Here is a 144,179-nt window from a genome sequence, read left to right on the forward strand (position 1 = left end):
GAGTGCTGCTCCTGCTTCGGCTTGCACTACTCCCCGAAGTGCCCCCTGTTTCCTCCTCTGCTTCATGCCTAATCTGTCTCTGCCTATGGTGCTCCTGTTCACGATGTTTACTAACAGCAGGTTCTTCACAAATGTGAGACAATCGGACTTTAGGGCGAGTTTCCCTTTCACACGGGGATCCCAGAATGTGGCGAGCATGTATGTGTGGTCTTCTGTTAAAGTCCTTAATCTCTCTTTCACCTGCTTCTGCAAAAGGTCCAGATAATGCAGCACCTCTGCTGTCATTCCCTCTTCCTGTTTAAAGCCCTCCAAATTTTCCTCCAGAAAATTAACTATAGTGATGATGTCAGCCAAGTTGGCACTTGTGGAACTCAGCTCCTCCATGGCATCCTTGAAGGGCTTCAGGATTTTTACCAGCTGACTCATAACTAACCAATCATGATGCCCTAGGGGAATCTGCACTTCTATGTCCTTTTCCACAGAAAGGTCATGAAGGGGTGTCTGCTGCTCCACTAACCTCTGCAGCATCATATAGGTGGAATTCCACCAGGTGCCAATGTCTTGAATGAGACGCTTGTGAGGCATCCTCAAATCAGTCTGCTTTTCACGGAGAACCTACCTGTCTTCACACTTCTGTGGACATGCACTGCTATGTTCCTGCACTTGTGTATTAACCTATGCAGGTATTCATTCTCTTGGTGATTGGACTCCAACCCCAGAGCTGACTTCTCTACCAGATGCAGAGTGTGTGCAAAACTTCGGATGTTCTGAAAGCTCCAGTCAGATATTGCCTTTACCATGTTTGCACAATTGGCTGTGACAAAGAACCCTGCCTGAGGATTTCTGTCTCTCTGGTGTAGCTGCCAGCTTACCATCATCTGCCTGATGCATGCTAGAATATTGGCTGAAGTATGAGCATCATCCGTCAGGTGGGTGTGCAGTAAAGCCCACCTCTACCCTGATACTTGTTCATTAATAGAGCTGCTGCCTGCCCCTGCCTCAGCCAGGTCCCACCAGTGTGCTGTCAGAGTGTACAGCATTGATGGTGGTCCAGATATTGCAGGTAAAATGTACACTCCCCTCTGCCTTATCTAGCAGTGCTTAGATGCAACTGTGATACTGGTTGTACAGGCTGGGGATGACCTTTCTGCTACACATGGTTCTGGAGGGGACTTTGTAATTTGGAACTAAGACTTGCAGCAAATGCTTGAAACCTACATTCTCTATTACCTGCAAGGGCTGGTCATCAAGGACAATCATTTCCCCAATGCTCCTGGTTACAACTTTTGAGGCTGCCTGCTTCCTTCCCTGGGACATTACCGAACACCACCCCATTTCCTCCATGGTGGGTTGTTGCTTCTGACACATGGAAGTGGGCTGCTGGACTGCCACCTGACTGCTAGATGGGGCTGAGGGCATGGGATGACTGCTCCTTTTCAATGACTTTACGCTGCCTGGAAATAGGGGTCCCAAGACAGGTACTGCCACCATCCCCAGATGTCACTACTTTTGGGTGTTGCTTCGGCATACGATGCATCATGCCAAAATTAGTTAGATGTCCCATTGTTGTGTCCCTCGCTGCTCGATGCCCTCACTCCGCCCTCTTTACCTCTGTGGCGACTCCCTCCGGGTCTGATGGATGGCTGGCTGCCGCGGCGTCTCCATGCCGTCTCCCTCCGGCGTCCCCAGACCGGCTTGACGTTGCAGATCTGCCATGTTTGCCTGAAGACCTAGGACACGGGCGTGTGCTCGCTCTGACTGAAGTACCAGCCAGGGCACGAACCTCAGGGGCGTCCCTCTGAGATGACGTCATCCACTTCCAATATTTAAAGGTCTCTATTTCCACTATTCAATTGAGTTAGCAAGGAGTGGAGAAGATATGGATAGGGATGTGAATCGTGTGATCGATCGTCTTAACGATCGATTTTGGCTGAGGGAGGGGGGGAAATCTGATCGTCTTAGTTTTTTTGGTTAAAAAATTGTTTTATCGGTGGAGGGCGGGAAAACTGGCACACCAAAACAGCCCTAAAACCCACTCCAACCCTTTAAAATAAATCCCCCACCCTCCCGAACCTCCCCAAAATGTTTTAAATTACCTGGGGTCCAGTGGGGGGGGGTCCCGGCGCGATCTCCCGCTCTCTGGCCACGGCTGCGTTAATAGAAATGGTGCCGGTGGCCCTTTGCCCTTATCATATGACAGGGCAAAGGTAGCGCTGGCGCCATTTTGGTTCCTGGCTCCCAACATCACGAGTGCAGGAGATCGCTCCCGGACCCCTGCTGGACCCCCAGGGACTTTTGGCCAGCTTGGGGGGGCCTCCTGACCCCCACAAGACTTGCCAAAAGTCCAGCAGGGGTCCGGGAGCGTCCTCCTGCACGCGGGCCGTATTGCCAATATTCAAAATGGCGCCGGCACTACCTTTGCCCTCACTATGTCATACGGGCGACGGCAAAGGTAGTGCCGGCGCCATTTTGAATATTGGCAATACAGCCCACGTGCAGGAGGTCGCTCCCGGACCCCCGCTGGACCCCAGGTAATTTAAAACATTTTGGGGGGGGGGGTTTGGGAGGGTGGGGGATTTATTTTAAAGGGTCGGGTGGGTTTTAGGGCTGTTTTGGTGTGCCGGTTTTCCAGCCCTCCCCCGATTTACGATTTTTTGACGCTAATTCGGAGGAATTTCTATTGTATCGCGGCTCTAATGATTTTTGACAATTTAAAATATATCTGACGATTGTTTTAAATAGTCAAAAAACTATTCACATCCCTAGATATGGATACGGATCTGTCTATGATTCCTCCAAGCTACTCTGTCTCCTCGGACTTACCAGAGGTACCCGCTCCTTGGGGGCCTCGCTCTCTCTTTACCTTTCAGATTACAGATAGGAACCGGTACTCGCTCCTCGAGGACCCATATTCCTGGACACTCTGAAGATTCTCTACTGCCTGGAAGATATCGCTACTACAAACAATTGTGAGTTAACATCACTCTTTTAGAGATTTCCCTGGAACCAGGTACTCGCTCCTCAAGGGCCTAAACCTTTCCAGCTCCTGAGCTTCCTTGAGACCTTATGTGAGTTTTGTCATCTAGTTCTGTTCATGAAACTTGTCTACTCTGCCTACTCATGTTCTACAGTTTCTCAACAGCTCAGTCATCCTGGATCGCTGTTCCAGTACCTGAGGGACTACAGCCCTGCTGGGCATAACAGCTCACTACTGCCACCTCTGGTGGTTTCTAAAATCCTGTTTAATAAAATAACTGTGTGTGTCTGTCTCCATACTTAAGCCTAGATAGTGGTCCCTGCCGGGATACCCTCCTGAGGGCATGGTCATCTGCCACCGGCCCAGGGATTCACCCTCAACTATATCTAATGCTACAGATTGCTACTCCACAGTCTACTAGTACAGATTTCCATCTGCTTGCTCCTCCCATCAGCATAACATATTATAACAGATTGATAATTCCTCCTTCTTAGGAGCCTATTATTAACATATTCACAACAGATTGCTAACTCGTAGCAGAAAGTCTAACATATTTCTAACAGATTGATAACTCCTTGCAACAGGTCAGTAACACCCATTTGCTTACCTCTGCTAATAGCCCTGGCACAGTAATTACACTGAGCAAAACGTGGGTCCTCCGTCACTTTAAAGTGGCTCCAGATCACATATTTCTTTCATGATCCCTTCTCTATAGCCTTTGGGGTTGATGCTGGCACTGGAGTGGGTGCACCCTGAGAAGCAATGCCAGGGGCATCAGTCACACTCTGTGCCTGCGCTGACTGCTCTTCCTCCTCATCATCATCAGTTTCATCTCTCTCCTCCAGCACTGAAGTGGAGGCTAAGACAGAACTAACTAATCCTCCTAAACCTTCTTCAGCTATTAGTTCTTCCATTTCTGATGATGAGAATCCCACACAAGATGATTCTTCATCAGAATCAGAAGCAAACAATGCCTGCGCTACATTCTCAGCACTAACTAGTCTGCTGTTGCACTGCTGCTTTTGAGTCTCGTCCTTTTGTATTGCATGACTCAGCCTCCCCTTCCCTCACCTCCAAACCAACAGGGTCAGAAACAGGTGGTGGCAGTGCATCATCTTTAAATTTCAGTTTTTTCCAGAAAGAACTGCCTTCCCCTCCAGAGATGTTAGATTAGAACAGCTCCCTTTTTAACTTTAATGGGGGACTGGCACTCCCTTTTGAAGTGTCTCCTCTGCCAGTCCCAATCACTCGACCATATCTACCTTTCCTTGACATAATGGATTTAATATCACTGCCTACTAGGGATTTCAGTTAAAATAATTATTTCTTTATTGGTGACTAAACAACTCTGTACCAATATATGCGAGTGTGGAAAACTACACACACACACACAGAGTGAAAAGACTGGAGACTGAGCAAGCCCAATTCCTACAGTGATGCTGCTTGTTCTTTGAAAATACCAACTCCTAGACAGCCACTGCAACTCTCACACTATCTGCTCTCTCTGTGTGCACAAAAAATGAACCTCCAGAGAAAAGGCTGGAAGCCTGAGCAAGTCCAATTCCTACAGTGAGGCTGCTTGTTCTTTGAAAATACCAACTCCCAGACAGCCACTGATACTCTCACACTATCTCCCACCCACACCACCCAAACCCTGCCTGCAACCTACTCCAGGAGTTAAGATCAGCAGCAAAATGCCACTGCTGGCAGCTTGTCTCAGTGAGAGAGACAGAGAGACAGTCTGAGTTCAATTTAAAAAAAATGCAGTAAAAAAAAGCATGGCTGGCAGAGCAGCAAAAATGAACAAACATATTTTTCAATGGAAAATTCTATCAAAGTGGCAATCAATAGTAATTGAATACAGATTTGAGACACTCATATACTAGCTCTGACTACAGTAACCTCCTCAGACAAAAGCCAAGAAGATAGTGCATGGTGTGCCATGTGAAATGCTTGCTTAAGGTAGAAATACAGCAGGAACAGCATCACAGAGCACTGAGAGCAGCGATTGGCTGAATTAGAAAAATGCTTTGCCTAAGATGTTGGCATTCTGGTCTCCTTGCCAACCTGTCTGACCCACTCTATGACAGGGCTGTGAGGTCACTTATAACTCACAGGAAAGGGCTGGTTGTTGCTATGGATACTCCCACATGGCCTTCTCCTATTTCAAACAGCTGCTAAGAAAGCACTGCGAACCAAAATAATGAAACTAATATGATATGTTTCATTCATGGTGGATCGCCATGCATTTCACGGACCCATGAATCAAACGAACATGGATCTATTCATAGCAGATTGCACATTCTTTGAAAACGAATGCACATCCCTAGGTGATATATCTTTCCTTTGGGCAGTGATTTGCACTAAATAATCATTAAGCATCAACAGATGCTTCCTTCATATTCAACTGTTTGTGGCTTCCAAAAGGTTAAAATCAATGGTACCAATTCAGTATTTGGGCTACTTTTGGCCGTAGTCATCTTCCATTTTCTTTGAGCATTCCTACTCTATGTGAGCACTCACAAATCAAGGCAGAAGTCCATGACTCAAGGCCAAGTTGTGTAAGAAACCAATGTTCATAAATATAAACCAACTCACTATCCTTTTCCATTTCTGGAAAGCCTCTCATTCACAAGTTGTTGCACCATCCCCTGTTTTCTTGTTCCTCAATAAATTTGAGTATCTGCTCATTGTTCTTTTTCAGCTCAACTAAACTTCCTTCCAGTCCTACATTCAATCTCTGTTATTCTTTGTATGTAAGAATCAAAGTTTTCCTGAATCACATCAATACCTGATTGCAGCTTGCACAATCTATCCTCCAAAGCTGCCAATACTCCCTTGGAAATATTAGCAATCTCCTTTTCTTAGAGCTCGGCAACAACTTTCCTTTCCGAGGTCTCCTTTACTGACTCAGAAGCCATTTTAGCTTCATCTCTTATATTTATTTTTATATTAATTAATAATATTTATGAATTGCTTTATTGACAAAAAAAATCATCCAGCATGATGTACAATGTTAAACATGCAATTCAATCAGTGACACATACATTAAAACAGAGCAAAATAAAAACAATTATAAATAAAATAAAACATTTACAAACTAAAACTCAAAGCCAAAACTTATTTTTACTCATGCCAAACCAATTTACTGCAGCATTCAGATATTAAATGATTACCAGGCTTTTAACTTTTTCCTAAATTGTTTCAGGTCTACTTCCTCTCTCAATTTAAGAGGAAGCTCATTCCAAAAAATTGGGATACTGCTTCCAAAAGATCTTCTCAGCAATGTTGATTGTCAAAAGCATTTTACAGATGGTATTTGCAAGATGGATTTCCCTTTAGACCTGCAACTCCTATGTGCCTCATACCATTTGAGTTTTTTCTGCAATCTTGAAGAACCTATTCCTTACAGAGCTCTAAAGACCATAGTCAGACATTAGAATCTACAACATGATGTTACTGGTAGCCAACAGAGTTGCAGTAAAAGTGGACTAACCGTAGATTTTCCAAATATCCTGTTACAATGCATGCAGCAGTGCTCTGGATTAACTGAAGCTTTCAAACTATCTTCCCAGATAAGTCCAAATATAACACATGGTTGTAATCTATGCATGATAATATCAATGCTTATGTTATTGCTTTCACAGCCTGAAAGTCTAAATATGGAGAAAGTTGATGGATCATTTTTAATTTCCCATAAGCATTTCATGTTATCTTAGCTTATTACGACTCATCCAACTGGATTTAATGCTTACATCCTCAACCTTAGGAACTATAAATCTGCACACAAGACAGTTCCAGTAGCAGCTAATAATTACCTATCTGTTAGTTGCTTGTGGAATTAGAAGATTCCTCCCAAAGCAGTTCTACCCTACGTCCAGTCAGATGTGATGCATAACTAGAAGTCACTTTTTGATTTTAAAAAATGTGCACAAATTCTTTTGGCAAAAATATGAGCACTAAATAGCAAATATGATTGTGTGTGCATAGTTTTGCTGGGATAATTTTCAAATGGACTTATGTGTGTAATTGAAAACTGGTATAACTTATGCATATATTTTCAGGTTAAATTCTACACAATGTTACAAAACTACCTCCTTATTTATTTTATTTACTATTTATTTATATTTGTTAATTTCTTCTTCTACAGTTACCCAAAGCAATTTACAAACTCATTTAAAAATGTGATACTAAACATTGTGTTAAATATAGTAATAAACAAACATAATGATAGGGAAACCCAGAAAGATGGCTTTTCAAAAATGGCCTTCCCCATGTACTCGTAATCTCAAAAACCTTCATGAAATGAATTTTCAGTAGCTTAGGCAGAAATGTCTCCATAAATTTCACTGCATTATTACCATCTATTCTCTCCAGAATCCCCAAAATTCTCAGATTGAAGCAATAAGTATCAGAGAATCAATCTAATGTGTTTTTTTTTTTCAGTTCAGCAATGATTTTGATTTTGCCCTGTAACAGTATCACATTAATTTCCTAAAAGAAAGTTATTTTCTCCAGTTCATCCACCCTGCTTTGAAATATAGAGAATTGCACTGTATAGGAAACCACCTCCATTTTGATTTTTCTTTCTTTCTATTTAAAATTGATTAATAGACTGCATATCTCCCATACTTCATAGTGGTTTACAATATAAAGATCATAATTGAAAACAAAGCTAATCAGTCAAATAATACACAAATCAGTGACACTGCGATTCTCAGGGAATGCAGCTCTTTCTTGATCATAAAAAAGGGAAATTTCAGTTTCAGATTCCTAGCCAACCGCCATTTTATGAGGTTTAGAAGGATCCTGATAGGACCTGGCTTCATCAAATGACAGGAAAATCACTTTTGTTATGCTCAATTTACCACTGGCCATGGCAGAAATTGTTCTTGCAGGGTTTACTACTTTTTGGCTTGCTTCTTAAAGAATATTTCTGCCCTATATCCATCCTGCAACAAGCTGTCTAGTGGCCCTTCCACAAGGAAACAATGTTGAAAATAGTAGGGGATTACTGATACCCTGCCAGAAATAGAATGGGTTAAATTTTAAAAATATAGCGGCCTAAGCAAAATAAAAACAAAATTGTGTTAAAAATGTTTTAGGATATGACAAGGTAACATTTTTATATCAACATTAAATGAGATTTAACATGCTATGCAATACATTCTATCAAGGGCACACTAAACCTTATGCTCAATAGCATGTCCATGATACTAGTGTAGACATGAGAATACAAAAGTGTAGCAGCCAAGTCTGGTTGCTGTGAACTCACCTATAATAAAAAGTCTGAAATGCCCCCTTACTGAAGACTCAGGAACCTCACTCAAAGGCACAATCCTCACTTGCAAGAAGCTTGCTCAGGGGCTGCCCCTTGCTGACTGCTGATTCCCCCCACCCCCAAGCCCAGAAGACTGCAGAAGTCAAATCCAGGAACTACTCAAGACCTCCCAACCCTCACTCACTCTTCTGGTCAGAATGGGCAATAAACTCAACATGATGCTGCCCAGTAGCTCTTCAATATGAAAGGCCTTCTGCATTCTTGTGGAGTAGCCATGCAGGGGACTTTGTATGATATGCTTTGGGAAGATCTGGAAATTATAGTACATACTATGATTTTAAATTGCTTTGACTATTGTAATGTTGCTTACTAGAGTTGTACAGTTACTTCATTGGAATGTATTCTATTACTTCAGAATACAGCAGCCAAACTCTTGTTAGGGGCAACAAAATTTGACCACACAACTTCACTATTTACCAAACGTTATTGGTTTCTGGTCATTTTAGATTTAAAGTTACAATTCTTGCTTTTAAAAGTCTACATAGGAGTTGTCCTCAATACCTCTTAGACCTCTTGCTTCCTTACAAACCCTCACATACCCTCCATTCCTCACAATTAGATATGATGAATATTTCATTGCCCATCACAATTAGGGTAGAAACAAGTCTTCATTCTTTTTCTTATGTAGCACCTTTAACTCTGTAATTCTCTTCCATTTGACTTGAGACATGAACTACATTATATAAAATACCACAAAGGGATGAAAACTACCTTTTACAAGGCATTGGCCGCTTTGAAGTTATTTTCAGATTTTATACAACCCTTGGGAGTTATTTAGATTATTATTAACATCTTGTATTTGACAATTTATGATTATATTGTGCTATCCTATATGTTTTATTTTGGGTTGTTGTAACTACATTATTTTTAATGGTGGCAATATATTTTTATTATTTATTATTCTTAAGGATTGTTATTTTACTGCTTGATTGGTTTTAAATGCTATTTGGTTTTAATGTTTATTTATTGTTATAGCTATTTAGTTATACACTGCTTTGAAGTATTTATATGAATTGAGGTAAATCAAATAAATAAAACTAAAGTGCACTCATGTTTGCAGGGGAATGGGCTTCAGCAAAATTATTATGAGAGATTTGGAGAATGAAATTCTCTCTGTTGATCACCCCTTTTACTTTGGGCCAGTTAGCAATAGGAATTTCATACCAGCATGACCACTAAAAAGTTAACATCTGGTCCGGGGCAGCTGTTAACATTTTGGCTTCATTGGATACATGGTAAATAGTGGGTTGAGGACCGCATACTTTGATATTTACTTAGAGGTAGATTTTAAAAGCCTTGCATGCAAAAACGGCCACATACACGCATAAGTGGGCCACGTGGGAGTTGTGTGAATTTTAAATAGCCGGAAAGGAAGAGCATATATGAATGTACATGTGTCCAGAAAAAGTAGGCAGGGCATGGGCATTCCAGAGGTGGAGTCAGCACTAACTATACATAACCCACAATTTTCCTCTGCCCATGCGCGTATGTTATACATTTAACTTCGCTAAACTCTTCAGTAGGCGTCCAAAGAACATAGAGAGAGCGAGAGAATGAGACTCTTTATAGGGCTCAGCCTAACAATATATGCATCACTGTAAGGGGGCACTTTGATTCAGGATGAGTTTTCGGAAGGTGGGTTAGGGTTTGGAAGCTGGGGTTACACAAAGTGCCCCTTACAATGGTGCATATATTGAGTGTCAGGCTGAGCTTTATACAGGTTCTCTCTCTCTCTCAGATATGCATGTAAAGACTACAGACATACACATGAAGAATATTTTAAAACGTACATGCATACTTTATAAAATAACACATATCTTTGTGTGTGGTGAGATACTCGCGTTATGGGCTCATGCTCGGCCCTTTTAAAATCTACCCATATGAACCCAGTAAAGTATCCTTTTCATATGATGGTTCCACATATACAATCAGATATCTGTTAATTTTAGCGTGCACTTACTATCATATTTAAGGGGAGGGGCACTTTAATGTGCATGACCACCTTATTACATAGCATGATATTTTAGCATATGTAGAATGGCCATATTGTGAACATAAGAAGTTGCCATATTGTTAGACCAAAGGTCCATCAAGCCCAGCAACCTATCTCTAACAGTAACCAATCCAGTATACAAGTACCTGGCAAAAACTGTAAATAAATCCTATGCTCTAATGCCAGTAATAAGCAGAGTTTATTCCCTATTCAATTTGACTAATATCAGCTAATGGACTTCGACTCCAGGAACTTATCCAATCCTTTTTTAAACCCACCCACGCTAATTGCCTTAACATCGTCTGGCAATGAATTCCAGATGTTAACTGTGCTTTGTGTGAAAAAATAATTTTCTCCAAATTGCTTTAAATGTGCTACTTGCTAATTTCATAGAGTGCCCCTAGTCCTACATAAGAAATTAGACATGCCATACTGGGTCAGAGAAAGGATCCATCAAGCCCAGCACCCTGTGTCCAACAGCGGCCAAACAAGTCACAAGTACCTGGCAAGAACCCAAACATTGAAGGCCCAATTTTAAAAACCCCACTTGCGACCACGTGCATATCTCCCGGTACACACAGAAGAACGAGTTTGGGAAAAAGGGGCAGGCCAGAGGCAGGGTCTGGGCAGGTATTGGGAGGGCTGTGACAGCCCGTGACAGCAGCTGACTGAACCGCACAACTTACCTACTCTAGAGAGCAGGTAAGTTATACAGCAAAAAAAAAAAAGTTAGTTAGCAGGGTTATAGGAGGTCGGGGTTAGTAGGAGAAAAGGGAGGCAGGTTAGGTAGGGGGTCTAGGAAGTTCCCTTTCAGTCCCGTCCTTTATTGGAATTATCTGGGAAGGAACTGGGATAGGGCCTATCGTGTCGCCACGCGCTTATAGTAAAATTTCCCCCCTTACGCACGCGAGTTGGCATTCATGTGCGCATGCATGTGCCAAAATAAAATTGGGTGCACATGGGTGCACGGGTAGCAGATTTTATAGCATGCATGCATCAGCATCGGAAACTATGTGCAAATGAAGGCCCGTGCATGGACTTCTGCAATAGGAACGTATCCAATCCTTTTTTAAACCCACCTACACTGCCTTAACCACATCCTCTGGCAATGAATTCCAGAGCTTAATTTTGCATTGAGTGAAAAAGAATTTTCCATGATTTGTTTTAAATGAGCTACTTGCTAACTTCATGGAATGCCCCCTTGTCCTTCTATTATCTGAGAGAGTAAATAACTGATTTACATTAACCTGTTCAAGTCCTTTCATGATTTTGTAGACCTCTAACATATCCCCCCTCAGCTGTCTCTTCTCCAAGCTGAACAACCCTAACCTCTTTAGTCTTTCCTCACAGGGGAGCCATTCCATCCCCTTTGTCATTTCGTACCTGTCACCCCCTGTTCTTCTGTGCATCTAGCTGCATCAAGACTCAGCCAGGTGGGGGACATTATGAGATGTGCTTTGTTCTGGCCATGTTGAGTCCATTTCACATGGCCAGGCAGCCAATTCTTTTTTTCACCACAGCAGGCTGCCCAGCTTCCTTTCCCCTTTGAGCCCACAGGCAGCCCTTGTGTCTTGAGGATTGGTTGGCAGCAGGCACCACTGTGCAACGTAGAAAGGGGCGAGTAGCAATAGATTTTAAAGGAGCAGTAATCTCCCATTCTCCCCTTTTGCCTGCTGCTCTCTTTCATCCCATCTCTTGTTTCCCTCCCTGCCCATTTTTAATCTCACTGGATTTGTTCAATTTTGAATTTCATGCTTTGTTTAACTAATTGTCAGCCTACTGATTTTTTTGTGATGTAACTTGATTTTATTTTGTACACAATCTATATGCCTTTCATGTTTGGCAACTATTGGGCAGTGTATTTCACTCTTATTTTATTACTGTTGTGGTGGGGTGTTCAAACTAAGGTTTTGGAGAATTGGGACGTATCTGAGTGGATTATATTGTTTGGCTATGGTTGGTGTCCAGACCTATGTTAAAAGTGTTTTCTATGGCTTGATAGGGACTGTCCCATCAGTCTAGGTCTGGTCCCCTACCAATGGTGGCCGGAGTCCCACTCATGGGACCTGATTTCTTGCAGTTGGCAATAGGCCAATTTGATCCCTTGATATCCATTGCAGCAGAGTCTTACTATTTGCAGCAGGCCTCATTATGGTGCTGCAAGGTTAACAGAGCATCAGTCCAGGATAGTGCCTCCCCCTAGGGAGATTTCAGGTGGGGGAGGAACAGATTGGTAGTTAAAAAAAACCTTCAGCCTCCAATTATATTTTCCTATCAGCTTGACCAATAAAGTTGTGGCAAATTTATCCAACTCAAAATATGATGTAATGCATTTTCACCTTGTCATGCTTTGAGGGAGGGGTATGGGTACACTTTTGCCTTACCACGTGTTACAAGGAGCCTGAAATACTGGTTTAGCTATGTCATAGTTCCCCATAGGCAAACTGATATTTCAACAAGCAACTGCAGACTTGAATATACCTTAGCAATGTCTGGAAGATTATATAAGTGTAAATTATCTGACACCAACACCAAATAAATAAAATTAGTTCAGCATAAATGACCTCGGAGTGGTTTATGAAGGTTCCCCCATCCCCACACACAGTCATTTCTGTACCTATATGAAAAACATTTGATACATTAGGATTCCTAGCTTAAGAATTGTAAAACCTTTGGTCATGTTTGATAATTTAACAAATCTCTATTTTTTGTATGGTTAACTCTTGTTGTAAAAAATTTGTAACCAGTAGAAGCAGTTTTGGCATGACTTTTCTTATCAACATATCTTTTGAGGGAGAGTAAACATCATTAATTTCCTCAAAAGGGCTAGAGTGCTTTCCATTAATGAAACATCTGTTCTGTCAGGACTAAATGAGCTCCCTGAAGAACAATTAATAACAATATCATTACTAAATGCAGCAGGCAAAATGTTTATCTAAAGAATCTTATTCAACAATTGATGTGGACAGAGAGAAACCTTCCATTTATTTGCACTGAACCTACTTTAGAAAAAAAACAAAAACATACTGTGAAAACAACTAGTTTTATGACAGTAGCTCACTGTTTACAAAAGATAAACTATTTCACATTTTTAATCATCATAATTCTGTTATTGTATTTTCAATTTCCTATTGTACTCCCAGCCGCGCCATAACCATAAATGCACCCACCCAGCCACACACTAAAAAGGACAATTTTCAAAACCATTTATGTGGGTAAATATTAGAGATGTGCTTTGGCTGAACCTTTCAGTTTGACCTTCGTTATCGGCCTGCCATGGAAAATTTTGGTTTCCCACGGTTCTAGCCTTTTTTTTCTCAGCTGCCCCAAATTTCGGGTTAGTGCGAAAAAATAATTTTCACGAAATTTCAGGGAAATTTGCTTCGATTTTCGGGGTTGCCGAAACAGGACGAATTAGACAATTTTGTTGAAATTGTCTAACTCATCCCAGATGAATGCTCATCTCTAGTAAATATCAATTTGCATGTGTTACTTGGCCTGTTTGAAAATTGCTCTCCAACCTTCAATACTGCTGAAATACACAGTTTTAGGAAAACTAGGGGAAGTATTCTTAAGGTCGTGTTTTGGGTGGAAATGGAAAATAATGCACATAGATTGTATTTTCAAGTCTAAGCATATTGTGTGCCAAATAAATCTATCCCCATAAAAAGCTGGTGCCAATGTATGCAGGAACATTTTATCGAAAGCAAGATTCAAAATAAAAGTGCATGGGTTCTTTCCCACTGAAAATGATGCAAAGTCTGCAGGTAAAAAAGTGTCCTCATATTTTGTCCCAGTTAGAAAATTGCCCTTTCAGTTACAAATCCAAATTCTCCTATGAAAATGTGTTTATTTCTATAAAATCTTTACACTCAAGTTTTGATGGTCAGGTTACTGTGGAAGAAACACATTTCTTATTTTCACATACAATAATATGGACATAGTATTATTCAACATCCCTAATACTCTCTTAGGGCTCTTGTTGGGTATTCTATTCTTCAAAGTTGAAAACCCATATGCTCTGTCTCAAAAACTTCCTGTATTGTATAAATAATAATATTTACTCTCCATTGAATTACAAAAATGGTAAAAATTAAACACAAGTTACCTGATAGTCATTTTGTTTAAGATATTGAATAAATGAAGCTTTTGTTGTCATGCTGTTCTGTTTTATAAATAGTGGAATAAGTTGAATCCATGATAAAAAATTTGAATCCCCACACCACATAAAATTGACACCATTCCCACCATGGACATAAAAAAAAAAACTAGCTGACACAATCTCCCATACTATAGCAAAAATAATTAACCTATCACTTAGTGAAGGTCCAATGCCAGACTCTCTTAAAGGTGCAATAATTAAACGAATACTGAAGAAAAAAAAACAGTGACCCAAACATCTTGAGTAACTATAGACCTGTCTCAAACCTACCCATGCTTGCTAAATTAATAGAAAAAAATGATACAAGAGCAACTAGCAGAACATCTAGACAACAACAGCATACTTTACCCCTCACAACACGGCTTCAGAAAACACTATAGTACTGAAACATTACTTATCTCTCTAACAGATAATGTCCTATGGGGGGTTTGACAGTGGAAAACACTACATTATGATATTACTAGACCTGTCAGCAGCATTTGGCACAGTAAATCATAACATACTACTAAAAAGGCTAGAAGTAAAATGGCTACAAAACAAAACAATTGAATGGTTCAGATCCTACCTAAACAATAGATTTTTTCAGGTACAGATAAAAACACAATATCAGACAAAATCAAGCTAAAAACTGGGGTCCCCCAGGGTTCAGCACTTTTGGCGACTCTATTTAATATTTACATGCTGCCCCTCTGCCACCACTTGGCAGGTCTAGGTATCATACATCACATATATGCTGATGACATTCAGCTAATTTTACCAATGGAGGAAACAATTGAAAAAACGTTGAACTTAGCAATGTTGTACCTAGATATAATTAAACAACTTCTAAGCCAAATGGAACTGGTAATTAATATTGAAAAAACAGAATTAATACACCTTGAACGAAAAACCACTGAATTAATCCAGAAGCCCATCAAACTTAAAAATGATCAGATAGTGGAACTAACTGAAAAAGCTTGAAACCTAGGAGTAGTAATTGACAATGAAATCAACCTCAAACAACACATATCATTGAAAGTTAGAGAGGGTTACACCAAACTAATGGTCCTCATTAGACTAAAACCCCTATTAACCCAAGTACACTTTCGAACTATTCTGCAAGCACTAGCACAGACTATTGTAACACACTCTTCCTTGGATTACCACATTCAACAATAAGGCCACTACAAATCTTACAGAACTCTGCAGCCAGAATACTAACTGGAAAAAGTAGAAGGGACCACATCACTCAAACACTCGCCAAATTACACTGGCTGCCAATCTAACAAAGAGTACAATTTAAAACACTATGCACAATCTATAAGCTAATCAATGAAGAAAATACTGATTGGTTAAACACAGCATTACGACTACATGCCCCCCAGAGAAATCTCAGATCAGCAAATAAAGCTCTACTAACCATACCCTCTGTAAAGACAGCCAAACTGACCCAAGTGAGGGAGAGAGCACTATCATTAGCCGGTCCAATATTATGGAACTCAATGCCACCCGAAATAAGATTATTGAGAGATTTAAAACTCTTCAAAAAAATTTTGAAAACATGGCTTTTCAAAAAGGCTTTCAAAGTGAGAGTGGGGAATAGGTAGTACTACTAAACAAGAAAAGGACCCCTACACATAGACAAACAGAAAAAGTCACCAGATAACATATATGCGTTCTTTTAATTTTTATCATACTTAAGTATTAATTTAAAGAAGTACAGTATAGCGCAAGTATGGATATTCCATAAATAGAATTACAATCCACATCACATATAGTATATATTATTTGAATCATGTAACTGAACAATTTTGGCACCTACTAGTTAAATTATAATCCATTATGAAATTATTTACGTGCCTATTTGTAAACCTTTGTGATGGTATATCACTAAACGACAGTCTAGAAAAGTTTTTAAATAAATAAATACAATCTTCAGAATCCTTATTCTGAAAGCATGTGGACAAATCTCTGATCTAATCAGATACATATTTCAGTCTCCTCAGTAAGAATCAGGGGCGGATTGACCTAGCGGGGGATCGGGCTTCCCCTGGTGGGCCGGTCACACCTGTCACATGATTTTTTTTTTTTTGTATTATAAAGTTTCCAGCCAAAGTATTAGAGGGCGCCGCGAGCAGTGGCATCCCGAGGGGAGCCAAAGCCCCCGGGCGCAAGGAGGCTCATGCGGCCGCTGAGCAGCGACAGACAGATGGGCAGGGCCGTGGTGAGGCTCCCGTCACCACGGCCCAAAGAAAAAGATCTCGTTTAAATGCACCGATGTTCCTCCTCCTTCCTGCCTGTGTGGCCCCGGAAGTAAACATTGCGGGAGCTGCGTGGGCAGGAAGGAGGAGGAGCATCAGTGCGTTCAGAAGAGGAGCAGTGGCCTGAGAAGAGAAAGAGGCCCGGTAGCAGGGCCACCGCTCCCGAGAAGAGGAAGAGGCCTGGTAGTAGGGCCGCTGCAGAGCACATTCTGCGGCGACCCGCAAAGAGGAGGCACAGAGGTGAGAGAGAGGCTGTGGGTCTGTAGAGTGTGTGTGTGCATGTATGAGATGAGTTGAGAAATTGTGTGTGGGAGTGAGGATCTGAATGTTTGCAGAGACAGTATGTGAGAGCCTCTGTGTGTGTGAGAGAGACAGCATGTGAGAGCGAGAGCCTGTGTGTATGAATGATTGTATGAGAGAGAGCATGTGACAGTGAGAGCCTGTGCTTGATAAAGACAGCAAGTAGGAGTGAGAGAGCGCCTGTGTGTGTGAGAGTCAGACAGCATGTGCCAGTGAGAGACTGTGTGTATGAATGATTGTTTTAGAGAGAGCATGTGACAGTGAGAGCCTGTGTGTATGAATGATTGTATGAGACACAGCATGTGACAGTGAGAGGCTGTGTGTGTGTGTGTGTATGTGTGTTATTTGTGTGTGTGAGAGAGAGAAAGCATGTGAGAATAAGAACCTGAGTGTGTGTTTGAGGGAAGAAGATGGAGAGAAAAGACATAGAAAAAAAGACAATATAAAAGAAATTGGCAAAAAAATAAGAAAGGGAAGGTGGAAAAAAAAAAGCCTGTGACCAACCGATTAGAAAGCTAAGAACAGCCAGCAAAGGTAAAAAAATAAATACATTACTTTTTAGTGATTGGCACATGTAATCTTTGGGAATGTGCAAGAATAGCACTTTCTCTATGCGGATCTCACAATGTACGAGATTAGTATGGAGAAAGTGGAAGCCCACGGGGCTTGCACAGAAGAGGCAGCAGAATGGGCTTCAGTGTCAGTAGCAGCAATCGGCACCTCCCCAATAGCCATGCGGCAGCAGTGACAGTGGCAGCAGAGGAATGAGAGGTTCCGAGGTTTTGGCAAAAGAAAGAGAGGGGGAGTCTGCCTTTAGTGTGTGCATGTGTATGAATGGGACTCTGCCTGGGGGTGTATGTGTGTGAATGCATAGGTGCCTGCTTAGGGTTCTGTGTGTGAGAATGAATGTCTGCATGCCTGGGGGATGGGGAGGGAGTGGTGTGAAAATGAATGGGAGCCTGCCTGGGGGTCAGTATGTGTGTGTGTGTGTGTATGTGAGTGAGAGAGCATGAGTGTGCATGAGAAAATCCAAGGGAGTAAGAGTTTGTGTGTGGAGGGGGAGTGTCTTACAGCCTGAGAGTGTGTCAGTGTCAGTGAGAGCGAGAAGTTATGGTGGGTATAAGAGCATAAATGTGTATGTATGTGACAGTGTATGTGTGAGAGAGAATGGACATGTGAGTATTTGTGACAGAGAGAAGATAACCTCCTAATCCTCGACAATATCAGGGTGACTGGAAATAAAGAGCTCCCACAGAAGGGGACAGCAGGGGCTTTTTAAAATCCTTATTAGTTTTAATTATTGAATGTTATTTGATATATGTGCTGTTTTGAAATATTTTATTAGTGTTTGGGACATTGTAAAAAATGTATATGATTTTATAATTTATATTTTATTAAGATTTTCAACAAAATCATTACATTTGCAAAAAATCAAGAAATAATCTTTAGCATAGGAAAAATAAACCAAAAATACCATTCCATAACAAATCTATGCATCAGAACTTAAGTCCCCAGTATTGGGAGGAATTTAACAAAAAGATAAGTATTTTTACTTAAACATACATTAGTATTATACATACTGAAAGAGACATTTATTTATCTATTAACAGTCATTTTACCTCAAACATTTTCCTTATCAGCCAGGAAAGTCTCAAGATGGGTGGGGTCTTGAAAGATAAATTTATTTTTCTGTAAAATAATTAGACACTTACACGGGAATCGCAAATAGAAAATTGCCCCAAGGGCCAAAACCCTTGGCTTCAATTCAAGAAATTGTTTCCGGCGTAGCTGCGTACTGCGAGCTACGTCCGGAAATATTTGAACCTTATAACCACAGTAAAGTAAATCTTTATTCTTGAAGAATTTTTGTAAAATCAAATTTTTATCTTGCTCTCTGCAAAAGGAAACTAATAAGGTCGCCCTGGTAGGAATTTCATCCACAGATGCCTCTAAAAAAGAGGTCAAATTTGGTGATTCACGTTGTACAATGTCCAATTCTTCCACCCCTTCTTGAGTTTGAATCCTAGACTTAGGTATATAATAAATTTTTTAAATACTTTTTTCATCTATTGTAGATATAGATAGTATTTCTATCAAGTATTTCTTCAATAATTCAAGGGAAGATAACAATCTAGTTAGTGGGAAATTAAGAAATCTTAAGTTTCTTATCCGATTTTCATTATCTAGCATTTCCAAATGCCGATGTGTTATTAAACTATCCTTTACAAAAGAGTTGTTTACAGATTGTAATGCTGTTACTTGATTATTTATTACTTTACCATTTTCATCCAATTGATTTAATCGATTCTCATGTTTTTCTATCTTACCATTAATCTGTAACACATCTTGCTTAAATTGTAAACATGAATTAGATACAGTTTTCCTAACATCTAATAAGACCTTTCAAATATCACTCAAGGTGACACTCTGAGGGTCCATTATTTCTAGATTCACATTCCCTACTGGTCACAACTCTTGTGCATAAGTTACCCCTGTACTTTCTTGTATCCTCCCCCCCTCCACAGTAGCTACGTTACTAGGTTGTTCAGTATTTACTAAACTCCCAGTTTCGTGTACCGTAGAGTGCTGAATAACCTCTAGTGGTGTGAGAGGTGACTGCATTTGGGCTGGACTCTCGGGGGAACCCGAAGAAAAGGAAATTTCAGAAATAGGATGCCTTTCAAATTGGCCAATTCGTCTTACCACATGAGAGTCCATGGGTCCTCTACTTGTCTGAGCTGCCGGCGAAGATGTTACAAATTTTGTTTTCCTTTTCCTACCCATATGATTGCAAGAAATGGAAAAGGTAAACCAACAAACAACAGGAATTTTTTTTTTTTTTTGAAGGGGTGCGCCCCGCAGCTCTTCCGGTTTTATCGGGAAGCAGAGTCCCTGTTTGATGACGTCAACAGGGTCAAGGCAGCAAAGGTAGTTGTTATTCCAGCTCCCTGGGTACTCCGAATTGCCTCGGTCATCCCGTCGCTGTCCTCCTGCCCTCCTCTCTCTCGAGAAGCTCGTCTCACCAGATTCCTCTGATTGAGTCACCGCAGCTCTTCCGGTTTTATCGGGAGGCAGAGTCCCTGTTTGATCACGTCAACAGGGTCAAGGCAGCAAAGGTAGTTGTTATTCCAGCTCCCTGGGTACTCCGAATTGCCTCGGTCACCCCGTCGCTGTCCTCCTGCCCTCCTCTCTCTCGAGAGGCTCGTCTCACCAGATTCCTCCATGTATATGATTTTAATTAATAGATATTCTATTTATCAATAGTTTTAAAATATTCTTTTATTATGGTTTTACTATTATAACTGATGCTTTTAGGGATGTGAATCGGGCTTCGGATGATTGAAAATATTGTCGATATTTTCAAAATAGAAATCGGGAGCTCTCCCAAAACGATAGGAAAATCCCACGATATTGATCGTGGGGCTTCCCTTATTGTTTTGGGGGAGGACAGGAAAAAAAAACGGCACACAAAAATAACCCCTAAACCCAACCCGACCCTTTAAAAGTAACCCCTTAGCTTCCTCCTATCTCCCGACCCCTCCAAAACGTTTTTACAGGTACCTGGTGGTCCAGTGGGGGTCCCGGGAGCGATCTCCCGCTCCGGGCCGTCCTCCGGCTACCGGGCCGTCCTTTGCTCTTACCTTGTGACAGGGTATCCGTGCCATTGGCCGGATCCTGTCACATGGTAGGAGCACTGGATGGCCGGCGCCATCTTGTGCTCCTACCATGTGACAGGGGCTGACCAATGGCACCGGTAGCCCCTATGACATAGTAAGGGCAAGGCTATCGGCGCCATTTTGGTTCCTGGCACCCGACGGCACGAGTGCAGGAGATCGCTCCCAGGCCACCGCTGGACCCCCAGGGACTTTTGGCAAGCTTGGGGGGGGGCCTCCTGACCCCCACAAGACTTGCCAAAAGTCCAGCGGGGGTCCAGGAGCGACCTCCTGCACTCGGGCCGTATTGCCAGTATTCAAAATGGCACCGGCACTACCTTTGCCCTCACTATGTGACATTCAGGGTAAAGGCTAGCGCCGGCGCCATTTTGAATACTGGCAATACGGCCCGAGTGCAAGAGGTCGCTCCCGGACCCCCGCTGGACTTTTGGCAAGTCTTGTGGGGGTCAGGAGGCCCCCCAAGCTGGCCAAAAGTCCCTGGGGGTCCAGCAGAGTTCCTGGAGCGATCTCCTGCACTCGTGCCGTCGGGTGCCAGGAACCAAAATGGCGCCGATAGCGTTGCCCTTACTATGTCGCAGGGTCTACCGGTGCCATTGGTCAGCCCCTGTCACATGGTAGGAGCACAAGATGGCGCCGGCCATCCAGTGCTCCTACCATGTGATAGGATCCGGCCAATGGCACGGATACCCTGTCACAAGGTAAGGGCAAAGGACGGCCCGGTAGCAGGAGGATGGCCCGGAGCAGGAGATCGCTCCCGGGACCCCCACTGGACCACCAGGTACCTGAAAAAGGTTTTGGGGTGGGGGGGGGGTCGGGAGGGTGAGGGAAGCTAAGGGGTTACTTTTAAAGAGTCGGGATGGGTTTTTTGTTTATCGGCTGGGCAGCCGATAAACAAAACGCGAACGGGCCTGATGGGAGAAAACCCACATGTGAATTTGAACCGGAATCCGAACCGATTCCAGTTCCGATTCACATCTCTAGATGCTTTATGTTTCTTGATTTTATTTGTTTTATGAGGAATGGTGGTTCTAGTTTTTTATTGTTAATACATGGAGTCTGGCTTCTTGGAGTTTCCATTTCAGTTTTTGTCATTTGTACTACTTCATTTTGTATTCTGTATTTATTTATTTATTTATTTATTGTTTTTGTTATACCGAGTTTCATGATAGGCATCACATCAACCCGGTTTACAAATAACAAGGAGTGTAAAGCATAACGTAACGTAAAAAACAATATTTTCAATAAGAACCTTGAACTTTAAATACAGTGAATCAGAAAAAGGGAGAGGGAAAGTTACAAAAAACAAGGAAAATAAACTTGGGATGGAAGGGGAGAAATTGAACAGCACAATATTCTGAGAGTTTGTGAGAATTTGCTGAGAGTTTGTGTTCTCCATGCAAAGACTGAGATGAAGCATTCTTTTAGCATGTGGTTTCTCTGTAGGGATCTGTAGTAGCTTGGCCTGTTCTGTTTTCCTGATAGGAGGTGTATTGATATTTTAGATTCTGGTGTAATATTTGTGGTATTCTTTTTCATAGGTGGGGTTGTTATTCTTTGAGTGTTGGCAAATAGTACTGGGCTGATATGGGAGGACCATACCATAATATAGGGGTGTGTACATATATATGTAAAGTATATGTAAATTATATGTGTAAATTATATTGTATATGTAATTGGGTACCCATGGGCCTGTATGGAGAAAAATCCCCAGGGCCACTATTTTCCCACAATCCACCCCTGGTAAGAATATAATTTATTTGAAATCTTCAACTGTCAGAGACCATCAGTCTTGAATTGGCACCTTTGTACCTTGCAGCAATGTTATTAGCAGCCTCCAGACCTGACCCAGTGGTGCTTCAGTGGAGGCCTCTTGCTTACTGAGTAAATCCCAAACTGATCCTAGAAACCTTCAAACTAGCTATAGTCATGGTAGCACCACCCTTGGAAATTTCTCATTGGGTCTTCAGAGGCCAAGCCTTATTGTTACTATTCCTACTCAGGCCTTGCTGGTTCAACATCTAAGAAAGATTACATATTTTGTTCCTGTGTCAAGGCCCTTCAACCATATTTCCTTTCTTGTTTGTGGTTTCACAGTTGTCCCCAATTTATTCCTGTCTTATTGTTCGTTTTTCCATCCCACTTGCCTTTCATCGCTCCTCTTTCACTGACTCTTCGGCACTGTAACCTCAGCCTAGCCCATGATAATGCTTCTTATAAACTGGTTGTCCACTTGATGGATATTAAAATTACAGCCTGCAAACAACTTTCTACTTGTTCAGCTTTGTATATTGCCTTCAGTTGCCCTCATTAAAATGTAACAGAGAATGTCCCAGTATCCTATCTCAGTTTCATTATCATATCATGGACAGATCCTCTAACTGACTTTCTAGAAACCCAGCCTAATTGATCGGATATTAAATCTTCTCTGACAACACTGCTGGAGCAACACTTTTGTCCTGTTGTAATTACATTCTGGCCAAAATAAATCCTTTTGTTCCTGCTGTGCTCCAGTATACTGCATGTAACAGGTTCCTATCCATTCTTGTGCCTTGCCTTCCACACCCATCACTAACTTTCACCCCATTACTTTTGAAATTAGTTCAAGTTTGATCATGGCTTCCTTTTGCTGTTTGTTTAGAACTGTACCTTGGATTCGGGCTTGGTCACCATGGCCCCCTGCCTTATTCCTAACATAATCTAATTTATGCATGTGTAATATCAATTAAAACCATTTTATTTTCTCATTCTGGGCTTAGTTCACCAAAATGTATTTGGTCTTTAGAAAAGAAGCCAAAGAAAATGAAGCCAAATGGCAGATGTAAAAGAAAATCAGGTTAGGATAAAAAAAATAATTATGGTTCAAAACAGTTATGATGAGCATGTAGGGGGATGAGTTACCAGAAACATTTAATTAACACTCACTATTTTACCCATAAACAGGTTTTCACTCATGAACCATCCAAATATATATATAGGTCTTTCATTCACCTCTAATAACTTTCAGATAAATATGTTTACTACAGCCAGAAGCAGAAGTATTTCCAGGCCAGATTTTTAATGCAGTCACAATAGCCTCCTTTGCTTCCTTTGAAGTGATATTTGGTACATAAAGCAACATTTTTTTTCCTTGCAATTTTTTTAAAATTATTTATCTATATAAAAATGTAAATGTTTGTTTGTTCAAAATCTTAAATCTCCGAAAGTTCTTCACCGATTGCTTTGAAATTTTGACACAACGTTGCGTTCGAATACTCACGTGTAGGATGTACAAGCAACACACGCTGACCGACGGCCCGCACATGCGCAGTAGAGAGCAGCTCTACTGTGCATGTGCGGACCATTGAGCTCTGCGCTATGTGCTGGGTGTCACAGAGGGGAGGAGGAAAGGGCAGATGAATCGCCGCTCCAAGAAATGGCTCAGCCTGTTCCTCCCCTGCTGGGGAAGGGGAGAGGGAGAAGGCACTCACGGACAGTTACAGACAGGAGGAGGAAAGGGTAGAAGAGTCGCCGAGCCAATCCATCCACTGCCGGGGAAGGAGGGGAGGGAGTTGAGACGGCCGGAGCAGAGCAAATGCAGTAGAAAGCGGCTATGAAGAGATCACAAGCAGCTGCAGCCTGCAGCAGCCAAAGAGCAAAGAGCTGAACAGAGAACAGCTCGCCCTCCTCCCCCACCCCGAGTCCCGCAGATAAGGAGAAGCCAAGTAAATATCCTGCAAATGTGTGTGTGTGGGGGGGGGGGGGGAGGGGGAGGGGGAAGGCAGTGCTGTCAACCCGCCTGTGGGTCTCAGCTGCCACGGGAAGAGTTTACATGGGCATCGCTCTACCCCCCACTCCCAGCAAAGCACCGTGATGAAAGTGAAAGCCAGAGCCCTGCTCCCTCCTCCCTCTCAAGCCCCCGATCGGATTTCTTAAAGGCACAGGTCTCCCAGAAAGAGCAAAGTAAGCAAGGCAATGTGTCCCAAATCTGTTGCAGTGCCTGCTGCCTGCCCTTTGCAAGGGGGAGGGGGGGGGCGGAGTGTTTTCCTCACTCTCCCAGACACAACTGGCGTGGGAACTTTGCAAGCTCTTGCGAGTGCAGAGCAAAGACTTAGGTGGGGAGGGGACAAAAATCCCGCCCGTTTTAACTGTGTGAGAGAGAAGTTTGTTAAAGTGCGCTGAAGGCGAGTGCGAGTGCCAGAGAGAGAGGGAGACTACATTAGGGATTGTGTATGTGCGTGTGAGAGGGATTGGGCATTCGTGTGTGAGGGACAGAGGGAGAGTGTATGTGCAAGAGAGAGAGAGAGAGGAAGCCTATGTAGGGGGCTGTATGAGAGTGAGAGTGTCTCTACCCCCCCCCCCCAGCTCTCCACTTATAGGTTAGAGTGGAAGGGGTTCAGTGTAGAGGGGAATGGGAGAGCAGAGGAGTTGGGGCCTTTAAGGATAGAGTGAAAGGGGTCTGAGCCTATCCCTCTGCCACTGGGGAAAGGGAAAAGGAGTTGGGATGGCAGGACCATTACACCTCGCGAGATTCCCCTTTGCCACTGCTGCAGCTCCTACCACCACCACCGCCTCTGGCTCTTTGTGGTGCTGGGGGGGGGGGGGGAGGAGCGGAGCAGAGCAAAGACGTAGGAGGAGAGGGGACAAAAATATTGCCCGTTTTAACGGGCTTAATGGCTTGGACTACATATTTTACGATTCCATTTCAATGTTTCCGATTGCATTGTTAAATTGAATTTTTATAGATTTCAATTTAATTATTTTGTGTGACATTGCGTTGGAATTGAGCTGTGTCATTTACCATACCGTTCATTTAGTGAGCATAGTTTATGTTTTTTCTTTTTTCATTCTTTTTCATTTCTAGAATTATGCGGTTTACATCTAGACACGGATTGCTTCTTACATGGACAATTATATGTTGCGTGCTCTAGAGTCGGCAAACCAGACAATCTCTATATCTGCACAGACAATGGAACAACAAAAAATATTGTATACCGACAAGCACTGTGAAATTAAACATTCGAAACATGCACTTTCTCTTTTCTTTCTTTTCTGTTTAACCAGACTGAGCCACAGCAACGCGTGGCTGGTACAGCTAGTAAGAAATAAAATCTGATTTAATAGAACTTTTTTTGCCAGTTGAAAGGATGGTTATAATGGTAGGGTTCAAGTGAGTTCCTTCTGTCTGCATTTTGCAATTAGCAAATTCATTACTATAAACATGATGTCCGTGATTTCTTTTTGGACATAAAAAATAACATTTCTGACATCAGCAACATTTGGAATAGGGCAGTGAAAGCCAATGAAGCATGCCTACAGCAGGATGTCATGCAATCTAAAAGCAAGAAGCTAAAAGTGCTTGCTTACTCTTCACTTCAGTTTTGAAGTCATGTACATATATTCTCAAACGTATGCAGCCCTGCTCCACAAGAAAGCATGTGGAAAAGACAATTTGATAAAACACACAAAGCTATTCATAGAAGTATATCACTGTTTAATGTAGAAAATACACTTGATTACTAAATAGGCCTAACTCATGGCTTCACATTAATGCAGAACATACCTTTTGAATAGAATCAATAATAACTTAATTTCCAGTCAAAAGAAAAGAAACTGCTGTGGCTTTGGAAAAAAAATACAATGTTGCTGCTTTCTGAGCACCAGGACAGTGGAAAGAAGGGAGAGACAAATGTGGCATGTTATGATCAGTTTACTATTTGAAAATAATCAATATAGGGCTTTTGGATGAGATTAGCTGCTATACATGGAAGTTGCCCAAATGTACCAGATTCCCAGAGAGTCTGGTTACATTAATAGTCCCAGAAATGGCTTACTGCAAGCTAGATGTCCTAATTTTCTTATGCAAGGAGGGAATGAAGTTTAAAATGGATTAGGAAACTAACCGGTGATACCTTAGATCTCTTTCAGTAACAGACAATATCTACAGGTGTAAGGTCAAAGAGTGATAAAGTTAAGGTATACAGATTCATTTACAAAAATTAAGACTTTCCTTCCCCTCCAAACACAATTGAGCAGCTGTACCCACTCACTAAACTGCACCCTCTCCCTGCAACAGCTCTGGGATTTTCTTTTTTTTTTAGTGCATACTATATCAAAAGAGTGTGCACTAATTGGAAAGTGCATGTTAAAAATAAACAAAACAAAAAAAATGGAAATGGAAAAAAATAAGAAAATGTAGTCTGTACATCTCTAGTATCTACTCCAATGCCACCTCCCCTTCCTGGTAAGATGAAGTCTTCATGGCCTGCAACCCATAACCAACTCTATAGATCACAAATTATTTGCCTCAAAGGTCACAGCTCAATCTCCTGAATTGCACCAGCAGAAGAGAGCTTGTTGCACTCCTGCTGGCCATGGCACCAAATACAGAATGGTATCATTGGTTTGCTGACCCAAATGCCAAAGCACCAATCCAATTGAACTGATTTGATGAGCCAAAGAAATATTCATTATTAAGATTCACCACCATGCTTCACTGTTCCTGGCTCCTCATAGGCTGAGTGCACCCGACACCCAGATATTTAAAGGACCCATGGTGGGAAAGCAGCCAGGGTGCCCCTTGATGATATCACCAACTCCTCCAGATAAATAATTCCTTCTGTGGAGCATCCAATACCTCAATACTGGGTCACCTACTCCTGAAGTAGTGTATGTTGCTCATATATGTTGGTTACTGATTCCTGTCTGCATTCCTGGATCTTGCCTTGCAGCCTTACCTCATCCTGCCCTGTCTTCTAGCCTTGCCTCATCCAGCATATACTTCACCAACCTTCCTCATCTAGTCCAACTCGTCCAGCCTTGCTTTGTCCTTTTTGTCTTATCTAGTGTCTTTGTTCACTCTTGGCCTGACTCTTTGGATCTTGACCCCCTTGCTTGGACCTGGCCACAATTGCCTGCCGCTTGGACCTGACCCTTTCCCTGGACCTGACCATGATTGCCTTCCACCTGGATCTGTCTCTTTGCCTGGAACTGACCACTCTTACTAGCTGCCTGTCCTGACCTTGGCCTGTCCATGACTCGTTAGCCTGCTGCCTGCCCTGACCCTGATGTGTCTTTGGTTATCTTCCACCGCCCTAGGGACCCACCTGCTGGCCACCAGAACCCATGGGCTGAATCTGTGGAGGAGGCAGATGGTAAAGGTAAAGCTCCAGATTGTCTTGCTACAGGGTGTGTTCAACAGCTGCTGGCATGGGCCTCGTGGATTCGCCTTTGAGACTGTGTCAACTATGCTGCAACAGAAAGGGGTCACACACTTGCTCCTCTTCACAGTTTTCTGAGGCCATGAGCTTGGCAGATTCAGCTGTAGCCACAACTATCTCCAGTTTAGCACACCAGCATCAACAGCAGTGGCATCATCTTAACACCATGGCTGAATATCTTCAGGGCAATACAGCCCGGCCTACCCTGGCTCCCATTCCGGCATCTGTCTTGTAGTCTGCTACTCCCATGCTTCACCTACCTCCGCTTCTGAGGTATGATGGAGATCAACCAATGTTTGATGCAATTCTAATTGCAGGTACCTTTATTTCTGACAGACCAAGTCAAAGTAATATATTCTTTCCTTGTTGGACAGCAATGCACTGTCCTGAGCTTCACCTCTTTGGGAAAGGGAAAGGAGAATCTGGCACATTTCCTACAAGAATTCAGGCAAATATTTGATGAACCCAGTCGCATGACTTGCAAGGCCTCTGAACTCCTACATAACAGGCAAGACTCCTGGTCTGTGGGAGAATATGTGGTGCACTTCTGCACTCTGGCCTCTGGACTTCAGTGGAGCAGTGACAGTCTGATTGTGATTTTCTGACAAGGACTCTTGGAGCACATTAATTATTAGAGATGTGAATCGGAACCGGTATCGATTCCGATTCACATCGTGAAATTTTTATCTTGCAGTCCGATCGGGATTTTTTTTTTAATCGGCTGCGCCCGAGCCGATAACAAAAAAATATAGCCGACTCTTTAAAATGAGTTTGTTAGTATCCCCCCACCCTCCGGACCCCCCAAATTTTTAAATACCTGGTGGTCCAGCGGGGGTCCCGGGAGCATTCTCCCGTGCTCGGGCTGTCGGCTGCCAGTAAACAAAATGGCACCGATGGCCCTTTGCCCTTAGCATGTGACAGGGTATCCGTGCCATTGGCCGGTCCCTGTCACATGGTAGGAGCAATGGATGGCTGGTGCCATCTTTAAAAATGGTGCAGGCCATCCAGTGCACCTACTGGCGCCATTTTGATTAGTAGGAGGCCGTACAGAAAAGCAGTTTTTCTGCTTTTCTGTACTGGTTTAAGGAGCATTCAGCAATTAATAGGGATGTGCAGAGCAAAATTTTATGTTCATATTTTTTATGTCCGAAAGGGGGTCCCACTTGCGGCCAATATGGACATAAAAAAAAATCCAATGAGTTGGGTATATGTACATATGTGCAAAAAAAAAATTTAAACCCCCTCACCCTCCTTAATCCCCCCCCCAGACTTACCACAACTCCCTGGTGATGGAGCGAGGAGTGAGGACGCCATTTCTGCAATCCTTGGCGAGAAGCATGTGACGTCGGTGGCACGTCGAGTGACGCGGCGTCACGTGATTCCCGGCTCGTTCGCGCCGGACGGCTCGTTCGGCCCAAAAAGAACTTTTGGCCAGCTTGGGGGGGCCTCCTGACCCCCCCAAGCTGGCCAAAAGTTCTTTTTGGGCCGAACGAGCCGTCCGGCGCGAACTCGCCGGGAATCACGTGGCGCAGCGTCACTCAGACGCGACGTCACGTGATTCCCGGCAAGTTCGCGCCGGACGGCTCGTTCGGCCCAAAAAGAACTTTTGGCCAGCTTGGGGGGGCCTCCTGACCCCCTCAAGCTGGCCAAAAGTTCTTTTTGGGCCGAGCGCGCCGTCCGGCGCGAACGAGCCGGGAATCACGTGACGCCGGCGTCACATGCTTCTCGCCAAGGATTGCAGAAATGGCGTCCTCACTCCTCGCTCCATCACCAGGGAGTTGTGGTAAGTCGGGGGGGGGATTAAGGAGGGTGAGGGGGTTTATATTTTTATTTTGGCTCAACAATCGCGATTTCCCACATATCGAACATATCTATGTTCGATATGTGGGAAATCCGATCGTTTATGTCGAATCAATTTTTTAAGTAAAAAAAAAATATGAGTTGCGTTTTACTAATGCGGTCAATCCGAATGCACACCCCTAGCAATTAATGCTTATACCCTCAATCACATGCATTTGCATGTGATTGGACCTATTACACTCCGCGTCAGACACACGTTGAATAGGCGCTAATCCCCTTATTGCATTAGGGGATTCATTAGCGCCTATTCAACCAACCTCTGACTGTGGGTTATACACTGCACTTGGCTGAGCGCAGTGTATTGTATAGGCCTCTCTGGCAGCCCACTCACAACCCTAACTAAAAAGGGCATGGATGCCAAGAACTGGACTCTAGACGCTGTTTAATATAGATGTGTGAAGCCCGATGCGGAAAGTTTCATATTTCCTGTGGTTCGGGCCTTTTAAATTCGGGGGGACCCAAATTTCGGACTAGTGCCATTAAATCCCATTAGTGCACACTAACATTTTTACGTTATTGTGCACTAAACCCAAAAATGAATTTTTCCTGATATTTCGGGAAAAACTCATTCGGTATCGAGCTCCCCAATCCAGGACAAATTAGGAAATTTTGTTGAAATTGCCTAATTCGTCCTAGACAAATGTACATCCCTACTATTTAAGCCTTTGAGTGTCTCAAAAAGGAATTCATCCTTGATTTGTGCCTACACCTCCAAGATCCATCTAAGTCATTCATCATGGAAGTAGATGCATCTACTCTTGGGGGAAGGCACTGTCCTCCTAAAGCATAAACACAATGCTACTCTCATGACCTACTCCTACTTTTCAAAAAAATTATCTCTACCAGAAAAAAAAAATGATAATTACTTGACTCCAACCTTAACTCGATACCAACGAACAATATAATAATATATAAAACGTTAGGTTCCAAAATTTGAAGATAGTTTCGATTGACAACTTTACGTAATGTTATTTATAATTTCATGTAGGGGATCAAGTGACTCTCATACCATCCTGCAAACTTATTGGCATCTCTGCTCGTAAGTCGCATTAGAGATCATCTTTAATCACTGGTCACTGTTTCACCTGTGTTTTTTGATTTTTGGTTTTTTGTTTGAATTTTCCTTTTTAGATAAAAATTTTTTGGGCAACAATACTTCCCTTTTGGGGATCAGAATTAATGGAGGGTGCAACCCTTCCCGGCCATTCAAAGTGCAGTGCAGAGTATAGTTCGACGTGCACGTTTCACGTCCTGTGCTGCTTCAGGAACTCTTTGACTGTGGACATCTGCCAGAGCGTATTCGGTAACTTTCAAATTTTGTCCCGCGAGCGTAAATGTTGCTTCATCGCGGTCTGGGAGAAATCTCCGTGGCAGATGTCCACAGAGATTTCACCTCCCATATACCACATATCCCTGAGCAAGGATATGGCACTGCGTGCAGGAAGATCACAACACCCCTGGTATCAGGGTTAGGGCACTGTGTGCAGGAAGATCACAACACTCCCGGTATCAGGGTTAGGGCACTGCGTGCAGGAAGATCACAACACTCCCGGTATCAGGGTTAGGGCACTGTATGCCGGAAGATCACAAGGGCACAAGTTCTAGTCACATTGACTGATCACATTACTTTTTTTGTCAAGCTACCAACTGTTTCCATTTCCCATCCCCCCAACCATCACCTTAGTGTGAACCTTGGTAACTTCAATAAATAAGAGGGCAGCCAGCCAATAGGAATACATATTCATTGTAAACTGATCTTAACTGACCTGAAAAGTATCAATTTGTATCATTTTCTGTTAGTGCGCACTAACAATGGTTAGTGCGCACTAACTCCCGTTAGTGCGCACTAACCCGATTAATGATTTTTTAATGATAAATCGTTAGAATTCCTATTGTATTGTGTTCTTTAACGATTTAAGACGATTTTAAAATTATCGGACGATAATTTTAATCGTTGAAAAACAATTTACATCCCTACTACTCACTGCTATGACTAGGAAGGGGACCAACACCCAAGTCTGGGTGCCGAAAGCTATTGTTGCCTTCCAGAGAATTAAAGAGGGCTTCAGCTCCTGCCCTTGTCTCTACCACCCCGATCCCAGATGTCCATTCATTGTGGAAGTTGATGCTTCTGCTGTCGGCGTCGGAGCCGTCCTGAGTCAACATTCTCCCACAGGCAAGCTAGTACCCTGCTCATTTTACTCTCATAAGTTTTCCCCCACAGAACAACGTTACACCGTTGGCAACCGTGAACTCCTTGCAGTCAAACTGGTGCTTCAGGAGTGGCACCCCTGGTTAGAAGTGGCGAAACTTAAGTTTACTATCTACATGGACCACAAGAACCTCGAGCATCTCAAAGAAGCTCAACTTCTGTTCCCCCGTCAGGCCCGTTGGGCCTTGTTCTTTGAGAGGTATAACTTCAACCTCTGCTTCTGTCCAGATTCAAAAACCTGCGTGCTGATGCGCTCTCTAGATCATTTGAGCCAGAGGACATTCCAGAGGCTCCCAGTTCCATTATTGATCCCTCTTATATTTCCCTGGTGGCTACCACCACAGTTCCAGTTGGGAAGACCGTCGTTCCCCGCTGGTTACGTGAGCGCGTGTTAAGGTGGGCTCATGATTCCAAAATGGCAGGCCACCCCGGTTGCGCCCGGACCTTGGAGATGCTGAGAAGGCATTATTGGTGGCCTACTATGATACAAGATTCCAGAATCTACGTGGACTTATGTCCCACTTGTGCTCAGCAAAAACCACCTATGGGGAAGCCTTGAGGCTTGCTTCAGCCTTTCCCAGCACCTACTGAACCATGGTCCAGCATTTCTACAGATTTTATTATAGATCTGCCTGTTTCCCAGAACACGGTGATATGGGTCGTTATCGACTGCTTCTTGAAAATGGGACACTTTATCCCTCTACCGGGTCTTCCTTCAGCCCTGGAACTTGCTAAACTTCTTCTGAAGAATATCTTCCGTTTTCACGGACTCCCCAAGGAGATTGTGTCTGACCGGGGACCACAGTTTGCCACCAAATATTCGCGTTACTTGTGCCAAAAATTCAATATTACTCTGAACTATATATCGGCCTACCATCCTCAGGTGAATGGGGAGGCCGAGAGATCCAATCAGACCTTGAAGACATTTTTATGTTCCTACATTCATGATCTACAAGACAATTGGTTGGAGCTCCTCCCCTGGGCTGAGATGTCACATAACACTCATGTCGCAGCAGCCACAGACACATCTCCGTTTGCAGTAGTCTTCAGATGGCACCCCTAACTGCCTCTTCCTGTACCTTTGACGGTTCCGTCTTCAGTGGCTCAATCCATGGCTCAAACCATTCGCCACATGTGGACCTGAGTAAGAGAGTGACTGGCACAAGCTGCAGAATGCGCCAAGTGCTCCTCTGATCTTCATAGACGACCTGCTCCACTCTTTTGTCCAGGCCAGAAAGTATGGTTAAGTGCTCGACACATCTGCCTAAGACTACCCATTCACCGCCTGGCTCCTAAATACATAGGACCGTTTCCAATAATCAAAAGAGTAGGAGCTGTCTCCTATCAACTCCAGCTACCTCGTTCATTGGGTATCCACAACACGTTCCACGTATCCCTGTTGAAGTCATTGGTTCTCTCCTGGCCCTCTCGTAAAGACCCTCCTGCTCCACATGTCTCTGCAGAGCCAGACACATCTCTCCAGGTAAGAGAGGTCCTCGACATCTGGCAATGCCAAGGCAAGTGGGAATACCTCTTAGCCTGGGAGGGCTATGGGGGGGTCGAGGAGAATTTGTGGGAACCATCTCAAAATATTCTTGATAAGGATCTTCTGAAGTCTTTCCATAGAATGCACCCTGAGAACCACGGATGTGTAGGGGGAGGCCTAGAAGGGGGTACTGTTACGCGCCCCACCCGCAGCCATCCCACACATGGGACCGCTCACCTGCGTAGTTCCTCAACGGGTCCCGGAACGAGCTCCCTCACGGTAGTTGCTAGTCCAGCTAGGCCCCGGCGGCCCACAGCGGCGGTCGCCGATCCTTCCACTGTACGCCAGGCCTCATGCTGAGGTTTGGTGTTTTGCTCCATGCTAGCCATGTCCATATGCATGTGCGCGCGAGCGGCCTGCCCTGAAACTTGTAGGGCCGAGGGTGGAGTCTGCGGTGGCCCTGATTGATCTACGATATAAGGAAGTTCCTGACTTCACTTCCCTGCCTTGGCATGTGGTGCAGTGCCTAAGGTGAAGAGACCTTGATTCAAAGGTCATGGGTTCAAGACCCACTCTCAGTGCTTCCTAGAATTGATTCCTTGTTCATAGGTCCCAGTCCACACATCCCCGAATCTAAGAACACTTGTTTCTAAGCTTGTGGGTCCCAGCTCCCACTTCAAGAATTCCTATAACATCTATGTTGACTAGACTTGTCTGGAACTGGAATATATCTGCCTTGGTCAGCTGCTTACCCTGGACCTTGCTCCTGTTGATTGGTTCTGCCCCTAACCATTCTGGCCAGTCTTCTGTATTCCTGCCGATGGCCTGGCAGGATGAAGATCAAGCACTGCTTATATGCTAGATTGTCTTTGTGCTTGTTCCTAGTCTCATTCCAGGTTCCTTCTGTTCTGTTCCTGAGTCCTGCCTGTTCTTGGGTTTGTTTATCTGCCTTCCTAGGTAGTATACTGACCTTGGCTTGTTCCTGACCTGCCTGTCTACAACCCCCACTAGTTCCTGACGTCTGTCTGTTTGCCACCTGCCTCAAGACCCAGCCTGTTCCTGATCTACTCCTCTGCTTGCCTTTGACTACATCTGACCTCCGGTATCTGACCCTTGCTTCGGTGACTACTCTTCGTACTGACCTATGGACATTGACCTTTCGCCTGCCTGACCATGCATCCAAATTCTGGCTCTGTTCCTTGCCTTGTCGTCACCCACTGTGTTCTGGTTCTCCCTGCCCCAGCTCAAACCTGATCGCGCTCCTTCTGTGTCTGTGGGCACGCCGGACTATCATTCTCCCAGGAGACCCAGCGAGGCCCACCTAAGTCCAAGCGGCCCAGGTCCTGACAGGCTCCTCCCAGGGGGGCCTCAGCTTCCAGTGGTGAAGCTCTACCTAGCCTCTGTCTCCTTCAATGCTCTGCCCCCTGGGGCCAGTTACCTCCTGTTCCCTTTCAGGAGCCATTCCACCTTTGCCCCAGGCCAAGGGTCCACCCCCGAGCGCAACATGTTAATCATTCTGACTCATTAATAGGCAGCTAGATACCAGTGTTTCCACACAACATGGACCCATGAGGACCATGTAAAGGAAGGAAAAGCTAAATACAAAATTGTCATCAAAAAGGTTTTGAAACCTATTCCATTTGTAGACTTTCCAAAAAAACAGCCTGTTGCAGTACTGGAGGCAACCTAGGAGTGGCTTCTGGAGTGCACCAATGTTTAAAGTACTTTCCCTTTGATACCTGCCAAGAGTAAAAATTAACCATAGATTTTTAGAGATGTGTATCTTTTTTTTCTGTGGTTCGGTTTGGGTCCCCCACAGGTAATTTTGTTTTTTTTTTTCCATGGTTCATGATTTTTTTTTTTTGTGGTACCCGAATTTCGTATTCGTTCGCACTAACATGAAATACAAATTTTTCCAAAATTTTGGAAACATTTCTTTCATTTTTGAGTGCTCCCAAACCGTGACAAATTATACAATTTCATCATTATTACGTCTGATTTTATGTGGGTAAAACGTTTATGGAAAATAAGTATAGATTTGAAAATAAAATCTATGGGTAACTTTCAAAAAACCCTGTGTGACCCCCAAATACATGCGTATGTGGCCACACAGATTATAAAATAGGGATGTGAATCGTTTTAGGACGATTAAAATTATCGTCCGATAATTTTAATATCGTCTTAAACCGTTATGGAACACAATACAATAGAGATTCTAACGATTTATCGTTATAAATCGTTAGAATCGTGAGCCGGCACACTAAAACCCCCTAAAACCCACCCCCGACCCTTTAAATTAAATCCCCCACCCTCCCGAACCCCCCCCCCCCAAATGACTTAAATAACCTGCGGGTCCAGCGGCGGTCCGGAACGGCAGCGGTCCGGAACGGGCTCCTGCTACTGAATCTTGTTGTCTTCGGCCGGCGCCATTTTCCAAAATGGCGCCGAAAAATGGCGGCGGCCATAGACAAACACGATTGGACGGCAGGAGGTCCTTCCGGACCCCCACTGGACTTTTGGCAAGTCTTGTGGGGGTCAGGAGGCCCCCCCCAAGCTGGCCAAAAGTTCCTGGAGGTCCAGCGGGGGTCAGGGAGCGATTTCCCGCCGCGAATCGTTTTCGTACGGAAAATGGCGCCGGCAGGAGATCGACTGCAGGAGGTCGTTCAGCGAGGGTTCCGGCGCCTCGCTGAACGTCCTCCTGCAGTCGATCTCCTGCCGGCGCCATTTTCCGTACGAAAACGATTCGCGGCGGGAAATCGCTCCCTGACCCCCGCTTGACGTCCAGGAACTTTTGGCCAGCTTGGGGGGGCCTCCTGACCCCCACAAGACTTGCCAAAAGTCCAGCGGGGGTCCGGAAGGACCTCCTGCCATCCAATCGTGTTCGTCTATGGCCGCCGCCATTTTTCGGCGCCATTTTGGAAAATGGCGCCGGCCGAAGACAACAAGATTCAGTAGCAGGAGCCCGTTCCGGACCGCCGCTGGACCCGCAGGTTATTTAAGTCATTTGGGGGGGGGGTTCGGGAGGGTGGGGGATTTAATTTAAAGGGTCGGGGTGGGTTTTAGGGGGTTTTAATGTGCCGGTTTTGCGATTTTACGTTTTTCGATTTTTTACGATTTTTCACGATATTTTACCCCCCCAAACGGCAACAATACGATTCCCTCCCCCCTCCCAGCCCAAATCGATCGTTAAGACGATCGAGGACACGATTCACATCTCTATTATAAAATACTCATATGTCTTCCCATGCGCTAATACCTGTAATGTATTGAAAGCACATATTTCAATGCATTGAAAGTGTGTACTTTCCTACCTATTTTAAAAACATACACACATATATTTTACAAACCAAAAAAAAGTGTTACCTGCTCACAAAAAAAAACCCTATTTATGGTCTGTATATTTTAAAGCATGTATGCATAATTGTTATCACCAGTTTGCCAAAACCTCTACCAGTTCCCCATTTTTTCTCCATGTCTTGAACGCCCTCATAGTTTTCACTCTGATCTTCCCCAAATTCATTCAGAGCTCCTACCCAACCAATAGGAAACAATAGATGAGCTTGATATCAATTGCATAAGATAGTCAGCAGGTGTAAAATTACACAAATAAGGTTACAAATGTGCATGTGTGTCTTATAAAATAGCTACTTGCATGTGTAGTTCTTTTCCCCGCCCCAGAATGCCCCGACTGGTTTTTTCTGACATGTAAATGTGCATGTGAGACCGAAAACATACACACTATTTATTACGATCAAAAGATGGCGTATGTGAGTACAAGCTTCTTGGAAGACCAGCCGGACCCCGTGTCCGGCCGGGCGGCGTAATGTGGGCGCAGGCCCACTTCAGAGGCGAGGCGCGTGTGGTTGGAGAGGGGGGGGGGGAAGTGGAATAGACGGAGGTGAAAACAACGTGGGGACACAAGTAGGGCTGCAACGTGAAGTACGTGAAGGGGGGGGGGGGGGGGGGGACTGAAGGCGAGTGTCATAGAGTCGTGGAATGCAGTGATTGGCTTTAGGTGCAAGGGGGGGGGGCAGAAGGAGTAAGCGTGGAGAGCTGGGATAGGTGAGGAGAAAATTCAAACTGCTGGTTAAGCAGTTTTAGTAACGCGGGCTTCAGTCGGTAGCTGGTGAGCGAGAGAGGGTCAGAAGGTTCGCGCGATCTTAACATACCTTTTGTTGCTGGTTTCTGTGCGATTGTTCGTTGGGGACTGTTCGGAGATCGCAGGCATTTTTTGCAGCTGTAAACTACAAGTGGCTCGTGTGCTGACTGCAGCATGGATGGCAGGAGGCCCGATTGGGAGGAGGAGGAGCTCGATGGTGGTGTGGCTGCGTTCCTGGAGTCAGAGGAAGCCGCATGGGTGCCGGGGGAGGAGGCAGCAGGCGACGGTGTGCTGATCCCAGAATGGGTGAGCGACTTTGGCGTTGCAGAGCGGGGAGGAGCACGATCGTTAGCTCGGGGGGGCGGATAGAGGAGGTGTGGAGATTGAAAGGGAGGGACCGTTGCTGTTAATTGAGAGGTCTGCAGAGCTGGGTGTGGTGAGGGGGAGGGGCGGTAGAGCTGTGAGGCCCCGGGCTAAGGGGAAGTCTGGAAAGGCAGCTTCTAAGAGCTGTGAGCCCATTCTAGCTGCAGAAATGATTTCTGATGCTGCAGAGCGCTTTCCTGGCCCTGATGAAGGTTCATTTGGTGAGAGTGCTGTGTCTATGGGAGCTTTATACAAAACTAGGTTTCGTGGTCGGGGGGGTAAGGGAGCGATGGTAGGGCGGTTAAGTGGAGCGGAGGAGCGCAGGGCAAGGGGTGCCTGTAGCATGTTGGGGAGGGGCATGGCTGTGAGAGAGGAGAGGGTGAGTAATACGTTATTGGTTCCAGAACTGGCAAGGGGGATGTTGGGGGGGATAAGCAGGCACTGCATGGGGCAAAGAGGTAATCGTAGATTGACTGGGGGTTCTCGCCGGCGTTTGAATGGAGGGGGGAGAATCGGGAGGGGAAGAGATGACCTTGGTAGAGGGAGGTCGGTGGACAGGGGATGTGCGAGCAGTTTTGGGGAGTTTGGGGGGTTGGAGGTGGAGAGAAATTAGGATATTGCGCCGGCTCCTGTTCCGTCTCCTGCTCCTGCTGTTTTTCCACAGGGGAATTTGGCAGAGGATGATGGTGAAATACCTGGCCCATCTCAATGGGAGGCTTGGCGCAATGACGCGCCAGTGACGGCAGGCAGGGGTCGGCGAGAGCAGTTATACATGGATGATGTGCTGCCTGTGGAGCCTGAACAGACTGGTGAGTTTATTATTTTCCCTAGACAGGACAGAGGTGGAGCTGCATGGGTGAGGGGGGCAGAAGAGAGGGAGGGGGGGAAGCAGGATGGCAAGGACGCAGGTGGCAGCGAAGTGTTACCAAGTGTTAAGGAAGGGGGGGTGGATAGGAAACGGGGGTCTTCAAAGTCTGGGAAGTCTAAGAAAAAGAGAAAGAGGGGGCGCTCAAGTTCATCGGATTCGTCCTCGTCGTCGTCGTCCTCTTCGTCATCTTCTGATACCTCTTCGGATTCGGGAGCAGCGGTTCAGGGGGGAGCAGTCGGAGGGGCCACAGTACGTGGTGCCCCGGCTTTGGTGGCTTTTACGGAGTTATGGGAGGAGGTTCCGCGTTCCATTCGTAGACGAATTAGGCGTAGGCAGTTCATTGATATTTTTCAGCTGCTGGAGGGCAGGCGTGGTAAGCGTAAGGATAAGAAGAAGAGGAATAAGAGAGATCAATTTATAGGGGCCCCGATTAAGGTGGCACGAAATATTCATAATTGGACAAGGGCTTTTCTGCGGCTAGCAAGTGTAGTGGGGAAGAAAGATCCGTCACAGTATGGGGCGTTGTTATCTTATGCAGATGCAATACTAGCGGCCAGTAAGACTTACGAAGGTTGGTCCTGGCTTAATTATGATGAGCGATTCCGGGATCGTATGGAAGAAAATAAGTTTATCTCCTGGGGTACTCAGGATGTTGGACTCTGGCTAACGCAGATGGCTGCAAAACCGTCCTCAGGTAGTATGGGGCAGGGGTTAGTGGCTGGTACTGGGCCTGGGAAGTCCTTTCGGAGGGACGTGCCCAGCAGTAGTGTTGGAAAGGGGGGCGCGGGGCGCAGTGATGTGTGTTGGAGATTTAATCGCTCCACGTGTATTTTCCCGGACTGTAAGTTCCGGCACGCTTGTTCCGTGTGTGGAGCCGGTCACCCAGTGTCCAAGTGTTCGAAGCGTCAAGGGGACGGACCGGCCACAGCACAACCTGCAAAAGGTGCCAGTAGACCGGGTCTTTGAGCGAGCACATACACCTATCTGTTTAACCGCGATGTTGCCATGGTTACGGCTGTACCCGCGTATAAAGGTGGCGGAGTTGTTAGATCAGGGTTTTCGTTATGGTTTTAAAATACCGTTTCAAGGACAGGGGGAAGTTGGGGGTGGGGTCAATTGCCCGTCGGTTCGGCGTATGATAGCGGTGGTAAGGGAAAAGTTGCTGGGGGAAATAGGACTGGGCCGTATTGCAGGTCCCTTTAATGTGATTCCGTTCCGTGATTTGGTCCTATCGCCTTTAGCTGTGATTCCAAAAAAGGATCCGGGCAAGTTTAGATTAATTCATAATTTGTCTTTCCCCGAAGGGAGGTCTGTGAATGATGGTATCCCGAGGGAATTATGCACGGTGCGATACGCATCTTTTGACTCCGCAGTGCGAATAGTTCGGCAGTGTGGCCCAGGGGCTTTAATGGCGAAAGCGGACATAGAAGCGGCATTTCGTTTGTTGCCGGTTCATCCTGATAGTTTTCACCTGTTAGGGTTCCGCTTTCAGCAGCAGTTTTACTTTGATAAGTGTATGCCTATGGGTTGTTCTATAGCATGCTCTTATTTTGAAGCCTTCAGTACATTTGTGCACTGGGTGGTACAGAAGAGGTCGGGATCGAGACTCGTGGTACAATATTTTGGATGATTTTCTATTTGTGGGAAGGGCTGGTTCGGGTGATTGTCTCAGTTTGATGAATTGTTTTCAAGAGGTGGCCAATGATTTCGGGATTCCTCTTTCGGTCAGTAAAACAGAAGGACCTAGTACTTCATTGGTATTTTTGGGAATTGAGCTGGATTCGGTGGCTATGGTATTGCGGTTACCGGAGGATAAGGTTCAGCTGTTAAGGGACATGGTGCGTGGGGCTGTTGGTCGGCCTAAGTTGTCTTTACGAGAGTTACAGTCACTCGTTGGTAGTCTAAATTTCGCCTGTCGGGTGATTCCTATGGGCAGAGTGTTTTTGCGCAGGTTATCACATGCTATGTCCGGTTTAAGAAAACCGCATCATCGTGTGCGAAATTCTTGTTTTTTGCGGGAAGATCTGAGACTTTGGGATAGATTTTTGGAGGATTTTAATGGGGAGGCGTTGTGGCAATCTAATCCGCGGTCAAATCATGATTTGGAGCTGTTCACCGACGCAGCGGGTTCGTTAGGTTTCGGGGCTTATTTTCGAGGGGCTTGGTGCGCAGCAGGTTGGCCGGAGGACTGGATTACGTCTGGAGTTACAAAAAATATAGCTTTCTTGGAATTATTTCCAATTGTAGTGGCAGTGTATATTTGGGGCGCTCAGTTGGCAGGAAAGAGAGTGGTATTTTGGAGCGATAATCAGGGGGTGGTTGAGGTCATAAATAAGAGATCGGCACGTTGCATCAGAGTGTCAGAGTTATTGCGCGAGCTGATTTTGCGTTGTATGTCCTTAAATGTAACAGTATGGGCTCGACACGTGCCTGGAGTTTCTAACAGTATGGCTGACTCTCTTTCTCGTTTCAAGTGGGACTTGTTTCGAGAACTCGCCCCAGAAGCGGAGTCGTGCGGAACCCCGGTGCCGTCTTTCCTTTGGAAATTTTGGTTCCCAGAGTCCTGGAAAATGCTGCGAGATTCATTAGCGCCCTCCATGTGGACAGGTTATGTAGGGGGGGCCCGACGAGTCTCAGCGTTTTTGTGTTCCTTGGGCTGGGCGGGGGGTCCGATCTCGGATATGGCATTGGTACGTTTCATTGAGCGTGCTCGGGCGAGTGGGTGTTCGCAGGCTGCAGTAGGCCGCCAGCTGGCGGGGTTTTCCTTTTTTATGAAGGCACATGGTTGGGGCTTTCCTTCGGGTCGTTTTATAGTTCGGCGTCTGTTGAGGGGTTGGTCGCGGACAACGCAGAGCAGAATTGATCAGCGTTTGCCCATTACACATGATATCTTGATGCTGTTATGGGAGGCGTTGTCTGCAGTGTGCTTTTCCCCTTATGAGACACTATTGTTTCGAGTTGCTTTCGTATTCGCTTTTTTCGGGGCCTTTAGGATTAGCGAGTTGATGGCTCGATCAGCCTCCAGTACTGATTACCCAGGGATTTTGGCGCGGAATGTGGTAGTCACGAACAGAGCAGTATTGATAGTAATTCCGCGATCTAAGACGGATCAGAGGGGTCGTGGAGCCTCCGTGTTGTTATCCAGGGTTCCAGGTTTGACGTCCTGCCCGGTTAGAAATGCAGCTGGGTATTGTAGGGTGCGGCCGGAGGTAGCAATGCAATTTCTAGTGCACGAGAACCGGAGGCCATTAACCAAGTATCAATTCGAGACGGTACTGCGCGCAGCATTGTATGCTGTCGGTTTGGAGGGGCGCAGGTTTGGAACACATTCGTTCCGCATTGGGGCTGCTACATCGGCGGCAACGGCGGGTGTGCCTGGAGGGGTCATACAGAGGATAGGCCGGTGGCGTTCCGGGGCCTATAAGAGTTATGTTCGCCCAGATTCTGGGCATGATTGATCTTTGCTAACTCTAGTTTCTTTGCAGGTGCTGCGTCTGAGCCCATGACAGTTTGGATCATTGGTCATTCGTTTACTTACTGGGGTCACAGACACGCCTGCGGCCATCCTTACGGCCCTCACTTGGACTTACAACGAAGGGGGGTTCGGGTTATCTGGCTTGGCCGGAGGGGTATGCTGTGGGACGAACTTGTTCCTTATGTTAGGAAGGAGCGGGAGCGTCGGGCAGCTCCTCGGGTCTTGGTAGTCCATTTGGGGGGTAACGACTGGGGTAAGATGTCGGGCAAGCACTTCATTAGCAATGTCCGTAAGGACTTAATGACTATATCTATTTTGCTGCCGACGACGATCTTATGCTGGTCTGATATTGTGGTGAGGCCTGCTGAATTGGATAACATCAGATGGAAACGGTGTAGGTCCAAGGCAAACCAACAAATCGGGACTTGGTTGGAGCGCTTGGGTGGTCGGCCTATTAAGTATGCCTGGTCATGGGGTAAGGTAACAGGTTTGTTCCGAGATGATGGGGTTCACCTGTCTTTTCTAGGATTAGACTTGTTCCTGAACTCCATTCAGGAGGTCTTAGAGGAGTTATTTCCTCTGTAAAGCGAGGCCGCATCTTTGGGGGTCACAGGGCATTATATGCCTGTGCCTGTGGCGGTTGGTCCGAGCCATAACTGTTCAATTTTGTTGTTCAAGTTATTTGGATTTTGGTAAAGCCGACGGTGGTTGACAACTGAGGGCTGTTGTCAGGGTGTGGCTCCTTGCCGGATGAGGCGGGGGCCGCTTGGCCAGACTCCTTGCAAGTTGGAGGCGGGAGTACACCTGGGTTGGCTCCTTGCAAGAGAGTGTGGCGGGAGTCGGAACCTGGCGTGTTGGGGCCAAAGAGTGTAACAGAGAGGCTGGTTAGGCTATCCTGCCGGAAGGTGGCGGATAGTCTGGTGGGGGGTGGGCAATACCAAAGTCCTAGTTGTTTGTGTTAATGTGTGGATATAAGCTCGGACCACTGAATGATTAAAGCTGCGGCCTTGTTTTACCCGCAATGAAATGTGTCTGTGATTATTGGATTGTAAGGGGGTGGTTGCGAGCGAGTGAGGTCCTGCATGCCCACATTATGGAAGACCAGCCGGACCCCGTGTCCGGCCGGGCGGCGTAATGTGGGCGCAGGCCCACTTCAGAGGCGAGGCGCGTGTGGTTGGAGAGGGGGGGGGGGGGAAGGTGGAATAGACGGAGGTGAAAACGTGGGGACACAAGTAGGGCTGCAACGTGAAGTACGTGAAGGGGGGGAGGGGGGGACTGAAGGTGAGTGTCATAGAGTCGTGGAATGCAGTGATTGGCTTTAGGTGCAAGGGGGGGGCAGAAGGAGTAAGCGTGGAGAGCTGGGATAGGTGGGGAGAAAATTCAAACTGCTGGTTAAGCAGTTTTAGTAACGCGGGCTTCAGTCGGTAGCTGGTGAGCGAGAGAGGGTCAGAAGGTTCACGCGACCCTCCCACCCTTAGTTCTAGGCGATTGTTGTTGGGGAATTGCGGTTTTGTTTGGGGGATTTGTCGCAGCGGGGGCGGTTGGTCCGAGCCATAACTGTTCAATTTTGTTGTTCAAGTTATTTGGATTTTGGTAAAGCCGACGGTGGTTGACAACTGAGGGCTGTTGTCAGGGTGTGGCTCCTTGCCGGATGAGGCGGGGGCCGCTTGGCCAGACTCCTTGCAAGTTGGAGGCGGGAGTACACCTGGGTTGGCTCCTTGCAAGAGAGTGTGGCGGGAGTCGGAACCTGGCATGTTGGGGCCAAAGAGTGTAACAGAGAGGCTGGTTAGGCTATCCTGCCGGAAGGTGGCGGATAGTCTGGTGGGGGGTGGGCAATACCAAAGTCCTAGTTGTTTGTGTTAATGTGTGGATATAAGCTCGGACCACTGAATGATTAAAGCTGCGGCCTTGTTTTACCCACAATGAAATGTGTCTGTGATTATTGGATTGTAAGGGGGTGGTTGCGAGCGAGTGAGGTCCTGCATGCCCACATTATATGCACATACTCTATATGCTAATTCTACATGTAAATGTTTTTGAAAATTTACCTCATCATATTTTTTTATTTTTTCGATTCTGCCCAAAATACACCCCAGCATATTCCTCAACTCAGTCCAGCTAAAAGCAATCATGCTATGGAGCCCTGCATGTGCATTTAGCCAAACTGAGAAAAAAAAAACAATTTTCAGACAGTCAATTTCCTGGGTAAGCTACTATTTACTAGCTAAATGGCTTTGAAATGTTATATTGGTCAATACTGGCATTTATCTGGCTAAAATTACCTGACAGCAAATTAGCCTCCTCCAGTGTGGCTGAACGTATGCGTGCCCGTTATGCATGCACACAAAACAGATGCCTTCCTGTGGGCATGTTTAGATTAGAGGAGGAAAACAACAAGCAAGCATGCATGGGATTTCCAAAAGTGCATGTGATATTTCGCCACCCATGCAAATAACAGGTGCAGAGTAAATTTGTAATGAGTGCACGTTGCACCTGCTCATTTTCAAAGAGAAACACAGCTGGATTCTCTTTGAGAGATGGTGAAATGAACTAGGCAAAAAGAGCCCACACACCTTGTATGCAACTTGGGCTATTGAAAATTGCCCCCTCCCCCCCAAACACACACACACACACATTTGGTTTCCTTATAGCCTGTTTATATCAGGAATTTAAATGCTCTCTCGCTGTTTGGCTCCTTCAATATTCAGCTGTGATGGTGGAAATTAGTTGTATTAATTGACGCGATCAATCTGCACATTTGGAATAAACATCCTTTTACAATAATTTGTGGATGGTGTAATTGGCTCAGAAAATTGGTTCCCTCATGCAAGCAAGGAAGGCACATAAGATGTAGCTAAGCTATTTTCTTTTTAATTTTCTTTCTGAAAGATTAGCTGTTGAACAGGAAACCTATGGTTTAATATTGTACATGTGTCATTTATGCATGTAATTGCACTGAGCCTGGGTCAGAGATGAGTCCAATGAAAAGCTCTAGATACAAAATATACAAATAAAAATGTAAATTAAATATATGTTTATATGAATTTTATGTTTGTTGTTTGTAGATTTAATACAGTTATGTATGTTACCCTGTAATTTGCAGTAAAAAAATTATATTGAAAGATTGTGGAATATAAGAACATGCACATACATTTAAATATTGAGAATTAGATGACTGGAGCTCAGGACTTTTATTCCTTTAGAAATGTCTATTCATTTCCTCAAACTGCTCATCCTGCTCATGACAATTGTTGCATTTTTCTAAATGTCATAGAATTCACCGAATGAAACCAGAAGTTATAACCCCCCAGAAAGTAGCCCTGTCAGTACCAGCAGGTTGGTGGTGGCAACCAAACAGGGAGGGCTATGTTGATTTAGGAGGAGGCTGAATATTTGGGCAACAGTCTTATTAGTGTTGGTAGCTGTTCAGATTATTATGAAGCTTGTGGGCAGGCCACAAATATAAAGTTTGTTTCATTTCATTCAGGAAAATTTAATTTTGTTGCAGTGGGCTTTTTAATTTTAATTTTTAATTTTGGAAAATAGTACACACTATTTCTGAATAGTGCAAGCTAATATGAAATTGACGCATACTGTTCATTAACAGGTAGATTTTCAAAAAGTTGCATGCGTGAAAAACGGGGGTTATGTGGGTGGCTGGACCTTGCGTTCACTGTGCGCATTTTCAAAGGGCCCAGCCACGCGCGTAACTCCTGTTAAATGCAGAAGTGCCGGTCCGAAGGAAAGAGGCGGGAAGGGGCGGAGCTGAAGGTGGCCGGTATAGCGGCCATTTGCCGCTGTACTGGGGAAGGGACTGCTGGCGTGCTCAAGTCGCTACTGCAGTAAGCAACAAAATAAAAAAAAATATATAGGAGAAGGGAATGGGAATAGAGATTAGGTAGGGGGGTAGGGAAGTTCCCTCCCAGTCCGTTCCTTAATTGGAGCGGACTGAGAGGGAACTGGGAGAGGCCCGATCTCATCATTGTGCGTATGTTTGTAATACTAGCCCCACCCCCTGTGCACATCACCCGCGCATGCACGTGTGGATTATAAAATCCAGTGTGCATGTATGCGTTGCCCCTGGATTTTATAACATGCGCGTGCATGTTATAAAATTGGCTCGTCCATGTGTACGTGCCAGGAAGCGCGCGCATATGAACACGCGCGCACGCTTCTTTTAAAATGTATTCCAAATAGAACATATTTGTTCCTAAAATTAAAAATCTGAATTTTTGCTTTTTTTTTTTTTTTACAAGACCCATCAGGGATTTGTTTCATTTGCTACGAAGTGAACTGGACAAGGATTTTTGGTTTGGATTCCTTATTTGCTTCAAGTAAATGCATATCCCTATAAAATATGGGTTAGGAAGGCTGCATATTGGATTAAGTATGAAATCAAGTAGATTTGTCTCTCCAGGATTACACAGAATTAATGAGGAAGACAAGAAAAACTGACTTGGATAAGGAGTGATATCTGCAAGTAATGAAGCTTCTGTTACTGGCCTGGCCTTTGCATGGTAAACAAAAATAACTGGGCAGACTGTTTAAACCATTTAGTCTTTTGCTAGAATTATCTTACTTGTGTTACAAAAGATCCAAACCCTTGAATACATAAGCAATTGTAACAGATCAATTACTCTCAACTCCAGGCCGTGAAAGCCCCAACCAGGTCTGGTTTTCAGGTTAAGCAGCTTTGTTCCTAGACAATGGGGGCCATTTCCAAACAGTGGGTGATTTTAATCTGTTCTTTCCTCAACTTTTCTAAAGAAAATCTGTGGGTACATTTTTTTGAAAATTCATTTAAAGCCTCTCATGAACTCTGCACTCCCTCTTTTCTGCCGGCAGCTAGAGGGGAAAAGGAACATGTGTACTTTTGAAAATGCCATGTAAGCATGCTCTTTTCTTCCCGCAACCTAAACACACCTAAGAAATGCCCATTTTTTAAACTGTGGATAAAAATATTGTGATCCCCATGCATAGTTTTAACTAAAGTGAGGGAGTGCAATTTTCTGACAGGGCTCTTTCTGGGTCATTTATCAAATTGCATTAGGACCTTATCATGCGCGTTAGGGCCCTAACGCCAGTAATAATGCCAAAACACGCGCTATAAATACAGCATTGCAAAATACATATGCATAGTTAAAATTAGTATTTGAGTGAGAGGAGTTTAGGAAGAGGAAATGGAAGTGATGATCGGTTAATGTGGCGTGCGATAGAGTAACTTACAGCAACACAGTTTTTAATGCTGGACATAACTACACCTTTTTTTCTGTGCGTTATGCCTGCATTAGCTGTGCGGTTCTGGACAAAACAGTTTTTAATTGCAAATGCAGGTTTGGGAGGGGTGAGAGAGAGAGAGAGTAAATTGTACAAATCTACTCTTCTTTTAACTTTAAACACTCCATATATCAGTAAATCTTCACTGATGGCAACTGTGCTGTTTATACCTATGACTGTGCATGTAAAACTGCCCCCTAAAACCTACCCCCCCCCCCCCCCCGAAACCTTACCCCGAGTTACTAGTGTCCCTTCTTACAGTGGTATGAATAGTTAAGTTATATGTGACTGTCTCTTTCTCTCTTCCCCCAGGCTTCAGGAAAACTGGCCAAACCACACACCCTTTTTTATTGTGAGCGCTATTTCCTCAATATTTATAGCTATTTGATGTCTAGATCTGAGCCAAGTAAATTAGTATGTCCCATATTAATGCCATTGAACATTGCTTGCAAATATGGGGTGAATTTTCAATGACTTACCTTTGTAAAAATGAGTATATGTGCGCATAAGTAGCATCTATTTGCAATCTAGCTATTTTATAAACTGCAAACATATGTGCATATATTTGCTTCTACATGCACATATGCCCATGAAAAAAAGGGAGCTGTCTAGGGGCATTCCAGGGCAGGCTAACATTTTCATACACATTGCTATTTTACACACAGACAAGTGAATTTTCAAAGGAGTTATGCATGTAAATGTAACAAACTATAGGAACAATTTTCAAAAGCCATTTACCCATGTAAAGTGCACTTACACACATGAATAACCTATGATGAATTCAATGTATTTACTATAGCAATTTTCAAAAGCCCACTTACACAGGTAAAGTGTATTTACATGTGTAAAACCCATTTTTAAGCATGTAAATGTTTTGGAAAATCAGGTCCATGGATTTGCCAACTTACCTACAGAATTCTACACTTGTTAAGTATCCTGCATAAGTGATATTAAACATGTTTATTGTATACTATGGCTGGGTAGGAGGTATAGGTGGGAGAAACTGGAGGGAGTTCAGGCAGATCTTAATGACCTGGAGAAGGACTGGACGAACTGGTGGAGTAACTGGTAAAATTGGTAATTTCATTTACACACGCATGTTTTAAAAGTATTCCAGTTTATGCTCATAATTCCTGATTTTCTAAGTACTACTTTATTTTCCCGTGTAAAATATGCATGCCTATAGTTTTAAAATACTCACTTTCAATGTGTTTCATGTATTCACGCATAAGCATTCAGACATGCATGTTGCAGTGTAAAGATATGCAAATTTTATAATGCACATATATGTGATATGAACGGATTATAAAATTCAGAAGCAAAGCCACGCACGGACATATCTACGTGTATATGCCTCCGCATGCAGTTGTTTGAAAGCTGTCCTCTCTGTATGCAAACAAATGTAATGACAATCCTTTGCAGATATCTTGAAAACCGGACCTGTTCACAGCTATCACTGAGAATTCTCATTGTAGGCAACAGACCCCAAAATCCAGCTTCAAAATAAATTCCAATGGCTCATAATTTCTGCATATGCAGATAAGTTACTAAGGAGCTTATTGCCTCTGTAAACTGACAGTCAATTAATAATCACTCTCCTTTATGCATGTTTTCATTGAATGCCATTGGTACTTTTTTTTCCCTACTTTTGTCTGAAAGTTAAACTGGTCCCCTAAACAAGTCAGTAACACTTTGCATTTTTAGTGCAGAAAAATGACAAATTGTAGATAAATAATTTAAATCAGAAGTATAAATGTTCCTATATGCTATGTTCATAGTCAGAAACAGGGAAAATTGACCATTTTTGTCAATTAACTGTGCCATGTAATAGAAAAAAGGACAAGTGGCAAGCCGAGACGGCTTTGTAAATACACATGCCAGACCTGAGCCCTATTTCTGACTGAGCTGGAAGAGCAAAGGAGGAAGAAGAAAATACTTGGTCAAATAAATCAATCAATCCAGTATAGCACAATTCTCCACTGCCTAAATTCTACCAGGGAAAGGCAAATCTTCAATTGTTTTCCTTTGATACTGATACAGATTGAAACAGTCCTTTCTAAGTAAATTATAAGAAGATTATAAGTTAAGCTTGGCATACAAGCAAACATTCTGTTAACAATTTTCTTTTTTTTTTTTTTTTTGCTTTATTTCCTAAGAGAAGCAGTTTTGAACAGATGAATTTCATACCACAGCCTGTCTGAGTCTCAGCCTTAAGCTGCAACAGTATCCATCATTCTTCTTTGGCACCTGAGTAGATCAATTGCACCTGCTGCTTCTGAAGCAATGCGATGATTGAAGCCCACAGTGTGTAAGTCAACATCAGTCACAGGAAAGAAATAAATACTGCATGCAGGTGAGCAATTAGTAAAATCCAAAAGAAAATCTTAGCGTCTACAAATCTAAACAGTTGGCCCTGACTTGGTCTCTGGGGCTCTTTGACCTTACCTTTATCATGGGGTCCTGTGCAGTCCTCTAACCTTGTTTCCTGAAACAATGCCGCAGGCAGGATGAGCGGCTCGGCTCCTGCTCCGTCTCACTCCTTCTCACGCACACCTGTCAGCAGGCAGTAAAGGCCTAGTGGACGTTGGCATGGAGACATTACTCCAGTGTCAGGTGCACACACCTGCACTTTCCACTTGCTCAGAGACCCAGCAAAACACAGAGCAATTGAGAATTATGCAATCAGCGGCTAGGTGAGAGCAAGGGTCAACTCTGAGAGAGAGATCAGTTCACCTGAAAGATGAGATGGCAATTCCTCAAAAGGCCCTTTCGTGAAACATTTGTGAAGTTAGCAGGTGCTACAAAATATTGAATTGATGGTGCTACTGTTTCTGAAAGGAATGTTCCCATTCTGTTTGTGGACCCTCTAAGAAAAATGTTTGGATGGTTCAGTTCAGGGAGCCAGGTAGGGGGTAGAGAACAAAGATTAAAGCATGAAACACTTTTACACTTAACGTCTCCTTCCAAAAAAAGGGGGTAAATGCTGTATTTATTTATTTGACAGCTTTTTTTATACTGACATTCGTGGATACATCATATCGGTTTACAAAGAACTAAGAGAAATACAGCAAACAAGGCAAAAGGGGAGGTGTGCAAATAACAATAGATATAGATTAACTAACAAGGATATAAAAAAGTAAAAGAAAAACAGTAGAACTAACTTAAATAGACCACTGACACAAAGTAATCTGCCTATGAATTTAGAACTAAAAAATGTGCATATACCTAAATAAATATCTAATCAAAAAATGTTATAACAAGTTAAAGTAGTGACACTTAATTTTAAACTTAAGCCATACTGTGATATTTGAATGAAAAAAAAACACCACATTTTCAAAATTTTCTCTTTTATTATACCATTCTAAGGATGTGCATTCATTTTATCCAAATAGGCAAAACTAAATGAATTTGCCAATTTTCTGTTCAGTTCACTATAACTGGATAAAAAAATTAGCTCATATGAAAATATCTGAAAAGTTTTGGATATTTTTGGTTAGCAAATATGCAACATAAAATGTAAAAAAAGTGCCAAAAAAAAAATCAAAAGAAATGAATCCCCTGTGGCTCACAGTACCCTCAACATCTCCTGTTACCCCTTTGTGGGGGCGGGGGGGGGGGGTGTTGTCTCATGTCTCTCCTATGAAGAAGGGATAAAGTTGAATCCTAGTCACTTCTGCATTGCTGGTTCCCAGTCAGAAAATGGTGCCAGCCAGGACTGTGTCCAGCACCATTTTGGCCTGTGAGAGATTGTATGTGTGCACCTGGTGCAAAGAGCTCCTGGCTCTCAGGGAGCGAGTCCAATCTCTGGAGGCTAGAGTGGCAGACTTTGAGGAGCTGAGGCAGACAGAGAGGTACATTGATGATGTAGCCAAGTCCCAAATCTAGTCTGGCAACCCCAATGCTGCCTTGGATCAGAAAGGTCTCCTGGTTGGAGAACATCACCCTGGTGTAGCAGGAAGTAATCCTGCAGCAAGGAACTGCTCTCCAGGTGATGTATTGTCCTCTCGCACTGAGTACAAGTCTCCCAGAGCTGACCCTTTAGCCTCCCCCACCCTCCCAAAAACGTTTTAAAATTACCTGGTGGTCCAGTGGGGTGCCGGGAGCGATCTCCCACTCTCGGGCTGTCGGCTGCCACTAATCAAAATGGCGCCGATGGCCCTTTGCCCTTACCATGTGACAGGGTATCCGTGCCATTGGCCAGACCCTGTCACATGGTAGGAGCACTGGATGGCCAGCGCCATCTTCTGCTCCTACCATGTGACAGGGGCTGACCAATGGCACCGGTAGCCCCTGTGACATAGTAAGGGCAAAGGCTATATGCACCATTTTGAATACTGGCAGCCGACGGTCCGAGTGCAGGAGATTGCTCCCGGACCCCCGCTGGATCACCAGGGGCTTTTGGCAAGTCTTGGGGGGACGCTCCTGACCCCCACAAGACTTGCCAAAAGTCCAGCGGGGGTCCGGGAGCGACCTCCTGCACTCGGACCAGCTGCCAGTATTCAAAATGATGCAGATAGCCTTTGCCCTTACTATGTCACAGGGGCTACCGGTGCCATTGGTCGACCCCTGTCACATGGTAGGAGCAGAAGATGGCGCTGGCCATCCAGTGCTCCTACCATGAGACAGGGTCCGGCCAATGGCACGGATACCCTGTCACATGGTAAGGGCAAAGGGCCATCGGCGCCATTTTGATTAGTGGCAGCCTTCCTTTTGCCCACTGTTTGATGGCAGTGCAGATCCTCCATGCTGGAAGGGAGGTGGAAGAAATCCACTGCTATCTGCAGCTCCTGCAAGGTGGTAGAGAGGGAGGGTCTTGGCTGCGGCCTCACAGCCCTCTCTTTGGGCTGTGTAATGATGGGCATGCAGGCCTCTCTTTGGGCCACAGAAAGATGGGCACATAGGCTTCTCTTTAGGCCGTGGCAGGATGGGCTCTGCCACGGTCGTGCAGGTCCTCTCTTTGGGCTGCTATAGGATGGGCTCTGCCATGGCTGTGCAGGCCTCTCTTCAGGCTGCGGCAGTATGGGCTCGGTCCCGGGCCCTGTAAGAACATAAGAACATAAGAAAATGCCATACTGGGTCAGACCAAGGGTCCATCAAGCCCAGCATCCTGTTTCCAACAGTGGCCAATCCAGGCCATAAGAACCTGGCAAGTGCCCCAAAACTAAGTCTATTCCATGTTACCATTGCTAATGGCAGTGGCTATTCTCTAAGTGAACTTAATAGCAGGTAATGGACTTCTCCTCCAAGAACTTATCCAATCCTTTTTTAAACACAGCTGCACTAACTGCACTAACCACATTCTCTGGCAACAAATTCCAGAGTTTAATTGTGCATTGAGTAAAAAAGAACTTTCTCCGATTAGTCTTAAATGTGCCACATGATAACTTCATGGAGTGCCCCCTAGTCTTTCTACTACTGTAGATTTCTCTTTGGGCCTGGAAGCTGGAAAAACAACCACATGATTCGAGGAACTGGCCTTCCAGGGGATGTCCAATCTCCCGATTGGGGCTAGGGGTGGATTGACCTGAGTATTTATAATTTAAGGAATGTTAGCAGGGTTTGAACCCTAGCTTCACTGGCATACAGCCTGCTATTCTACCTACTAGGCAACTCCTCCACTTTAAGCAAGCAGCTGAACGTGATAGTAAAAGGCAATACCTAAGACTATTTTCAGCTTCTGAAGTAATCTAACCTCTCCGACTCCCAGGCATAAGAATCTTAGTCATTTACTTTGAGGGCTGAAAACAATTACAATGGTGTAATTGACTGCATTAAGATTCTAATGAGTATTTCTCCCTGGGTCTTTCACTCACACACCTGTTGACAGGTAACTGCAGGTAGTTCAACTGAGGTGAACAATTACCCTAGAGACAGTCTCTGAGTGCCTCTAGCACATACCTGCAAGGTTCAAACACTCAATTTATTTAGAGGTCCACATTCAGTAAAACAGCTATCATTGATATAGCCAGCTAATAAGTGATCTAAAAAGAGAGGGAATTTTCAAATAAATCATAACCATCTAAATCTGAATATTACAGAATATTCATGTAGAAATGTATATGTTATAAATGGTTACATGCACAAGTGAATATGGGTATGACCACCATTTAATGAAAATGTCAATATAATTGCTTACATTATGTATGTAAATAACTCTGAATATGAAATCTTAGCCATTTCGAATGTAGGTGCGGGTAAATACTACTATGGTACTTTTAGCTAGTAATGATGGATAGCAGGCCAAATATGAACATATTGGATGTAGACAGATATTAATCATAACCAGTTCTATACGAAACTTGCCCCTTAGCCAGACATAGCTGTAACTGCATTCCAGTGGAATATAGCTGTTTATGAAACATATAGCTGGTTACAGCAAAATCACACATGACTGTGACCTCAGCTGCTGAGAAAACACAATTCAAAATGGCTCCACATAGTAGGAAGCCCAGCTTTTCTGTGGAAGAAAAGGAGATTTTGGTCAAGCTTGTCCAAACAGGTATCAGTGTGAATGGTATGACAGATCCCCAGTAGACACTGATGTGACTGATCTGCCACTTTCAGCGATGCAGTTGATACTGCAACCACAATGTCTGTGTTGGGCTAAAGGGTGGGTGAATGGGATTTGACTAGCTTTCTATCCTGAAGCCCTTGCAATGAGGAGCAAGCCTCAGGGAAAATAGAACAATGGGCATACAGGCCATGGTCGGGTACTAGGATGACTATCACATTACCTTTGAAGTACTGTATATTAAGAGCAATCAGTTTGAAGTGTTAGTGGGGAAAAAAAGTGAAGAAAAGGTGTTGGTCACTGATATAGTGAACAAAACAAAGGTCTCTTACTAGGGCTTTCATACTTACAGTCCATTTTGTTTCCAAAGCAGCACCCACCAGGACCTGGATGTGCTGAAGATCTGGTTTCAAGTCTTGAGAAGGGACAGGAGCTCAGAAGTGGCCAGCCATGGGACAGTAAATGTTAATGTGTGTGTGCCACACACATTTTTTCTCTCAGCCAATAGCTTTATTATTAGATTAGGAAAGGGTGTCAAACACATTGGGGTCTATATCACTTACAGGCCATACACATGGAGATGCACAGTTATAAATAGGTTATCCAGCATATAACGCAATTCAAATAAAGATGTGAAGTAAATTCTATAATGTGATACATGATTATAATACCTAGCTGTTTATCAAGATGTCACTAAAAAAAAAAAAGGTGCTGGATGCATAAAAATATTTCACAACCAATTTGGGCCTTTTAAATGCCTTATACTATAAGCGAAAAATGATTGACTATCATATAGGCATAAATCTGGTAATAGAAAGCCCTTCATATAAGTCTTTTATTAAAAGGGTAAGGATGTTGTGACTTTACATATCCCCTTGCCATATTTTATAAAAACTCTCATTTCCTACCATTAATAATGGCTAAGAAGGCCAAAAAAGTAAACTGTTAATAGAACAAGATCATCAGTATTGGACATATTCACATTATATCTTATATGATCAATACTTTTACTTTATACAGCATACAGATGTGCTCTGTTGTGAGAATGACATATACTGAACTGTTATTTACCTAGGGAAAATCTTAGTAGTTATTTACTTAGCTTAACTACTCTGACTGTATCATAAACAGCAGAAGAGCCAACAGGGGAAAAATCTGTTTTCCTCATGGCTTTTTTAAACATTATATTAACCCAATATGTCCCAGTGTCCTATTTAAAGGATTGCTTTTTCAAAAATTTGAGACTATATTAGTGTATAATTTTCTGACTTTTCTGAGAAAGATACTGTCAAATAGTTGTAATGGTTGCATGTATTTTTGTGTCACTAAGAAACTGCTTCATTATTACTAGGTCATCATGCAAACAGGCATGCACCCTCCCTTCTCCCCCTTCACAGATTTCCCCATGGCTCCCCTTCACCCAAATCTCCCCTGCCTTCTGTTAGGATTAGTTAAGGTGTGGGCCCTGGGCCGAGTTGAGTGATGGTACTGCCGACAGGGAGGATCTCAGTGAGCCTCACCGTCGAGAGGCGAGGTCTCAGTGACGTCAGACACAGTATCAGTCTAGAGTCTTTATTAAAGAGAAAGAGTGGCACAACCCACGAAGCAGGGGGTGCCAGAGAGGAGGTCTTCCAGACCCAGAGACAAAGGGTCCGTGGATAGGAGAATACCTCCAAGTGGATATCTCTGTAGAGTAGATGATGATCCGCTGAGTGAGGTACACTGATGATGTCTTCAGTAGAGATGGTAGTGGCCCGCAGGGTGGGGTACACCAAAGAAGGTCCTCAGCTGAGTCGGTAGTGGTCCGAAAAGAGGGGTACACTGATGAGGTCCTTAGTAGAGAAGGTAATGGTCCTCGAAGCGGGTACACCGGAGAGGGTCCTCAGTAGTGATGATAGCAGTCCGCAGAGCAGGGCACATTGATGAGGTCCTTAATAGAGATGGTAATTGCCCACAGAGCGGGGTACTTACGGTGAAGGTCATCAGTAGAGATCATTGTGATCCGCAGAGCAGGGAGCACCAGTGAGGTCCTCAGTAGAGATGATAGTGGACCGCGAAGCGGTGTACATCAGAAGAATCCTTGCTAGAACAGGAAGTAGTCCGTGAAGTGGGGGTACTCACGGAAAGAATAGCTAAGGTTCCAGGGAAGCCCTGGGGAATGGGGCAGGCAGAAGTCCCAAGTGATAGGCCCTCTGAGGAGCGGATAGCCAATAAGAGGAGAGGGCCCCCGAGGAGCAGGTACCCAAGACGTCTATGCCTGGAAGCAGGAACTGGAATGCAGGTCCTCTAAGAGCGAGGTGGATTTAGCAAGAAGGGTTCTCTTTGCCAAGTCGTCAGTAGGCAGGGCCAGCTGGCTTAAATGTTCTAGAGGGATGAAAACATCTGGATGGAATGCCTCCGAGGTTCCCGCCATGACGGCTTTAAGGCTGGCCAGTGAACGTGTGCATGTGCCTAAGGATTTCCGACGGCAAGATGGCAGTCGGCGACGTCCGTGCTACCCGGGGAGGCCTGGGAATGGTAGGCATGCCATCAGCAGCTGGCAGAGGCTGCCAGTCTACCCCACGGAGTCAGGGAAGTAAAGAAAGAGGTGAGCAAGAGTGGTAGCAGCTGTCTGTGATCGACAAGCGTAACAGTACCCCCTTCTTAGGGCCCCTCCCCGGGGGTTTCAGCTTCCTTGGATGTGAAGTATGCAAGTTTATCAACTCCTTGTCAAGAATGTTCACAGCAGGTTCCTAGCTATTTTCTTTGTGACCAAATCCTTTTCATGAGATTAGATATTCAACACCTCCCACGCTTCCTTACGCCCAAAATATCCTCAACCTGATACGTGATATCTTCTTCCGAAGCTAGCAATTGGGGTTCCGGAGCTTTCTTGGAGAATTCTGATAGGATGAGCAGTTTTAACAGTGAGATGTGGAAGACGTTATGAATTTTGAGCGAAGTGGGTAGATGAAGGCTGTAAGTGACCGGGCCCAGCCGGCGGAGTATGGGAAAGGGCCTGATGTATCTGGGAGCAAAGCGAGCTGATGGTAACTTTAGGTGAATAAAGTGGGTGCTGAGCCACACCTTGTCTCGGGGTTCAACTGAGGAGCTACCTGATGATGGGCATTGTAGAACTTCTTTGATTTTACGGAGGCTTATTGCAGAAGCTGTTTGGTATGTTCCCAGAGTTGATACAGTTCTTGAGCAGAGGCTTTCACTGCTGGAGAAGGTACAGACAAAGGTATCGGAAGAGGAGGCAGAGGCTGGCATCCATACACAACTTGAAAGGGTGACGACCCAGTAGACACAGATTGATGAGAGTTCAAGGCAAATTCGGCCCATGGCAATAAGTAAGACCAGTCATTCTGCCGAGAGTTTACTTATGCCCGAAGAAACTGCTTCAGGGTGTGATTAGTCCATTCTGTCTGTCCATTACCCTGAGGGTGGTAGGCCGATGTGAGGTCCAGGGCGATGTCAAATTTTTAACAAAGCGATCTCCAGAATTTTCCATGAATTGGACACCCCTATCCGAGAGGATGTGACTCGGGAGTCCATGAAAATGGAAGATGTGGGAATGAATAGTTTGGCTAGCTCCAGGGCAGAAGAAAGGCTGGGTAGTGCCACTAAATGAGCCATCTTCAAATAGCAGTTCACGGTGACCCAAATGGTGTTATTGTTACTGGAAGGGGGTAGGTCCACAAAAAATCTGTGGAGATGAGTGTCCACGGCTCACTAGGTGCTGGAAGTGGTTGTAGGAGGCCCCAGGGACAGCCTGCCGGTAGCTTTTGATGGGCACAAGTGGGACATGATTCCACATATGCTTGAGTGTCCTTCATGGTTGGCCATCAGTAGAACCTCTGGAGTGTTGTGAGCATTCTGGCTTTTCCAGGATGACCAGCGAGTAAGGAATCAGAATCATGTGACCAGCGGAGGATCTTCCTAGGAAGAGGTCGGGGAGCCACTGTCTTCCCGGAAGGCACTGTATGTGTGTCAGCGAGGAGTACTTTAGACAGGTCCATGATGTGCCAAGGGAAATCTGGGGCATCAACGATGAACAAGTGAGAGAGGGCATCTGCTCGGACGTTCTTATCAGCAGGTTGGCAGGTTGATATCAAAGTAGAAAATTAAATAGATTAAAAAAAAAAAAAAGAGAGACTAGCGGGCTGTCTGTTGTTAAGGCATTGAGTGTGGTGTAGATACTCGAGATTTTTGTGATCAGTGTACACTGTTATTTGGTGTTGTGCCCCCTCGAGCCAGGGACGCCACTCTTCAAAGGCTAATTTGATTGCCAGCAATTCTTTGTCCCCGATTCCGTAATTACGCTCAGCCAGAGAGAAGCGATGGGAGAAGAATGAGCATGGGTACAGGGTGTGATTAGTAGAATGCTGGCTGAGTACTGCACCAACACTGACATCAGAGGTGTCTTTGATGAAGGGTCATGATGACACAAGCATGGCTCCAGTAGGAATGTCTCCTTAAGTTCCCGGAAGGCGGACATGGCCTCGGGTGACCACTGGGAAGGATTAGCTCCTTTTTGTGTCATAGCCTTGAGTGGGGGTGGTTAGTGTCGAATAGTGATTGATGAACGACCTGTAGTAGTTAGTAAAACCCAGGAATCTTCAGAGAGCCTTGGTTGGGGCCATTCTCGGAAGCTCTTAGTCTTCTGTGGATCCTTCTGGAACCCCTGGCTAGAGATGACATAGCCCAGAAAAGGAACAGACTCCTTGTGGAAAGAGCATTTTTCCAGCTTGGCGTACAACTGGTTTTCCCTTACGCGTTGCAGAACATTGGTGGCGTCCTGTTGATGGCTCTAGAGGTCTTGCGAAAATACCAGAATGTCGTCCAAAAAGACCATAACTTTCAACAGCACCAGTAATTTGTAAGGGATTCTTAAGGGGGTAAGGGATGTTGATTGAGCTTGAGTTCAAGCAGATTACAAATTTATTAATGCCTGAGATGTTCATATAGCTTGTTCAAGCATTTACAAATAACATCGGGTATAGCACAATTTACCGAGATAGTTACATTTTAGGTCTAAATTATTGATGGAGTGATTTTCACAATTTTTAGCAATGAATATTTTTTTTAAAAAATGGAGGTATTCACTTGGTGTTTTCATTTCTCAAGAAAAATCTGGATGAGGAGGTCCATTTATGATTATATACAACTGTATCACCCTGTGGGGATCTATGATATCATTATATGAAACATTCCTCTCTCCATCTAAAAAATGTTTCCTTTGTGATAAAAATTTTTCATTGAATGATAGTTCAAATGTCTCATCCTGTATAGGGGTTAGTAAAGATTATGTGTGTTAAAAAAAGTCCAATTGGAGGGTTTCAATTGTGGTTTAATTTAGTCCAAATAGACCATGACACAACTATAGAGCATGTCACTGAGGATTTCGTTCATCAATTTCTGGAACACTGCTGGAGCATTGCAAAGGTCAAATGGCATGGCCAGGTATTCAAAATGGTCATCGTGGGTATTAAATACAGTTTTCTATTCATCGCCCTGGCATATCCTGATCAAATTGTAAGCTCCTCTGAGGTCCAATTTGGTAAATATCTTGGCCCCCTGGAGCCTGTCAAACAGTTCAGAGATTAATGGCAGGGGGTAGTGATCCTTCAGTGTAATCTCATTTAAGCCATGGTAATCTATGGCCGGCCAAAGGGAGCTGTCCTTTTTCCCCACAAAAAAGAACCCTACTCCAGCGGGAGTCCTGGAAGGCTGAATGAAGCCTTTAGCCAAATTTTCTTGTATATATTCAGACATGGCTTTCATCTCAGTTAGGGAAAATGGGTAGACTCTCTCGGGGATGGTCAGTGTTGGGTAACAAATTAATAGTGCAATCAAAAGAGCGATGCAGAGGTAATACATCTGCAGCTTTCTTAGAGAACACATCCTGGAAGGAGGAGTACTGGGGTGGAAGTCCCGGAATGAAAGGCAGTGTGGCTAGGCAGGGCATCGGGGACACAGTCTCCAAAATTTTTTTTTTATGGCAGTAGTTACCCCAATGGTACAATTAGAGTGTACTCCAATCAAACTGCAGAGTATGTATTTTCAGCCATGGTATGTATAGCCTTGTCCAAAAGCAGAAAGGAAATAGTCTATGTATGCAGAGATCCTGTGCAAAGTCGAATGGGGATCATGGAGAAGGTGACTTCGCCAGGTAATGGTTCACCATGGATAGAAGAGAGTAACAATGGCGTTGGCATATGGACAGTGGGAATCCGTAGGTGTTCTATGAGTTGCTAGAGAATAAAGTTTCCACCGGCTCTGGAGTCCACTAGTGCAAAGGTGTGAAATTCCTGGGCTAATACTTTAATGGTGACAGGCAGAGTTAATGGAGGAGAGGGTGCTCTCAGGCCTAGGAGTCCACCAGCAGATCCTAGGCCTGGGAGTTTTCCGGACGGAGTGGGCAGGAGGGTACCACATGATCCAATTGGCCACAATACATGCATCCACCTTTCTTCTGGTGTTGATGTTTCTCCTTAGAGGATAGATGACTATGTCCCATTTGCATCGGTTCCTCATCCTCCAGGCTTGGTGTAGTGACAGCTGGAGTAGATGACGTCGGGCGAGTGCGTGGAGCACTAGAAGCCACTCTCTTGGCTTCTCTGACCTCTTGGGAATGCTCACACAGACGACGCTCTATGCCACCAATGAGGTCTATAAGGGAATCCAAGGCCTCAGGGTGTTCATGCTACCAACTCGACCTTAATGTGTCGACTCAGGCCCTCGAGGAATAAGGCATGCAGGCAGCCCAGGTCTAAGTACAGTTCGGATGAGAGAATCCTAAACTCTATGATGTAATCAGTCAGTGATCTGGAACCCTGTTGCAGATGTAGGAGCATAGATCCCGAAATGGCCTTTCGACCTGGGTCGTCAAACACAGTGCGAAAGAGAGCGAGGAAGCCCGGTAGGTCGTTAAGGATTGGATCCATATGTTCCCAAAGAGGCGACGCCCAGGCTAATGCTTTCCTGTACAGAAGGGATAGCTGAGACGGTAGTGGTCCACAGAGTGGAGTACACCGATGAGGTCCTTAGTAGAGATGGTAATGGTCCGCGAAGCGTGGGACACCGGAGAGGGTCCCCAGTAGTGATGATAGTGGTCCGCAGAGCAGGGCTCACTGATGAGGTCCGTAATAGAGATGGTAATTGCCCGCAGAGTGTGGTACTCATGGTGAAGGTCCTAAGTAGAGATGATTGTGATCCGCAGAGCAGGGAGCACTGGTGACTTCCTCAGTAGAGATGGTAGTGGTCTGCAAAGCGGGGTACACCAGAGGAATCCTTGGTAGAACAGGAAGCAGTCCGTGGAGTGGGGTACTCACTGAAAGAGTAGCAAAGGTTCCAGGGAAGCCCTGGGGAATGGGGCAGGCAGAAGTCCCAAGCGATAGGCCCTCCAAGGAGCAGATATCCAAGACAAGGAGAGGGCCCACCAAGGACCGTGTACCCAAGACGTCTATGCCTGGAAGCAGGAACTGGAATGCAGGTCCTCTGAGGGCGAGGTGGATTTAGCAAGAAGGGTTCTCTTTGCCAAGTCGCTGGTAGACAGGGCCAGCTGGCTTAAATGTCCTGGAGGTATGACGTCATCCGGAAGGGATGCCCCCGAGGTTCCTGCTATGACGGCTTTAAGACTGGCCAGTGCGCTCGTGCCAAATGACATCCGATGGCAAGATGGCGGCTGGCAGCGTCCGTGCTGCCCCGGGAATGGTAGGTAGGCCATCGGCAGCGGCTGCCAGTCTACCCCACGGAGTCAGGGAAGTACAGAAAGAGGTGAGCAAGTGTGGTCACAGCAATCTGCGACTGACGGGTGTAACATCTTCTCCCACTTCACACAGTAGCACTCCCTTCTTCTAACTTGAGGTTTGCATAGCTCCAGGGTCATGAGCAATACTGAGCACAAAGTGGAAACTTGACTTAATTAACATCATAAGATTGCTACTTACTTAAAGCCAGCCAGTTTGAGAGTTAAACTTTGACCTTGACTGGTTGCATCAGTAGCCTCTGCAGAGAACTGAAGCTGGAAGCACCTGGCATATACCCAGATTAGTTTCAGTAAAATGTTTACAGAGAAATATAATATAGAATTGCATACAGTATTCACAGGTACTTTGTAGTGATTTAATAGTGGTGTTTCTGCCTGAATTTATATAATGGATTCATTTATACTAATTCAGATATTATTTTGATTATAGATTATGATAAATTTAAAGAATATTTTAGATTGTAGTCACATAGTAACACATATGTGAAATAAGGAATAGGCACAAAACATAATAATTTTACCATTTATGAGTGGTCCTGAAGACATACACAGTAGGGCTGATGCAATACTGTGCGCTCAGTTGAGCACTGTTTAACCCAGAGTTGGACTCTGGTTGTGTAGGTGCTACCTAATCCCCTTTTGCAATTAGGGGATTAGCATCTCCACAATATGCGTCCAACATGCGGTGAAACTAATAGCGCTCATAACATGCAAATGTATGTTGATGAGGCTATTAGCAATTCATCCGCAATGCAAAAAATAATGTGCATCTAAATGCACATTTTTATGCTCAAAAATTAACACCTGCCTAGAGCAAGCATTAATTGCTGAACACTCCCAAAAGTTGTACAGAAAAGCAGAAAATACTGCTTTTCTATACATCCTCCTACTTAATATCATTGCGATATTAAGTAGGAGGAATAAAAACTTTGAAACAGTTAAAGGAAAAAAAATGTTTTTAAAGTGCTGATGGTCAGGTTTTGGAAACAGATGCTCAGTTAACAAGCATCCATTTCCCGAAACCCTGGATGTGTGCAGATTAGGAAAATGGACGCTGATAAATTTGGCATGCATTTTCTAAACCAGCGGACAGCCGACCGCTTGTGGACTCCCGCTGTCAAGGAGGCACTAGTGGCATACAAGCAACCCTAGCGCCTCCTTGACAATGTGACCCCTAATCTAAATATTGCATAGTACCCCCAGGAGAGGTGCCTGGGGTTGCGCTGATTTCAGTGCCCACTTTTTGCGCATTTTAATTGCATCAGCCCCAGTAAGTTTTTCAAACCAGTAGTTGGTAAAAAACAAGAAGGGCTACACAAAGAAGTCCAGATGGCACATGTCCTATTCCAAAAGGTATAAAACCCCAGCCCACCATACCCCAGGTAGATTCCCTGCCAAGAACAGAGGTTAGGGGTCTCCAGCCTGGCTGGTCTCCAAAATGAGAACTTGCTTGGCCGATTTACCCATCTGGGGGCAAGGAGACACCCTTTCAGGAAAAGGTGACTGCTACCACTAGGCTTTGGTATCTACAATATATTGGGCTTGGTAGTGTGTCCCTGGCCGCCTTGGAGGCTCAAACACACCATACAGCGGCCATGTCAGAACACCAGCTACAAGAGGTACTCCTGGGGGAATTCAGCGCTACTGTGGAATGCAGAATTTGCTCAGAATTCCTCCTTCACCTCGCTGATATCCTCCCTCGCCAGAAGACTATTCAATACCGGAAGGACAGCGGCCATCGCGGGACAGGCAGAAAATAGCGTCCTGCGGCATACACTCTGATCGCTGCAAAGATGAAGGCCTGGTGCACCGTTTGCGGTGAAAAGGAAAAACCCCCGTGTGCCATGATCGGTGCGCCCGGGCGTTCATCTTCACCATGAATGGAGCATGTGCCGTGGGACACGCACCATGCCGAGGTCTCCGTTGCTATTTTCTGTTCAAGGCGAAAATGGAAGGCCCCTGTATGCCGCGAACGGTGCACCGGGCCTTCATCTTTGCCGCGAACGGCTTGGGTCCCGCGGCATGCCGGTGAGAGAGAATGTGTGTCAGGGAGGGGAGGGTGAGAGAGAGCAGGAGGGTATGAGAGAGAGCATGGGGGAGGGGGATGCCGGAGACAGAATATGTGTGTGAGAGAGAGGGGGATGACAGAGAGCATGGTTGGCAAGAGGGAGGTGGGGAGGGTGTGAGAGAGAGCATGGGAGGTAAGAGATGGTGGGTGGGGGTGGGTTTCAGAGAGAGGGAGCCTATATGATGGGAGGGGGATACTGGTGAGAGAGAATGTGTGTGTGAGAGAGGAGAGGGGGTGTGGGGGGAGTGTGAGAGACAACTTTGTAAATAAACTTTGCCAGCCCTGGCTTTAGCAAATGTGCCTCCACGTCCTTTGCCCTGGGTGAAAACAATTTTGTTTTTCCTTTTCAGCTAACGCTTCCATACAAGAGCATATGTGCCAATAAATAGGCTCGCCGCCCGGGCATAGAACGGGTACAGTTGCTAGTTTAATTATACCCTATTAGTTGGGGTAATTACTTTTGCTTGTGCTGATGTATTGTTTATATATTTTGCTTTGTAATTTGTCTCAGGTGTTCTCATAAGCACCAGTTTTGTACATTAATCAGAAATTATAACTTTTCATTATTTCACAAAAGACATGTAGTAAGTCTTGTTATTTTCTTAGTCTGACTGTGTGAGACAGACCACAAGGCAAATACAAATACTAGCAAACCCAAAACAACCTACAAAATGGTCATAATGGTTTAATGTCCTAGGAAAAATCTAGGAAAACTGAAAGCCCGAGAATCCCCATATCAAGCTTTGGACCTAAGCATAATGAAATGGGCTAGCTAGTTTTATCCTAATGTTACTACTGGGAAGTACCCAGGTGGATTAACTTCACAGACTGAAATAATTTTATATAGCAATTTCATTGTATATAACCATAGCACATACATAATTGCCAAATGTACTAATACATAGGGGCCTAGATCATGAGGAGGGGTATCATACATGGTTATTAATGGTAGCCCTTGTGACCATCAAATATACTGTTACCTTGGGAGAACTAGGCATTTATTATCCGGGTTCAATAAGCACTATAAAAGAAGATGGTTCTCACAGACATATAGATCAAGACTTTCATCTGAATATTCTCAAGTAGTAATACTGACTTTTAAATGTTTTTTTTTTTCTATAATCAGTGGATTATTAAGGGGTTACAACAGAAGTGGAAGAAGTTGACCCCGCCAACTGACTAAGATGGAATCAGATCCTTAATAAGTTCTCGTTTGATCTAATGTTGCTCATAATCGAGACCGCTAAACCATTGTTATCATCTCTACGTGAAGAACTGTCTGTACAATTGGACACTATTAAAAACTCAACACCTTTGGACACCTTTGAACAGCTTTCTTATTTCAATACCAATTTGGATAAATTCAGAAGTGAGTTGAAAGCTACAAATAAGAAGTTCCTGCGTGACAAATCTGATTATTCTAAGGGTTACATGTACTCATGGATGAACTCTTCCTCGGACGAATCCTCAGGAGAGGAGACAGCCTCTTCAAGTCATCAAGAGGATGTAGCCAACATTCCTATTCAGCCACCGCTCACTTCCTTACAACAGTCCTTTCATTTTTTTCGCAACCTTCATTACAGCCACAGCCACAACCGTTACCTCATGTACAACAACATCAGCAATCTTTTTTAGAACCTCCACAATCTGGGAAACCCTCACGGAATCCCAGATATTGAGGCCGTCCACAATTTTCTCAGAACTCACAGATCATGCGCAACATGAGACAGCAGTTACCACACGATCCCTGGCAATGATTTATGCAACTCCGGCTCTCATTTTTAATTTGTCATCCCGTCAACTCTCTCATACTGAACTTTCTGTTTTGGAGAAAGGACTTTCCTTTGTTCCCACTATCCCTTATGACCCCTTTAATCTTCAAGTGTATTTGTTTCGGTTTTTTCATATGCTTTGTATAAAACATTTTTTTGCTAAATCTCCTGGTGCACATGATATGTCTATAATACGGAAAAAATCCAGATGGCTCCCCATGGGACCATTGGACCCAGTGTTGACTAAATTTGAGAAATTAGTTCAATGTAATATACAGAGTTTACCTCAGAAACTGAAAGTGAAACAGTATAATATCACCAAAGATGAAAAATTAGCTATCACAACTTTAATGACCGACCCTGCTATCATTGTGAAACCTGCAGATAAGGGTGGTGGGATAATGGTTTTGAACACTATTGACTACATGGAGGAAGTATCACATCAATTATCAGACACAAATTTTTATATAGCTCTTACCTCCGACCCCACACAGGAGTTGAAGGATTTAATTAAAAACATGGTACAAGATGCATTTGATTCACATCAGATTACTTCCCGTGAGGCCAATTTTTTTACAAACAGATTATCCCATCATTCCTACATTCTCCCTAAAATTCATAAAACCCTAATGAAGCCACCAGGGAGTCCTATCAATTTGGGCATAGGATCCATTTTGGAACCCCTCTCTCAATTTGTGGACCATTTTTTAAAACCTCATGTTTCTCTAAGCCGGTCCTATGACCGTGACTCTAATCATTTCATTACAATTTTGGAACATCTCTCTCCTCCCTCTGATACATGTTTTTTTGATTACTTTGGACATTGTTTCTTTATATTCAAATATCCCCCAGGATGAAGCACTTACACTGGTTGAAGATATTTTGAATGCCCGTCCGCCTCCGTTGCATATCTATGCAATTTCTTTTATCTCTTACACGCTTGGCTCTTACCAGAAATTATTTTCAATTCCATCACACTTTATACCAACAGATAAAAGGTACCGCCATGGGGGCCACTATGGCCCCCAGCCTGGCCTGCCTTTCTGTAAGTAGGTTTGAGGAAGAAGTTATTTACACTTCTCCTTTGTTTCATTTTGTTTTCGCATGGTATCGTTATATAGATGACATATTTTTGAATTGGACGGGGATGGACATTCAATTTTATTTCTTTTTAGATTGGCTTAATAACTGCAGTGAACACCTAAAAATTTAACCATTTTATTGATCCATCCACTATTTCATTTTTAGATGTACAAGTACAGTTGCGAGAAGGGTTGTTTAGTACGTCTATTTTCTGCAAAAGCACAGATCGCAATACCTTATTGCGATGTGACAGTCACCATCCCAGCACTTTAAAAAATGAACATTCCTGCTGGACAACTGTTAAGGCTTTGGTGCCTCTGTTCATTTAAAGAGGACTTCATTACTCAAGCTAAGCAGATGCTGCTTAGGTTTAAAGAGAGGGGGTACCCTCACTGGGTTCTCCATAAAGCTTTCAAGAGAGCTTTATATGTGAATCATGACCTTTTTCTCCCCCAAACTAAGGCAACAGACTCTTCAATTAATTGTATTTTACCCTTCTCTACCCATGTGTACAATATTACATCTATTTTGAAACGGCACTGGTCCATGTTATCCCTCCATGAGATCTTTAATTGCCAGTTACGGTTTTCTTTCTGTCGTGGGAAGAATTTGAGAAACATGCTGGTTCACTCTCATTTTCAACATGATTCTACTTTAGGAGTAGTCAACATTTTGGGTCATCAACCATGCGGACAATGTTTAGTGTGTCCTTTTGCACTCTCTACTACTATTTTTGAACATCCCATCACTCACAAAAATTTTCCTCTTAAATTTTCTACCATTTGTCATTCACGGGGAGTAATCTATGTGATTGTGTGTCCTTGCCCCAAATTATATGTGGGCAAAACTAGACAAGTGCATACCCGCATTATAGAGCACTGGTCTAATTCGTACTGGCCGTGAATCGGCACCCTTGTTTCACATTGGCAATCAGTAGGACATACAGAGAATGATCTAAGATTCTTGATAATTGACCTGCTTCTTCCCCCATGCCGGGGGGGGGGGGGAAATTTTTCTGAAATGCTCATCCATAGAGAACAAAAATGGATTTTTAGATTAAATTGCTTTCACCCTGAAGGGCTCAACAATGAGATCGAATGGCAATATTTTATTTGACTCATTTTGGTTTCTGCTTCTGTATTGTTTACCTTGGTCATGATTGGTTGTAAAAACCGCGCCAAAACAGACGGCTTTAAAATGCTGTGTTTTGTCTATCCTCCCACTCTCCTTGCCGTATTAGCTGTATGAATTCCTCAGCAAGTTTAAAGGTATGTGTTCCCGGCGCTACTGTGTATACTTTGTACCCTATATTAGGTCCATAGTTCTAATGTAATTTTATTGTTGTTCTTTTCTAGTTCTTGCAAATTAATTTTGTCCCTCCCGACGCAGCCTTCGGGCGAAACACGGGGTCCGTGTCGGGGGACCCTGAAAGAATAATTTGCCTTTGTAGTCTTGGAGCAATGGAGTTGCCTTATTGAAGTTTCAATAAACTTTACTTTGTTTGATGATTACAATTCTGGACCAATAACTTCTTTGCACTCCTTTTGGATTTGATAATAAGATATATCTTTGACCATGAATAAACCTATGACCGGGATTAGACAGTACTTGCTTTCTGAGCACAACAATGAATGATGAATTATATTATTCCTAGAAGTCATGGATGATGCAATCATAATTCAGTTTACATCACTCTGCTGAATAAATTGCCCTAGATCTGTGAACTTCTTTGAGATGGTACATTAAACTGTTTATTGGGTGGCAAGGAAAAGACAGCATGGAAAGCCTTCCAGTTAGGGGTAACACATTTTCTCAAAAACAACAAGACAGACAACTGCAAGGAGTTGGTGGAAAACCTCTTCAAGGCATGCAAAAGCCTTGGCTGCAACATGTCACTAAAGATCCATTTTTTTTTACTCTCATCTAGAGAGCAGTAAGCGATGAGCCTGGCGAGCAATTTCACCAGACATTGCAGCAATGGAAAAATAATATCAGGGCAAATGCAGCCCATCGGTGTTTGCCGTCTATTGCCATACATTGACAAGAGATGTTCTATTTAATGAATACAAGAGACAATCCAAGAAGAGCCGAGTAGACACTGAATAAGGACTAAACTATGTATATATAGATATCTAATAGTTTTGGGCCTTTTGTTGCACAGAAAATTGTATTTCTATAATCCTTTTGCTGATTTAATTTTTAAAGTGTTACATAAACAGGACAGGTGAAATATTACGCAACTATAAATACATGAAAAGTCCTAAGTTTACAATTTATTATTAAACTCTATTATCTACGTATATACTATCTATGCAATAGACATGGATGTAAATTGTAAAAAGTTAAATATCATGGAAACAGTAGATAATCAGCTTGTTTAATTGTCATTTAAATTCAGCACATCAACATCAATAATAAATGGCACATTTTTATCACTGAACAGAAATTTCTAAAAATATGTATACCACTGTATTCAGAGTTAGCCAGATAACTTAGGCCTGGATTTATCAAAATGCACTAAATATCTTTCTGCTTTGTGGTGAGTGGAGACAAACTGTTGAGTTATTTGCAGAGCTGGTACTGATTTTGTCTCTGCCTGGGTAGTGGGAATTGTGGCAGTGGGCACAAGGTAGAGGGCAGGGTAGAGACTAAATCATACCAGGCTGTGTTGTGAACCTGTCAGTGTTAGAGCAAAAGTGTCAGCAGTCGGGGGGGGGGGGGGGGGGAGAATCTGCTTTGCTCCTCCCATGGTGCTTTGCAGTCTTTGTGCTGCTCGGCCCCTTCATCAGTGCCTGCCTTGCAGGCTTCTCTGCTTTGTTCATCCTTCATGCTGCCTTAGGATACTAAGGCCACATTGGGTGCCAGTTTGCTGCTTGAGATGCCATCAAGGGTTCATGACACTGTTGCTGGTGCCCTCTTTTAGAGCCTTGGGGTGTTCTTCCCACTTTTTCTGCTTCTTTGCTCCTCTCACCGTGACTTGGTGAAATTCTGCCAATGCTGGTACCCCTTTGCCCCTTTTCAGAGTTATTTATTTATTTATTTTTTAACTTTTATATACCGACATTCTTGTATAGAATACAAATCATACCGGTTTACAGTGAACATAACATCGTATGGGAGCATTACATGGAACAAGCTGGTTAACAGTGAACTTAACATCGCCTAAGAACGTTACATGAAACAAACGGGTGTATACATAACTGTGGTACAAATAGCAGGGAAACTAGGACTTCAGGTTGCCCTTTGGGTGACAACCTGGGGGTGAATAAGCATTCAATAAATGCTTAGTAAATAATGAAGTAACAAATTTCTGAACCAGAGGGAAAAATGTCAGGTCAAGCGGAGAAGGGGAGGAGGAGAACTTTAGTTAGCAATAGGACTTGGGTAGTAGTGAGAGTCGGAACATGATCTTCAGCAAAGGTCTGGCTCAGTGGATCCAAGAGCTGACAGGAGCGTAAAAGTCTCAAGAGAGCAATTTTTGAACTGGAGAGCTTGCTAAAATTCTGATGTTGGGAGAGGATGCTAGAATTCTGATGCTAGGAAGGAACAAGGAGTCCCTAGTAGAAGGAAATATAATAACGGTGTGGGGAAAATGATTAGATCCGGCCGGCAAGGTCAAGCGTGGGCAAGATCCTGAAAGGATGGGATCAATCAGGAAATGCTAGTCTGAAAAGCCACATTTTAAGTTTTTTTTTTTAATGATATGGGGCATGGTTCTTGTCGTAGGTCCGGAGGGAGTGTGTTCCATTGAGGGGGGCCAGCTGTAGAAAGGGCTCGTTTCCTTAAAGATGATTTTGCAGGAGGAGTGTACAACGTGCCTTGATAAGCATTTCTGATAGGTCTGGTGGAGGTATGAGGATGCAGTTGGATGGTCAGATCCAGAGGGGAGAGGTTGTACAAAGCTTTGTGAATTATGTAAGAATTTTATAGAGGATTCTGAATTTAATGGGAAGCCAATGGAGGTGGAGGAGGATGGGTTGAGTTGTTGGCTATTCATGCCACTTTTGTGCCCTATCCAGTCTTTCTAGATACCTTTGAGTACTTTTCCCTCTCTGTTGATTTTAAAATATTTGATTTGAAAACCCCTATTCTGGAGCTCGATATATGCTGGAAATTACCTGTAAATGCTTCCCCATTGACTTTAATGACAAATGACAATGAATCAAACTAAAAAACATTTTTTTCCATTTTGAAACTAAAGAAATGAATTAGGGTCCCCACAAAATGAATTTTAAAACAAAACAAATGTTGTCCTGCTGTATACCCTTATCTAGTAACATGCATACCACACCCTAGGCCAGATGGATATAATGCCTCAATAGTACAATCTAGATATTTATATATGGATCAAAACACTAATACTGTTAATAGGGCCACATTTGGGCCACTAGGAATATGCTTGTATGGTAGACACTGTTACGATCCTGCTCGCGGAGTCCATCCCGCAAGCAGGCCCTGCACTCACCACTGTGCCGCCACTGCTGCTGCTGTACGGTGTTTTGGCGTGGCCTGTTCTGCTGCGCCGCTTCCATCCCAGACTGTGCTGCCAATCTCTTTGCGGCCCTAGTGCTGCCATCGGGCACCGCTCCTTTGGGACCCTGGAGCTGCCACCCGACGTGTTCTCTCAAGTGGAAGGAAGCCGCCGCCATCCTCCCACCTCCGCGGCATTGAGCCACCACCATCTTCATCCTCTGGCCTTGCTCCTTGGGACTGGGATGCCGCCGATGCCGACCTGCCTCCCGGGTCCTTCTAGGCACAGGCACGTGCCTCTCCTCTTCATTTAAAGGGCCAGCGGTGGGAAAAGCCCGCAGCCCCACCGGATGATGTCATCAGTCCTTGTCCTTATCCAGCCCTATAAAAGGGCTCAGCTTCACTTCCTCAGGACCTTCAAATTGGGTTCCATGGTCGTCCGTTCCTCTTCTCTGGTCAAGGTCTTCCATGGTCTACTCCTGTCCAGATGATTCTGTGTTCTTCATGTTCCTGGTCTTTGACTGATGTTCCTGGTCTTGTTCCTTTTCCTGAAGTCCTGATGTTCCATGTCCAGAAGTCATGATGTTCTGTGTTCCAGTCCTGGTCCTGATGTCCTCACCTCCAGCTCTTTGTCCAGCTTCCAGGTTCCTTGCTTGTCCCCCTTTCCTGGCGTGCCACTGTCGTGGTCCGTGACCAGCCCATGGGGGGGCTGTGTAGGGCACTTCATGGCTCTAGGCCTGTCTTCATGTCTGCAGTGGAAGTCTACGGAAGGCCCTTGTTTTTAATGCCAAGTGTTCCTGAAATCCGAGTTCCGAGTCTTGAATCCTGTCTCAGTCTTCAGAATACTTTGTGCTTGCTTCCATCCATGCCCAAGACTCTGCCAGAACCTGCTGCGCTTCAGTGTGGTCCACGACCAGCTACGGGCGGCTGTGTAGGGCATGCTTCTGTGCAGGCCTCTCCTGAATCTTCATCATGTTTCCAGTTCCAAGTTCCACTGTTGCGCCTGGAGTCTGCTTCGCCTCCGGCGTGGTCTGTGACTAGCCATGCGCGGCTGTGTAGGGTATGTTGTGATGCAGTACTCACCAGTACTAATGCCTGAATCCTTGCCTGAGACTTCCAATTTCCTGAATCCTCACCTGAGTCTTCCATGTATCTTGAGTCTTCCAAGTATCCTGAGTCTTCGCCAGAGTCTTCTAAGTTCCAAATCTCATGTCTCGTCTTGGTCCTGTCCTCAGCCTCCATCTGGCCTCACGCACTCGTCATTCCCAAGCGGCGGGTCTGGAAGGGCTACAGAGTGTCCAGAGAGCTACTCCTGAGACTAGCTCATTTTGTCCACTCGTGCATGTAGGTCCAGTGGAGGGCTGAGCCTGCTTTGTTCCAGTTCCTGGTCCAGCTATATTCCTGCTCTGCCCATGCCTGTACACACTCATCTCCCACGATGTGTCTTGGGGCTCCTCCCTGAGCCGCGTCGTGGTCCAAGGGCTCACAATCTCCCTGGAGCAGGTGAGCTTGCCTCCACTTTTGCAACAGGACTTGAAGGTCCCAAGGTCGTAACAGACCACTTGTGCTATGTCATCAAAATCTTTTATTTCCCTTTTTTCTCATGGCACTAACAGTCCTACTGTTGGCATTTGTATTTTATTGCATACAAGTAATGTGGTGTGGAAGATGCCCTCATGCCTAGAACAACATCTTTAATCATTGCATGTGAGGCCTAACAGTATGAAGTAGTTTTGTTATATCAGCATATGTCTAGGGGAAAGTTATGTTCCTATCATAACAAATGTTAATATCTTTCCTCCCACATTACAATGAAACCAGAAATGTCTTTCTGATTGGACCTTTTTTTTTTTCACCTGACAAACCTATTGTCTGAAGGAACCTTAATGCAGCAGGAGTGTTACAGTAGAAACAGCATGTGAAGTGTTCACTCAACATCAATATTCCCATTCTTCCTATTGGGAACAGCTGAATGAATGGTGAACCTGTGGTTGGACTTTCCCAGCAGCTGCAAGCAAATTAGCAGGCAGCCTCAGTGGATGGAGGCAGAGCAAAGGACTGCTCAGCTAACAGTGCATAATAGATGCAATAAGAAATTGAGAGTGAAGTGGTGGCAGCTGTCTCTCCACCCTCTTTGGAAGACATACCAAGAGGCTGATATTTCTGGAGCAGAAAAGCCTGTTTTATCAGACAAGATGCTGGTGTACACATGCCAGATTTCAGAGGATGTACAGAGGATGAGGGCAGCAATGGAACCACAAACACAACATCTGGGGCCAATGCTATATCCCTGCAGCATTTCACTGAGCAGCTGGCACTCATAGCCACAGCTTCTTATTTGCAGCACTGCTCCATTCCTAAAGCACTGCATGTAACCACCACAATAGACTTTGGCTGCATAAAAGGCTGTCCCAGGCCCATCTCAAAGCTCTGCACCGAATGAAGAAGGGCCTGAAGGGAGCACCACCTTAGAGGCAGCACCACTAAATAGAAGCAGCTGATCCTGTAGAAGAAAGGACCTGGAGGGAAAGAAGAACAAATGTGTAGCTGCCATATAGTCACATTTTATTTCACACTGTAAATAAATATGCACTACTCATCATAAAATGTTCTTGAATTAATGATGCTCTTAGAGAGAGTGTGGCAGCTGGTGTTTGTGTTTGAATGTTGGGGTTGTCTGGCTCCATATCTGATTCAATATTACTATCTTGGAATATAGCAGGCCACAATTATCTGAAATACCTTGTCAGGTTAATATAGTAAGAGATACTTAGACATCTAAAGCAGGTCTTCAAAATGCCAAAGATTTGCTCTATGACTGACTTCATACCCTAGTGAGACTGATTATAGGTTTTTTCACCTGGTGTCTATGGAAGTCTTATCAGGGTTAATAGCCATGGTTTCAATGGGTATGGTCTATCACCCGTGAGGTGGAGGCAAAGTAAAAGGGCATAGATTAGCAGGATGTAGAATGATAGGTGGACAGCATGGCAACAATTAGAGAATCATTAATGTGTGGACCAAGTGCCATGTGCTAGTGCCAGTGTATAGATACAAGGGATGTGCATTTGTTTCAAACAAAATTTAGAAAACTACATGAACAAGTGCAATTTGTTTCATTTGGAAGGCCGCAAATGAGATAACCTTATTCGTTGAATGTGTTTGAAAACACCACATTGGGTCTAAACTTACATCTAAGGCCGGGACCCCACCTAAGGCATAGGCCTAGTCCCAAAACAGGGGCTGCAGCCTATGCCCTAGTGCATCTCTGGCACATCAGCCTAGCTTAGGCTCGAAGTTGGAGCCTCACCTAGGGCATAGGCCAAGGTTTAAATTAGGGGGTGTGGCGTAGGCCCGAGTGTGACATCGAGGTCTCAGCCTAGGCCTAGCTTAATGCCAGGACCTCAGCTGAGACATGAAAAAGGTCTTAACTGATCCATCAGGAATGCAATGGCAAGGCTGGGCCTTGGTCTGGACCCAGACCCAACACCATGACCTGACCCAGAAGCCAGGTCTTGATACCTGGGCCTTGGCCTAGGCTGGAGCCCAGACCCAGGCCTGCACAATGTCCCATCCCAGAACCCAGGCCCCGATGCCTTGTCCTCAGTGCAACCCAAGTGGATGGCATCATAAGAGAAGAGAATGACAAGGGAGCAGGTGCAAGGCCTGGGCTTCAGGCCTGGGACAGAGCCTAGGCCAAAGTCCGAGTTTCAGGACCCAGCCTCCAAGCCAAGCTCCATCATTGGGCCTGGGTCAAGGCCCCGGCAACAGGATCCAGGCTGGGTCATGGCATCGAGCCTGGGTCCAGGCTGAGAACCTTGAGTTGGGACTTGGCCTCCTGGCATTTATTTATTTATTTTATTTAAAAGCTTTTATATACCGGTATTCGTAGGGACATCATACTGGTTCACATTTGAACAAAAGGATGAAAATACATGTTAACGGGGGAGAAAAACTGGGAGGGGGGTACAACTGAGAACAGCATGGAAGGCAACAGTCCATAAACAACAAGTAATATAACTTATCGGAAGCCTTGACTTAAGGAGAAAGTTGTTTTGATTTAGAGGTACATGGGGAGGCGGATTATTCCGGGTAGGCTTGTTTGAATAACCAGGTTTTTAACTTTTTCTTAAAATTTGAATGTGCATGGTTTGAGGCGAAGGGAGTTCCAGAAGGACAGACCGGCAATTGAAAAGGCACAGATGTGTGGGGATGAGAGGTGGGCTGTTTTCAGAGAGGGTACAATTAAGGTGCCTTTAATGGTGATTCTGGTGGATCTGGTCGACCAGTGGGGGATAAATGGAAGGTCGAGCCAGTTGGAGTTGTGCACATGGAGGGATTTGTGCACAATGCTCATAGCTTTGTAGTAGATACAGGAAAGGATCGGGAGCCAATGTAGCTCTTTAAGGATGGGTGTGATATGTTCGCATTTACGAGTATTTGAGAGGATGCGGGCCAATGCATTTTGTAGCATCTACAACGGTTTTATCGTAGAGTAGAGGAGACCTAGGAAAAGGGCGTTACAGTAGTCTAGTTTGGTGGGGATAGTGATTTGGATCACTGTTCGAAAGTCTTGAGCGTATAGTAATGGTTTCAATTTTTTTAGGACATTCAATTTGAAAAAGCCTTCCTTGAGAATAGAGTTAATGTATTTCTTCATGCTTAGTTGTTGATTGAGGAGGACTCCCAGATCTCTCACATAAAGTTGAGCAGTAGTGATGTTTAATTTGGGGTCGTTGGAAAGGGGTGGTGAGGGGGGAGAGTGGGAGGAAATAAGCAGAAGCTCAGTTTTGTTCATATTGAGAGCCAGCTGGAGGTCAGTTAGCAGGGAGTTGATAGCTGACAGGCAGTTCTCCCAGTGGTTTAGAGCATCTGAGATGGAGTTGTGGATTGGTATAATGATTTGCACATCGTCTGCATACAAATAAAATTTTAGTTTAAGGTCGGTGAGGAGCTAGCATAGGGGGGTGAGGTAGATGTTGAAAAGGGTTGATGAGAGTGATGAGCCTTGTGGGACACCATGTTGCAGGGGGTGAGAAGTGGAAATGGATTCTCCAAGTTTTACGGAGAACTTCCTGTTTGAGAGATAGGATTTGAACCAGGCAAGAGCAAGGCCTGAAATGCCAATGTGTTCAAGGCAGGATAGGAGGAGGTTATGGCTGATGGTGTCAAAGGCTGAGGAGATATCAAGGAGGGCAAGGAGGTAGCTATGACCATGGCCTATTACTCTGAGAAGGTAGTCAGAGAGGGAGAGGAGTAACGATTCAGTGTTAAAGTGCTTCCGGAAGCCGAACTGGGAGACATGGAGGATCTCATGATTTTCAATATATTCCATGAGTTGAGAATTAACAACTCTTTCCATTAGCTTGGCAATAAGAGGGAGTTTGGAGATAGGGCGTAAATTGGTGGGATCTTCGGGATCTAGTGATGGCTTCTTTAGAAGGGGTTTGACTACTGCGTGCTTGAGTGTGTCAGGGACAGTGGCTTGCGAAAGAGAGCAGTTGATGATGTCTGCTAAGGCACTGGCTATGGAGTTGGGGATGGCCAGTAGGGCTTGAGGGGATGGTATCATTAGGGTGGGAAGAAGGTTTAAGTTTTTTGAGGATGTTTTCAATTTCTTTGGGGGAAGTGTGGTCAAGAGTAGTCATTGCAGGGTAGGGGGGAATCTTGCCAGGAGGTTTGCTATTTTACTCTGGAAGTAGGAGGCAAGTTGTTCACATTTGGAGGCTGCATCCATGTTTGGTAAGGTGGGAGGGATAAGTTTGGTGAGACTAGAAACATATGAGAAAAGTGCTTTAGGGTTGAAACTGTAGTCGTGTATTTTCCTAGCATAGAAGTCGTGTTTGTGTTTGAGGGTAGAGAGTCTGTAGCTGTGTAACGCCGTTTTGTAGTTGGAGGAATGTTGTGGGGTTGGGTTCCTGTGCCAGTTTCACTCTTTTAGTCTGAGGTTGTTCTTTAGGGACTTAAGCTCGGGTGAGTACCAGGGCTTTGTGGGTTTGGAAGTGTTTATGACTCGCTGTGTGATGGGGCAGAGTTTATTGGCAATATCTTCTGTGATGTCGTTCCAGGAGGCTAGCGCAGAGTCAGGGTCCGAACAGACAAGGTTGGGTAGGGAAGTCGTAAAAGCAGCAGCTAGCTTGTTACTGTGGCAGGATTTACTGGAAATGATGGTAGTGTGGTGGGCGGTGTTGCTTGGGGGGGGGGGGGGAGAAAATACCTTCTATTAGGGATGTGAATCGTGTCCTCGATCGTCTTAACGATCGATTTCGGCTGGGAGGGGGGAGGGAATCGTATTGTTGCCGTTTGGGGGGGTAAAATATCGTGAAAATCGTTAAAAAATCGAAAAATCGAAAAATCGAAAAACCGGCACATTAAAACCCCCTAAAACCCACCCCCGACCCTTTAAATTAAATCCCCCACCCCCAAATAACTTAAATAACCTGCGGGTCCAGCGGCGGTCCGGAACGGCAGCGGTCCGGAACGGGCTCCTGCTCCTGCATCTTGTCGTCTTCGGCCGGCGCCATTTTCCAAAATGGCGCCCAAAAATGGCGGCGGCCATAGACGAAAAAGATTGGACGGCAGGAGGTCCTTCCGGACCCCCGCTGGACTTTTGGCAAGTCTCGTGGGGGTCAGGAGGCCCCCCACAAGCTGGCCAAAAGTTCCTGGAGGTCCAGCGGGGGTCAGGGAGCGATTTCCCGCCGCGAATCGTTTTCGTACGGAAAATGGCGCCGGCAGGAGATCGACTGCAGGAGGTCGTTCAGCGAGGGTTCCGGCGCCTCGCTGAACGACCTCCTGCAGTCGATCTCCTGCCGGCGCCATTTTCCGTACGAAAACGATTCGCGGCGGGAAATCGCTCCCTGACCCCCGCTGGACCTCCAGGAACTTTTGGCCAGCTTGTGGGGGGCCTCCTGACCCCCACGAGACTTGCCAAAAGTCCAGCGGGGGTCCGGAAGGACCTCCTGCCGTCCAATCTTTTTCGTCTATGGCCGCCGCCATTTTTCGGCGCCATTTTGGAAAATGGCGCCGGCCGAAGACGACAAGATGCAGGAGCAGGAGCCCGTTCCGGACCGCTGCCGTTCCGGACCGCCGCTGGACCCGCAGGTTATTTAAGTTATTTGGGGGGGGTTCGGGGGGGTGGGGGATTTAATTTAAAGGGTCGGGGGTGGGTTTTTTAGGGGGTTTTAGTGTGCCGGCTCATGATTCTAACGATTTATAACGATAAATCGTTAGAATCTGTATTGTATTGTGTTCCATAACGGTTTAAGACGATATTAAAATTATCGGACGATAATTTTAATCGTCCTAAAACGATTCACATCCCTACCTTCTATAAAATAGTGGTCAGACCAAGGAACTGGGGTGCAAGTGGATGTGAAGGTGGCCAGGACAGCAGAGTTGATGAAGATCAGGTCTAGTGTGTGACCTGCTTTGTGTGTGGGAGAGGTTATGATCTGCTGGAACTTTATGAAGGTTTCGCATGATGAGGTGGAGAGGGAGATTGAAACCTCTGAGGATGATGGAAGGGGTATCGGTATTGATCCATTCAACGATGAATTCAATAAGGGGTGAGGGATTGGAATTGAGGAAAGTTGGAGGGGCGTACACCAGACAAATTTGTAGTTCCTTTGATCTGAAAAGGCCTATTTCAAGCTTAGGAGGTATGGTTATGTGAATGGGTTTGAGGTTAATATATTTCTTGGTTGCAAGGAGGAGGCCTCCTCCTCTTTTTTTGGGTCTGGGGATAGAGAATCTCTCATAAGTTGAAGTAGGGAGTTGGTTGATGAGAACGGTGTCTGTGTCCTTGAACCATGTCTCGGTGATAGCGCATATGTCAGGGTTGCAGTCGGTTAGCAGGTCATTGAGGAGGGGTATCTTTTTCGAGAGGGATTGTGCATTAAAGAGAATAATGGAGAGTGGTGGGGCCTAGGAATTGCGACAGGGGAGAAGTGAGAATGGGGATTAGAGATTTGCGCAGGATAGGGGGATATTGGGGGTGGCAGAGGGATAATCTGGAGCGGAGGTGGTGAATGCGAGTGATAGGGTAAGTAGCCATTTGAAGAAGCAGGAGATAACGGAGGGGAAGGGGTGTCCAGGGGGAGTGGGGGGGTGGGTGCAGGTAGAGAGGCTGAGTGGATTACAGTGTGGTGCAGGGTGGGGCCAAGACTGAAACAGTATAATAACTCATACAGGGTTCAAGTTAGAACAATGTGGTACAGTCGCCATTGGATGTTACAAGAGTGATACGGTGGAGAACACAACGAGAGCACTTAGCTTTGGTAAAGCAAAGTAAAGTGACCGGATGGACAGCCAAGAATCTTATTTAACATTAATTACGGTTAGATGGATACTTCCATTAATAGTGGTGTCTCGTCGAGCTGGGTTCTTGGTCATATTCGAGATACAATGGGGCAACACAAAGGAGCGCGACAGGCTTAGTTCAGACTCTGGCCTAGGCCAAGGCCCTGACAAGGCCCTGACATCGGGACCTGGCTTCCAGGTCATATCACAGTGTTGGACCGGGTTTGGGGTCAGGCATGGGTCCATGCTCCAGCCTAGACCAAGACCCCAATGTTGGGACCCAACTTCTGAGCTGGTTTGCGGCTTTGGGCCTGAGTCCAGGCCAAGGCCCCGGTGTTGGGACCCAGCCTCCGAGCCTGGTCACTGCATCAGGACTGGGTCCAGGCTCTGGCCTAGGCTGAGTCCCATATTTTGGGATCTGGCATCTGTGTCGGGTCAAAGCTTTGGACCTGGGTCTGCGCTCCAGTCTAGGCCAAGGCCCAGGCTTCAGGCCTGGGTCCGGCTGAGGCATAGGCCTTGCATAGGCTGAGGTTGCACAGATATATGGCTTCCTTGGCCTACGCAAGGCTGAGGCTTTGGCCTGGGCCTAGGCAGCGGATTCCCACCGGACCGGGTAAGTGGGGGGCGGTAGGGATCCTGGCCCCGGCATGTTTCTGGGTGGGCAGGTGGGAGGCACCGGGACACTTTGTTTTTTGGCCTTTTATTTAATTGTTTGATTCATATTTTTTTTCTCATGAATAAAACAAATCAAACAATTCACAAACCAAAATTCATGAGAAAAACCTCCCAAAAATGAAATGAAAACAAAAATTAATTGTTTTCCCCTGCACATCCCTAATAGGTACCTATGTTAGTGTTTGGTATCGTTGGATTATACTGCATTAAGCATTATCTAGAAATGGCAGATCACTAAGAACTTCAACTCAATGCAAGAATGTCGGTATATAAAAGTTAAAAATAAATAAACTACCAATCAGAATGAGGATGAGAAGCTGCATGAACGTTTTGGCCTGCAGGGTCACCAATCCTACTGAAAAAAGAATCATGCAATAATGATAGTAATTTAAACAGCAGAGCTCTATTTAGGAGTCAGGCCCTGATAAGTACCCACTCTCAACATCCTCAGCCTGTGTGAGACTATAAGGATGATGGTTTGATCCTGAATACTTGGAAAGGATGTCTGTGATTATGCCCCTGGCATTTCAAATCACCTGCATATTCATAGAGTGAAAACAGTTTGTTCCTATATGGTCTTTTATCCTTTATTGAAGGCCTTAAAGCCACATGTGTGCAACTTTATAGTGCCAATCACTGATGGAAAATCCGCTACGTAAAAGATGCCGCTCAAACTTTCTTATCTCTGCTGTCTTGTATGTGGAAATTTGTAAAGAGTGGTAAAAGACTAATGTATACAATGGGCATGGCAGACTGAGTTTTGCTAGCACTTTCATCTACAGTGATTTGGAAACTGCCAGTGGCTAAAAAGGTGAAAGCAATGGTGACTTTTGTGTGTCCTGGCAAAGCATGGCTTCTCTGCATCCCCTTTGAGCAATCTACAAATATCCAATATAGTTTGCTTATTAAAGCAATACTTAGTGAACACTTCATCTTCTGAGAGGTCAAAATAGTTAATTCTGGGCCTAGGCACCCCTTGGGGGTGATATCTCCTTGCTGTCTGCTGCCTCTCTACAGAGTCTATTTCCTTCGCTGCCACGGCATCACCACCATAACATTGGAAGAATGCTGCATGTTTGAAAGTCTACAAGCAGCAGTAATGCTTGCCATAGCCATTTTAAAATTTGTCCAGACAAAGTAGATCAGGTACTGAAAGAGCTGCTGCTGTTCTGAAATTAGCTGGATACTCATGAGTTATGTGCCTCTGAAAAGCTGAAAATTTGACTTCATCAGCTATGTTTTGGCCATGCTCTAAAATGCTTGTTTGGGTTTTTTTTTATCCAGCTAATTGGCACCTAGAGTATTTGGATAAGCTGCTGCCACTGACAGTCTTCTGTAGCTGGATAAGTACTATATAGCCAGCCAAGTCCCTCTTTTATCCAGATAAGTGACACCTACGTTTTTTAATATTGGCCTCTTAATATAATGTAATTTCTGTTATTTAGCACACATCTTTTCATTGATAGCTTAAGGTGGGTTACATTCAAGTACTGTAGCCATATCCCTTTCCCCAGAAGGCTTACAGTTTAAGAGCTTGATTTGCTATGGCTTTTCTCTCATTCTGGGGTATGGGAAAAATGTTTAGCAAATCATGCTCTAAGGTTCTACATGAGCCAGTTGCTGCTAAAATGTCATTAGATATTCCATTACTGGCATTTGTATTTAAGAATCTTAACTATGTTTGAGTATTCGATGTAATTTACAAGTCTTAAAACAAAGTACATAAATATATTAAAAAAACATGACTTAATATATATAGAAATCCCATTTGTGCTCATTGAGTGTCTGAATTTTAAAAGCTGTGTGCTTTGAACAAAGTCATATGATAGAGTATAGTTAATAGAAAAAATGAACAAAGCCCTAGGCTAAAGTACACAGAATTCTCAATACGGTAGTGAGCTTCCTGCCTGCTCCCTTCATGATTTCCCTATCCTTCTTCCCTGCCCGGCAGGAGCCAGGGCTGGGAGGGGACAGAGATGGAGGTGGGATTCCGAGCCAGTTCTAAAGCAAATGGTGCTGTGACACTTTCACCGGTCCGTACACATTCTGCTTGCATCCGTTCCCGGGTCCAAACCTTGACTGAGCTTCTCTGGTCCCTTGGAAACTCAAATAGCAGTTTAGACGTATTTATCTTAAAAGTCCCCAGGTGGGATTTGAACCCTCACTACCTGGATGGAAGGCAGATGCCATTCCCACTGAGCCAGCAACTCACTTTCCAACCACTGGCTTCAGAAGTCCCTCTCAAAGTCCATAGTTCAAAAGTCCAGCCACACTGGGCCTAACTGCCACCTCCCTCCGTACCTCTGGGACCTCAACCCTTCCCCAGAGGTACAGCCACCCACCGGCAGTCCTCCAGGCAAAGTATCCTTGTCGTACATCCAAACAACAGAAGTCCCCGCACTCACCTTCCTTGTGATAGTTGTTGCAGTCCTTCACACGGTTGGGGAATGTCCAGCACCGCCATCTCCCAGAGCAGCCAGGAAATCCAATCCTTCCTCTTCAATCCCCCGCAGGAGATTGAGACTGCTCTACTAGGGAGTCCTTTTTATCCTGTGGAAACTCCTCCTCCTCTGCCAGCTGACTGGCTCCAGGGAAGTCCCACCCTTAACCTCCCACACCTGTGGTTCTTCTATCCTTGTAACATCCGGGGGAAGGAACCAAGGGATGTCTCTAGCCTGGTGTTGCTGTATTTTCCTTCCTCCCCTTCCCTTGAATCTTTGGTTCCTAGCTTTATTCTTCCTATCTAGTCTAGCATAGTGACCCCGTCACAGGTGCCCTGGGAGAAAAGTGCCCATTGGTGCTGCCTCCCCCCCCCCCCCCCCCTTTTCTCCAGGATATTCAGAAGCTGCAAAACTGGCTAAAGTTGAAACTGCATAACCAGTTAAATCTAACCACACAAAACCTGTGCGATTAGATTCAGTCCCGCCATTTGTGCACACGGAGTGCTCTGCAGAAATTTAGCCAAGTAGCGCTGCGTGTCATGCTAAGCAGCTACGTTTGAAAAGTCCTTCCTGACCTAGAACCTTTTTTGTCCTGGACATCTTCAGAGGGATTAGCCAGGATACTCTGCTACAGCAAAAATGGCCAGAGGCACCTAGCACCTTACAGACTAACCAAGCTTGAACTTTCGAGGTCAGATTTCACTTCATCAGATGCATAAAGTGTGGGACAACAAAAGTGAAAGATCCCTTTGTTGTCCTAACGGCTTTTTTAGATCGCCTACCTTCGTGTTTCTTTGGTAGATAAAGTGTAGTACAGGAGGTGGGTAAAATATATGGAGATGGGGGAGTGGGAAGAATAGAGAACAAAGAGAAGGCACTGAATAAGGAGGCAGGAGAGGGTGCGGGATAAAGACGCTTGTCATTTTTGGCCAGAACAGTAATATTATGTGGACTCGTTTTAGCCAGTGTCGAGGGAGGGAGAGAAATGTTTAACCAGTTTAATGTATGTAGTTAACATTAATTTTAACCACAAAAAATATTTGAATGTTGATATTGATTTGATTTATATTCCACCTTTCAGCCGCTTCAAAGCAGATTACATTCAGGTACTGCAGGTATCTCTCTAAACCAGACTTACGGTTTCTTGAGAGGCCTTTTCATTATTGAAACATTTCTACAGGAGACAGGAATGAAGATTTGAACAGTTAGCCCATGCATATTACTTCACATGTACTACTAGTACTAAACTGCATTTTCTGTATTTTCCCATCAGCATAATAATGTCAGTTCTCAGAGCTTATTTTAATTATTTCTTATAATGACATCATTGGCTTTACTATATTTAGTTTTGGTATAGTTTATTTATTCATATCCATATTGGTTACTTAGTTGTGTTTACTTAGATGTGTTGATACTGTACAGAGGTGTAGCGAGGGTCTCTGGTGCTCGCTGTTGCAGTCTGATACTGCAGGCGAGGTAGTGGACCCTTGGGCCGGCCCACCTAGGATGACAGGGTAGGCCGGGAGGCGGAGCCACAGGCTGGCGGTGTTCACCCGGGAACCAGGAGCCCCCCAGGAGGAGCCCGTAGGGTCCTGGAACCTTGGGACTTGGGAAATAGGTTCAAAGTCCAGTGGCTGGAATGGTCTAGGCCAGAACTGTAGTATAGGAAGTCCAAAAGTATTAGATAGTCCGAGGACCGGCTGTACAGGCCGAGGGCCAGCTGATGACAGGACAGCGGGCAGCAGCGGGAACTGTAGCTAACCGGATATTGAAGCAGAGTCTGTAGTAAGCTGGAACTGAAGCAGGCTGAAGACTGGAACGGAGTCTGTAGACTGGAATGGAGTCTGTAGCAGGCTGTGGACTGAAGCAGGCTGTAGACTGGAATGGAGTCTGTAGCAGACTGTGGGCTGAAGCAAGGTCGAGAACAAGCCGGGGTCGGAGGCAGGCAGCAGACAGAAGCGAAGTCGGGAACGAACCAAGGTCAGAGGCAGGCGGCAGGCTGAAGCGAGTCAAAAGGCAGTCCAAAGGTCAAGGCAGGAACGAAGAACAGATGAAGCGCAACTCAGAACTACAAGGCAGTAGTGAACCTCGTTGCAAGGCAAGGAGAAGGAGTCCAGGCGCTGGTTATATCAGGCTTAGGGCATGATGTCATCAGCGCAGGCGGGGCCAGACTTCCGGGAGCTGTGCGCACAAAGTGGGCGTCCTCACGCGCGCGCGAGGCAGAGGAGAGACGAGCAAGCAATGGCGACCGCCACGTGGAGCAGGCGGCGCCTCCGGGGTCCCAGCCACACGGAACGCGGCGTTTCCAGCAGCGGAGGTAGGCACTGTTCAGACCTAGCGAAGGGGAAGCGGCGGAGACCGCAACAGCTAAGGGACCAAAGCATTTGTGATGTCTCCTCTTCACCTCCCGAACCCTAGGTCACTTGGAACACATATGGTATTAGGACTATTGTAACGCATGTTGGGTGTGAGCTTGGTCCTCAGAAAGCCATGAGGAAGCAAAATTACAATTACAATATAATAAACCTCCCATTCCAAAACAGCACTAACTGCCAGAATTCAAACAGTTACCACCCTATGAAAAGGTGACCCTGCAAATATTACACTAGGCTCTAAAACACCAATATATCTCCTATTAAGAAAAATAATAAACCAAGTTTTTATAGATCCCTACATAGAAATGACACATTAAAATAATACCTAACCTGAATCACACATGCAGAACATAGACAGACCTTCACCAAATACAGAATAAAGAAACCGTAAAATATAAATGGAAAAGTGCAGACATAAACTGAACTGGAAACTGCAACAAGTCAGGCTCGATATATAGTGCACCAATGGAAAAACAGAAATTCCTCAGAAAACATCAAACAATAAAATCAAGAAATATAAAGCATCAATCATAATAGCAAAATCATAAAATATAAAGTATTGATACTTCAAACTGCTAATGAATAGAATAGCTTTCAATAATTAAAAACTCATATTTTATTTTAATTTCCCAAACACCAATACAATATTTCAAAACAGCATACACATCAAATAACACATAATTAATTAAATCAATAAGGATAACAAAATTTGCTCACTCTCCATACATTGGAACTTTTGACTTCTATTCCCTCTGAGATTGTCATGGATTAGTGGGATGGGAAGGGAGGTGAACAAAGTTTTATTCCTCTCTTATGTACACATTAGAGATGTGTATCGTGTGATTGATCGTCTTAACGATCGATTTCGGCTGGGGGGGAGGGAATCGTATCGTCGCGGTTTTGTTTTTATAAATATCGTGTAAATCGTAAATCGGGGGTGGGCGGGAAAACGGGCACACTAAAACTTCCCTAAAACCCACCCCGAACCCTTTAAAATAAATCCCCCACCCTCCTGAACCCCCCTCAAAATGTTTTAAATTACCTGGGGTCCAGTGAGGGGGTCCCGTTGTGATCTTCCACTCTCGGGCGTCGGGCGCGTTGATAGAAAATGGCGCCGGGGCTATTTTGGTTCCTGTTCCCCAGGAGATCGTAGGAGATCGCTCCTGGACCCCCGCTGGACCCCCAGGGACTTTTGGCCAGCTTAGGGGGGCCTCCTGACCCCCACAAGACTTGCCAAAAGTCCAGCGGGGGTCCGGGAACGACCTCCTGCCCTCGAATTGTGTTGCCGTACGGCCGGAACCATTTTGCTGTACGGCAATATGGCCGGCGCCATTTTGCAAAGCAAAGCAAAGCAATGTTGTTGTGGGATGAGATGTCTCTTGTGTTAGGAAGAGGGAAGCTGCAAGACCTCGATAATCTTTTATTTTTTTTTGGACAAGGACAAACTTTTGAAAGTTGGACTAATTGGTCTTGGCAGGACCACCCTAACTTGACTGCTAGACAGTTCATGGATTCTCAGGTGGTTCAAATGCAAATTGTTTTTCCCTTCCCTTACAATATAGTTGTGGCCTTATTTTTCCAAGAATTCTATGTTCTCATTGTGTTTGTGTATTGGTTAGGGTAGGGGCAGTGATAGCAGTAGTCAAATCAGTCCATTTTTACCAGCATATTACAAAAATAGTACTTAATCAACAGTAATTTTGTATATTTGCCAGTGCAGTTTTGCAGTTTGTAAAACATGCATCATAAAACTGCTGTTAGAAAAAAAAACCATGAAATATGCTTCTACTCTCAGCAGATGCTATTTTAATGTACAAGGTGCCTGTAAATCTGTTCTTTGGGAGCATCTGCCTGATCATGTATACTAAAATGGTTTCTGCAGGCACAACTCCCAAATGTCCTTAAATCTACATGAAAAATTCTTCTGAGAGCTCCATTTCACGATGATCTACCATATATGAGCAAGATTCCATGTGCCATGAGGAATGGAATACGGCAAAAAGCAAGGTCAATTCTGAAACTGAGAAATTTCATTTAAAACTGCCACTTTCATCAAAACATAAAGAGGAAAATACTACAAATAAACCACTCAAAAACACCAAAATGACATGAAACTCGGCAGCTCCTAATATAGGGGACAATTCTCTTGTAGCCTGCATAGTTGTAAGGCATGCAGGGGCTTTTAACATGCATACTCTATGCTAATTTTCAAAGAGAAACTACCCAGGTAGATTATCTTTAAAAAAAAAAAAAAAAAAGCCCACATATTGCACCTGTTATTTTGTGGTGGTGGTTGAGAGGGATAAGAACATAAGATTTGCCTTGCTAAGTCAGACTAAATTCCCCCTGAGCCAAGCATTTTGTCTCCAACTGTGGTCAATCCAGACAAAAAGGCACACCTATTGCTGAAAATGTCAGGCAATTTAGCTATGTCCTGCCCGACCTAAACACATCCTCATCAATGCCTCCCTTCTGACTAAAAGTGTTCATGCTATAGAAGCATGTACATACTTTTAGTTGATTTGATGAGGGCAATTTTCAGACAGCTAATTTGCCTGTTAAATCGATCGGTATTTATTCTGGCAAATGGCTTTGACACTGTCCTCCAAAGATAGCTTTAAATACTATCTGCTCCAAAATGTTCAGTTTCTGGTATTCATATCCATTGCCATGATGGGTGACTATGCATGAGTTATAAATCACAAAATATTACAGAGAAAAAAGGGAATGTGTTAAAAAGCTCAACAATGAAACAGTCCCTCATGATTAAAGACATATCTGAAAAATACATTTATAAGAAGGAAAAAAGTCTTTGGATGCCTTTAATCAATAGAACTAGTGGCTTGTCCTACTGGTTTAAAATCAATCTTTAGTCTTAAACCTCCTCAAAAAGTCACAAATATTTTTATTTTGAATTTTTGAAAATTATTTTGTAAAAGCTCCTCAATACATATAGTGCTTATTTTACAAAATCCTTTATAAGTGTGAAGTCCATTTATCTTTTATTCATAGTTTAACAAAATCCCTTAACAGGAAAAAAGTGGTCCATTTGCAAACGTTTTGCCAATATTGGTTGCATCAGGAACCGACTTTTCTAGGTATCAGCTTTCACCCTAACATAATTTCAGTAACTCTCATCTACTAATATTTCCAGAAAGAAAAGCTTTAGTCACAGCCCATAAAGTAGTGCATATGTGCCAAGCAGCATTAGCGTGTCATCGGTTCTGTTCGAGTGGATCAAGGCAGGTTTTCATCTTTTATATCCTTTAGCTTTTGTTAGTAAAGGCAATAAAAGAACATTTATTCTGTTTTGCACCAGTCCCTGTGGCACTAGACTTTTGGGGTTCTTTAACTCCCTTTCTGTGAGGTATCTTCATTCTTGCAGGTGATTGGTATTATTTGGAATCGCCAGTTTTACTACTCACGGCAGAGTCAATGGTATGGAGGAACACCATCACCTTGTGGTGCCACAAGAATTTGGATTTACACTTAAACAGGAAGAGCAAGTTTCAAAGCCATTTCAGTGTGTAAAATAGTTTTGTACCTGAGGAAATGGGGTCTTTGAAAGTTGTCTTCCGTTCCTGGTGTGTAAGGAAAAGTAGATGTGTAGTTCCACTACATGCGTACTTTTACTCACATGTTGTGGTGGAGGTTTTCCTAGGGTGGGATTAGCTCGGGGGGCAACCTTTAGCTGGAAAATGTTCCCACACACAAAAGCAGATGCAAGACTCTGTAAGGACGTTTTCCTCAGGCAATTTTCAAAGTTAAAGCATATGCATAATTTCACTTTGAAATATGGTACACATATCCATAAACTATGCAAGCAATATGAAAACTGCCTCCAAGTTTATATATTTTAACAAAAAAAAAAGACAATAGTCAAATGGCATCTTATAGACTTAACTAATTTATTAAAGCATGAGCTTTTGAGGACAGAGCCCACTTTGTCGGATGCATATTTGTTACGAGAGTCCAGAGTGCCTCTCCGAGGTGGCATTGGTACCACCTGGAGGGGAGAGCCCCTCCTGGTCTCCACCATCGAGAGGTGAGGCTGGAGCAATGTAGAGGCAACGGGAGCTTCGCCACTTCTAGTCCTTGTTCCCCTCAGGTTGAGCCCTTGGATATCGGGGCCGGCTGGTCTTAGGAGGGTCTCTGTGGAAAGAAGTGGTGAAGTTGTCGCACTCAGGCAACGTGAGGTCCAGACCAGTGGTCGGTGGCTGGTGGCAATCAGGCAATGTGAGGTCCAGTCCAAGATCAGGCAACGAATAGGTCAGTCCAAAGGAGAAGCAGAGTGAGGGTGGAACACGCGGGCTGGAAGGTGGAACCTGAGACGGGAACCAGACTGGAGGATGAGGTCAGGAACAGGCAGGTAGGAATCAGGAACGCAGTACACTGAGCGAGGAAGATATACATAGTTGCAAAAGAAGAAAACAATAACAATAGTGAAATGATAGGTAGAGGAGGATGGTGGGGTGAAAGAGGGGGAGAAGGGAAAGATGTAAAAAAGAAAGTAACAAAAATAGTATTATTTCATCTTAAAGGAAGGCTTCATATTAAATTTCTGAAATTGTAATACTTAAGGTTGATGCCAGTTGTAGTTACTGTTTTTTTCTTGTTTGGGTTTGAATGGTTGAATTGATTGTAGATTGATTGTTGTTAAGGATGATCATTGATGTAGACTGTATGGAAGAGGAAAGTTTTTAGGTCCTTCTTGAAATTTTTGAAGTTAGATTGAGTTCTTAAATAAGGCGAGTGTGAATGGAGAGTTCCATTTTTTTGGGGAAGCAATGGAGAATGCTCTGTTTCTAGTAGTTGATAGTCGAGCATCTTTAATGGGATGAATTTTTAGACAAGAAGTGTTGTTAGATCGAAGATTTGTTCTGGTAATTTGTGGAATCTCCCTCTCTTCCTGGCTGGTTTTTCAATTTTTTTCTCTTTTTTTTTCTTTTCACAGATGCTGCGTCCTGCTGCCGATCCCAGAAGCAGACCCTAGACCCCTCCCCTTCCGCTGACGTGGCCGACATCCTTGATGTCGGGGATGCCCCAGGACCGGAGGCGTCGTGCGCTGAAGGAGCATGACAAAGGGGCATGCCCCTTTGTACGCCACTGAGAAACCTGGCAACTGAGGACAGGCAGATGATAAACCCAGAGTGGACAAACATGGATGGAGACTCCGAAAGAAAGGAACCGGATATACACACAATCACAACCTGCCTAAATAAAGGTAAATATGGAGACAATTACAGAACGACACATAGAAGCAGACGCATAACAGACAAGAAAAAACCAATACACACAAAACATAGCAACCTCATAAGAATAAGACGTACCATAAACACAACCAATCCCCTATCAAACAACTTACTAATGCTAACCTTCCTGTTAGTGAATGCACAATCCATCACAAAAAAATTCCCAATCATTACATATTTACTGTATGACACAAAACCAAACTTCATTGCAATCACCGAATCTTGGTTAAAACAGACATAGTATTAAAAAAATCAAATTGCACACAAGAACTATGATGTATTTTCGATCCCCAGAATAAATAAAAGAGGAGGTGGACTAATGCTAATAACTGAAAAAAAGTTCAAATGCAAACTAATACCCACAACACCACCAAGAAACCACAAAATTTCCCTCTTTGACTTGAACTTACAAATTTGCCTAATATACTGCCCACCAAGCTTACTTGAACTGAATATTTCCCCCCTAATTGAGTTCTTAACAACACATATAAATAATGCCAAACCCACCATTATAATAGGAGACTTCAACCTGCACATGGACACAAAACCTCTATCTAATACATGCCAAACATTGCTAGATTTTATGACAGCACTAGGATTCGCGCTAATCACTGATAAGCCCACGCAAAGAGCTGGACACTCTCTCAATTTATCATTCATTAACCACAACTACCTGGAACACATCAAAACCGATTACACACCCATCCCCTGGTCAGATCACTTCCTCATACAATCCTCAATTAAACACACTGAACCCCAAACACAAGAAAAAAAAGGACCCCATCAAATTTAAATACTGCCCACCATATGACTTAGATACCCTGAAAAACAAGTTAGAAGAAAATCTAACAAAATTAGACTTCACCAACTGCTGCACTGCCACCACAACATGGATGCAAACAAGTACATTAGCTGAGGAAATAAACCCAATCAAATTCATTAATATCAGGGATACAAAACAAACAAACCCATGGCATAATGAAAAGATAAAAGAAGTCAAAAGAAAACTAAGGAAAAAAGAATGGAGAAAAAATAAAACTACCGAAAACCTAACAAAATATAGAAAACACCTAGCACACTATAAACAAACTATTCTCAATGCAAAGAAACAGTTCTATAGCCGTAAAATAGAAAAATATGCAAACAACCCAAGAACTTATTAACCATAGTAAGAAACCTCACTAATGACACATCAGAGTCCTCACAAAACCTTCCAGAAAATAGATGCAATGATATTGCAATGTTTAACGATAAAATTAAGAACCTAAAAACAAAAATCCCAAATACAACAAAACAAGTTATTAAAATGAAAGACAGAGACGTTATTCAATGGTCGACATTCAATGAGGTATCAGAAACAGAAATTGAATCCATGCTTAAAAAAACTTAATCCTGCACCCCATTTGCATGACACAATAACAACCGTAGACTTAAAAAAAGTAGCCAACACTGTAGTTCCAACACTAGCAAAGATCGTTAATCTATCCTTAGAGGAAGGATCCATGCCAGACACACTAAAAGGAGCCATCGTAAAACCAATTTTAAAAAAGAAAAACAGAAACCCACTGAACCTGAGTAACTACAGACCAGTATCGAACCTACCCTTAATTGCAAAACTAATAGAAAAAACTATACAAAAGCAACTAGCAGAACACCGAGAGAACAACAACATACTATACCCTTCACAACATGGCTTTCGAAAGCACTATAGCACAGAGACACTTCTGCTGGCACTGACAGACAACATTATTAGGGGTTTCGATAACGGCAAACATTACATTCTAGTGATGCTCGATCTGTCGGCAGCTTTTGACACTGTAAATCATGACATACTCTTAAATAGACTAGAAGAAATAGGTCTAAACATTAGATCATATCTCAGTAACAGATATTATCAAGTACAAATTAAAGACACAACATAAAAAAAAATAAACCTTCAAACGGGAGTACCACAGGGATCCTCCCTTTCTGCCACCCTTTTCAACATATACCTGCTACCACTATGCCACCTGCTAGCTGGTCTAGGAATCACACACTACATATATGCCGACGATATCCAATTAATATTACCCATTGATGATACAATTGAGAAAACATTAAACATTGCCAACATGTATCTAGATATCATCAAACAGCTACTAAACCAAATGGAATTAATAATTAATATAGAGAAGACAGAATTCCTGCACTTAGAATGAAAAATATGGAAATCAAACAAAGCCCAATCACACTCAAAAACAACCAACAAATATTACTAGTAGAGAAAGTACGGAATCTAGGAGTAATAATTGACACTGAACTAAGCTTAAAACAACACATAGCTCTAAAAGTAAAGGAAGGATATGTAAAACTTATGGTCCTCAGAAGACTCAAACCACTCCTAACAACTGCTAACTTTCGATCAGTACTACAAGCGTTGATATTTGCAAGCACTGATTATTGTAATGCACTTCTACTAGGTCTACCATACGCCTCACTAAGACCACTGCAAGTCTTAATGAATACAGCAGCAAGAGTTTTAACTGGCAAAAGCAAAAGAGAACATATCACGGAAACATTGGCTGAACTACACTGGCTTCCCATTGAACAAAGAATCCAATACAAAACATTGTGCACCATACATAAGTTCATACATAACGAAAATGCAGACTGGTTAAATACAGCCCTCTGAGTACACGTCCCTAACAGAAACCTAAGGTCAGCAAACAAAGCTCTCCTGACTATACCATCAGTCAAAACCGCAAGACTAACACAAGTAAGAGAGAGGGTGCTATCATTGGCAGGACCCATACTATGGAACTCCATGCCCTTGGATTTAAGATTACAAAAAGACAGCAAAACCTTTAGAAAAAGTTTAAATACCTGGCTATTTAAACAAGCTTTCCAAAAAGAGAAGGGAGAATAGAAGCCAGGGATGAGCAAAGCACGAACAATTAAACAACCATACACACTGCAGAAATGCACTAAGTGTGTAGTTTTTAATATATAGTGCACTATCACTAATGGATAAGTTATATTTGTGAAATTAATTCTGTACTTTAAACTGAGAAGGAAAGACATGGACATGATTAATCACATTTAACAACAAACATTGATAACAAACTATGCTCCGAACCTTATGGCACCTATGTAAATGAACAAATCATAAGATCATTACTTTTTGCGCCTTACTGTAAACTGTTCTGACGGTCCCCACCAAACGACGGTATAGAAAAGACTAAAAATAAATAAAATAAATAAATAAAATAAACCAGTATGTTTATGATGATCAGCATGTATTAATTTGTGAGTGATAGTCAGGATCTTATAATCTATTCGAGATTTAATAGGAAGCCAATGAAGCGACATTAGTATTGGGGTGATGTGAACATATTTTTTTGTTCCTGTTAAAATTCTAGCTGCTGAATTCTGAAGAATCTGCAGAGGTTTGATGCTTGTTGATGGAAGGCCAATCAAGAGAATTACAATAGTCTATTGTAGAGAAAATTATAAGTTGCAAGACAGTTCTGAAGTCCATTGAATTTAAAAAAGGTTTTAAACGTCTGAGAACTAGGAGCTTATGATATCCTTCTTTGATTTTAGTTGTTATGTGTATATTGTAGTATAGGTTCCTATCCATGATAACTCCAAGATTTCTGGCGTGATTGACAGGGGAAATAAAGCTGATTTGATTGTTAGTGGTGAATTGAGGTGGTGGAATTAGGTTGGGTTTTTTGTTCATGATAATTAATTCAGATTTATCAATATTGATTATTAGTTTTAAATTTGAAAGGAGTTGTTTTAGTGCATCAAGAATCATGGAAGTATCTTTGTATGTTTCATCAATGGATTTTATTTATTTATTTATTTATTTATTTTTTGGTTTTTATATACCGGAAGTTCCTGTATACAATACATATCACTCCGGTCCACATTTAACAAAGATAACTATCGCCGGGTAGGCGGTTTACATGGAACATATCAAATATAATATAATGAACAGATGAACTATAATACAGTATAATATATTAAGAAACAACTAAGATCAACTTAGGATATAATATGATATGATAGGATATGATAGGAATAAGAAGTTGTATATCATCTGCATAGAGGTAGAATGTTATTTGAAGGTCATCTAGTTGTTGGCAGATTGGTAAAAAGTAAATATTAAAGAGAGTGGCAGATAATGCAGATCCTTGTGGTACTCCAGTTTTGAGGTCAATTTTCTTTGATACGTTATTATTGAATGAGACTTGGTAGGTAGCTCCTGTTGTTAAGAAATGATGTGAACCATTGTAGAGTATTGCCAGCTAGACCAATTTCTGATAATCGATCTAGAAGTATTTGATGATTTATAGTATCAAATGCTGCAGAGGGGTCAAGTAATACAAGTAAGTATTGTTTTTCATTGTCAAAACCTCTTAATATGGTATCATTTAATGAAAGAAGGAGCGTCTCGGTATTGAGGTTTTTTCTAAAACCATATTGGTTTGGAGATAATATATTGTTTGATTCAAGGTATTCATCAAGTTGTGAGTGAACTACTTTTTCTATTATTTTGGCAATGAAGGGAAGGTTTGAAATTGGGCGGTAATTTGATAGTGCATTTGGGTCAAGGTTGGTCTGTTTTAGGATAGGTTTTATTATAGCTGACTTAAGAGAATTTGGGTATGAACCTTCAGTAAGAGATAGGTTGATGACCTTTGAGATTGCATTTGTAATAGTAGATTCAATATTCTTTAGGATTGTAATATGGATGCTATCTAAAGGATGGCTAGCCGGGTTCATTTTTTTGATAATTGATTGGATTTGGATAGTGGAAGAGGTGTCAAAAAGAGTCCATTTTGATTTTGATTTTTTGTTCAGAGATACAGATTGGGTAATAACATTGAGGTTTGATTGTATTAAGTTTAAAATTTTATTATTGAAGAATTCTGCAAAATAAGTAGTACTAGTAGTTTTTAGAGTTATTTTTGTGAGCTTCTGCACTATTGAGAAGAGCACTCTAGGGTTGTTGTGGAATTTAATGATTTATTTTTTTTAGAAATAATCTTTTTTTGCATTATTGATAGATAATAAGCTTATATTGGGCTAGGTATGTTCAATATTTATTTAGGGCTTCAGGGGGCCATCGCTTGAGGTTAACTCCTTTCCGAGTCAGGGTCATAAGAGGTGCGTCTAGGGTAACGTAGTTGTGAATAAAACTCTGATAGTTGTTGGCAAAACCAAGAAATCTTTGCAAGGCCTTGAGGCCAATTGGTCGTGGCCAACATTGAATACTGGCAAGTTTTTCTGGATGAATAAAAAAGCCCTGTTTCGAGACTATGTAGCTCAAAAAGGGTAGGCTCTCCCGTTTGAACATACACTTCTCCAGTTTCACAAAGAGTTGATGATCTCTGAGGCATTGGAGCACCTGGGCAATATCTTGGTGCTGGGTGGCGAGGTCACGGGAAAAAATCAAGATGTCATCGAGATAGATGACTATGCATTCGTAGAGCATGTCTCGAACTATCTCGATCATCATGTTTTGAAAAACCCCGAGCGCATTACAGAGACCAAAGTGCATAACAACATACTCATAATGCCTGTCTCTGGTGTTGAAGGTGGTTTTCAATTTGTCGCCGCTCCAGATGCGAATCAAATTATACGCCCACCAGAGATCTAGCTTGGAGAAGATGTGGGCTCCTTGTAGGCAGTCAAAGAGTTCTGTGAGAAGTGGCAAAGGATAGCAGTCTTTTTTGGGTGCTGGCATTCAGCCTGCAGTAATCTATACATGGGTGGAGCACCCAGTTTCTTTGCCACAAAAAATAATCCTGCCCCTGTGAGAGAGTCATAAGGCTGGATGAATCCTTTGGTCAGGTTTTCTCGGACATAGTCAGACATAGCTTTAGTTTCAGTTTGGGACAAGGGGTAGAGTGGTTCAGTGCTGGGCAGTAAGTTTATAGTGCAGTCAGACTGACAATGAGATGGTAGAGTATTAGCGCCCTCCTTGGAAAAGTCATCTAAGAAAGGTACGTATTGAGGAAGGAGCCCCAGAGGGAGAAGAGTAGTCACAAGACAGGACTGCTGGAGTGTCAGTCTCAAACAGGATTTCTAACAGGAGTCCCCACATTGGGAGAGTTGTAGAGCTGTCCAATCGAATTGGGGAGAGTGCCGTTGAAGCCAGGGGAGGCCCAGGACTATGGGATGAATAGCCTTCTCGAATATGTGGAAATTCAATCTCCTCTTGTAGGGTGCCCATTTGGAGCCATACTGAACTGGTGATATGGGAGACTCGACCTGGCAAGGGTTCCCCTTGGATGGACGAAAGGATGAGCGAGACTTCAGCAGAGTAGGTAGATATCTGAAGGTGCGAGACCAGATCTTTCATAATAAAATTACCCCCAGCCCCGGAGTTTACTAGGGCCAGAGTATGGAAGTCCTGCTCGGGCATCCAAATGGTCACCAGAAGTGTAAATGAGGGGGCAGGATGCTTCAGGCCTAGGAGCAATCCCCCTTTGCAACCTAGGCCTGGGAATTTCCCGGACGCACCAGGCATAGGAACAAAACGTGCCCAGATTATCCACAGTAGAGACACAGTCCCGAACACAGGTGTTGGCAGCAATCCTCCAGAGCTAACTTGCCTTGGCCTAGCTGCATGGGTTCTTCTGGAGGGGATTTGGGTGGAGGGATGGCCCATCCAGGAGATGGTGAATGCCGTGGAAGCAGAAAGGTGGAGGAATGTACCCTGGAGGATTGCTGTTCTCGGGACCACTCCTGAAGACGGTGGCCAATGCGACTGGTCAATTCAATGAGAGCATCAAGGGAGGTCGGGAGCTCTTGGGCTGCCAGCTTGTCTTTTATGCGGGCTGCAAGACCATCCAGGAATATGGAATGGAGGCAATTCTCGCCCCAGTGAAGCTCTGTGGCCAAAGTCCAGAAATCAATGACTTAATCAGCCAGGGGCTGGGAACCCTTATATAGGTGTAGGAGCGAGGAGCCAGAGGTGGCCTGCTATCCCAGATCTTTGAAGACATTGCAGAGCTGAACAATGAAGCCGGATATGTCCCGGAGTATGGGATCTGCTCGCTTCAACAGGGGAAATGCCATGCCAGACCCTTGCCATCCAGCAAGGAGAGGATGTAGGTGGTCTTGGTAAAGTCATCAGGGAAGATAGCAGACTGAAGACTAAAGTACATACTGCACTGGTTCAAGAACCCCTGAAAAGAAGCCATGTTCCCCGAGAAGTGTTGAGGAACTGGGAGAGGGACAACCGGCTGGTTCACAGAAATGACGGCCGCAAACCCCGACGCAGAAGAAACTGAGGGAGCTGCAGGAACTGAGGAATCCAGGCGGGAATAGAGCTGTTCCATCGCAGAGACCAGAGCCTCCAGCACCCTCTGCTGCTCGAGAATTTTCTGGGCCAGACCAGGAATCGCCTGCAAGGCGGAGGCCTCCGCCTGCTCCATGGACTTGGCAATCTGTTATGAGAGTCCGGTGATGATGGTGGACCCTTAGTCCGCAGGGGCCAACGGAAGCTTCACTACCAGTGGCCGGATGGTCTTAGGAAGGCCCCTGTGGAAAGAAGTGGTGGCTATCAGGCAATGTGAGATCCAGTCCAGTGGTCGGTGGCAGACAGCAATCAGGCAGAGTGAGGTCCAGTCCAGAGGTCGGTGGCAGTTGGCAATCAGGCAACATGAGATCCAGTCCAAGGTCAGGAATGAAGAGATCAGTCCAGAGGAGAAGCAGAGTGAGGGTGGAACACGTGGGCTGGAAGGTGGAACAGGACACGGGAATCAGACAGGAGGATGAGGTCAGGAACAGTCAGGTAGGAATCAGTAACACAGTACATTAAGCGAGGAAGGCCAGGCAGGAACCCAAGGTGAAGAGAACTGTTGCCAAGTCGTCAGGCAGAAGTTGCTGCTAGATATAAACAGTAGAGATGAGCTTTGTTTTTCTGGCTCAGGTCGGGTTTCGGTTCGGGCACTTCATGGGAAAACTCGTTTTCCCACGGATCATTTTTGGCGAAAAACGAAACTGGAACACGAAGCCGAAAAAAACGAATAAAAACAAACAAACCACAAATTGGAAAAAAAACCCCACACCAACCCTTCACATTTACTTTCTTATAACCCCCCCCCCCACCATCATGATCCCTCCCCAAGACTTACTAAAAGTCCCTGGTTATACAGCGGGGTCCCACGAGCATTCTCTTCCTCCATGCCGTCAGGCCTGCAATGACTCAAAATGGCACCGATAGTCTTACCCTTATGATGTCACAGGGGCTACCGGTGCCATCGGTCAGCCCCTGTCACATGGTAGGAGCATGGTAGGAGCATGTGACAGGGGCTGACCGATGGCACCGGTCCGGTAGCCCCTGTGACATCGTAAGGGCAAGGCTATTGGTGCCATTTTGAGTCATTGCAGGCCCGACAGCCAGATGGCATGGAGGGAGAGATCGCTTGCGGGACCCCGCTGGACCACCAGGGACTTTTACTAAGTCTTTGGGAGGGATCGGGATGGTGGGGGGTGTACGAAAGTAAAATTGAAGGGTTGGGGTGGGATTTTCTTTTGTTTTTTTTTTAATAAATGTGCCCCTCCCCACGCACTAACCTGAAAAACAAATTTTCCCCGAAGCTCAGGGAAAATCCGTTTTGTGGTTCAGATCCCCCGAACCACAATGAATCAGGCAATTTTGTTGAAATTGCCTAATTCATTATAAATGAATGTACATGTCTAATAAATAGGGGCAGACCCTGATGTCAATGGGAGGAGCTGGCGGCATCTTCCTACTGCGGTCCCTTTAAATTTGCATGGGCCATGCGCGTGCATGCCTAGGGGGCGGGGCCTAAGAGGTCGACTTCGGTACCATCTCTGCTTGCCATGGAGATGGAACGGCCCTGGTGGTGCAGGGAGAGTATCAGTCATGCCCTGGCATCCTCATGCCGTGACCAGAGCCATGGAGGAGCGTTGGGGAGTCGTCTCAAGGCCGGTAGGCCTAACAATATTTTAACAGCCACTGATTAATCTGAAATTTTTATACCACTGAAACCCTATATTGTTAGGCCTATATATATATATATATATTGTTAGGCCTATATATATATATAAATATTGTTAGGCCTATATATATATATATTTATTTATTTTATTTATTTATTTATTTTTTATTTAAAAGTATTTTTATACCGTCTTTACAAACAGTGTTTAGTCAAAATGGTTTACATATATCGAAAATAATAAAAATGAAAATAAAAACGAATTAAAATTAAAATAAAAGTTAAAGTAAGAATAATAATGATTGAAAGTGGGTTAACATATAAAATATAAATATATATATAAATATATATATATATAATATATATATAACCTGCTAAGCTTTGGCTATGGTCACTTTGTTAGTTGTTTTACAAAATACATATTTCCATGGACTGTGTGGGTCATGTGGTGAATAGTGGGCATTAGACGGATGATGTTTTTCTACCCAACATTGGCCCACAGGAGTGGAAATTTGCAGAGAAATGGACATAAAGGTGCGGATTTTCAGAGCCCTGCTCGCCTAAATCCGCCTATGTTCAATAGGCCTACCGGCGTGCGCAGACCCCGGGACTCGCGTAAGTCCCGGGGTTTGGCGAGGGGGGCGTGTCGGGGGCGGGCCCGGTCGGCGCGGCATTTTGGGGGCGTGTCGGCAGCGTTTTGGGGCGGGCCCAGGGGTGTGGCCGCACCCTCCGTACCCGCCCCCAGGTCACGTCCCGGCGGCTAGCAGCCCGCTGGCGCGCAGGGATTTACGTCTCCCTCCGGGAGGCGTAAATCCCCCGACAAAGGTAAGGGGGGGGTTTAGACAGGGCCAGGTGGGTTAGGTAGGGGAAGGGAGGGGAAGGTGAGGGGAGGGCAAAAGAAAGTTCCCTCCGAGGCCGCTCCGATTTCGGAGCGGCCTCGGAGGGAACAGGGGTAGGCTGCGCGGCTCGGCGCGCACCGGCTATACAGAATCGATAGCCTTGCGCGCGCCGATCCAGGATTTTAGCGGCTGCGCATGTATCTACTAAAATCCCGTGCACTTTTGCTGGCGCCTGATGCGCCAGCAAAAGTATGCCAATTTGCGCGGTTTGAAAATCTACCCCAAAATCATTTTAGTGCTTTTTTATGGATTTGGGCTACAAATAGCAAGCAGTAAGGAGAAACAGTATGCACTAAAGCAAAATAGCTTGAAAAATATAGCAATAACTTACAGTAAAGCAAAACTGAGCACACAAAGAAAACATAGCATACAATGAAGAAAAATTGCACACATTACAGAAAAATATTGATGTGTGAGTAAGACTGAATGAGAGCATGTGTAAGTGTGAAAGAGAGGGAACCTGTGTGACTGTGTGCAAAAATGAGAGAGTGTATGTGTGAGTGCAAGAGTTTGAGAAACAAATTGTCTGAGAGTAATCATGTTTGTGATTTAGAGAGAGAGAGAGAGGGAGTGTGTGTATTAGTGTCTATGTTTACGTCAATGAGAAATTGTGTGTGATGGAGATACTGTGGAAGTGAACAAGAGACAGAGAGCGAGAGCATGTATGACAGTGTTTGTAAGACAGAGTGAGAGAGTATGTGAAAAAGAGAGTGTATAACAGACTCACTCACTTTCAATCCCTTTTTTATATCCCTGTCATTTTTGATAGCTCACTAGTATGTAAACACTGTTACTTTAGGATTTAATCATTAAAACTATACTTATAATTATTTATAAATGTAAACCGTTATGATGGCAAAACTGATTATACGGTGTACAAAACATGTTAAAATAAATTTAAAAAAAATAAGTACTTGCCCTCAAACTTAGAATACTTGTACGGTATATGCAATAGCTCTAGGACAATGGCATAATATAAATTGCTTTTTCTTGATCTTAGATTCCTTACATGTGCAGAAATACACAGCTATTAGAAAAAAAAAAAATTATTTATATATATATATATATATATATATATACACACACACATACATACATACATATACATACATACATACACAAGTGCATGAACAACTTCTTTATGACTTTTTGCAACCTTTCATCTTGTTATACAATTGTTATATCGTAACAGAATGGTGTGTATGATTCCAGACTTGGAAGCTTTTTACAAGTTCAGTGTCAGTGAACCTCATTATCCACCTCATTACTGCCTGATTGTTAAAACTCATGCTGGTAAAAGTTTGATATTCGCATATCATCAAATTCATAAAAGCAAAGTTCAATAATCTAGCACTGAAGCATTTCTATGGTAGCACATATAAAAATCTGATTCTACATCTTTCCTGCTATTCATCTTTATGGTTGTCTCATCATGGGGCATATTAAACAAACAAATCATTTACAGCTTAGTACAAGTATACCTTATGCTGTGACAATGCTTTATTTGCCTTCTGTCATAGTTCTACTTATTAGTCCAAGCAAGCAAAGATATAACTATCTCACAGTAGAACATAAGCTCAAATGCTACACTTTGTCATTAACACCGATACATTTAAAAGCCATATTCTCGTGGAACAATAGATATAGTAGATGTGACCTGCATCTGCCTGAGGGGTAGGATTGAGATCCGTAGGGAACAATTTAGAGTCTAATTTAGCAAATGTTCAAAGTAGATGAGAGAGGTGACAGATGGAAGCTGGTTGAATTAACCTGCCATCCCCAATGAACAAATGAGGTCAGTGAAGAAAGACACACAAAGGTAGGAAACCCACAAGTACACTTGTAAAGAACAGGAAGGAAAAGGAGCACAGGGAGAATGATAGAGAAGGCAAGAAGGGAAGGAGCAATATCTGAAGGGCTGCGTGCATAAGAATCTGAGTAATAAATCCCAGACTTAGGGGTCCCAGTGACAAAGATTGGTTTAGAAAGTCTTGTTGTCACTGAGACGTGGTGTAATGAGTACAATGTTTGGGAAATGCTATGCAATAGGGATGTGAATCATTTTTTGACGATTTAAAAAAATAGTCAGATATTTTTTAAATCGTCAAAAATCGTTAGAGGTGCAATACAATAGAAATTCCCCCGATTTATCGTGAAAAATCGTAAAATCGGGGGAAGGGGGAGGGCGGGAAAACCGGCACACCAAAACCACCCTAAAACCCACCCGACCCTTTAAAACAAATCCCCCACCCTCCCGAACCCCCCCAAAATGTTTTAAATTACCTGGGGTCCAGTGGAGGGGTCCCGGTGCGATCTCCCACTCTCTGGCCACGGCTGCGTTAATAGAAATGGTGCCGGTGGCCCTTTGCCCTTATATGACAGGGCAAAGGTAGTGCCGGCGCCATTTTGAATATTGGCAATACGGTCCGCATGCAGGAGGTCGCTCCTGGACCCCCGCTGGACTTTTGGCAAGTCTTGTGGGGGTCAGGAGGGCCCCCCCAAGCTGGCCAAAAGTCCCTGGGGGTCCAGCGGGGGTCCAGGAGCGATCTCCTGCACGCAGACCATATTGCCAATATTCAAAATGGCGCTGGCACTACCTTTGCCCTGTCATATAAGGGCAAAGGGCCACCGGCGCCATTTCTATTAACGCAGCCGTGGCCAGAGAGTGGGAGATCACGCCGGGACCCCTCCACTGGACCCCAGGTAATTTAAAACATTTTGGGGGGGTTCGGGAGGGGGGGTGATTTGTTTTAAAGGGTCGGGGTGGGTTTTAGGGTGGTTTTGGTGTGCCGGTTTTCCCGCCCTCCCCCTCCCTCGATAAAATGATTTTTTAACCAAAAAACCATGACGATCAGATTTCCCCCCCCCCTCAGCCAAAATCGATCGTTAAGACGATCAATCACACGATTCACATCCCTACTATACAATAGGGATGTGAATCGTTTTTTGACGATTTAAAAAAATCGTCAGATATTTTTTAAATCGTCAAAAATCATTAGAGTCGCAATACAATAGAAATTCCCCCGATTTATCGTCAAAAATCTTAAATCGGGGGAGGGGGGAGGGCGGGAGAACCGGCACACCAAAACCCCTAAACCCACCCTGACCCTTTAAAACAAATCCCCCACCCTCCTCAACCCCCCCAAAATGTTTTAAATTACCTGGGGTCCAGTGGGGGGTCCCGGCGTGATCTCCCGACCCTCGGGCCATCGGCACCATTTTGGCTGCCACTAATATAAATGGCGCCGATGGCCCGATAAAAAAACAAACGAACAAAACACCCAACCCTTTAAAATGACCCACTTGACACCCCCCCAAAAAACCTTTTAAAGTTACCTGGTGGTCCAGCGGGGGCGCGATCTCCCACTCTCGGGCCATCGGCTGCGTTAATAAAAATGGCGCTGATGGCCCTTTGCCCTTACCCTGTGACAGGGCAAAGGTAGTGCCGGTGCCATTTTGACTATTGGCAATACGGCCTGAGTGCAGGAGATCGCTCCCGGACCTCCGCTGGACCCCCAGGGACTTTTGGCCAGCTTGGGGGGGGGCCTCCTGACCCCCACAAGACTTGCCAAAATTCCAGCGGGGGTCCAGGAGCAACATCCTGCACTCGGGCCATATTACCAGTATTCAAAATGGCGCCGGCGCTACCTTTGCCCTGTCACAGGGTAAGGGCAAAAGGCCATCGGCACCATTTTTATTAACACAGCCAATGGCCTGAGAGCAGGAGATCGCTCCCTGCGCTCCCGCTGGACCACCAGGTAATTTTAAAACCTCTTTTTTGGGGGTTCAGGAGGGTGTTTTGATTATCGGATCGGGCGCAGCCAATAATCAGAACTCAAATCGGGCTGGGCGATAAAAATTTTAAGATTTGGATCGGAACCGGAACTGATCAGATTCCGGTTCCGATTCACATCTCTACTATACAAAGCTATGAGCTTTTCAAGAAGGGCATGGGCAGGGATAGTAGAAAAGGGGGAATGAATGTCACTGTGGAAATAGCATTAAAGCAAATGAAATATAGGAGGAATAGGTAAGGGAGCAAGCTTGCAGGGTTATTGAAGAGAGGGACTGCAATCTTCCATTTACATTGGTGAGACAAAGTAAGGAATCTGGGAGTAATAATGGACCCAGAAATCAACCTGAAGCAATACATATCTATGAAAGTAAGAGAAGGCTACGCAAAACTTATGGTCCTCAGAAGATTGAAACCATTACTCACACCTGCCCACTTCAGAACAGTATTGCAAACACGTATCTTTTCCAGCACTGACTACTGCAATGCACTCTTACTAGGACTCCCAAGCACATCGATAAGACCGCTCCAGATACTTCAAAATACTGCAGCCAGAATACCAACGGGAAAAAAGAGGAGGGACCATATAACCGAAACTCTAGCAGACTTACATTGGTTACCCATCGAATACAGGATAAAATACAAGGCTGTTATGACCACCGGCTGCAGCAGACCGTGACCGGGGACCGGTCGCTCACCTTCGCAGTAGATCCAAGCACGGACGCCGAGGCCGGCGTCGGCAGGCCGCCTCCGTGGCAGTGCTGCCACTCTCCAAGATAGCCGTGGCGTCCTCCCGGCGCGGCTAAGGCCCGCCCTCTGAATCTTACTAGGGCCGCGTGGGTGGCAAGAACCTGGCCTTAAAGGAACCCCTACAGGAAGTTAGGGGGGGTTCCATCCTGCAGACTCCATCTTCGGCAAACTATTTAAGGCAAGGTCTGAGCCTTCAGACCTTGCCTTGGCTTCATGGCTCTGGTGGTGTTTCCTGTTCATTGTTCCTGATTTGTTCCTCCGTGTGGTGATTCTTGGATTGGCTGACATCCCTGCTTGGCTCTCGACCCCCGGACTGGTTACGGAATATTCTGGCTCTTGATCCCTGAACTGGCTGTGGTACTTTCTGGCTCTCGACCACTGGACTGGCTGCGGAGTGTTCTGGCTCTTGATTCCTGGACTGCCTGTGGTATCGTTTGCTCTCACAACCTGCTGGAGGCGCCAGCTATCTGGATTAAACGTCCCGCAGGAGGCGCCTGCATCCAGCTCTTCATCGAGTCTCTCCAGCGACTCTTGTGATTGGCCTCGCCTTCTGACGAACGAACTACCTTTATCGCCGGACAAGGGTCCACCTTCCAAGTCAGAACAGTAAGCCAAGGCCATGGACCCGGCCGAGGCCTCCGCCTTAAGAGCAGTTCCTGGTTTGGCTCAGAGGATCATGGAGCAACAGAGTATGTTAGATTCTATGGCAGCCTCCATCGAACGACTCAATGCTCGGCTTGACGCTGTAGTCACAACACATTCCAGCCCTCCGGCTCCTATTCCTCTGCCGGTACCAGTGCCACCGGTTACACAAGGATACCATCCGCCTGTTATTCCACTACCTGCTCCCCCTCGATATGCCGGGGATCCTCGTCTATGCTTAGGATTTCTGGATCAATGTGGCATGCACCATCTTCGGGCACCTGAAAGCATCTCTCCACCGCCATGAAAAGGAAACAGGAGAAAAACATCATAAAAAAGGAATAGTGATGAGAGGGAGAGAAATGATCTGAAGCCCCACCCCCTGACGTCACCAAGGGCAACACCAATGGTTGAAAGGCGCCCTCCCACCAGGCGCCGCATGTCGAAGGGGCGCAACAAAGGGGCCCTCCCCTTTGTGCACCCCTTCATGCAATCCGTAGTGCATGTTCTAACTAATATCTTTGCAATTGATTGTCTCTCTTTCTTATTTAGTATGCTTCCTAGTATGCCTTTTTTCAATTGTTAAAATTTCTTGTATTTTGAAATTTTGTAAACAGTTATGATGGCTTTACCAAATGACGGTATATAAAACTCAAAAATATATAAATAAATAAAATGCATTTTCGTCTACAAAGAACTTTGTTTCCTGACGATATGACCAAAACCACCTATATTTTATCTTTACTGGCCTGGGCCTCTCCAATTTAGCAGCGCTCGGATCCAGTATTGCAGGATCTACCACGATTCCTAGCATCCTGGCATAGCCTCACAGAAGACATTGCCAACAAATTATGCCCAATCACCGAACGTATCATAAACACCGCAGCAAAACCCTCTAAGCCATGGTACACCCAGGAGCTAAAAACCCTAAAAGCCAATCTCAGACAAAAAGAAAGAAAATGGCGTAAGGACCCAACCCCGCAACATTCCTCCATCTACAAAACAGCCTTACACACATATAGGCAGTCTACTCTCAAACACAAGCGAGACTTTTATGGTAAAAAAATTCATGACTATAATTTCAACCCCAAAGTTCTTTTCTCCTACGTCGCCAGCCTCACCACCCCTGTCCCCCCCACTATCCCAGATTCCGAGGCCGTGGCCAAATGTGAAGAACTGGCCAATTATTTCAAAAACAAAATCTCCAACCTTCTCTCCAGATTTTCCCCCACCAATCCGTCCCCCCCTACTAACCCACCCTTGATCCCCTCCCTGTCCCAACCTTCAATGGCCACAATGGATCTTACCTCCTCTAAAGAAATTACAGGCCTCCTCCGAAAACTTAAACCTGCCTCTCATCCCAACGACACCATTCCCACCAAAGCGCTAATAGCCATTCCCAACAGCATATCCAGCACCATAGCTGAGATTATCAACTGCTCCATCACCCATGGGATAGTCCCAGATTCCCTCAAACACGCTGTTGTCAAACCCCTCCTCAAGAAACCCTCTCTAGACCCCAAAGACCCTTCCAACTTCCTCCCCATTTCCAATCTCCCTTTTATCTCCAAACTTATGGAAAAGGTGGTAAATTCACAACTCATGGACTACCTAGAAAACCATGATATTCTCCATGTCTCCCAATTTGGATTCAGGAAGCACTTCAACCCCGAATCCTTACTGCTCTCCCTCACTGACTATCTCCTCAGAGGTCTGGGACAAGGCCACAGTTACCTCCTCGCCCTTCTTGACATCTCAGCGGCCTTTGACACCATCAGCCACCACCACCTCCTGACACGGCTAGAAAGCATCGGCATCTCAGGAATAGCTCTTGCTTAGTTCAAATCCTATCTCTCTAACAGAAAGTTCTCTGTGAAAATTGGAAACAACCTATCTGCCTCATACCCCCTACAACAAGGAGTCCCGCAAGGCTCATCACTCTCATCTACCCTATTCAACATTTACCTCACTCCCCTCTGCCACCTCCTCACTGACCTTAAACTCAAATTCTACCTTTATGCTGATGATGTACAGATCATCATTCCCATTCTCAACTCCATATCTGACGCCCTCGAGCACTGGGAAAAGTGCCTTGCAGCCATCAACGCCCTCCTCACCAACCTTCAGCTTGCTCTCAACACCAACAAAACGGAACTCCTTCACATCTCCTCGCACCCCCCTGACCTCCTACCTAACGACCCTAAACTTAACCTCCTCACAGCTCAACCCTCCGTTAGAGACCTCAGAGTCCTTCTTGATCCCAACCTAAGTATGAAACCTCACATCAACTCCATCCTCAAAACTGGCTTCTTCAAGCTAAATGTACTAAAGAAACTCAGATCCCTGCTCTACGCCCATGACCTCCGCACAGTGATCCAAGCTACCCTCACCTCCAAACTAGATTACTGTAATGCCCTCCTCTTAGGGCTCCCATTGTCTTCTATCAAACCCCTTCAACTTCTGCAAAATGCTACTGCAAGACTCATTACAAACACACGCAAACATGACCATATTACCCCCATCCTCAAGGATTTACATTGGCTCCCCATAATGTCCCGTATACACTACAAAACTCTGACCATAATTCACAAGTCCATTTACACCCACAACTCCAACTGGCTTGACCTCCCTTTCACTGCCCCCCTGTCCACCCGAGCCACCAGATCTACCAACAAAGGCACCCTACATGTTCAATCCTTGAAACTGGCACATCTCTCCTCCACCCGAGACCGTGCCATCTCTATTGCCGGGCCCGTTCTCTGGAATACACTACCTGTCCACATGCGACTTGAACCCTGTGCATTTAAATTCAAAAAGAAATTAAAAACTCTCCTGTTCAACCATGCTTACACAGAATAACTCCTTCCACTCCCCCTCGCAGTCCCCTTTCAGGTGACCTCCTTATATTAAGGAGACTTTCATTGTAAATTGTTTTGGTTATTACCTTCTTGTTCTCCTATCCTTCCTACTGCCTTTCTGTTCTTCCCCCCGCCCAGTTACATTCCCCTGTTGCAATGTATTTTCCAATCTTTTCAGTTACTATGTGAACCGGTATGATGTCCCCACAAATACCGGTATATAAAAGTTTCTAAATAAATAAATAAATTGTTTCGAATAACGTTTGAAGAACCAGGGAAGCAAGTTGTCGCCAGTTCTAACCTTTTGCGTCTCCGTCAAGGAGGACGATCCATTACGGATTACAACATTGAGTTTCGGACGCTGGCCATGGAACTTCATTGGGAAGAACCTGTTCTGCGATCAATTTATTTGGACGGACTATCTGCCAGAATCAAAGATGAGCTAGCCGCTCGAGAACTTCCATCCTCCTTAGATGCTGTAATAGAAATGGCTACCAGGATTGACAGACGGCTGCAAGAAAGGGCTCGGGAGGCGCTAGGATCACTGAGACGCCCGGCTATCCCTTATGTCCCGCCTCTCACCTCCACTACTCCAAGAGAGCCTTCTGTTTCTGAGGGACCTGCAGGAGAACCCATGCAATTAGGCCGAGGACCTAACCCCCGAAGAACGTGTGAGACGTCGCAGGCATTTGTCTCTATTGTGGAGGATCTGGTCATCGTATAGCCACATGCCCTATTCGGCTGGGAAACTCCAAAGCCTAGGGTGCTCAGGGGGAGTCACTCTAGGTCTTGTATCCCCATCTCCCCCACTCACTGTACATGTTACCCTTGACATCAGTGAACATGAGTTTAACACTTTGGCTTTAATAGACTCTGGTGCGGGGGGAGAAATCATATTACAAGAACTAGTGGATCAACTCCAGATTCCCACTCGACTCTGATCCACACCATTGATCATCTCGTCTATCCACGGCGAATCTTTACCAGGAAAGATAACGCATCAGACAGAACCAATTAACTGCCATATTGCACCTGACCATACCGAACAAATCATCTTCTACGTCCTCAGCAAAGCCATTCATCCAGTAGTTCTCGGTATTCCCTGGCTGCAACGCCATAATCCTCAATTTGACTGGACATCTTTAAGAATTACCCAATGGGGGTCCGGATGCCATGGGACCTGCTTACAGAGACCTACTCCTGATTCTGGTTTCGTCTGCACCTCTGTACTGCAGAAGTTAACAATTTGCAGATGTTTTCTCCAAAGAGGCCACGGATATCTTACCCCCGCACCGAGAATTTGACTGCGCTATCAGATTGGTTCCAGGATCCACACCACCACGTGCTAGGTTTTACCCCTTATCTGCTGCAGAGATGCGGGCGATGTCGGAATACATCCAGGACAATATACAGAAAGGGTTCATCCATCAATCCACCTCTCCTGGGGGGGCCGGTTTTTTCTTTGTTAAAAAGAAGGATGGGACTTTACGCCCTTGCATTGACTTTCGTTGTCTCAACGCTATCACCATCAAGGATCATTATCCCCTACCTCTTATTGCAGAGCTGTTTGATCATCTGCAAGGAACTCAAATATTCTCCAAATTGGACCTGCGTGGGGCTTATAACCTAGTTCGTATTCGGGAAGGAGACGAGTGGAAAATGGCATTCAACACCAGAGATGGACACTATGAATATCTAAGTCATGCCCTTTAGATTAACTAATGCTCCTGCTGTCTTTCAACACTTTATTAATGAGATTTTTCGAGACTTATTATATACCTGTATGATTGTTTATCTCGATGATATTCTAATCTTTTCCAGGGACATACAGTTGCATCGCCAACATGTGACGCAAGTTTTGCAACGCTTAAGGGAACATCGTTTATATGCTAAACTGGAGAAATGCATCTTTGAAGCGGAGTCATTACCTTTTTTAGGATATATCATCTCAAAACAAGGTTTCCAAATGGATCCGAAAAAGTAAAATGTATACAAGAATGGCCTCAAACCAATGGTCTACGAGCACTCCAACGTTTCCTAGGTTTTGCTAACTATTATCTTCATTTCATCAAGAATTTTTCTAAACTGACCGCCCCGCTATCTGCACTAACACGTAAGGGGGTTAACATCAAAATCTGGCCAGTAGAAGCTATAGAAGCATTCCAAACTCTCAAGGACACTTTCCTACGACAACCCTGTCTCCACCACCCGGATCTCAGACGTCCATTCACGGTGGAGGTGGATGCTTCTACAGAGGGGGTTGGAGCAGTTCTAAGTCAGAATGATGCAGTCGGGAAATTCCACCCTTGTTCCTATTTTTTCAAAGAAATTTTTGCCTGTGGAACGCAATTATTCCATTGGCGATAAAGAGTTGTTAGCCATCAAACTTGCATTTGAAGAGTGGCATCAGTGGTTAGAAGGGGCTCAACATCGGATTACAGTTTTTATGGATCATAAAAACCTGACATATTTGCAACAAGCCCATCGCCTGAACCCGCGTCAAGCCCACTGGGCGTTATTTTTTACACATTTCAACTTTGAATTAAGATATCGACCAGCAAGCAAGAATATTAAAGCTGATGCACTATTGTGATCATTTATCACGGAGGACACAGAAGACCCTGTACAGTACATTATTGACCCGGCCTGTGCCATTCTTTCAACGACTTTCACGGTTCCAATCGGCAAGACAGTGGTACCTATGAGTCTCTGCAATAAAGTTTTAAAATGGGGACATGATTCTCAGTTGGCTGGGCACCCTGGACGTAGACGAATGCAGGATCTGCTTCAACAACACTATTGGTGGCCAGGGATGCTCAAGGACATTCGAGCGTATGTGGACTCTTGCCCTGTTTGTGCGCAGCACAAGAATCCTACAGGGAAACCCTGGGGTCAGTTGCAACCCCTTCCAGCACCCACTAGACCATGGACACACATCTCCACCGACTTTATTGTCGACCTCCCAGCCTCCGAGGGACATACGGTAATATGGGTAGTGGTTGATAGATTCTCTATCACTACCCGCCCTTCCCTCTGCTCCCCAATTGGCACAGCTATTTGTCACATTTTTCGCCTCCACGGAATACCCCTGATCGTGGGTCTCAATTCACGGCTCGATATTGGCGAAGCCTCTGTACCAAGTTTCAGATTGCACTGGACTTCACCACTGCTTTCCACACTCAAGCCAACGGGCAGGCAGAGAGAACTAATCAAGCTCTGAAACAATTCCTGCACTCTTACGTCAACACCCGACAGGACGACTGGGCGGCTTTGCTGCCTTGGGCAGAATTTTCCCATAATTTTCATTCCTGTACTTCAACTGGGGCCTCTCCATTTCAAATTGTCTTCGGTCATCAACCTGCTCCGCTAGTACCGCTACCTCTGCCTGTTCCCTCTCCGGCGGCACAGCTCACCGCCACCCACTTTAAAAAACTTTGGACACGTACTCAACGAATGTTACAGAGAGTGGCACTGACCGCTAAGAAATTTGCCGACTGACATCGGAGACCAGCACCATGCTTTCGTCCTGGAGACAAGGTCTGGCTCAGTACCAGATATATCTGTTTACGGGTTCCCTCGATGCGCCTAGCTCCTCGGTACATCGGGCCTTTCCCGGTAATCAAACAATTAGGTCCAGTGACTTAATCGATTACGCCTTCCGGCTACCCTACACATTCACAACTCATTTCACGTTTCTCTCTTGAAGCAGTTATTCCTCAATTGGCCCTCTCGGAAGGTTCCTGTTTCTTCTCCATTGAGGGCAGAAGAGGATATTTATCAAGTTCAAGAGGTTCTTGATGTTCGCAGGCAAGGTCGTAAATGGGAGTATCTTCTGGCTTGGGAGGGATTTGGCCCAGAGGAGAATTCTTGGGAGCCTGCTATGAACATCTTGGACAAGGATCTCCTCAAAAATTTCCACATCAGTCACCCTGGGAAGCCCAAGCCTTCTAGGGGGAGGCCTAATGGAGGGGGTACTGTTATGACCGCCGGCCGCGGCAGACCATGACCGGAGGCCGGTCGCTCACCTTCGCAGCAGATCCAAGCATGGATGCAGAGGCCGGCATTGGCAGGCCACCTCCGCGGCAGTGCTGCCATTCTCCAAGATGGCCGCAGCGTCCTCCTGGCACGGCTAAGCCCCGCCCTCTGAATCTTACTAGGGCTGCGCGGGCGGCAAGAACCTGGCTTTAAAGGAACCCCTACAGGAAGTTAGGGGGGGGTTCCTTCCTGCAGACTCCATCTTCTGCAAACTATTTAAGGCAAGGTCTGAGCCTTCAGACCTTGCCTTGGCTTCGTGGCTCTGGTGGTGTTTCCTGTTCGTTGTTCCTGATTTGTTCCTCCGTGTAGTGATTCCTGGATTGGCTGACATCCCTGCTTGGCTCTCGACCCCCGGACTGGCTGTGGTACTTTCTGGCTCTCGACCCCTGGACTGGCTGCGGAGTGTTCTGGCTCTTGATTCCTGGACTGCCTGTGGTATTGTTTGCTCTCACGACCTGCTGGAGGCGCCAGCACATGTTCTCACGACCTGCTGGAGGCGCCAGCTATCTGGATTAAACGACCTGCAGGAGGCGCCTGCATCCAGATCTTCGAGTCTCTCCAGCAACTCTTGTGATTGGCCTCTCCTTCCGATGAACGAACTACCTTCATTGCCGGACAAGGGTCCACCTTCCAAGTCAGAACAAAGGCCTTATGCACCATACACAAACAAATATATGATAAAGAATCAGACTGGCTTCAGCAAAATTAACCCAAGTGAGAGAAAAAGCTCTATCATTGGCTGGGCCCATACTATGGAACACGATGCCCCCTGAACTCAGATTACAGAATAATCTCAAAACTTCTAAGAAAAATTTAAAAACATGGCTCTTTAAAAAAGCCTTCACTAAAGAGTGTGGAGGGTAGAGAATGAAAGTACAGGGTAATGCAGATGAGAATGAATTTACTCAATCCTACATTTAAGAAGTAATATCTCAAAGAGATAGTAACTCAATAATATTCCTGGACTTGACCAACATTACTCAAATAATGATTTTATTTATGAAATTGTAACCAAACTTTATTGGCACCTGTTAGAATGTACGATATCATACATTTACTTACCTTAGTCTATGTGCCTATTTGTAAACCGTTGCAATGGTATATAACTTAGCGACAGTATAGAAAAGTTTTTAAATAGAAAAAAAATAACCAACACAAAATATATTACAGATGAAAGATTTTAATCCTCCTTATCATGATTGGGGCATCCTGTCTATAGAAAAATATAAAACAAAAAGCTAGAAACAAAGAAATCCTGAACTCTCTCCAAGGCCTGCTACTCAGACATTTAGAAAAAAGAACCAACCTTGCTGTAGGTTCCATATTAGGAGCTACGACCCAGGAAAAAGATCTAGGCATCATAGTGGATAATACTTTAAAATAGTTGGCTCAGTGTGCTGCAGTAGTCAAAAAAGCAAATAGAATGTTAAGAATTATTAAGAAGGGAATGGTTAATAGAACGGAAAATGTCATAATGCCTCTGTATCACTCCATGGTGAAACCGAACCTTGACTACTGTGTACAATTCTGGACGCCGCATTTCAAAAAAGATATAGTTGCGATGGAGAAGGTACAGAGAAGGGCAACCAAAATGATAAAGGGAATGGAACAGCTCCCCTATGAGGAAAGGCTGAAGAGGTTAGGGCTGTTCAGCTTGGAGAAGAGATGGCTGAGGGCTTATATGATAGAGATCTTTAAAATCATGAGAGGTCTTGAACGAGTAGATGTGACTCTGTTATTTACACTTTCGAATAATAGAAGGACTAGGGGGTATTCCATGAAGTTAGCAAGTAACACATTTATTATTATTATTATTATTTATTTCTTTTGTATACCGACATTCGATCGAGATATCACATCGGTTTCCAGGTAACAGGTTGAATAGGGCGAGATCTGCCCTATTTTACATTTAACAAGATAACAATTGATTAAACTATTGAAGTAAAAAACATTGTAACATATGAATACAAATGAATGGGAGTATAATTTGTAGCATCTAACCTATATACAATATATACAGTTTGAATTGGTTACGATTACGATTAGTTCTGGTGGGAATAGGGGGGGAAAAGGGGGGGGGGGTTGGGAGGGGGGTGATATGTGGTAGTGCATGTAAGGGTCAAGTGGGCAGGTTTTCAAGAACATGCAGTTGAAGGGGTTGGGAATCCGGAGGGAAGGCTTTCAAGAACAGCCATGTTTTTAGCTGTTTTTTGAAGACTTGTGGTGAGGGTTCGTGTCTGAGATGAGTGGGGAGGGAGTTCCATAGGGTAGGGCCAGCTATTGTAATGGCTTGTTTGCGAGTTGCATTGAGGTGAGCATTTTTGAGATTTGGGATGGAGAGGAGACCTGTGTTGGAGGATCTGAGGTTCCTTTGTGTGGTGTATGGTTGGATAGTGTTGTTTAGCCAGACCATTTTGCTATTGTTTATTTTTTTGTGTATAAGGGTGAGGGTTTTATACTGTATTCTTTGTGTGATGGGCAGCCAGTGGAGGTCTTTGAGAGTGGGTGTGATGTGGGAGGATTTTCTGTGGTTGGTGATAATTCTGGCGGCAGCATTTTGTAGGACTTGGAGGGGTTTGATGTGGATTTCTGGTAGTCCAATGAGGAGGGAGTTGCAGTAGTCGAGTTTTGAGAAAATAATTGATTGAAGTACTGTTCGGAAATCGTGCAGTTGGAGGAGGGGTTTGAGTTTAAGTGTTTGAAGCTTGAAAAATCCATCTTTGATTGTATTGGAGATGTGCCGTTTAAAGTTGAGTTGGCTGTCGATTGTTACTCCTAGGTTTTTTGTGGATGGTGTGAGTGAGGTTCTTGATAAGTTTGGTGTCCCAGGGTTGTTTGGGGGGGTGCTCGTGAGAGGAGAAGGGGGACGGTCGTCATGGATGTGAATGATTTCTGTTTTGGTTTGGTTAAGGCAGAGAGATAGTTGGGATAGCAGTTGTGATAGTTTTGAACTGAGTTTGTTCCATCTTTCCATGGTGAGTTCAATGGACTTGGTTATGGGGAGTAGAATTTGTATGTCGTCTGCATAGACAAAGTAGGTGAGGTTGGCATCTGAGAGGTATTTGCATAGTGGGAGGAGGTAGATGTTGAAGAGGGTTGAAGATAGTGAAGAACCTTGAGGGACTCCATGTGTGAGGGGCACTTGGGAGGATTCAGATGAGTTTGTCTTGACAATGAAGGATCTGTTAGTGAGGTAGGATTTGAACCAATTGAGTGTAGTGTCTTGAAGACCGATTTCTTTAAGCCTGGTGAGGAGTGTTCTGTGGTTGATGGTGTCAAAGGCGGCTGATATATCAAGGAGTATCAGGAGGAATGTTTTGCCACTGTCACGACCTCGTAGGATGGTGTCGGTGAGAGCGAGCAGGAGGGTCTCTGTGCTGTAGAATTTTCTGAAGCCATGCTGTGTTGGGTGGAGAAAGTTGTGGGCGTCTAGGTGGTCTGTAAGTTGATTGTTTACAGTTTTCTCGATGATTTTTGCTAGGAATGGGAGGTTGGAGACTGGTCTGTAGTTTGCAGGATCTGATTTGTCGAGTTGCGGTTTTTTAATGATTGGTTTGATGATGGCGTTTTTGAGTTTGTCCGGGAAGATTCCTTGCTCAAGTGATAGGTTGATGATTTGTGTTATAGGTTTGACAATAATCTCTTTGATGAGTTTAAGGGTTTTGATGGGGATGGAGTCTACGGGGTGGGAAGCTGGGTTGGTTTTTTTGATGATGGGTTCAATTTCAGTAGATGCAACAGGTGTGAATTGAGTCCATGTGTAGATGGGATGGGGGATGTTAGTTGAGTCATTTTGGGATGGGGGAATCTTGGCAATGATGTTGTTGACTTTTTCCTTGAAAAATTGTGCTAGTTTGTCACTGGAGATGTTGTTGGAGTTTGGTGTTGTGTCATTCTGGATAGGGTTGGTAAGTTCTTTGACGTAGGAGAAGAGGGTCCTTGGGTTGAATTGGTATTCATGAATTCTTGTTGTGTAGAAATTGCGCTTTGCTGTGTTGAGGTCAGCTGTGTAGTAGTGATCTGTATTTGTCTTTTAGGTTTGGTGTAGGTGTTCGTCTCCATTGTTTTTCGGTTGTCTCAGTGTTCGTTTTGATGTTTTCAGTTCCGGGGTGTACCAAGGAGCATTTTGTTTAGTAGATGGTCTGATTTCCTTTTTTATTGTGGGGCATAATGTATTGGCTATGTCAGCGTTTATGGAAATCCAGGAGTTTGTGGCTGAATTGGCATCATGTAGGTTAATTGTTGTTAGTGCTTCAGGAAGCAGCTTTGCAAGATCTTCACTGGAGCATGGTTTGGTGTATTCAATGAAGCAGGAGTCTGTTTTCACTGGGGTCGATTGATGTTGTAGCTTGGCTTGTATGAGGTAGTGGTCGGACCATGGGGTCGGGGTTGTAGTGGTTGGTTCAGTTGCAGATATTTTATTGTTAATGAAGATTAAATCAAGGGTGTGCCCTGATTTCTGAGTGGGGGTGTTAATGATTTGGGAGAATCCGAGAGCAGTCATAGTGGATAGGAGCAGTTCGCAGGTGGGAGATGGCGGGTGGGTGTCGATATGGAGATTGAAGTCTCCTAGTATGATGGCTGGTTCTTGTAGGTTGATGTGTGTTGTGATGGCTTCGACCAGGGGGGAGAGGTTGTGCTGTAGGCAACCTGGTGGGGCGTAGAGGAGAAGAATTTGTAGATGTTTTGATTTGAATAGGTTGGTCTCGAATGGGGGAGGTAAGCTTAGGGGGTAGGAGGAGAATTTAAGTTTTTTGTGGGCAATGAATAGTAGTCCACCTCCCTTTCTTTTGCTTCTGGGTATGGAGAATATGTTGTATGTGTTTCTGGGCAGTTGATTGAGTAGGACTGTGTCAGTGTGTTTGAGCCAGGATTCAGTTATACAGAATATGTCTGGTTGGTAGTCTGTGAGTAGGTCGTGAATGATTGGGATTTTTTTGGTAATAGACTGTGCATTGATGAGGAGGAGAGTGATGAGTGTGAGAGTGTTGAATGATATTTTAGGATGGGTGTGGATTTTGGTGAGGCGTCTGGTGGAGGGAGTGGATTTGGGAGGGTGGTGCTGGATGTAGCGGTGGGGTAGTTTGGGAATGCATTGGATTGGATCCATTGTGTGTGTTTATGTTGTGTGAGGGAGCCTGTTTGATTGCTGTGTGATTGTTTAATGATGTGGGGAAGGTTTGTTAGTAGAAGGTTGCATGAAAGATTTCATGAGTTAGGTGTTGGAGGAAAGGTTTGGGATGGATTGGTTGTTTAGAGATGTGGGGGGGTTTGTGGGAAGGTCTATGAGGCCTGAGTCACATAATGAGGCTGAGGAACAAATTGGGAGTGCACTAAGGAGCGCACAAAGGAGCAGGCTCCTTTGTCGTGCTCCTTAGGCGCGCGATGCTAGGCGCACGACGCCTGGGTGTCTCTCAATTTAAAATTAAAGTCTGATTAGGGGTGTCCCCCGATTGGCTGTACGTGGTCAGCGTTCTCTTCGGAGGCGGAGGAAGGTCTGGAGGATGTCGTCAGCGTCTGTGAGGTCTCTGACGTGGATGTCAGGAGCTGGCCAATCGGCTGCTGCTGCTGCGTCTGTGAGGGGGCGGAGTGGATGGATAGATTTAAGACTAATTGGAGAAAATTATTTTTCACTCAACGCACAATAAAGCTCTAGAATTTGTTGCCAGAGGATGTGGTTAGTGCAGTTAGTGTAGCTGGGTTCAAAAAAGGTTTGGATAAGTTCTTGGAGGAGAAGTCCATTAATGGCTATTAATCAAGTTTACTTAGGGAATAGCCACTGCTATTAATTGCATCAGTAGCATGGGATATTCTTAGTGTTTGGGTAATTGCCAGGTTCTTGTGGCCTGGTTTTGGCCTCTGTTGGAAACAGGATGCTGGGCTTGTTGGACCCTTGGTCTGACCCAGCATGGCAATTTCTTATGTTCTTATGTTCTTAACGGGCACAATTATAAAACCTTATACCCTAAAATGAAGAATCTCTCTAATATCAGACAGTGTAGTTTAATGTAAGAGCAAAGGCCAATATATACAATAGGTCATATAAAGATAAGGATTCTGGACTTCACAAGTGCAAAGATTGTTCATAATGGAGAGTATCTCAGAAAGGCAGTGGCAGGCAGGAGACGATGGTGTGTGGTTAGGATCATCAAAGGATTCAGTGACTCATCAACTGGATGTTATATATTAGGGATGTGAATCATTTTTATAATGAATTGACATATTGTACGATATTTCTTAATTCATTATATATCAGTTAAAACGTGAAACAAACATTTTTCCCCAGAATTATTTTTTGTTACTTTTTGTTATTTTTTCTTAGCACGCACTAAGCCGAAAAACAATTTTTTACTAAAAAAGAAATGCCGATCCGCGGGAAAACGAGATTTTCCTGCAGCCACACGAACCCTAAAGCGCAAACGATCGGGCACCCGATACACATCCCTATTATATATATGTAGAAGAGGGAAATGGGAGCCTTTTCCGAAAGGTGGGCTCCATCTTAACTGAAGTGGAACCAGGATGCTGGCACTAAATTTTAGAAAGGAGTAGAGCAACTTTTAGACTAGAACATGGGGGAAAGCCAACAGTCATTCAGCAGTGCATGGAGGGGGGGGGGGGGGGGTATCTGAAAAGGATAATAAAATAGCAGGGGAATTAGCGCATCCCAATAGAAAGGCTCTAATAAAAGCATACATAGTCCATTTGCCAGACTGAGTTAAAAAATTCCAAATTATCCCTATCAACTACTAAGAAAGTTGTATATACAAATAAAAAACATACCCTAAAATGTCTGTATGCTTATGCTAGAAGTCTAAAAGCTAAGATAGTAGAGTTAGATTGTTTAAACAAATAGACTTAATTGGCATCTCAGAGACCTGGTGGAAGGAGGATAACCAATGGGACAGTGCTATATCAGGATATAAATTATATTGCAAAGATAGGGTAGATCAACCTGGTGGGAGGGTCAGGGGGTGCTTTTTTGTTAGGGATGGCATAGAGCTAACAGATTAAAGATCCTGCAGGAGATGGATTTTAAAATGAGTGCACATGCGCCCATTCATGGGCATATTGATGCGTGAGGAAGCATACATTGGAATTTTTATTTGCGTGCGCACTTGTTCACATAGGGTAGATTTTAATAGAAGCACGTGGGCGTGCGCATACATTGTGTACCTTGCGCACGCCGAGCCGAACTGCCTTCCCCTATTCCCTCCCAGGCAGTTCGGAACAGCCTTGGACGGAACTTCCCTACCCTCCCACACCAACTTCCCTCCCCTACCTCTCCCGCCCTTTCCCCCTACCTTTTTCCTTTTTGTCCTCTTGTTACAAAACTTACTTCTCTCTGGGGCTGAAGTAAGTGCGCGCGCTGGCCGACTGCCAGCAAGTGATCCTTGCCGCTGTGCCGGGAGCCTCTGACCTGCCCCCGGACCTCCCCTTTAGTAAAGCTTCAGGACATAGATATGTCCTGGGACTTTACGCGCATCGCTGGGCCTTTAGAAAATAGGCCCTGTGTGCATAACCCCCCTATGCGTGTAAATCCTCTGGATTTACGTGCATAGGGCTTTTAAAATCCACCCCATACATTTTAAAATGCAAAAGCTGCACGTAAGTATGCTCCTAAATTTAAGAGGTTACTTGAGCTCAACTAATAAGGTCTGATGAAGACACATGTTTATCGGCTTTTAAACGTATATGTCAGCAAATTTCAAAACATGCTCGTGTGAGGCACATTACCAGTTAGGGATGTGCAGACAAAAAGTTTATGTTCATAAGTCCATAAGTCGAAAAGGGGGGGTCAATTTTGGTCAATATGGACATATGGAGAATTCCATAAGTTGAGTCTATGTCCAAACGTGCACTGGTTCCTTAAATAAAAATTTAAACCCCTCACCCTCCTTAATCCCCCCCCCCCCCCAAGACTTACCAAAACTCCCTGGTGGTCCAGTGGGGAGTCAGGAAGCCATTCCTCTATTCCTTTGTGAGGAGCACGTGACGTCCGCGTCACGTCGGAGTGACGCGGCTGTCACGTGCTCCTCGCAAAGGAATAGAGGAATGGCTTCCTGACTCCCCACTGGACCACCAGGGAGTTTTGGTAAGTCTTGGGGGGGATTAAGGAGGGTGAGGGGTTTACATTTTTATTTAGGATCAACGATCGCGATTTCCAACATATTCAACATAGCTATGTTGAATAAGTTGGAAATCCGATCGTTTTCGCCTCATCACTTTTTTTAAGTTAAAAAAAAGTAGCGTTTTACATATAAGTTCAAAACGAATGCACACCCCTATTACCAGTTTTGCAAGCAGTATGCCAGTTTGTGCAGTTAATAGTGATTTATTTCAGACCTCTCTAGTTCTTTATCCTACTTGTCCTCCCAGTTGACTTGCATCACTCACCCTGTTCTATAAGCCCTAAACTCTAGATCTACAGACTTGCTCATCAGGAGCAGCAGTACATTTATGTGGATATCTAGAGTACATGTGCTGCTGTTTTCGGTTTAAAATTCAGAGTTATGAACATAAGTCTTGGCCCCACCTCAGAACACCTATGCCCTGTCCATGCCCCACCCATTCCATGATCCTTTTCTGCTCCCTTACTCCTTACATGTGCATGGGTACATACTTGTGTATTTTGTGGCTTTTTAAAATCTGTTCTCCCCATGGCCCACATACTTGTGCATGTGGCCATTTTTGCATGAACAATGCTTTTAATATCTCAATACACAGCAGAATTTTTATGGGTGGAAATTCCATATGCAAGGGGGAAAGTAGAGCAGTGTGAGCATACTACCATCCACCTAGCCAAAATGAAGATATGAACAATGAAATGATAATGTAAATTAGGGAAGCTTAGAAATTTGGTAGCATAGTAATAAAGGGAAATTCCAATTATCTCCAATATTGTCTGTGTAAATGTCACATCAGGACATAGTACCATAGTAACATAGTAATGACGGCAGAAAAAGACCAACATGGTTCATCTAGTCTGCCCAGCAAGCTTCCCAAGATAGTAACTTCTGCTCCATGCAGGTTACCACCACGTTTCTATTAAGGGTAGTAACTGCCGCTCTATGCTAGTTACCCCCAAGCTTTTTATTTATTTGCATCCTCTAGCCTTCAGAGATCCATAGTGTTTATCCCATGCCCCTTTGAAATCCTTCAAAGTTTTAGTTTTTACCACTTCCTCTGGAAGGGCATTCCAGGCATCCACTACCCTCTCAGTGAAGAAATATTTCCTGACATTTGTTCTAGAGAGGTAAAGTTTCTAAATGAAATAAATGATTGCTTCATGGAGCATATGCTCTGGGAATTGAAAAGAGGGAGAGCCATTTTAGATCTAAATATTAGTGCAATGTAGGATCTGGTGTGAGAGGTAGTGGTAGAGCCACTCGGCAACAGTAATCATAATGCAATCACATTTTAGTTGATTGTAGGAAGGACATTAAATAAATCTACTACTCTAGCATTTAAATTTCAAAATGAGGAAAACAGTAAAAAAAAAAAAAAAAAACCCCTAAAAAGGTGGAACTACAAAGGTAATGAATTTACATCAGGTGTGGACTTTTTCTAAAAATACCATCTTGGAAGCCCAGAGCAGATGGATTTCATGCATTAGAAAAGGTGGAAAGAAGGCCAAACAACTGCCAGCATGGATAAAAGGTGAGATGAAAGAGGCTATTTTAACCAAAAATTGGAAAAATTATTCAAATTAAAAAAAATTGGAAAAAGTATAAGAATTGATAAGTTAGATGTAAAACATTGATAAGACAGGCAAAAGAGAATTTAAAAAGAAGTTGGCCATGGAACCAAAAATTAATAATATAAACTTTTAAAAATACAGTATATCCACAGCAGGAAGCCTGTGAGGGAGTCATTTGGACTATTAAATGATTGAGAGGTTAAAGGGGCACTTTGAGAATACAAGGTCATAGTGAAAAAAACAAATTAATTATTTTGCATTGGTGTTTACTGAAGATGATATTGGAGAGATAGCTATGTTAGAAATTATATTTATTGCTGATCATTTGGAAGAACTGAAACAAATGACGGTGAACCTGGATGATGTACTGGGCATATAAACAAATTAAAGAATAGAAAATTACCTGGACTAAATGGTTTACAACTTAGATTTCTGAAAAATTCAAAAATGAAATTGCAGATAAATTACTAGTAATTTTTGAGCTACCATTAGAATAATCTATTGTACTTAAAGATTGGAGGGTAGCCAATGTAACACTAATATTTAAAAAGGTCTTCAGGAGTGATCCAGGAAACAAATACTGGTAAGCCTGACTTCAATACTGGGAAAAATTGTAGAAACTATTCTAAAGAATAAAATCACAGACAATATAGAAAGGCATGGTTTAATGGGACATAGCCAGCACTGATATACACAAGGGAAGTTTTACCACCAATCTGCTACATTTTTCTGAAGTGGTTAACAAACATGTGTAGAATGGTAATCCATTGGATCTATTGTATTTGGATTTTCAGTATCTCCTATGTGAGACTCCTGAGAAAAATAAAAAATCATGAGATAAGAGGCAATGTCCTATTTTGGACTGCAAACCAGTGTTGTGCTGGTGGTGGACCCTTGGCCCGAGGTGGGGTTGATGCTACCCATAGGGCATGACCCACTGGTCCCCACCGTCGGGAGGTGGAGCAGACTAGGAGATGGAGACTGACTGGAGCTTCACAAATACCAGCCCATTGGGTGCCGGGGCCAGCTGGTCTTAGGTGGGCCTCTGTCTGATGATTCCCAGTGGATGTTGTAGCAGGTAGCCAGGGACCAGCAGAGGTATCATAGGGACCGAAGCAGGTTTGGATGAGGCAGGGATCCAGAGACCCTGGGGCCAAAGGTGTGCCAGACACAAGAGCAGGTGATGCCTGGGCAGTAGAAGTCTGGAGCCTGAGAGGGATAAATCCAAGAGATATTGAAGGCATAATCAGGAACAGGCTAGAGTCAAGGCAGGCGGCAGTGCTAGTTGAGGTGCAAGGGATCAAGAGCCAAGGACGGGAATCAGTCCTGAGAGTAGTTCCAACGAAGCAAGGGTCAAAACCTGTAATCAGTCCTGAGCGTGGTCCGAACATAGCAGGGGTAAAAGTCAGTAGTCAGTCCAAGCAAGGCTAGGGAAAAACCAGGAATGGAATCAGGAACTGGGACCAGGAACGAAGTCAGGGACTGGGACGAACAATGAGCACACGACAAGTGTGGAGCCCTGTTGCCAAGGCAAGGAATAAGTGGCGGGCCCTGCCTTAAGTAACAGGGCCCGATGATGTCATCATCCAGGGCTGCTGGTAGGATTCTCGCTGCGGCTCCTTTAAAAGAGGAAGAAGCGCGCACGCACCTAGGAGGAAGCAGGACGCTGGACAGCAGCAACTCCCCGTGGCACATGTGGGGAGAACTGCCAGGAGCTGGAAGAGCCGTGGAAGAACAGGGAGAGCCAGAGGAGCCCGCAGAGGGACAGAGAGAGGCCGAGGAGGCAGCGGAGGTATGGAAGCGCAAGCAGCTAGCCACAGTCGCCAGGGAGTTCAGACTGAGTCCGGGAGCCGGGCGCCAGAGGTGAGTAGACCCAGTCACGGTTTAAAAGATAGGAAACAGAATATACTCAGTGGTGCCACAGTGATCTTGGCTTGACAATTAAGGCTGCCCTGGAAGGAAAATACGTACCTGAAAGACAAAGTGGAGGCATGATCACAGAAACCAGGAGCTGGAGAAGAGCCAGGAGAGACACTCAGAAGAGATACAATGGAAATGGACACAAGCAGGACACTGGAAACTAAAACAGGAAGGTTTAAGTGCAGGCAGACTGGATACAAATACAATTGCAGGAATTTTGGAACAGGAATACTTAGACTAGATCAAGGCTTGGAATCAGAATACAAACAGATAACACTTCCACAGGGCTGATACCAAAAGGGCTGTTGGGCCAGCACTTTGTGACTTCTCAGCATGCCTTATACTGCTGGGAATATAGGACACACCCAGTGTGGGTCCAATCGGAAGACTGAAGGGGGCATATCTGTCTGTCTCAGGAAAAAAGGCCAAATATACTTGAAATCCTGGGAAAACCAACAGTCTCTGAACCCTTGCATCAGATTCATGGCCTGAGATACCCAAGGTCATGGGTTTAAATTCTGTTCACCCTGACAAGTGGAGAAAAATAAACAGTGGATTGCTTCAGGAATCAGTACTGGGACTAGTGCTTTTTAATATTTTCATAAATGTTCTGGAATAAGGTAATGACGAGTGAAATGCTCAAATTTGCAGATGACACAAAATAATTCTGAGCAGTGAAATCATGTGAGAAATTGCAGAAATGTCATTAAATTGCAGAAATTGACATTAAATGTCAACTGGCAGTCCATTGGCAGTTGACATTTAATGTAGACAAGTGAAAAGTGAATTACATTGGGAAAAATAATCCACACTGTAGTTGGCTGATGGAGCCTCAGTTTGATCCAGTATGGCAACTTATAAAATAGATGTAGCTATATTTTGCATATGTATGTACTATAGCTTTTCATCCAAATGTTTGTGTGTGACTTCATTTGTGCATACATTCTTGTGAATAGCTATCGTATGTACGTATGATTTTCATCGGCGTGCACATCCTTATGGTTCTGCTGGGTCAGTTCATTCTAAAATGGCCCCCTCTGCCGGCAAAGCAGCCTAACTTCACAACCACTAAAGATGTGCATATGCTGGCGTCCCCGTTGGTGAGTGATGAACAGCACTGTTCCCCATCCAAGGGGGCCAGCCAGTATAATCGCCCACTTTAATTGGCTGGCTTCATATCCCTTAGGGCTAAGTACTTTGTGGGAAATAGGAAAAAAATAAAATAGATATTCTAAGTGTCATGGCATTCAAAGGCACATGAAAAGTGTGAGACAAGGATCACAGGGTGCTTTACTATCTGTGGCTGAAATCTTAATGAAAATGGATGAACAATTATACATTATGAAAGGGAGTGGGTGGGGGAGGGGGCAGATTTACAGGGAGGCAGACCCACAGACAAGATGATTTTATAACACCAGATTCCTGTACAAAACCAAGGTAAAAAAAAAAAAGACAGATTTACAGCAGTGCCTACAGCCCAAAGCAAATTCTACATCAATTTCAATTGTCACAGAATTAAAAAAAATAAAATAAAAATAATTGAAATAAACAGTTGGTTAATTAGAGGCCTGTTTTTACTTAATATATATACTTCCAATTATAAAAACAGAGAAATATCCACTCCATCATTAAGGGTCTAAAAGCTACAAGTTTAAACATCTAAAACATATTTTTCTCTCAAAATAACAGATCAATATTCCCACGTCATGGAAAGGGAAAATATAAGAAATTAAAATGGTAACATGCAGGACAGCTAACAGATATTTTTTTCACCTAGGAAAAGCATAAATAACCGGACCCCTTTATATTTTCTTGAACTGTAAAATATATAAAAGCCACGTCCTCCATTCAGTCCTGCCCCCAGATTCCTTCTCCTGCCTACTAGTTTATGTCTCTCCTAAAGCAACAGATCCGTCTTGCTTCCACCATTAGTAGCAGGCGCAGTTAATGAATAAGCATGAAACTGTGAGCTGGAATGTTCTCACAGACCCCATGATGGTGCTCTCCTCCTCCTGCGGGCCTCCTGTTCCGGCAAGAATCTTGCATCAGAAAAGAAAGCCAACATGAGGCCTGAGAATGCTTGCCCCCAATTTGCTTTCATCACAGCATGGGCCTAACTTACTAAGGTTTATTCATATCTTTATCTGTGCTAAAAGCTTTCAGAAGTCAACCCTTAATGGGTAAGGAAGATGCATTATCTTCATCAGCTACTGTGCCAGATCTGACCTAACATTTTCAAAGTGCAGGGGCCTGAATACATAGGCCATCATCTTCCAGTGAACCAAAGTGAGGCAAATAATCACTTCTACATTATCATCAGAGGAATAGGTGCTCAGTGCTGTTTGTTGCCACAGAAATCGTTCTAGTATATAGAAAGTAGAATTTTATCTGTTGACAGCTTTCTGCTTTATTTGATGAGGTAACTGATTGAACTATTTCTATAGGTCTCTAGTCTGAGTCTGGGGAGAATGTACCTCCCCGTGCAGAGAGATGTTTTAAATGGAAAGCTTAAAAAGAATAATAAGAGGCTGAATATTGAAATGCAAAAAAGATCATCAAAAATAAATTTAATAGCTGAAGCTTTGGTGGATGTACATGCAAAACAGTTTTCTGTTTTGTATCAAATACTTTCATTTTTAAATACTCTCGGGCCGATACAGTACAGTGCGCTCTGACGGAGCGCACTGTTAACCCGCCATTGGACGCGCGTTTGACGCGCTAGCGTTACCCCTTATTCAGTAAGGGGCCGAAAATGCACGTCCAATCCTCCGAACCTAATAGCGCCCTCAACATGCAAATGCATGTTGATGGCCCTATTAGGTATTCCCACACGATTCAGAAAACAAAATGTGCAGCCAAGCTGCACATTTTGCTTTCAGAAATTAGCGCCTACCCAAAGATAGGTGCTAATTTCTTCGGGCACCAGGACAGTGCACAGAAAAGCAGTAAAAACTGCTTTTCTGTGCACCCTCCGACTTAATATCATGGCAATATTAAGTCAGAGGTCCCAAAGGGTAAAAAAAGTAATAAATAAATATTTGAAGTCGGCCCGCGGCTGTCGGGTCAAAAACTGGACGCTCAATTTTGCCGGCGTCCGGTTTCCGAGCCCGTGACTGTCAGCGGGCTTGAGAACCGACGCCGGCAAAACAGAACATTTTTTAATTATTGGATTTTTTATTCATCAGATGTTTTGAAATATTTTATTGGTGTTTGGGAAATTTTGCGTGTTCTATTCATTAACTGTTTGAAATGTTTTTTCTTTCTATGAATATGATTTTACTATTATGATTGTTTTATATTTCTTGATTGTATTATTTAATGTTTTTATGGAAAATGGTAATGTTTCTGTGTTTCCATTGTTGCTCCGCATGTAGAGGCTGGCTTGTTGTGGGTTTAAATTCAGTTCTTCTCAGCACATTTTTGTTTATACTTCTGATCTCTTTATTCTGTATTTGGTGAGGGTCTGTCTGTGTTCTGCATAAGTAATCAAATTGAAGTATTTTGCTGGTATGTCATTTCTCTGAAGGGATCTATAGCAGCCTGGTTTCCTAACATGAGTTTTATTGGTGTTCTAGGGCCTGGAGTAATATGTGCAGTGTTGCCTTTTCATAGATAAGGTTGTTAGGGTTGTTTTGGTATGGGAGGTTTACTATATTGTAATAGTAATTCTGTTTATTCATGGCTTTTTGAGGGCCAAGCTCATACCCAATACACATTAAAAAAAAATGTCTAATTCCATAGGAGTTCCAAGTGACTGTTTTGCAGAGTTTTCTGGTTGGCACCACAGAAGTGCATGTAAATATAATAAGCATGTTGAAAGTGTTTTTTGTCTCAGCAGACTGTACTTTTGAATGTTCTTTTTCATGTAAAATTTATTATATGCATAATTTGTGTGAGTCTTAAAAGGATTTGGGGGTTATGTGGGTTGGCGTATGTGCAAGGCTGTAAGGTTTGCCTAGAGTACCTTATACCCTTCCCCATCCATGGGTTCTGGGGTGTGGGAGGGGCACGTCAGTTTTTAAAAATATAGATTGCAGGACGGAGCTGGGCTTTATTTGATGGGCACGGGACAGACACTGAATGAATCGGGGGGGGGGGGGGGGGCAGCACAGTAATTTTTCACACAGGGCAGCAAAAAAGCTAGCTCCAGCCCTGATTATTAAACACCACTCATGTATTTGGGCACTTAGCGAGGAAGCTCCGAGGGGTTCACATTGGCTGTCACACAGCGTAGAGGATCTCAAATTTTTTGTCATCGATGTTTTGACTCTACCATCAAGGGGTGGTGGTAACTTCTCTGAGATGTAGATTCGAAGGGAACAGAAATGGATTTATACCCTCCAGAGTTTATCACCACGAGGTCTGAACGGAGAAATTGAATCGATACATTTTAAATAATTCAGGTTATATTTTTTCTAACTCTTTGTTTATATGGCATGTATAGTTTTCAGCTTCAATGTGTGGGTGATTTTTTAATAAAACAATGTTTTGGCCAGCCTGCATTGATAACATTGTATTGTATTTTATCTGCCTTGGTTTAAATGCTATCTGATATAGGAGGGATCTATAGAGTTGGTTAGTATTATGAATATGTTATTTTTTGGGCTATGCACATGAACGGTGGCAAGTTTTTTGATTATACATTATTTCTAGTGTTCTCTGCTTTGATGCATTATTACAGTATTAATGACATCATCTTTAGTGTTCTCTGCTCTGATACTTTTCAACCATGGGATCTGAAAATACAGTAAAAGACTGCTCCCCTTTAATATATTTGCTATGGGGCACCTTAAACTCTGATGCACAACACAAGAGTCCTACTGGGAAGACTTGGGGACTTTTACAACCACTACCTATTCCTCAAAAACCCTGGACACATATTTCCACAGATTTTATTGTGGATCTTCTGCCATCTGAAGGCAATACAGTAATTTGGGTGGTTGTTGATTGATTTTCCAAAACGGCCCACTTTATCCCACTTCCCTCCCATCAGCTCCTCGCCTGGCTCAACTGTTTATGCTTCATATTTTTCGTCTCCATGGCCTCCCACAGCACATCGTATCTGATCATGGCCCTCAGTTCACAGCTCGTTACTGGCTCAATCTTTGCAAAAAATTAAACATTTCCCTGGCTTACACCACGGCATTTCATCCGCAGACTAATGGACAGGCGGAACACACTAATCATGCGTTGAAGCAATTTCTTCGAATGTACGTCAACTCCCGCCAGGATGATTGGGCAACACTCCTCTCATGAGCTGAATTTTCCCATAACTCACATGTTTGCTCCACAACAGGGATGTCTCCGTTCCAGATTATATTTGGATGACACCCCAGGCCACCTCTACCACTGCCTTTACCGGTACCATCACCAGCAGCTCAACTTACCGCAGTACAGTTACGACGGCTCTGGATTCACACTCAGCGCATGCTCCGGAAAGCTGCTCATTCCGCCAAGACATTCGCTGATAAGCATCGACGAGCAGCTCCACGGTTCCATCCAGGAGAGAGAGTATGGCTCAGCACACGCCATATCCGGTTGAGAGTTCCTTCCATGTGGTTGGCCCCACGTTATATTAGACCTTTTCCTGTACTATGTCAGATGGGTCCTGTAACTTACCAACTCCATTTACTGACCACCTTGAAAATTCCTTCCATGTGTCCCTTCTGAAACCGTTGGTCCTCACTTGGCCTACTCGAAAGATTCCCGAAGCTTTACCGCCCAGGGCAGTAGAAGAAACGATTTATCAGGTGCATGACGTACTTGATGTCCATAAACGAGGTCGCACATGGGAGTATTTGCTATCTTGCGAAGGATTCGGACCAGAAGAGAATTCCTGGGAGCCCGCAAACAATATCCTGGATAAAACACTTCTCCAGAATTTTCACAACGAACACCCAGATAAGCCCAAGCCTTCTAGAGGAAGGCCTAAAGGAGGGGGTACTGTTATGGCCACCGGCCGCGGCAAACCGTGACCAGGACCGACCGTCATGGCTGCCAACTGCAGCGGTCCACGGCTGGGACCAAGTACTCACCCGTGATGTCGGGTGGGCCCAGAGGCTCCTGCAGGAGCAGGGAGCCTCCTCTGATGATCTTCCCGCGACCTTGGCCGCTGTCCGGGCCGGCCGCGGAGCCCAGCGGGGCTGAGATGACTCCTCCCTCTTCCCGGCTGCATAGGGCCACGCGCGTGGCTGAAGATTAGATTTAAAGGGGCCACGACAGGAAATGTTGTGGCTCCCTCCTGGAGGCTCCTCCCTTCTTCCAAGTATTTAAGGCAAGGTCTGCTCCTCAGACCTTGCCTTGGTATTGAGGCTCTGTGCTTGGTTCCTGTTTTGTTGTTCCAGATACAATCTTTGCTCCGCTCCTGCTCTTCTCCTCATTGGACTGATTCTTTGGCTCCTGACCCTCGGACCGGTGGCGGTGATTCTCTGGTATTGACTTGGACTGGCTTTGGACCCTTCTCCTTCTTTGTTCCTGGATCGGCTTCAGACCATTCTCCCATCTGCTCCTGGACCGGCTCTCGACCTCCCTCTCGACTTCAACCCTTGGACTGGAATGGGACTATTCTTCAACGTATACTCCCGGACTTCTCACGACCTGCTGGAGGCGCCAGCCATCTGGAACCCATGACCTGCAGGAGGCGCCTGCATCCAGACCATCTTCAGTCTTCAGGGAGTCGCCTAAGTCCCAGCGGCCATGTCCCTACGGGCTCCTCCTGGGGGGGGGGGGGGGGGGGATCACGAGCTTCCAGGGTGAAGCCTTCATCTCAACATTTGCAACAGGCCTTGCCATCTGATGGTAGAGACCGACGAGGGTTAACTTTCTGCTCGGCAGTGCAGACTCTACCTCGGAACAGGGGTCCACTCTCCGATTCATTACACTCCATAAAGTCAGTAAGTAGCTCATTTAAAACAAATTGAAGGCAATTCTTTTTCACTCAGTACATAGTTAAAATTATGCATGTCAATGGGCATAATATAGACAAAACTGAAGACAGTTCAGGATGCTAATATTCTCCAGTAAACTGAAACTAAGAAGTTTTTTTTATTTAAGAACACAAAACTTAAGAACACAAAAAATATTTGATTTTGTGAATGCTTTTATATTAATCACTTTTGTTGTTCACAATTTCACACTTAAATATAATCATAATCCATATGTTATTGAACAATCACATTAAGGGATTAATACTTTTGCCTGTTCATATGATTGTATGTTCACCACGTTGTATACTTGTGGAAATGTTATACATGGATTCACAATCAAAAAAAGAAAAACACAACTATTCACCTGTATTTATAGCTGTACAAAACCATGAATATAGGCAAGGTAATAATTACAACATATAGACAATCATATGAACAGGCAAGAGTAATAATTCCTTAATGTGATTGTTCACTAAGTATACCGTATACATAGTCGATATGTTAAGTATGACGTGAACAAAATCATTCACATAATGTGATCAAATATTTTTTGTTTTTAAATAATAAAACTACTTAGTTTCAGTTTACTGGAGAATATTAGCATCCTGAACTGTCTGCACTGTTGTCTATATTATGTCCATTGGCGTGCATAATCTTTTTCTCATTTTATTACATCAGTTTCCTAAACTTCAAAAAGGAGTTTTTGATAAAAGGCATGAACTGGATTTGTTACAGATTGGTAATCTGATAGGACAAATTTTCAAAGGCTTAAGGATCTATTTACCTTATCAGATTACCTTACCTATATTAACGGTTTTGTACAGCTATAAATGACAGGTGAATAGTTGTGGTTTTCTTTTTTCTTTTATTATGAATCAATGCATAACATTTCCACAGATATGTGCACTTTTTATGTCCCTATCAACTGTCCACAAAAAAAGAGAAGGTACAAAATAGGTGGCCCTTTTTAATGCACATATTTAATGATAATTTTCAAAGATGAAATGCCCACAATGTTTCTTTGAAAATTAGTGCAAATTATGGCCTGGATTTATCAAAATGCACTAAATATTGCATGTGATAGGAAAAGGGGTGTGTTTATGGTAATAGCCAGTTTATTGCAATAATACCAATGTGAAGTGCAAATTGTGATAACTGCTAGGATTGTTGTATTTCCTACCTACAGCCACTGAGAGAACCATGTTTAAGCTGAGAGAGAGAAAGCGAGAGACTAGCCTCACACCAGATAGGTATTTATATCTCTATGGGAAGCCCACCTAGTAACTCGAGGTAAGGTTTAGGTTTTAGGGTAGGGGTTAGGGGCCACTTTGACATTCAAGGTGAAACATACGAACAGAACAGTGCTCTCATGAAGATTTGATGACCTTCGGAGTGAGGAAACTCACCCAAAGATGAGATTTGTGCAGTGGTCTCTCAACCTAGCTTGATGTTACCCAGGTAGAGAGTCCATCAAGCTAGGTTGAGAGAACATTGCACAAATCTCATCTTTGGGTGAGTTTCCTCACTCCGAAGGTCATCAAATCTTCACAAGAGAGCACTGTTCTGTTCGTATGTTTCACCTTGAATGTCAAAGTGGCCCCTAACCCCTAACCTAATACTAAACCTCACCTCGAGTTACTAGGTGGGCCTCCCATAGAGATATAAATAGCTATCTAGTGTGAAGATATTATGGCTAGTTTCTCTCTCTCTCTCAGCTTGACTAGCTCTCCAGGAACTTAAACAAATTGCAACTACAATAAAGCCCCATTACACAAATGAAAAAGGTATAGATAAAATTCACATTAAAGCACTTTGTTAAATGACCCCCTATGTGAGCTAACAGCACCCACATACCTCAAAACAATGCAGACTATTTGAAAATTGCATCTATAATGTATTTTATTTTCTGCCCATTCACCCCTTAATCACAAGTATCTTTAAAGTATACAGCAGATGTATCCAGGACACTACTGAATGCCATTTTGGCATCAACACTAATTAGCAGTCACTTCAAATTATAGATTCTCAAGGACTTGATAACCAGAATAATTTTATGCATGCTCTCCTTAGTGTGTCAGCATGGGACAAATTACATTTTTTTTTTCATGAAAGACTAATGAAGGAAAGAGGTTAAATTGGTTTGCATTCAATGTAGCCAGGGCCGGTGCTAGATTTAGGCTGCCCTGTGTGAACAATTACTGTGCTGTCCTCCACCCACCCATTAATTTAGTCTCTGTCCCAGGCTATCAAGTAAAGCCCAGTTCCTTCCAGCAATCTATATTTTTTTTAAAAACTGACACCCCTCCCCCCATGGAACCCATGGTCAAGAGAAGGATATTACATAGCCTAGTCAAATCCTACAGCCTTTCACACTTGCCACCCACTCCCACATCCTTTATAGCCACATAACATTTAATTATGCACTTAAAACAAATTTTACATGAAAAAGAGCATTCAAAAGGCTTATCAGGTAAAATATCACTTACCACATGTATATTAGATTTTCATGCACTGTTGTGGTGCCAACCAGACAATGCAGCAAAAAAAGACACTTGGAACTCCTATGGAATTTGTAATGGTACCTCAGAAAGCCAAGATTAAATGGAATTAACTATAGTAAAAGTCCCTTACCAAAACAATCATAACTGCCAGCACTGAAACAGTAACAACCTTATCTATGAAAAAGCAACACTGCAAGTATTATACCAGGTCCTAGAACACCAATACACTCCATATTAGGAAAACAGAGTAAGCCCGGCTGTTATAGATCCCTACACAGAAACTACAAGCCAGCAAAATAGCTCACTTCAGTCACATATGGAGAACACAGATAAACCCTGACCAAAAACAAAATAAAGAGACCAGAGAGTATAAATAGAAATGGGCTGAGAACTGAACTGGAACTCACAACATGCCAGCCTCTATTTACAGAGCAACAATGGAAAAACAGAAACATTACCATTCTACATAAAACATTAAATAAAATCAAGAAATATAAAACATAATAGTAAAATCATATCATAAAAGAATAAATATTTCAAACCAGTTAATGAACAGAATATCCAAAATTTCCCAAACACCAATAAAATATTTTTAAAAATCCAATAATTAAAAAATGTTCTATTTCTCAAAAATACACAAAAAATAAAATGTTTAAAACATCAAAAACATTAAATTACATCCAACAGATAAAACTAATAAGGATTAACAAATCTCTTGTTCTCCATACCTGGGATCTTTTGATTTCTAGTCACCCTGAGATTGTCATGGATTTGGGGAGGTAGGGCTGCACAAACTTTATCTTTTCTCTCTCACACACTTACACAAATTTGTTCTCTCACACGGTCCATGTCACATATGGATGCCTGTGCTCTCACACATACTCTCTCTCTCCTACATACACAGGCTCTCTCTCCTTCACTGACACATAATGTGTGTGTGTGTGTGTGCGCATGCCTGTGAGAGCGTATATGTGATACATAGACTTTCACAAATACACAGGCTCACACACAGATATATGCACACAGGTTCGCACAAAGCCACACACTCACACATGTATATAGGATGTCTCTCACATACACACACACACACACACACACAGAGTGGCTCGCACACAGATACACACAGGCTCTCACATACATAAGCTCTCACATAGACATACACACATACATAAGCTTTCCCACAGACATACACATACTTGACCTCCTGTTCTCTTTGGACCTGGTGGGATGAGCTCCACCATGTCCACATGGGCTCCCCTTCTCTTCGGGCCATGGTGAGATGAGCTGAAGCTGAGCTGAGCATTCCCACTGGAAAATTTGCATGCGGGTGCACATGTAGCAGATTACAGGGAATACTGTGGTAATGCAGTATTTCCTTATTTTTGTCCGCCAGTGGGTTGAACTCTGCCGACGGCCCGCAGGCTTTCTTCTTTGGCCACAAGCAGGTTTGGCTACACTGGTGGTCCTGTGGCTTCTTCTCTTGCTGCCGCCCCCCGGATGTTCCACCCTGTGCAAATGCATGATATGCACACCTGTCATGCTGGGTGATATGGGGTAGCATCTTCAAAATCTGTGCCCTTTTGTTGTAACTGCTTATACTCATCATCAGTCTATTAGAGGACTAGGGTAGCTTCCCATTCTGAGTTGCTTCCTTCTATATGTTTTGTTGTAGGATCTGAGTTTGGTTTATTAACGGTTTATAAAACTCAGAGCTAAATATATCTGCTCCTGGAGATTTCAGAGGTTTAATTTTTTTAGTGCATCATTTATTTTCCTCAACTAAGAAAGGCAACTTTAATTTTTTTTAGGTATTCCTCGGAAACTCTAAGTACAATAAGGTTTTTGAAGAAGGGCTTTGTCTTTGGAATTAAGATTTAGGTAAAATTATTGAAATATTCTGCTAATCAATTTTTTTTAAATTATGTCTAATCTTGTTCTTCTCTCTTAGTACTGACATGCATTTAGTATTTACACAGTTCTGGATAGTTTATGCTAGCAAAATTTTACTCATCCTCTTGCAAAATTTGAAAAATTTATGCTTATAAAGTTGCAAAAATATATTGATGCCTATTAGATGAAGTAATAATCAAGTTATTTTTTATGGTCTGGTTATGAGGAAGTGTATAGGCATCTCCCTCAATCTACCTTAAAGGACCAGGATCAGCTAATCTGCCTGGTCCTCCTTAATCTTGGGCTCCCTCAGGTATCCTAGGAGAAGGGAGGAGTCCAACCCCTGAGCATAAAACCTGAGGGCCTAAACAAGGTAGACAGGACCCAGGGAGCTGACAAAGTATCAGCATACTAGGGGTGTAAATTGTGTGATCGATCGTCTTAAATCGATTTTGGCTGGGGGTGGGAAGGGAAATCTTATTGTCGTGGGTTTTTTTTTTTAAATCGTTAAAAATCGTAAAATCGGGTGAGGGCGGGAAAACTGGCACACCAAAAGAACCCTAAAACCCAACCCGAACCATTAAAACAAATCCCCCACCCTCCCGAACCCCCCAAACTCTTTTAAATTACCTGGGGTCCAGTGGGGGGGGGGGGGGGGGTCCCGGCGCGATCTCCCTCTCTCTGGCCACGACTGCATTAAGAGAAATGGCGCCGGTGGCCCTTTGCTCTTATGTGACAGGGCAAAGGTAGCGCCGGCGCCATTTTAGTTCCTGGCTCCCGACATCACGCGTGCAGGAGATCGCCCCCAGACCCCCGCTGGACCTCCAGAGACTTTTGGCCAGCTTGGGGGGGGGGCCTCCTGACCCCCACAAGACTTGCCAAAAGTCCAGCGGGGGTCCAGGAGCGACCTCCTGCACGCGGGCCGTATTGCCAATCTTCAAAATGGCGCCAGTGCTACCTTTGCCCTCACTATGTCATACGGGCAACATTAAAGCTTAGAGACTGCCTGAGTTTAAGTAGTCTCTTCTATTGTCTGCCTCCACTTGTGTGTCTTTAAGATCACTGTAAATAAAGAGCACTGCAAGCATAGCCAGCTTTTCTGTGTGCTTTCCTCTGGCTATTATCCACACTACTGACTCATCAAGTGCCACATATGGTAGCAGCAGTGGGATCCCTCTAAGCAAAGTGCAGAGGGAAAAACCAGTGCCTAGGGAGGATTGTGAAGAGGAACAGTTTGTTTGCTGTGCTGCTTCTTAGCAGCTGAAGAAAGAGTGTGGCTTTGCTGAGCATTATGAAAAAAAAAAAACTTGCAGCATTTTTTGTTCTCTCTCCCTTTCTTCCTGGGGGGTCTTTCCAGCTCCAATCCAGCTTGTGTGCAGGCCAAGGGGGGCTATCCCTGTCTGGTTAGAAAGGAATCAAGCAGTAAGTCAATGCCAGAGAGGCCAACAGGCTTTTTTTGTTTTGTTTGTTCTCTTATACCCAGAGAATCATTTAAAATGGAGCAAATAATCCAAATTCTTGCCACTGGCCAACAGCAGCTGTAGAGTGCACTGCAAGTGCAAATTATCCAGGAGGAACTGTTACAAGTGCAGGTGACACAGCAACATGCTGAGCTTATGCAGATTGCTCAGGCAGTGCAAACTGCTATGCCTGTCCACTGCCAGTGTCGCCAATCATCCTCAAGATGACCCCAGGGGAGGATCTGGATGGGTTCTTGAAAACTTTGAGTGTAATGCAAGACTGACAGGCTGGCCTGAAGATAGCCTACCTATCTTCCTGGGAAATGTACTTACCAGACTGTATCAGGACGTTTAACAAATATCCAATGCAGAGGGGATGGCCATGCATCCAGAGGTCAAGGCAATGATTCTACAAAGAGCAGGAATCGAAGCATACTGGCAGCATTTTAGAGAAGGAGATTTACAGGTTGGGGAGAACCCTAAGAACTTGTTCTACCATCTCAAAGATGCCACCTGGAAGTGGCTGTGTCCAGACAGGAAAACAGGGGAGGAGGTGGCCAAAACCAGTTTGCTGGAGCAGTTCCAGAACAGTCTCAGTCCGCCCATGCGGCAGTGGGTTTGCTGACATTCTGACTTGATGATGGGAAAAGCCCTGGAGGAGCAGAGGTATACCATCAGGCCCACACCATGCTCATAAAGCCATCCTGCTGAGAAAAAAACCCTCAATATAGAAAGGGAATGGTAGAGCTCAGAACCGCCAGGATAGGCCCAATTGCACGTCACCCAAGCAGCAACCTTCAGTTGGTTTGACATGTTTTCATTGTGGGAAGTGAGGACACTTCATGAGAGACTGTTCCCGCATGGAACTGGAGGCAATGTACTTCTTACTGTTGCAACTTAGTAGATGTCTCCAGCCATGGAGCTTCTAAATGTGTGGTATAAGTGGAGCTGAATGGGGTTCCCACCCAAGCACTAAAGGACTCCGGTAGTGTCAAAATGCTGGTGTGGAGTGATTTGCTGAAACTGATCCATTTTGAGGCTGGAAAAGTAGTGACAGTGGCATGTGTTCATGGGGACCATCAACAATATCCCAACAGCCAGGTACACTTGAAGACCCCAGCCAGTCAAAGGATGATGGAGATCGGAGTATTTCCTTGGTTACTCTACCCAGTGCTTATTGGGTGAGATTGTCTGAATTTCAAAGCACTTTTGGATCAGCATACAACGGGTCCACCTAGCCACGACCCTGAAGAGCCGGCAATTCAAGAGATCTTGACAAGGAAAGACCCAGACCTCATTCATAAGGATGATAAACCTTTTAACCGGCAGCAATGCCATCAGGAAAAATACACCCTGGGGAAGGGTAAGGTTCATCCACAGACCTGGAGGGATGAGATAACCACCCGGGTGCCACTCCCGCAAAGGGAGATGGAACTGCTCACAATGTGATGGCTGAAGAGGGTGCCAGAGAAGATCTGAGGGATTGAAGAAGTTGAAAAGGTCATATTAGCCCACAAGAAAGTGGGATAAAGATGTCCATGGGCCTACATTAGCTGAAAGCTACTGCTACACAAGAGATAGTTCTCTGCAGTTAATTCTCTGTCAAGGGAGGTCTCCCTTGTGCAGAGGGATGCTCATCCTGGCAAGGCTGAGCTGGGGGGTATGTAAGGGAGCGTATAGGTATCTCCCTCAATCTACCTTAAAGGACCAGGCTCCCCAAAGTATCCTGGGAGGAGAGAGGAGTCTAACCCCTGAGCTTAAAACCTGAGGGCCTAGACAAGGTAGATGGGCCCCAGGGAGAGTCCCAGCATACCGACTGAAGACTTATCTGTAAGGTTGGTAAACTGCTTGTACTTAAAGCTTAGAAACTGCCTGAATTGAAGGAATATCTTCTGTTGTCTGCTGCCACTTGTGTGTCTTTAAGATCACTGTAAATAAAAAGCACTCTAAGCACAGCCAAAGTTTCTGTGTGCTTTCCTCTGGCTGTAACCACACCACTGACTGCTCGAGTGCCACACTGGTAAATTCTTCTTGTTCCTTTGGGCCTCTACAGATCCAACTTGGAAATGAAACCAGGGACCTTCTAAATGATAGAACATAATGGTGCCACAAGCCATTGTACCAGCTTTTGTATTGCCTTCTCATAGTTTATGATAAAAAAAAAATAACAGGGATTGTTGTGTTAGTGTTTCTTTTTTGATATCTGGAAACATGTTTACTCTTTATTGACTATAATGGGAGCTGCATGATGCCATAGTTCTATAGCCTGGAAATATTCCAGCTCCAGGAAAGGGTAAATATGTATATTGGGTCTACAGTCTCCAGGAACTCAATAAAAATCATGTTGAATATTCTTTTATGGATCAATCCATGAATGGGCCGAAAGACATTAATTAGGCATCAGTGACGATTCTGCCTTCTGTTTACATTCTGATTATTCATCTTGTTCAGAATGCAGCTACTTACCTTGCCTCAGGTTGTCATTATTGTGATCATATTATACCACCACTGAAAATTCTGCATTAGTTTTCAGTTATGAGTCACATTAAATTAAAATAGTGACATAGATTTTTAAATTCTTGAGAGGTGATGCCCTAACTATTTAAAATCTGTTCTTATGGAGCATGTTTCTCGATGTTCTCTGTGCACCCTCAAGTCAACCATATTTAGCTATCCCCCCATTTAAATTAATTCATTTATTCTAGACGTGCTAGAGCTTGTGTAGGTCCAAAGGACTCTCTCCCTCTGGAGTTATGATTGAAAGACAGCTATTTGATATTTCATAACGAGATCAAAATGTTCTATTTCTGCTAAGCTTGTAGTTCTATTTAATACTGGTTGACGGACAGAAGACAATGTGTGATGGTAAATGGAACTTTCTCTGAAGAGAGAGCGGTTTTAAGTGGTATACCGCAATGATCTGTGTTGGGATCGGTCCTGTTCAATATCTATGTGAGCAACATTGCGGACGGGATAGAAGGTAAGGTTTGTCTTTTTGCGGATGACACTAAGATCTGCAACAGAGTGGACACGCCGGAAGGAGTGATGAGAATGAGACAGGATTTAAGGAAACTGGAAGAGCTGTCGAAGATATGGCAGCTGAGATTCAATGCCATGAAGTGCAAAGTCATGCATATGGGGAGTGGAAATCCAAATGAACTGTATTCGATGGGGGGGGGGGGGGGAGGAAGGCTGATGTGCATGGAGCAGGAGAGAGACCTTGGGGTGATAGTGTCTAATGATATGAAGTCTGCGAAACAATGCGACAAGGCGATAGCAAAAGCCAGAAGAATGCTGGGCTGCATAGAGAGAGGAATATTGAGTAAGAAAAGGGAAGTGATTATCCCCTTGTACAGGTCCTTGGTGAGGCCTCACCTGGAGTACTGTGTTCAGTTCTGGAGACCGTATCTACAAAGAGACAAAGACAAGATGGAAGCACTACAGAGAAGGGCGACCAGGAAGGTGGAGGCTCTTCATCGGATGACATACGAGGAGAGATTGAAGAATCTAAATATGTACTCCCTGGAGGAAAGGAGGAGCAGGGGTGATATGATTCAGACTTTCAGATACTTGAAAAACTTTAATGATCCAAAGACAACGACAAACCTTTTCCGTCAGAAAAAAAATCAGCAGAACCAGAGGTCACAAGCTGAGGCTCCAGGGAGGAAGACTAAGAACCAATGTCAGGAAGTATTTCTTCACGGAAAGGGTGGTGGATGCCTGGAATGCCCTTCCGGAGGAAGTGGTGAAGTCTAAAACTGTGAAGGACTTCAAAGGGGCGTGGGATAAACACTGTGGATCCATCAAGTCTAGAGGACGTGAATAAAGAGGAGGCAGCAAAACACTGCACGGAGCGGCAGTAGCCACAGAGGCATTCATGGAGCGGGATGCCAGTGGTTGGTGTTCCACCTTCACGGAGCGGAAGGATGGAGGGCTGCCATCTCCAAAAAAAAAACCAAAAACAGAAGTGGGTAAGAGTATGGGGCAGGGGTGTGGCCTGCTTGTTTGCAGCGGTTGCTACCCCTAATTGAGCTGGATGCTCACTTGGATGCAGATCCGGTGCTGCTCTCTACATTGGTGGTGGGGTGGAGGGGAATTAGGGCTGGAGGGTACTGGAAGCCTATAGTAACAGGTGGGAGAGAGAAAAAGAAAAAGAAAAAAAAAAAAAGGATAAAGTGCGTAGCTTGCTGGGCAGACTGGATGGGCCGTTTGGTCTTCTTCTGCCATCATTTCTATGTTAATATTCCCATATAGGCTTTATTATACAACTGATTATGTGTGAAGCTTATGTTTTTTCTTGGATGTATGTAGAGGTTAGCTGATGTAATTTATGAGTGAAGCTTGTGATAGTTTGTTTAATTATTTGTGTTCTGTTAATATGATTAACATTGTTGTTTTAATTTTACATTTATATTGTCATTGTCTGAGGGCGTGAGTATAGGATCAGCAAAAAATAAAAGGTTTTAAACAAATAAAGCAAATATTTTTGAACCACCTTTAAAATCTCATGAGTATTCCTTTTATTGCTGTTCACCAAAACCTGAGTATTACCCTTTTGAGCTCAAAAGCTCAGGGAATACATTAAGTTAGCCCAATAATGCATACCACAGGCAAAACTTTGAGGTCATGTAAACTACACTTGCACATAAGGGATCAGTTAGGTACCCTTGTAGACCTATTTTTCATCTCTGAATACCACAGTTTTTATATTTTTCATTGATCTGTGAGTTTTACCTAATCATGCCTTCAGTAAAGAGGTGCACCTGCCACAATTAAATATGACATTCAAGAGAAACATAAACAGAAATTTACATTTGTAATTTTGTAACTTTTCTTTCCTGCCTGTTGACGGATCTTTGGACTTGTTTCAGCAAGGTATGAAAAGAACCGTTAATAAAGTGCTCTGCACTGTTTTTACTAAGTAAATGCCATGGGTATCTTTCAAAGATAATCTGACAAATGCTTTATGAAGTCTTCACTGCAAACACAAATTAAATGATGCAAATATATCATTTTGAACTTCTACACTACTTACATTCCCAACGATATCATCATTCATGCTGTTTGGCACCATGCCAACTCTTCTTATCTAATTCCCAGGGTTCTTTTTTTTTTTCTTGGCTAAATAGCTTACTATAATATTCCTTTTGTTTAGCATATATATTAACATGGGCATTTGAGACATCCCAGCTCCCTCCCATGTTCCCATTACCACATAAGAAAACACACAAAATGCACAACAATATGTTTATAAAATGCCACAGTTTATTGCAAAAAAACCTAAGCCCAATAAACTTTTTCAAAATGGTGCCAGCTGCCCTTTGCCCCTATCATGTGACCATGGCTGTCCAATGGCACTGAGAGCATCCGGACTTTAAACTGTAATGTGTGTGTAAATATTTATGCACACATGTGCATGTCCATAAAAAGTTTGCACACATGTATGTGCGGCCAGGCTACTTTGTACCATGTGCGCGTGTATGTCATAAAATGACTGCCCGGCATATGCGCATATGGATTTTGAATGAAATTTCAGGGAGTTTTCCCTCATTTTCCAGACCCTCCAAAATGAGACAAAATAGACAATTTTCTCATGACTGATTCCTTCATTAAAAATGACTGCCTATCCCTACTGCCTCAGGCCTTCTCTCTAGGTACATGTGAGAGTTTGGCATCTTTGGATTTAAATGTGCCATAGCGGGAAAAGACTGCAGTACTCTTAGATGACATCACTGCTGCAGCCCTTTATAAAAGCCCCTGGAATGCCCCCACTTTGCCTCAGCAACAGATCTCCTGCATTCCTTGCATTGAAAGTTGACAGCATTCCTGTGTTTAGTCTTAACTTCCAGTCCAGCCTTGCCTCATCATGTCTTCCAGATCAGCCTCATCCAGCCTTGCCTCACCTCCCAGCCCAGCTTTGCCTTGCCTTCCAGCCTAGCCTCATCCAGCCTTGCCTGTCCAGCCTGCCTTCCTCTTTCTCATTGTCCGTGTTCCAGAGTGCCACGTCTCCTTCGGTTTGTCACTCCAGATCTTGACTACTCTTGTTTGCTGCCTGCCCTGACCTTGGCTATCCTCTGACTTCCATAAGCCTGCTCTGTCTCTGATGTGTCTCTGGACTCTACCACCTCTGCCCTAGGGAACTGCTTATGTCCTGCCAGCTGCCAGAATCCAAGGGCTCAAACTGTGGAGGAGTCAACTGGTAAAGGTGAAGCTCCAGACTGTCCCGTTAAACGGAGCTTTCATCAACAGGGGCAGATTGCAGGAAAATGTCAGGCCGGAGGATTTTTTCAAAATTGGCCCATGGGGTATCTGACTCACTTGTGCACTCTCTCTTCAGTAAAAGCATCAACACGTCAAGTTGACTCTGAAACCTGGCACATTTAAGCCCCATATATCTCCAAAATAAATTTCACATTTTTCCCAAAATAAAACTAATACAGGGGCAGCTCAAGAGAATCTGCTGAGGCGAGGGATGAGATGGTGCACCCCCACCACCACCACCTAACCCCGCACAGGTCAAATCATCAAGAGGGGAGTCTCTATGCAGTCTGGCCCTTTTAGTGAATTGAAATGTTGCAGAAGGGGGTCAGAGTTTCCAGAGGAGTGGCAGAGTGATGTTTCTAGGAAGTTGGCAAACCCGCCATACAGCCAGGAGCCCTAAAACCTGCTTCCCAGCTTTCCCCAGCATTTTCCCCCTGGAGACATGGGAAATGGATGAATGGTGATAGTCTATGTGTAGCATACTGTCTCCGAGCCATTGGAAGGGCATACGGCAGTGTGGGCCTATACAACCTTGTGCCCACATACCCCTGCCCTCACCATCCTCAATTACAAATTCTGCATTTATAATAACTAATTTTACATGAAAGAGCACATTCAAAATATAGTCTTCTGAGGTAAAGATATCACAGCAACATATATATTATTTTTACATGCATTTCTGTGTGCCAACCAGAAAACCCTTGAAAAAAGCAAAAAACACACTTGGAATGCATATGGTAATAGGCTATTGTAATACATGTTGGGTGTGGGCTTTGTCCTCAGAAAACCATGAGTAAACTGAATTACAGTTACAATATAGTAAGCTTTCCATAATAAGAAAATAGCATTAATTCAAAAAGTAAAAACTTTATCTATGGAAAGAAAACACTGCAAATATTACAGCAGGTCATAAACACCAATACACTTCTTATTAGGAAAACAGAATAAGCCAGGCTACTATAGATTTTGCACAAACTTTGCTATTGCAGGATCTCTCACCTCAGTCACACATTTATTTGTTTATTTATTTACTTAGATACTTTGTAATCTGCTAATCTGAAAATCTTAGTGAATAGCAATTAACGTACATAATAAAATCAGCAAAATGCAAATCAATGAAATATCTAAAAAGTACAGAACACAAACAAATTAAATGTTACAAAAAATTACAAAGGCAGATTCAAAACAATACATAAAGTAGTATAGAAACCCACAATATTTCTGAAATGAATTTACTACACACACACATGCAGAACACAGACAGCACCTTTCCCAACACTGAATAATGCGATCATAAAGCATAAACAAATATGTGGACAAAAACTGAGCTGGAAAGCGCAATCCAGGTTTTATGCAGTGCAAC

General features: G+C 44.1%; 1 protein-coding gene across 1 annotated transcript; it reads left to right on the forward strand.

The window, feature by feature from the left end:
• The first annotated feature begins 37,701 nt into the window (after nucleotides 1-37,701).
• On the forward strand, nucleotides 37,702-90,048 carry LOC115096281. Its single transcript, XM_029610778.1, has 4 exons — nucleotides 37,702-37,846; nucleotides 38,568-38,712; nucleotides 42,257-42,499; nucleotides 89,924-90,048. The coding sequence occupies exons 1-4, from the start codon at nucleotides 37,715-37,717 to the stop codon at nucleotides 90,046-90,048; spliced, it is 645 nt and encodes a 214-aa protein (XP_029466638.1). The 5' UTR covers nucleotides 37,702-37,714.
• The last annotated feature ends 54,131 nt before the right edge of the window (nucleotides 90,049-144,179 follow it).

This window comes from Rhinatrema bivittatum, chromosome 1, assembly GCF_901001135.1.
Source record: "Rhinatrema bivittatum chromosome 1, aRhiBiv1.1, whole genome shotgun sequence".
Lineage (NCBI taxonomy): Eukaryota > Metazoa > Chordata > Amphibia > Gymnophiona > Rhinatrematidae > Rhinatrema > Rhinatrema bivittatum.

What these genes read in the sequence shown, in the direction of transcription:
- LOC115096281 (XM_029610778.1), top strand. Translation starts at nt 37,715, where the DNA reads ATGGATGGCAGGAGGCCCGATTGGGAGGAGGAGGAGCTCGATGGTGGT. An exon ending in GTGTGCTGATCCCAGAATGG is followed by an intron (nt 37,847 to 38,567) that starts GTGAGCGACTTT and finishes GTTTTTCCACAG; the next exon opens with GGGAATTTGGCAGAGGATGA. An exon ending in TGTGGAGCCTGAACAGACTG is followed by an intron (nt 38,713 to 42,256) that starts GTGAGTTTATTA and finishes GTTTCTTTGCAG; the next exon opens with GTGCTGCGTCTGAGCCCATG.